This window comes from Phaenicophaeus curvirostris, chromosome 6, assembly GCF_032191515.1.
Source record: "Phaenicophaeus curvirostris isolate KB17595 chromosome 6, BPBGC_Pcur_1.0, whole genome shotgun sequence".
Taxonomy (NCBI): Eukaryota; Metazoa; Chordata; class Aves; order Cuculiformes; family Cuculidae; genus Phaenicophaeus; species Phaenicophaeus curvirostris.
Window position 1 is genome coordinate 24043236 of NC_091397.1, and position 123195 is coordinate 24166430.

The following is a 123195-nucleotide window of genomic DNA, read 5'->3' on the forward strand; positions in this document are numbered from 1 at the left end:
AAGTACAGCACTTACCACTACCCTTGCTCTGCTCTACTATTAGTGATAATGATCTCAAAATATTTTCATAGACATTAGGACGTCCAGCCCAGTGAGTGAGAAACAGACACAAAGCAGGTATGAAATTTTTCCTAAGTCACCCAACAAGCTGTAAAAGTGGCAAAGAAGGAAATCATGAGAGTCCTACTGCAGGATATTTTCTTCTAGCTCATCTTGCCTCTCACACCAACCATGCAGTTGTTCCTCTAAGAACGATTCCTCAGGACACTACCCACTGCATGCAGTGTGCTAGCATAGGTGACAGAGTTTTGGTTGAGAAAACTGATATTCCAAAGCAGCTGGGAAGCACTGTTGTATTAGGGCTTGTAATGCTGTACATCTTGTATGGATAAACAAAATGAGCATCATGGAAGATACCGGTTTTAAATATCTCCCAAGCATTAATAATCAATTTAATACTCTGTGATTTGTCAAAAGTTCTGATGGGCAGAACATGCTTACTCACAGACTGGCACTTTTCTTTTCAGCTCCCTTGATAACTTGGTGGACCTCTGGTTTATAGCATACTTATGAAGTAAACAACTATTGTAAAAACAATCAATGAATAAAAAATAAATAGCCTCATAGAAAATATTTGTTTACTTTACTGCTTATTTCCCCTTGTTGTCTTCTTCATGGTAAGTTTAGGCTTCCATTCTGAAACATTTAATTACAGAGATTTCATTGTTTAATTCTAATTGTTTATTACTTCAGGAAGGTATTTCAAATAAGTGTCTAATAGTGTTTCATGTCAACCAGTTAGTTTATAACAGATACATGTTTTCACTGTGCCTTTGTTCTTGTTGGACATGAATTAATCCATTTCTGTAATTCAAACAGATTTATTCCTGCTATAAAAAACATAATTAAGACATTTTAATTCCCATTTGTTGCTAGCAGTGGTAGTTGTATTACTGCTCAGACTTAGAGTATTGCTACAGTTTGACAGCAGCTTAACAAGTTATTGAACATCAACAGAGTTATAGTAACTTTACATGTGCCTGTTCTTAGTGCACAGAAGATGTGAGATATTGCAGCCTAACATAAACCAGAAACTACACAGGGAGCCAAAAAAAAGCCCAGCTTTATATCTCAGGTGTCTCCATAGAGTGTCATCTAGGCACTGTGCATGTTTGCCATAGAAATCACAGAAACGTTGTTCTCTACTGTTCAGCTTCAGAGGGAAGCAAGCTTCCAGCCTGGCACCGACCTTCATTTTGGAGCTTTTGGTGCAAGAACCATAAGCAAAGCCTGTTGAAGTCAGTGGAAAAATATTTGCCCTTGACCTCAATGATCTTTTGATCAGGCTTTCATGCCTACAAAACCTATGGGCTATTCAGCTTGAAATGGATTGGTGAAATACTGACACAGCCCTTCTATTCCATCAGAAGGCGCTCTCAGCAAAAGGAGCATTTTCCATCACAGCCAGACTCTTGGAAGTGGGGACCATTGACTTTTAAATCACTTTAGCTGAAAGCTTGGCTGCTGCAAGCTGAAAGGTCTTCGGACTGTAGGAGGATATTGGCTTGTTCTGGCATTGCAACTAATTTACTAACAGCACTGGGCGTGGAGAAAACACCACTTGCCTGAGAACCCAAAATAGACAGACACAGCACAGGGTATTTGTTTGCTTTTTCTCACCCAGAGCTTTCCTTTATCTTAGTACAGATGGACTTTGTGTGGCTTTTTTCGAAATTAAGTCACCCACATCCAACTTTTGGTCTCTCCCAGATAAAGAGAAACAAATAAATTGGGACAACAGAAATGTCTTCTTCAGTTTATTTTTGGTCTTAACCAAAAAAAAAAAAAGAAAGAAAAAAAAAAACCAAACCACATAATCTTCTGACGAAATCTTTCTCTTCAGGCTACAGCAGGTGGCCAAGAACAGCTGGAGGGGAGGAAGTAGAAGCTGTTTTCCAGAAACAGAGTAATTCACAGTTTCAAGAGTATGTTCTTCGGAAGAGGGAAGGCTGTCACAGGGCAACAGCTGGCCACACGTGGAAAAGGCAACAGATGGGATCAGGAGAGAAAATACATAGGAAGTAGTTGTTGATTTTCTCACTGAGTCAAAATATAACTTCATGTTTTTCAGGTAGAGAGCTAGACAGACTGGGGCAAGGAGGAGTGCATGTCTGTGGCTGCATATGTAAACACAAATACAAGCACACATAGACTGTTTCCACACTGTTATGGCAGCAGTAGCTGCTAAAATGCTAAGGATTTGTGAATGAAAATAGAAGTGACCAGCACAACATTAAGGGCAAATGCTATTTCATGGGAGAGTTTTGCCATTTGCCCATACTGTCAAATTTCCAAAGCCTTTCTAGCAGATAAAAAGGGCTTGGGAGCACATAAATTAACATTCCCTCTATGGGTTACACTATGAAGTGCTGCTATTCAAGAGTAAAAGTAGAACTAGGAGTGTTCTTACACAAAATTTGAAGGGCCACAGCAGCAACCTCTTTCATTATGGAATATTCCAACATCTCACCCACAAATGACATTGCCCCCTAATTTACTGAAGAATTTCCACAAAGGGTACTCTATAGGGCTGTCTGTCTTCTGGTGTCATAGTAAATAAAGGACAATTCAAGCAAAAGTAACATAATGCTAGTGCCAAATAGATGTGATGCTGAATCAAGTCCACAACGGTTGAATTAGGCATTTCTACCAATTGTTTTCAAATTACTGATCTGATTTTAAACACAAGCAAACTTCTTCCTCTGGTCCAAAACAGTCCCATTTATTCTAAATCACGTGCACTACTCTTTATCAAACACATCACAGCTTCATTTATTATTTCTGATTCCACAATATAACTACATTTTAGAGCAAGAAGAAAGACTTGTATGAAAAAACAGTATTTCTCTCTTATACAATTTCTATTCTTTTTCATCATATAGTTGTATGTATATATTTAATAGGGTTACAGTATGCTACAAGTATTTTCATTTATGAAAATCCTTGCAACATCTGCATGTGCCACATAAACTGTATTTGAAATTAATGCATTAGTATTTTACTTTGCTCTACTGATCTGTGAAATGTGTTGCACCTCTCTTCCTTCCAAAGCATTATAAAATAGATTGACTTGTCATTTTTTTCTAGAATTACAAATAGCTATGTATGTTTTACACAAATTAACTCTGAAAAAAACATACAAATACAGAATATGGGGGTTTTTTCTTCAGCACCAAAGCAATAAAGGAAGGCAGGGGTCAGTATGAATAAAACCAAAACTGGACAAAACTCTGTAATTTATTTTTATGACTTAGTCAGCACCTTTGTTGACATGTATGCAACCCCTTCAACTATTTTTACACCAGTGACTTTTACATAACATATAAACAGATATTTTGAGTTATTTTTGAACAGGATAGTCAGGATAAGTAAAGAAAATCAAGTTTTCCATTTTCTGTAAACATAAAATAGTCCTTGGGAGTCCAAAAAGTTAATTAACACTCTATACCATAAAACACAAAGAATACCAAATTGAAGGTTTTGAAAGTACTTTGTTCTAACTTTCCTTACTAAGTTGTGCTTTGGGATTGTATGTTAGGATAGGTTGACAGGATTTATGTTTGGCTGAAAGCTCTACATTTACAAAAGGTGGCAGTTGGTAGAACTGGGAACCATTTAGTCATGAGTCAATCAACATTAGTATCTTCTTAAGGGCAAAGATAAGAGGACTATGGTTTGCCAAACCAGTTTATTAAATAATATTCATTAAATATTTCCATAGCAGTCATTTAGGCAAGTTCCTCAGAGATGACTAGGCATCCCTAAGCGTATCAGCATACTCAGGTTTCTTAGGCAAGTGAGACACCAAAACATCTAAAAGTTAGGTAGATATCCTGCTGAATGGAGTACACAAAGCTCCAGACAGCAGTTTTAGGCAATAAGAAGTAAACATAAGGGACCTCTTAATGAGAGTAAAGGGTGAATAATACCACTCAGACCCTTGTGGATCACCTAATAATATTCATGAGGATAGATCCTGTCTTTTAGGTTTCTTTTTCATTAACCATTGACTAATCAAATCAGGGCAATGTCGTCAGCTGATATAGATTAGGAAGGGAAAAAAAAAGTCACTTTGTAGTTTATGCCAGAGCCAGGACTGGTACAGATCTATGTTAACAGTCAGGAAACCATAATAACAAATCATTTTAAGAAAAACTTGTTTTGTTAGCTCAGCCCACCTTTATGGATGATCAGAATTAGTTTCTCTACACTGCTTCATTTTCTGATATTTTTTTCTGAATACAGAGAGGAGGTGAGACTTATGCAGTTTTTCTGCTTTAAAGATCTTCTGGCTTGACTCTCATGTCTCTCTGAAGGTATTGCTAAGCTTTTATTTGGTAGCCTGAAATGACTAAACCCATGTTATTGTCTGTCTTTGCTTTCACTGCATTCTCCTTGCCTCCATTTTTACCGACATCTCTAGAATTGTCAGAAGCAGATTTCTGAGGCCACTTAATGGTAGGTTACCTTGAGTCAATAGCTTTAGTTGAACAAATGTGTCAAACAGCAGCAAAATAGTAGAAAACCAGACTTCTGCTCTAGACTTCAAGTAAGGGCAGTAACCAAACCAAAAATAGCCTGAAAGGAGACTTCTGAGTATACTTCCTACGATATGGATTTAAAGTTCTCATCAAACTCATGTGCCCATCATTCAACCTCCATATTTAAGTTAGTGCAGTCTCAAGTCCAATTCCTGAAACCATCCATAGTCAGTAGGGTCAGATATCACTGTGGAGTTCAATTTCAGTCTTTTCAATCAATGTACTATCTTAATCACAGCCAACTGGGATTATTTTCTCATGCTTAAATGGTATTTCCTGTACTTCAGTTTGTGCCTATCACCTCTTGTCCTGTCACTGAGAAACCCTGGCTCTTTTTTGCTCCCTCCTATAAGGTATTTATATGCACAGACAAAATGCCCCCACGCTTTCAGTTTTCCAAGCTAAGCACTCCATCTTCTTTTACATCAGATGCTCCAGTCTTTTAATCAGGTTAGTCACCCTTCACTGGATTCATTCAAGTATGTCCATGTATCACTTATGCTGGGGAGCCCAGAACTGTACACAGCACTCTTGCTGTGGAGTTGCGAATAGAGGAGAAGGGTAACCTCCCTCAACCTGCTGGCAACACTCTGCTCACTACAGCCCAGGAGGCTGCTGACCTGCTTTGTTGCAAGTGTGCTTGTGTTCATTCAGTGTCCACCAGGACCTCCAAGGCCTTTATGCCAAGATTCATTCTGGCTGGTTGGTCACCAGTCTGTCCTGGTGTGTGCATTTATTTCTTCCCAGGTGTGGAACTTAATTGAACTTCTTAAGGTTCCTGTTGCCCTATTTCTCTGCACACCAAAGTGATTCTCAATGGTAACACAACTATTTGCTGTATCAGCCACTCACCCCAGTTTTTGTGTCACCTGCAAAGATCCTTTCTGACTGGATGGCTGTTAGATGGAAACTTGCGGGTTTTTTGACCATGGAGAGTATTTTGGAACAGTCACAATCTTAAGCTAGAATTCTAGCATGTAGTTTTGAACAAATGATCTTCTTCTTTGTAAGTAATAAAACTGTCTAGATTTAAAAACACTCTTGCTCTAAGAACTTATAATTGGTATCAAGTACCAATATTAGCACTTAAATTGTTGAAAAATAATTCCAAATATGGCAAAACATCCAACTTAACAAACTCTAGTTAGCACAATTATTTTCATATTGAAGACATGAGTAATTGTGTTGTCAGGCTTTGTATGTGAGCAACAATTCTCTTACCAGTCAATCATAATAAATGTATTAAAGGAGTAGTCCCATGAAAAAAATATTGCCCAAAACCTGATGGCAGACAACTTGGAAGCATTTATTGATTTATTTAATTATGATATCAGTTAAGTTGTTAGTGATTATTAAATTATTTAAGTCATTGCAAATGTATTGGCATGTTCTGTTCCATGTCTATGTAGATTTTACCAAATTTATAACAACTACTTGATCAGCTTAGGGGTTTTTTAACTACCTCAGTACCCTTAACATAATGTTATAAGAATTTCTCAGTTCTGAAAGACATCTCGGTAACCAAGACATGACTTAGAAGCTCTGACAAAACTAACTCCTTGCCTTCTTTCAAATTCCTCTAAAATTAGGAAGCTGTTGCTTTTACAATGACATCCAGCAGCTAGAACTGTTGCCATCATCTCGGAGAGTTATCACCACAGCCTGATATCCTAACCATTATTGTCTCACTACATTCCTAGAACTGTGTTCAGCTCTGCTTCTTCCCTATGTATTCGCTTCACCCTTCTCCTGCTCTTTCAGCTGTGAAACCTACAATGTAGCCTGCAGAGGAAGTGTCAGTATTAGTAGTTGGTGTTTGCCTAGCTTCTAACACTATGGATTATGCTAGGGTTTGTAGGCTCTACAGTAACAGGAAAAAAAAATGATGATATAAATGCAAGGTATTAGCACAAAAAAAAGTCCTTAAAGTCATAAGGATTTTAAAATACAATATCAGAAGCAGAAAGGTCTTCTGAGTAATTGCTGAGGTAGAAGGCCCGGGAAAGGACATCAGTGAGGGAATGATCCTGCAACATTTTCACAATTTTGTGGTCTCACCACATGCCTTCATAAATCCTCAGTGGAAAATAAAATGACATTAGAAAGCCATTCCTAAACCACAAAATCTATCAAGGAGGCATAGCTATGGGCAATCAACCACACTAAATGTTTTTCACAAGATATGTTCCATAGCATTTTTATTTCAAATTATTCATGTACAAAGATTGTAAAAAAAAAATCTTTTTTAACAATTAGAGGTAATGAACACTCATACACATCACAGCAGAAAATACACCATCACTATTACATTACCACACTTAAGCAAAATGGCTTCCTGTAGAAAAAAAACCAGGCAGAAATGTAAAAGAATGCTTGAACTGGAGTGGATCAGATGCCTACCCATATGCCCAATATTATTCAGATCCTTCTCCTGTAAGTCTATTCATTCGCCTTTATCCTTTACATTTTACAGCCTTGAAGTGCTTCAGCATTTTTTTCTGTTAATCGATATATAAATTACTGTTATTTTTATTATCACTGGTTTCATTATCACAAGTATTTTAAGGCAGTCAGCTCTATACTCCAGTCATCTGTGTGCAGTGAAATCATGAAATCATCAAAACACCACAGTCAGAGAAGTATCATAATTGCTTCAAGGAAAAACAGTATAATTTTAGATGCTGTATAAGCAAAAGTAACAAACACAATGAGAAAGGCAAGCATTGTTTTCAGAGTATATGATTCTACACAAAGAATATCACTATGCCTGATTCAATCAAATATTGTTCTTAAATAACAAACTCTTCTGTGTTGCTTCCAAGAAATGACATGCATTATCTGAAAGGAATTCTGTGAAAGGTGTTAGTTTGGCAAACTAAGAGTGGAGGTGCTTTCTGTACTTGCCTATAAATTATACATTTGACATCCAGAATGTAATTTCTTCTACAATGAATGAGAAAATAAAATACTACTGTTCTCTGAGTTGTTGTTTCAGCTCCTTTAATTGAACTTTAATGAAGCAGTCACATGGTCTTTTCCTTGTAATTTCAACAGTGTCTAAAAGCATCACTGTTAAAATATAATTTGGGTGTCATGTGGCTCTATTGATTTCTCATAATTCAAAAGAACTAGTGCATAATTCTTTTTGGACTAGACTGAACAGCCCTCTCAAACAATTTTGAGCCTCTGGGTTTTTTTCACAGTATTTCTTTTCCTCAGCTTCCCATAACTTGGCACTGATGACTTAAATCCTCCAGAGAAATTCAAGTATTTCAAGGAGTTAGAGAGCCACTTCTTTGAATCAGAATTTGTGTGATAAATCCAGGCCAAGTAAGACATTTGTTTGACTTCAACAACATTACTCACTAAGAACAGCTGGTCCTTTACTTCACATTCATTCAGCAGGGGATACAGCAGTTGTCTACTAATCTGATCTCATTCTATCATATTCCCTTGAAAAAAGGCACTTATTAAGTGACAGTAAACCAAATATGTTGTCTGATGTCCTTGTTCTCAGATGGCCTTATCCCACAAGGAACAAACATCCTCTGCCAGGTGCATCTCGTACTCCACTCACAATATGAACAGAGGGCACTCGCAACTTCCATTCCCAACTCAGCTCCATCCTGTTTAGGGGCCAACACTTCTGTTTCTTATGCTGCAGTTTTCAAAATCAGATTAGATTAGATTGCATTTCAAAATTAATTTTCAAGATATTTCACAATTTTCCGAGTTTATACATGGTTCTTTGTAGTATGTATTTTTTAATATTCCTTCTCGCAGACTGCTGGGTTTTGGAGTTTTGAGGAAGTGTCTTCTTGCTGGCATCTCACACATTTTCACGGCCAAAGCCTTCAATGCAGTTAAATTTTGTGTTTGCTGTCTCACTCAAGACCCCTGACAACACCAGTTGATCAAGTTTTGGGCTGCATTAGGAAGAACACTGCGAGCTAGTCAAGGCAGGTGATCCTTCCCCTTTTTTCAGCCCCTCCGAGACCCATCTGCTGTGCTGTGTTCAGTTCTGGGCTCCTCAGTACAAGCAAGACAAGGACATACTGAAGCGACTTCAGTGCAGGGCCACAAAGATGATTAAGGGCACATTTTTTTTTCTGCAAGAAGGGGCTAAGAGATCTGGAACTACTCAGCCTGTAGAAGGCTCACAGGGCTCTTAACACTACATATAAATACCTGAGGGGGGAGAGGAGTAAGAAGGTGAAGCCAGACGCTTCTCAGTGGTGCCCAAAAATAGCACAAGAAGCAAACTGAAATACAGGAAATTCCATTTAAACATAATAAAAACAAGACGTTTACTATGACAGTGATCAAATATTTGAATAAGTTTCCCAGAGATGTTGAGCAGCCTTCGTCCTCAGAAACATTCGAAACCCAACAGCATAATGCTCTGAGCAACCTGTTCTTCTAACACTGCTTCGGGCCAGGGGAGTGGAGGGCTGGACTAGGTTGTCACCAGAGTTCCCCTCCAGCTCAACAATTCAGTGATTCTCAGAAGTCAGCCATCATTCTGTACAACGTAATTTTGAAAAATTCACTGATTCCAGAATCTCTCCGGATTTTCAGTATCCTCCAGTGAAGATTTTTTTCCTAATGTCCAATATGAACACTTGAGCTGCAGTCTGTGATCCCTGACTGTTGTGGCACTCCCTGGTACTACCAGCAAGAGTTGGGCTTTATCATCTTTGCAACTCCTTTTCTAGCATTTGAGGGCTGCTACTACATCAGCCCTTAGTCTGCTTTTCACCAGACTAACCAAGTCCAGATCCTCAACATTTCTCCTCAGGGATCACATACTCTAAGCTCTTCACCATCTTGGTAACCCTCTGCTGAACCCGCTCCATTGCCATCTTGGAAACCCAGGCATTGTTTCAGCAGCTCAACCAAGCCTTGTTTAAATTACAGGGAATTATTTACACCCTTCTACTTCCCCCAGTGCAGATGCAGCATCATTTCTGAGTCAACCAAGGGCACGCTAGTCATCTTGCTGACAGCAGCATTTGAACTGAGCTTACTCAACAAGTTCAGAGCAAGACTAACTGTTAGTATGATTTTATCTAGACCTCTGTGTTACTGGAAGACTGCACCACTTTTCCAAACATTTGGCAAGTTGTACTCAGAGCTCCAAGTTGCAGAAGCAGATGAATTGCCCTGACCACAGACCTCTCCCTGTAAGAACCATGGTGAAAATGTTCTCAAGATTAAAGCAGTGTCTAGCAATCTTGTCAATGATGCAATAATTTTTTTCCTCCAGAAAATGCAGTCTAGCATTCCTTCACATCCTTTGTCAATATCACACACAGACTCCATCCAGAATCAAAAAGGACTAAAACAAAGACGGGCTGAAACAGTCATTAGAGTGTTTTTCATCTCTGGAAAATATACTCTCACACTTCAGCACCCACAGAAGGATTACTCTTTCTCACTCAACTCATGTAATAGTTTAAGAATATTGACACTCTACTAAATGTTTGGAACTAGCCAGATCTCCACAGCTTTAAATTTTTGTCAGTGCAATCATCCCCATTCTGTATGCGCCAAGAGAAATTATCTCATTTTGAACCAACTGCTGATTTCTGTTGTGTTTCCTACCTTATGTCTCACAACTCTTGCGTAGTATTTTGCATAAATAACACTTCAAAGCTATCAGCATGCAGTGGTATCATCTAAGCGTAACAGTCTGTAGGAGGACTGTCATGCAGCTTGCTTTCTAGTCCCTCTAACACAAGTGGTACTTTGAATGACCTGGAAATCATGTCCTAGGGTAGCCATGAATGAAAAATTTTCCCTGGCATTTGAATCTACTTCCACTTTGTCAGCACCCTCATCAAACAAGTTTCTCATTTTTGTTCACAGATAGGCACCTGATATTACTTCAGGATGTAGAGACCAGAGATGAGTTTGCCTGGCCAGAGATACCTAGGAGGATCTGTGCAGGGCAGCTTACTAGGTACTTACTTAATAACCAGGCTCACTTTGGCTGGCTTTTCATCTCATCTTTTGAGAATGCTTATGCCGGAGCTTGGCTCTTCAGTGTTTTATGAAAAGGCTAAGGACATCATAAGGATATCCAGAAGCCGAAATAGTTCAGCATCTTGAGGTATCTTTTACTCTCTAAAATCTGGTTCCCATAACACTAATTTACACCAGGACTTCTGAAGAGAGCTTGGAATAAGACAATGCTTTTAGCTCTTTGGACTGCAAATTCTCATTTATGAACGTGAGTTATGAATGTGTGGAATGAATGCTACACCTAGGCAGCCTCCTCACTGTGCTTCCACCACCAGGCGTCACCCTGTGGATGCTGGGTACTGGGAACTGGGAAAAAAAACCCACACCGACGGTGCAAAAAAGGAGTAGAAAAGAAAATCTACAGGTACTTTCACGAATTGAGAATACACAAAAGTTAGCATCCCTTGCAAAAAAAAAGCAACAAATGGAAAGCACATGGAAAATAGCCTTCACAGAAAGCACTGGCAAATACTTGAATGAAGGCAACTACAGAGAAAAATTAGAAGTTAAGGTTTTGTTTTAACAGGAGGCAATCAATTATTCTGCCTTTTGTCCCTTTTTAGGCAATCTGCTCTTTTCTGCCAGATGTAGCATTCAGCTGGTGTCTGTGCCCACTTAACATCTACTAAAAAGGAGAAAAAATACATTCCTGAGGTATAAAAACAGAGATGGAACTTGGCATCATTTTTGTGAAGACATACTGAGGAAGATGCAATGACCTCTGTGTGACAAAAGGAAAATCTTTCTGAGGCACGCTGGCCATGTTTTCTGCATGTCAGTAAGCCACTAAATGTCAAAATATGCACTAAAACAGAGGTTTTGCAGGATAATGATAGTTTACACTACTGCATAACTGAACTTTAAGACAACTGACTTTTCAGAATCTCCAGCACATGAGGAAAGTTAAAAGGCCGTGGTATATGGGGAGAAGCAAGGATATTTTTTTAATGTTAGGACTGGGAGAGTGACAGGTTTGGAAGGAGTGGTGGGAAAGCATCAAAAGAAGCGTGGCCAGCAGGTCGAGGGAGGTGATTCTGCACCTCTATTCCTCTCTTGTGAGACCTCATCTGGAGCATTGTGTCCTGTTCTGGAATCCTCAACATCAGAAGGATATGGAGCTGTTGGAGCAGGTCCAGAGGAGGGCTACTAAGATGATCAGAGGGCTGGAGCACCTCCCATAGGTGGACAGGCTGAGAAAGTTGGGGTTGTTCAGCCTGGAGAAAAGAAGGCTCCGAGGAGACCTTATAGCGACCTTCCAGTACCTGACGGGGCTACAAGAAAGCTGGGGAGGGACTGTTTACAAAAGCTTGTAGTGAAAGGACGAGGGCCAATGGGTATAAACTGGAGAGAGGTGGATTTAGACTGGACATAAGGAAGAATTTCTTCACTACGACAGTGGTGAGGCCCTGGCCCAGGTTGCCCAGGGAAGCTGTGGCTGCCCCATCCCTGGAGGTGTTCAGGGCCGGGTTGGATGGGGCTTTGATCAGCCTGGTCTGGTGGGAGGTGTCCCTGCCCGTGATAGGGGGGTTGGAACCAGATGATCTTTGAGTTCCAACCCAAACTATCCTTGGGTTGTACGATTCTATGACTCTACGATTCCCCTTCCTCCTCCCCGCGGCGGGCCGGGCGTAGGCGGACGCGCCCCGTTCCCGCCGAGGCCCCCGATGCCGCCGGCCGGGAGCGGGCCGGGCGCGGGAGGCGGGGCCGCCCGGGGAGGTGGAGGCAGCGGCCGCGCTTCCCCGCTGCCGCCCGACCCGACAGATCCGCAGCAGGGCTGCCCCGACACAGCCGCGGAAGAAGCGGGTGAGACCCGGAGGGGCGCCCGCGGGGACGGGACGGGACGGGGCGGGACGGGACGGGACGGGGCTCCCCGGGCGCCGGGCTGGCAGCGCGCTCGGTCCTGCCCCGGCCGCTCTGCAGAACCCGTGAACGGTCTCCTGCCCCAGCCCTGCGGGTTTTTCCACAGAGCTCAGCAGAATTTTTGAAGGGCAGGGCAAGTTATTTGCTGGTGTGGCGAGCGCTCTGGCCGCCCTGCGCGGTGCGGCGGGAGCTTTAAAGCAGGACAGTTACCCCGAACTCTCCCACGCTGCCACGCTCCGATGGTGCCGAGGGGCAGAGCTGCAGGCACCGTCCGGTGGCATTTTCCATCGCCTCAGCGTTATTATCATAGCCTGTTTATTTTACCCTTTTTTAATGGAGCTAGCCCTGAAACCCCTTACTCTGGAAAAGCTCTCCTGCACTTCGGATGATGTTTTCTCGGGGTAACGTCTGCCCAGCTGGATCCCTGTTGCAGTGAGCGCGTTTTCTCGGTACGAAATTGAGTAATGTACTCGCAGCGTTGGAAACTTGGCTTTCTGCAGCGGGACATCCTCCTTCCTCGTTTAGAACTGCCGCCCAGAGGAGAAAGGCTGCACGCTGAGAGGGGACGTTACTACAGCCGGTTTCTCTCATAACAGTTGTGATTACGATAAGGTTGTGACTAATCAATTTCCTAATTTTTTTTTTCTTCAGACATATTTAAAAAAGACACGTGCTGCATGTGACTCCTTTCTGGCAATGCATAAGGCACTGAATAGTGGAATTATGAGTGTCTTGTATGTAGGGTTTTCCAAGACTATTACCATGCTTTGTTACTGGGCGTACCCAAGAAATAATTTGGTGTTAGCTGTGGTGTCAGAAGCCAAGTGGACTATTATGGTTCAGCATCTCTGTTTCCTTGCATGCACTTGCATGGGTGTAACCCATATTTCCATGGATGAGCACATGCATTCATTCACAGGCACATTCTTTTTTCCTTTCCCTTTTGTTTTCTGATGCATAAACCATTAATGCTATATTTAACATGGTATTAGACATCGTTTCCCCAAAAAAACCCAGTAAATCAGCTTTTAGGGTCATTGACTGGCATTCTAGCTCATGGACTTTCTTTTCACATCTATCTGTCATTTACATCTTCATCAATACAAACTTTAACTAGATCCTATTACTGGACTCTTCGTTTCTAAATTTTCTGAATGAAGAGTGATAGCAGCATGAGAATCAGGTGAGTCAAGCTTTTCCACATATAAAATATGCTTTTGCATCCCCAAGATAGTGTGGTAGCTAGAAGAGGAGAGTGGCTGGGATCACTGTGTAGGTGCATGTAGACTGGCGATACTAACAGTTGAAAGCTCAGTGAAGATCAGTACAGAAAAAAAATTTAAAAGCAGCAAAGATCTGAGTCACAAGCTGTTTAAAAAACTTTAAAAAGTCTGTCTCATAACCTAAAAAAGTGGCATCTATAAGTTTACATCCTTTTTTTCCACATCAAACTTTAAAAATCAGAGAGTAGGCCTTAAAAACAGTGTGACTGCCCTTCATGTCCTAAGTTCTTTTAGAAGCAGGTCTGGAGCTGCCTGTATTTGTTCCTATTTTTTTCCAGGTGAGTACATTCTGTTTGTAAACTATTATTTGCCATTGTAACAGCTAGAAATACAGTAGAAATTCCTAATGAATCATGGGACTGTAGGAGCTAAGGCTTTATGAAGATATCTGATACCCCAAAACTTGTGATTAAATCATTGGGACTAGGCCTAGGAACAGGGAGGTAGAAACAAAAATATGCTTTCCATTCGACCATATTTTCTTGTGTGCAGGATATATAAACCATCCATTAGCTGGGATGTGGGAAAGGGTTAACAGCCTGACCTTCAGACAGACGCTCTTGTTGACCCTACTCTGCAACTCTTGGCTGAAAGGTTATGCCCAAAGGGAGAGCTTGTTAGCAGAAGGGAAAAATCCAAAGAGAAATAATTAGGAAAAAGATACCTTGCCCTTAGTAGTCTGGTGACCTGGCAGAAAGCGTACCGTTATAGCAGACAGTACAAGACTGCAGGACTCATCCACTGCAGTAATCAGACTCAGTAAAAATACGACAACTGTCAAAGTCTGATTTGTCCATACAATTTTCAAAAAGATTTATGGATATAAAAGATAAGTAGCTAGCAAATCAATTTAATATCTAGTAATTCAACTGTTCAGTAGGAAGATGCATGGAGGAACTACCTAGTCACTGTGTTAAAGGTAGCCACAGAACTCACACTGGTATGGCGCTTTGAGCTTCCAGTGATATGGTGCTAGTGCCTCTCCTCCTGCAGTGTGCAACAGTGTGATGCACACTTGGGAAGTCCTTGTTGCAAAGTCTTGGCAGTCCTTAAAGTTGTTTTACAGCCTTCAAGATACTATCTTTACTGCTGTCCTAGGATTTTCAGAAACATCTCTATATATCTAATGTCTTCTATTTTTTCTGGCTTCTGATTTGTTGTAGTAGCTTAGAACCGTTTCTGCTGGTACTGGTAGGTACTAAGTATTGCCAGTGTACCTTGAAACAGCATGAGTAAAGCTCTATCTGGAGTTCCCTGACAATCTTGAAGGGAGGACACTTCTCTAAAGCCAGAGTGACTGTCAGGCAGACCAATCCTAAAACCTAAGTCCTAAAACCTAAATTCTGAAACCTGAAATATTTCAGGAACAACATATGGGTTTCTTGCATAAGCAAGTGTCCTGAGCTTACCAAAAATCCATCTTCATAATATTTTACATTATTTCTGTAAGCTGTTTCAAACTTACTTGTTGTAATTTTAAAACTTTCAGCTTGAATTAATGCAGTCATTCCACTGGCGGCATGGGCATTTAGCTTAAATACTATTTTCCATCAATTTTTTTTTTCCTAGATTCACACCCTCTCTTAGTCTCTGCTTTACTTAAAAAAAAACAGGCTGAGCTTTTCTGTTCTCTTCTTAGTGGACAGACTTTCCTTTGCCTAGATTATTGTACCTTCTTCAACAAATGGGTGGAGGAGAGGGAAGAAAACATTTTGAGGGAAAATAGGCCTCAGTTCCAGTAGGGCATTTCAAAACCTGTTTCACGTCCTGTGTTTGTTTTGCAGGGAGTTTCCGCAATGGAGAAGAGGGAAGGTGACAGTCATGCCACTGATCGGAATGCAGGTCAGAGCATCGTGCCGAGAAGAAATACAGGAAACTTTAGCGACTTGGTAATGTTTCTGCAAAAAAGAAGCTCTTATGTCATGCAGAATATTGCAGTCTTTCTTCAGTTTTGTCCAGAAACAGTGTTCCCATCACACTGGCATGTCATCACTGCTTCTGAAGTCTTGTCACAATATTGACATGAACAGATAAAAAGATAAAGAGCATCTCATTCAATTTAATCACAGTCCATGATAAAAAATACACAAAGTTTGGGCTAGCTAAAAACTACATGAGGTTAGTTGCTAGTTGCATTTTACCAGATGAGCAAAACTGTAGAAATAGTTGGGGACTTTCGTACAGGAATATAAAATTTGAGTTTGGAGGCATTTTCATAATTGCTGCATTACATGCAGTAGGTTTTCAGCATCACACAAAAACAAGGCCAGAAAAAAATTCACTCTAACAGCATTTGCCTCTGCAACTGCTGATACACAGAAGTAGTTCAGGCTACAACTGTTACTTTAATATGAACTGTCTCACAGGCTGTGAATACTGAATTAGGCTTTGCAAACTGTCTCTTCAAGAAGCAGATATCTCTAGGTGGAATTTGTTTAGATGTGAGTCTCAGTTTGTGTAGTTTATACTAGCTTCTGATTCTGCAATGCATGGACTACACTATACTTTTCTTCATGGACTAGAGAATAAAAGTTCCTTAGGCTGCACCTTCATTGTTACAAAGATATGCTTTTATTATCACATAAAAATGTAGTAGTTATTCAGCTAAAAAATCCCAATGAAGACTGTAACCTTTAATTTTACTGTAGAGCACTGCGGGCAAGTCAGTAAGGCATGCAGTGGGAAACAAGCTACCTTATCTCTGGAATTCTACAGGAAGATAGCAGGGGTTTGCGGGTTTTTTTTGTTAAAAAAAAACACCTATGCATCATTGAAGATGAAGACAAGACTTGCACCTACTTACCCTTACATTATTTGCAAGTAGTACACTGTTTGAATTGACCGCTTAATCAGCTTCAATGTATTATTTTATTCTTAACAATAAAACCAGGTAATATTGCTCAGGGAGATCTCCTGTATCCTATCAGAATGCTAACTTACACCTTTCAAACTGCAAATATTTGCCTTCCTCAAAAAACATTTTGCATTCTAAAGTGTGTGATAATTCTGCCAGGATGTTCTGTGAGACTACAGTCAAACCATGCCAGCTTGGCAGCCTAAAATTCAGGTCTTTTACACTGAAGTGACTCAGTTTCATAAGGTTTCATAAAAGTTAAGAGGACATTTAGATTTGTGAAGGAAAGGAAGAGACCATGAGACTTCATGCTGGCATTGACAGATGTGTAGCTGTTCTAATACAGTGGATCCTGAACATTTATATTTACATCCTTATTCCCCTAATTAAAAGTCATTAAAATAGCAGTGACTGAAGGAATTCTTTTATTGTCTTGACTCTGGATTCTGTTACTGTGCATATTATTTGGGCTACATCATTAAGTCTGTAGCTGAAATTCTCATTTGAAAACTGTAGCTCATATCATAAGAAGCTATAATGATTGTTCGCATCATGTAATCCATCTTCCCTTGTGGTGTAGTTAACTTACTGGAATTAAAAATCTATTGTGAAATCATCACAGATGATGAATGAAGAATGAGAAACCTATGCTAAAAGTGCCTTGCTCAATTACTGACTATGCAGCTTGAAACATTACATTTTCAAGCTACCTTGTCTTCAATAGTGTGCATTTTTTGTATATGGTTTCAGTGCAGCATGGGGTAAAAGTCATGACAGCAAATACTGTCATTACTGAAGTTTTTAATTCTCTCTTGAACTCACTTGGTGTTTCCTTTCTGTCTTTTCCAGAATGTTGATATGCAAGTCACTAATCCACCAGAAGCAGCCGCACTTTTTAATTTACATCAAGCACACCATTTTGGTGAGTTTGAACACTCTTCAGAACAACACTGCACGCAGGATCTGTTCCCCAAGTGGCACTTGCCAATGAAGATAGCATCTGTGATCTCATTAATAACATTTATTTACACTTCTATGAGAGACGTCATGTATCCTTTTATAACCAGAAAAGAAAATGTTTTCTACAAAATTCCAATCCTTGTCATAAACAAAGTTTTACCAGTGGTTTCAATTACCCTTTTAGCACTAGTGTATTTACCAGGAATATTAGCTGCTGGTTTCCAGCTGTACTTTGGTACCAAGTATAAAAGGTTTCCCCAGTGGCTGGATAGATGGATGTTATCAAGAAAGCAATTTGGACTTCTCAGTTTCTTCTTTGCTACAATGCACGCCTGCTATAGCCTATGTTATCCAATGAGAAGATCATACAGATACAAGCTGCTGAACTGGGCATTCCAGCAGGTATGTTAGGTTCAAATGTGCCAACCCTTCTGTATTCAGAAAACCCTTCTTTTAATCATTCAAGCAAATTTGGATGGAGGGGAATCCATTTTCCTTGCCTTTGTTTGATTTTGAAGCAGATCCCCACAGAGCACTGTGAAGGGATGGAGCAGGACCTAGTTATTAAAACATGTACTAGAGAGTCAAGAGTAATCACAGCCGTGCCAGTGTGTTTTCTATAAATAATTTGCTTAATTTTGGAATTTTTATCTCTCTGAAAAATGCACATTATTATACCTGCCTCACAGGAACATTTAAGTCTTTGACACATTATTAGCTTAGTATGGATTAATATTCGCTGCACCAGTGGAATCTGTCTGCAAAAACTGAGCATACAGTATTTTAGGTATCTACTTTGTAAAGCAAATTAGCCAGCAATGAAGGAGGGCTGAGCTAAACTACAAAAATCTGTATTTGCCACAAACTAGCTTTGTGAACACTGATGAATCTATGATTGGGCTGATGCACACTAGCTTATTAAAAGATAGAACTTCAGTCATGCTTCTGAGCCACGGGCAATAATTGGCTTGCAAAGCTCTCTAACATTGTCTGTGACTACAGATTGCTAATACTGGCATATCACCTTGAATGCCATGAGTACTGCAGTATAAGGAATATTCCAACGTAAGGTATAGACTGCAAATGCCCATTCTTTTTACCCTTAAAGTCTAATACAGAGGTTTTTTTAAAAGCACAATATGATGCTAGATTCTTCTTAAGAATTCTGTAAACAGTCAAACTACCTATTGAAAACTCTGAAATCAGTAATCTTACCAGTAATCTAATTTGAATGGATTACCAGAATTTTCCTTGAGATTCCGGTCCTCAAGATGAAGAAATTAGCCTTAAATAGGAGAAGCTTTGACATCAGTTAATTGAAAATCACAACCTTTTTAGCAATACCAACCAGTGTATTTAGTGAATGTAGTAAGCTGTTGTTTTAAAAATATAGAGCTAAACAACTTATCCTGGCAGGATACTGTCATTAAGAGTGCTGGCTGAATTAGCTGTCTAAAATGGTGTGGTTAATATATTTCCTGTTGTTATAATCTCCCAGATAAGGTATTTAGCCATAGATGGATTTTTTTTTTTTTTTGTGAAAGAATAAGATTCCTCCTGCTGTGAAGTTATGGTAACAGGCCTTAGAACCAGACCTTCCTGCGCTGAGACACTGATGATATTCAAATTCTTCTCACTTAAAGTCCACTTCTGCTTTGCAGATACTGGTGGAGTCTGTCATCAGAAATTAATAGCAGTTACATCCAGAGACATTCAAACAAATAAAAATACTGTGTTCCTTGGCTTATTTCCTGACTATTATGGTGAAAGTGGCTGTATTTCAAACGAACAGCTAAGTGTGCCAGTCTGTCATTTTAAATATGGTGCTATTTTGGTAGGTCAAACAGAAAAAAGAAAATGCCTGGATTGAACATGATGTTTGGAGAATGGAGATTTATGTGTCTCTAGGAATTCTGGGACTTGCTTTGCTGGCCTTGTTGGCAATAACATCAATCCCATCTGTCAGTCACTCTTTGACCTGGAGAGAGTTCCATTACATTCAGGTACACATAAACGTCATCATTGCATGTCATTAGTCCTTATTTGTAAGACTGTATGTTATCTGCTAAGGCCATTAGGAGTTACAAATATCAAGCACAGAGGAGCTAGTGAAATTAATCTAAAAGTTTGTTCCATATGCTTTGTTAATTGCTTTGCAAGAAATGTTCATTTCATTTGTTACTTTGTTAAGAGAAAAGACTGTCACGTTCAGGATGTATAGTGGAAAGAAAGACAACTCCAAATCACTTTTTTACTCCTTTGACATCATGACCAGCAGCAATTGTCTCTTCGTGACCTGTACTTATGTCAAAGACTTCTGGTACTTAAGGCATTTCAATCATCTTCTGGGCATCTTGAGTTTCAGGAATGCCTTCTGTCCTCCTTAACTGGGAGTACATGGTATTGAACCAGCCAACACCGTTCCCGTGCAACACAGTACATAAGAAGAATTGCTTATTGCTCCCTTGGAGCTGTTTTGGCAATTCTTTACTCCCTGAATTTCACATTAGTGCGATGAAGAAACCCAGAAGAACAATACTACTGTATTGGATTCTTTTAAAAACAATATCCTCAAAAATCAGGTTCCGTCGATTTAGCAGTTGGAATGGCAATGTTTGACTTTACTCATGAATAATTCCATTTTTCTAACAATATCGTTATGCAACAAGAAACTGAAAATTGCTAGTAACTCTAGTATAACATGTCCTTTTCTCTCAAATTCCACATCCTAAGCCAAATTTATCAGCGTAAGCAGAATGAGGGATTTCAGTTTCCTGTAGTTGTGCAATGGCTTTTGTCGTAGTACTACTTGTAGACTAAGAGTTTCTGATTTTAATTGAGCTTAACATTTTTCTTTGGAAATAATCAATTAAGCCATTCATAAATCTGCTTTTGGATGCATAATAATTTATCACAGAAGTAAAGCAATTCAGGATATAGATGGCATCTATAAATTGAGATATTGAGAACTCACCCTTTTTCAGGAACAGCCTGTAATCTGTAATCTCTTCTGTATATTAGCTGAAAGTATCAAAGCAATACTTGAAAAATGTGTCTTACCTGTTTTCCTTCACAGTGGCATAGAGGGGTACAGCTGGATTCTTGAGTTACTGTTCTTAAATTTTAATTCAAAGCCAATGGTCTCTTTTCTTTAAGTGCATTGGTTGAGGCTTCTCCTGCTTTCCATATTTGATTACAGAGTATTCTTTGTGTTAAGTCAGAAAAAATAAATAGCTTACTATTTTCTTTCTTTTTTCAGGGGAAGATGGGATATATAGCTCTGCTGCTATGCGCTGTTCATGCCCTGGTGTTTGCTTGGAATAAGTGGGTTGATGTGAACCAATTTATCTGGTATACCCCACCTTCATTTATGGTAGCAGTTTTTCTTCCTATTGTGGTTCTGCTTTGCAAATGTGTGCTGCTCCTCCCATGTTTTAGGAAGAGGCTAAAAAAGATCAGATATGGTTGGGAAGCTAATACACAAACCAATCAAACCAGTATGACTTCCAGACTATAGACAAATATGCTCATTTCTTGTCTATGTATGTAAATATGCTCAAGGCCATGAAATGTTCACATTCTGGCTCTATTTTCACATTTTCCATAGATGTTTCTTTTTCACTTTTCATTTCTACTTCAGGAGTATGGGATACTTGATGCAATTTGAAATGCAATTTGAAATTTGGTATTTCACTTATTTTCTTCAGGCTCCCTGCTTTTAAATTCCAAGGGCTTTGCCACCTTAATCATAATTCTTTCAGAGGCAAAAGCAATCATAAATCATTGCCCCAGATAACCACAGAAAGTAAATAAATTATTACACCATAGAACCCAGGAATGCTTTCTGCTTCCCACAGCCCTGTTTGTTCCTCTGTTAAATCTCAGTGTTATACTGGGACAACTACTGGAGTATTTATCATTCTATTACCCCTTATTGCCTGCATCTTATGTTTCACTCTGTAGAATGGGAACCTTGGCACATGAGCCAGACAGAAACTGTGTATTCCCACAATGTCTTGAACTTAGACAATTGGGCAAACAGAATTGCAGGGAACTTTACAAGGTAAATCTCTCCTGGGGCTTGGGCACAGTCTAAAAAAATGTTTTTAGACTCATATCTCCATCTTATACAGAACTAGGTGTGTCTCTGTTTATTTAAAACGATAAAACATTTCCCATTTTTTTTATTCCATGAGCACGTTCTTTTGTTTCTGCTGCTGGAAATTTTCCATGCTTTTGACCTAAAAGTTTGCAACCCTTCACATGTGCTAAACGTTATTCACACAAATTATTCCAGTGGGATAACTCACATCAGGTAAATGTGTTTTACTGTTTACTCTAGGGCCAGCACAATTGTGTGACTAAAAGAAAAACATTAAAAATAGACATTTGAATATTGACATTGGTTTGGTGAGAATTCCATTTTAAATTACTTCTGACAGCATCTGTTTTTATGAAGATTTTCATATAAGCTAATTAAACCTTACTTTCCTTATGTTGCATGGGTCTGGCTGAATGTTTTAAATGAATAATTCATTTGTTAGTATCTATTTTAAATATACTATGCAGTAGTTAATATTTTCACCCAGCATCAGGAACATTTCTCCCAGCCTCACTGCATCAGTCAACTAGGACATGGACTGATGAGGACACTTCTTGCTGGGATCATCTGAATGAGAACATCTAAATGTAACTGGTAACAGCTCTGGTATTAAAACAAACAGCAAAACAATGTGTGCATAAAAAAGTATGTAATACATGGTGCTAATGGTTCTGCAGCTAATGATTCTTTTGTACATTTGTGGACTTGGTGTATTGAGCAAAAATAACGAACAAATTAAATATCTCCAGGGATACTACATTTTCTGTTTTCCTTGTTGTAACTCCATTCACATACTGCAGCTGAAAAGTTGGCTTTGTTATTTGCACTTAATGTAGTACTGTAAAAATAACTTGGGAGATGGTGGCCTGGATAATATAGACTGAAGAGGAATGAGTAGCATTTTGTCTCAAATCCGTAAGGCATAACAGAGGCAAACACTCTCTAAAACATAGGAAACTGGTCAGCAATGTGAATCTAAGAAATTTGAAACAGAAGAGGAAAAGTGTGGTTGTCAACACATTAGCATTTACATTTCTATAAATGAAATAAATAAAATCCTCTAGAAGTCATCTTAGGGATAAAGAATAATATTTGCCAAAGGCCTTAGTCTGCCTTAGGCAAACTATTATCTGCACTTTTTTGTTAGGAGTCATAAAGAAAGAAATAAAATCATTTTTCTAATGGAAGAGGTTGAGACAAGTGGAATGATAAAGAATTCCCTTTGTCTTCTGCATTATCCACCACCTACTCTTAAAGCGTGATCAAACGTACTACTTGGGGCAAAGCTGAGACTGTAAGGACACCAAGCAACATCTAAATGCATCCATTGAAAACAAGTACATTTGATTTTATTGAAATATGTGCTAAATCATGCTCTCCAGAATCAGCCCTGCTTTTTCCCTTGCTTAGAAAATCTGGAGAATTTAATTCAATCCCCAACTTTGTTAAATTCTAGTCAAATAGCAGGACTAATTGTTAAAGTTGGCTGTAGAGGCCAACACTTTGACATAGAGGAATATAAACAGCTTCAGGGGTATCAAAGCTTGCAGCACAGAAAGCAGAACCTGATCCTTGGTAACTGAAAACTGAAAAAAGAAGAATGAAGACACTCCTTGGAGGAAACCAAAGCTATTCATTTGGTGTGTATAAAACAATATCAAGGCAAATTAATATGTCTATGTATTTAGAGAGCAAAATAGTTCAGGGGAATGATAATGGGCTTCAAGGCTTTTCACCTTATTGCCACCACTACCAACTGTAATCTTTTGCACAAGGACTCTGTTATGGATCACCTAGATCAGTGAGCATTGAGTAGAAGAGTACGGTCAATATGGTTATGAAATTAATAGAAGCTGGAAGGTAAGGTTCTGTGCCTTTGGAGTGTACATCTTACTGCACAGCTGTAGGATTTAGGCCACTAAGTCGCTTTTGAAAGTGGGACTTGAATTCCAAAGTTGATTTGGGCTTTCTGAAATTTTTGTCGAAGTTCTTGAAACCTTCTCTCTCTGAATCTGTAAGATATTGTCCAATTTGGAGACTAATAGACAGATCCTTATTGTAGAAATCACTATAGGTACCACTGCTAGAAAACAGACCAAGAGCTCCATGTAAACATATTACCTATACTCCACTTTGTGGAGTGTTTGATCCATCTGTTCTAAAACATCTTTATCCAGGCAGTGGAAAAGAACTGTTTTCTGTACTATTGTATTTTGGGCATAAAATCAGAACAAGGCATATCATAAGCACAGAACTCCTTTCAGGAAGTACTAAAAAAAATGAATATATATGGACTGTTTATTTTTGTTCTGGTTTTCATGCAGTGGTGTTAGATTTAGAATCATTCCACACTAGTTGGTTTACAATTGTGTCCTAAGGAACCACTCTATTGAAATACCTTGCTTTATGCATTTGTTATACAAGGTAGTGCAAATTAGCATAACTTCATTAATTTCAATCTGTTAATGTGGGTTGAAACTCTTAACATAAATTACAAATGAAAACTAATTTCAAGATCAGCACACACTATCCAAACTGATGTTTATGCACATTGTTCAGCTGGGGACATTAATCACGCTTCAGATTTTTCTCTGTAGCATTGCTCAAGGGCAAAATCAGAAGTGTTTACTACCAGCTGAAATTTGCATACTCTGCCAAAGCTATTCCTAAAATCATATGTGGCATCCAAACATTCAAGCAGCTTTTTTCCTACTAACTTCTCAATTAGGAGCCAGGTTTTCTGTGTCACAGCTCACCTTTTCTCTAGAAAGGACCACTGAGTGCCTAGAAACAGAAGTTGAAACCTTGTGTCAAGTGTCTTCCATGCTTCATAAGTTTTGAGTAAACTAATGTACCTCTAAGTAACTCACTTCCCAAACTGCAGAACTGGAGAAGTAGCACTTTACAGGACCTTGCAAGCATACGTTGAAGCTTTTAAGGCATTCAGTGAGGGAGGAGGGTCATGTAAGGGCTATAAAGGGTCCGGTCTAGTTGTGGAGTGCTTTGGAGGGGTACTTTTGATCCCTGAAAGCATGGATCAAAGTCCAGGCAAAGCTCAAGAATAGTGAGGGCATTGAGGGGAGGAAAGGAATACAGACATATGTTTAAATAAGAACCCATCACTCTAGTGTAAGTGGTTTTGCAATGCCTCTACAAGGGCTGCAAAGTACTTCCTTCGGTTGTTGCATGTCCCTGGTGTATTTATGTCAAAGACACAGAACTGAAACTCTGGAGAGAGATTTGTGAATCGCTGAAGACACTTGAATTTTCTGCCGAGTTTACTTGGGGTAGCCAGACCCCAGAATACCATTCCCAAGAAGTGGTACCAACAATCAGTGCATGGGAGGCTAGAGCCAGGTCTGTGCTGGCAATGGCTTAATGTAAATTCGTGCTGATAGCAGCATTTACTGCAAGCAGTTCCTCCCTTTGGCCAGTTTTCACTGTTCTCTCCATGCTGCTAATATTCAAAACTTTGAAGTTAATCAAACCATGGAATTTGATCCAGTTGAAAAGTAGTGCAGGGGAAAGAACGATGCAGTCAGAACCATATGCTGGCCCAATTTATCTGACAGCCAAGTAGGAAGGGCAGCAAAAGGAATAGCATAAAAGGGCAGTTTAACTTAAACCAGCTTCAACTATGGGGTGTAGGTGCTCCTAAAATTCAAAACTTATTTCATCTTGTTTCAGTATCAACAGTATTCCATTGTTTCACTTATTTGTCATGTTCTTAATTTTCCATGAATCAGTAGGCAAAAGTGGGTTCTAGAAATTGTTACCGAAAAACAAAAGCTGATGTACATGACTGTGGAATGTGTGGCTTCATTTATAGAGATGATGATCTCATGTCCCCCCTTCTTTTGTGCTATGTCCATAGTTTCTGTCCCTTGATAACATGAAATGATATGTTAACCATTTTTTAAATTCAGAATAATTTCTCTTAAGCTGATTTTCTTAAAATTGCATTAAGTAATCATTTACAAGGACAAAATGAAACAAAGAAACAAATTTTTGAAAACATGCTAAATCTACCTCTGGAGAACACAGTCTGCTGTAGTCACTGTAAGTGCCTGGCAATGGCTGGTCATTGCCACTGATTTTTTTCAGTAGTACCAAGATTTCTTGATCCCATCAGTATCCTCTGTTGCTGATGGCAACACAATTTATTTTGCTGAATCCTAGGGATCCTTAAAATAATCTCACTGAAATCAATTGCATCACAGTTCAACTTCTGCATCATTGTTGAACTTTTCCATAGATTGAATGTAACATTTCAGTGGTTGTGGTAAGGCTGATATATTTAGTATGCATAATAAGTTTTCAGAGATTTTCAAAGAAAAATATATAAAACCAGTCAGTGAACCAAACTCTATAAACTTATGAAAAAAAAGACCATGGCTAGTCCTAATAAAGATCATGCAACAGAAGATACAGTTGTTTTGTATTTTATGTTTGTTTCTTTTTATGTATATTTCATCTTCAAAGCACAGAAATAGATTACTGGGATAAATATGCTATGTCCTTGACTTGCTTAAAGATCTGTAGTACCCGTGGGACTGCTAGAATACTACCACTACTACTGACTACTTTTAGGCTCACTACTAAAAAAGAAGCAAGGCAACTGTGGTGTTTTTTCAACTGGACAGTCAGTCTTAGTTTGCAGTCACATGCAGTCTGTATGCATGCTTCCACTGTTCTGTTTGATGTACTCTACTGAAAAAGAATTTTCAGTAGTCTTCTATTATTTGAAATACTGAGAAGTATCTTGTGGCTGGACTTAAGGAATGGCCACATAACCCATTTTTCTCTGCCTTTTTCAAGTCCTGTGACTCATGTAAACAACTGAACGGCATTTCTCCTTTGCCTGTCCACCTGTATCCATGCATATAACTTTTGAACAGTGCATCTCATTCATTCAGAAATATTCTAAGTGTTCTAACAGGAAATCCTTAAAAAAAAAAAAAGAATGGGAAAAAAACAGCCACTTGCACAGCACCTCAAGCATCTGCAACTGTTCAGCACCCTAACAATTCTTTGATGACACCCATAATTAAGATAATAAAGGTTTCCTCTTGTGCTTTCCGATTTACATTAGACTTTGTACATTCACAAAGATAAGAATATCCTATATTATTTATTTCCAGGTAATTGATGACAAACAAAAGAGTTTTCTGGGGCAGAGGAAGGCTGGAAGGATGAAGTTATACAGAGACGCATTAACATGGAATGGGAAGGAATAGAACAGTTAGAGATGTGGGACAAAGATGAAAGGAGACATTGCATGCACTCAGATTTACTTACGAGAGGAAAGACTAAAGGACCCAAACAGATGATAAAGTGGAAAAATAGGTAGGTGGAGGATACTGAATGAGATTAATGCAACATCACCCTCTGTGCCTGGGAAGATCATAGAACAGATCCTCCTAGAAGCTATGCTAAAGCACATGTAGCGCGGGGAGGTGATTAGTGGCAGCCAGCAAGACATCACCAAGGGCAAGTCCTGTATGACCAGCCTAGCAGCTTTCTACAATGGGGTAACCACAGCAGTAGACACGGGGAAACCAATGGATGTGATCTATCTGGACTTCTGTAAAGCCTTTGACGTGGTCCCCCACAACATCCTTCTCTCTAAATTGGAGAGATATGGATTTGATGGGTGGACTTTTTGGTGGATAATAAATAGTTTAGATGATCATATTAAGAGAGTAGTGGTCAACAGCTCAATGTCCAGATCCATGACAAGTGGTGTCCCTAAGGTCCATGCTGGGACCAGCGCTGTTTAATAACTTCATCAATGATATAGACAGTGAGGTAGAGTGTACCCTCAGCAAATTTGCAGGTGACACCAAGTTAGGGATGCAGTTGCCACACCAGAAGGACAGGGTGTCATCCAGAGGGACTTGGACAGGCTGGAGAATTGGGCCTGTGTGAAGCTCATGGGGTTCAACAAGGCCAAGTGCAAGGTCCTACACCTGGGTCAGGGCAATCTGCAGTTTCAATACAGTATGGGGGATGATGTGATTGAGAGATGCCCTGTGGAGAAGGACTTCGGGGTGCTGATTGATAAGAAGCTTGACATGAGCTGGCAATGTGCACTCACAGCCCAAAAGGCCTAATGTATCCTGGGATGGATCAAAAGCATAGCCAGCAGGTCGAGGGAGGTGATTCTGCACCTCTATTCCTCTCTTGTGAGACCACATCTGGAGTATTGTGTCCAGTTCTGAAATCTTCAACATCAGAAGGATATGGAACTGTTGGAACAGGTCCAGAGGAGGGCTACAAGGATGATCAGAGAGCTGGAGCACCTTCCATACAAGGACAGGCTGAGAGAGCTGGAGTTGTTCAGCCTGAGGAAGAGGAGGCGCTTAGAGCAGACTTCCAGTACCTGAAGGGGGCGGACAAGAAAGCTATGGAGGGACATTTTACAAAGGCACATAGTGATAGGATTAGGGGAAATGGCTATAAGTTACAGAGGGGAAGATTTAGACTAGACATAAGGAGGAAATTCTTCACAATGAGGGTGGTGAGGCACTGGCACAGGTTGCTCAGGGAAGCTGTGGCTGCCCCATCCCTGGAGGTGTTCAGGGCCGGGTTGGATGGGGCTTTGATCAGCCTGATCTAGTGGGAGGTGTCCCTGCCCATGGCAGGTGGGTTAGAATTAGGTGATCTTTAAAGTCTCTTCCAACTAAAACCGTTCGATGAGTTTATGATCATCACGATAGCAGGGAACAGAAATCCTTAGTTGGGAACATGGGTAAAATGAAGGACAAGTGAATGATAGATGGCAGAAAGTCTGAAGAAACTGAAGTGAATCCTTGAAACACATGGGATGGGGGGGTTAGTCATCCACAACATAGAGCTGGGGAACGGAATGAACAAATACAAAAAGCCCAAGTGTGTGCAGAGTTTGGCCTGCAGAACCTGTTACGTTGCAAGCACTTCTCCTTCCCCGAAATGCCATTTGAGGTATTTATGGGGAAATTTGTTCAAATTCCACTGAGAGGTATGGACACCAGCAAAGTTACAAGTGGTTCTGTGATTTGGAGGAATTATTCTCTGAGATGCAGCCCTATGATTTTATTATAGATTAAGAGCACACTGTTTGTCAAGCTGGGGAGACATGAGTCATAGATACTGCTCCACTTTCCATAACTATCTAAATATAAACAGAGTTATCTTAAAATAATTTGTGCTTATAGAGGAGCAGACATTGCTACTTTACTTCTCAGAAAAGTGTATGTTGAGCTAAATGAAGGAATATGATTATGTAATACACAATAAACCTAAGTCACTCTTATACATAGCTTATGAAAAATAAACCAACTGAAACCCAAGAATTAGATGGTGCATTAGATCATATTCAGAAAAGTAATTCCTAATAAATTCAGTTTTATCCTTGTTCTGATGGCACTATTCTATTGCAAATATTTAATCTTCACCACTTAGTTTGTGCAGAGGCAAAATTCCCCATTAAATCAGTGGGACTTAGCTATTCAGAGTCAGGCTTGTCCCCTGCAGTCATATAAATACTTCAAGTCTGCCTTCTCCTTGACACAATTACCAATAAATTGTTTGCTTTCCCCAGTGTTTGGGATGGACTCTATTCTGCCATGTGCCCTCCATCAAGACAGCCTAGCCAAGGGAACAGCACTAAAATTTATTACTGTTTCTCCATTACAAGAGCCTGGCCTGGAGCACTCCATATCACAATATAGCAGCTGAGCCACAAAATCTCCTCCTCGCCAGCTGCCCAGCTTCATTCAGATCTGTTTTAACATCCTATGCTCATTTAGTTATTTCTAAGTTCCCACCTGAAAACTCTTCTGTATATTTCGGTTATTATGCACTTCTCACATGAAGGTGATAAAAGAATAAGGGAAAATTGGTAGTGAGGAATGCCAGCAGTGAGGAAGAGGAAAATGGAGTACACAAGGTAAGTAAGAATGGGTTATACTTAGCTACTAGAATGAGGTGAGGGTGGGCGAATGAAGCAAGGGGGAACTGAGCATCTACAAATTGTTGGGGAAATACTAGGGAGTGGGTATCATGTACTGACCGGTCCTTTTAAGATTCTTTTCCCTCTGTTTTCTCACTCTTATTCCTCTTTTGATCTCTCCCTTTCTCCACCTTTGGCCCTTTCCCTGAACATCACACAATAAGTCTTGCACATTCTCACAGTCCTCTTAAAATATCCCATAATAATCTTCATACAGTTCTTGTCCTTATGCATACCATATTAAATCCCACATCTCTCCTGAAAAACACTTCTTTAGTTTGCATTGCATTTCAGGGGAAAGAGTCTCTTCCCTTTCTCACCTTGGCAGGTTTCACCCTAGGGACAATGATCTGGTCATGCCCTTTGGATGGTCTTGGCAGTAAGCAGTTTGGCTTCATTTTCATTTATTAGCTTCGTTTTCCTGTTATCGCTCCTCTGACCCTCATTGGGTCTTTGTGTTCATCATGATTAGCCTTTAATCATTTAACTTAACAGTACAGAGAAGAGCATCTCCGTGAGGAGTAGCTCCTTTACAGGAAGAGACTAAAAAGGTGGAGGCTCTTCAAATAAGCAAGGAAAAGGTGGAAGAGGATAAAATCAAGGTTTGCAAAATATTGAAGACAGTGGATAAGATAAACACAGAACTTTTTTTCCGGCAAATCCACATTGCCAGAACTAGAGAGGATTCAGTGAAACTAGTAGATCATCTTACAACAGATTAGGAAAGTGCATCTTTATGCAGTGGGCAGAGAACCTCCTGATCTTGCTGCCATGGAGGGCTGTGGAGGCAAACGGCAACAGCAGGTTCAAAAGAGGGTTAGACAAATGCAGAAACAATAGTCCTTGAAGTGACATTAAAAAGACTGCACAAGCATGTACCCTATGACATCACTAAGACAAACATGGCTTTTGAGGGGAAATAGAAAATAGAGCAGCCAGGCTTGCAGAGTCTCCTTAAACAGCATTTTCTTTTGCTGCTCTTGAACACATACTAATGGGTCAGACAGGTTACTGATCTAACCAAGAGGGGTATTCCTTATGTTCCTATAACTCAGGAGAAAATCTCAGACACTGATATACTCCTTCAAGTTTTATGGCTGAAAACAAATTTGTTTGGAATGACAACTTAAATCCTGAATGAAAAGACACCGTCTTGATCTTGAAAAGAACTACATAACTGTAGCAACTCACTGGCCTCAGTTACTTTCTGCGGAATCAGCTACACAAATCTTCACAGGACTGGGAACAGAATTAGTATTTCATTGACCTAAAAAGACACAGATTTTCCTCTCACCGTGCTAAGCTGATGTTGAATTATCACAGTATCATTTTTATTTTGTCAGGAAATACTTTACACAGCTGGCACGGCCCCATTCAGTGAAACAAAACGCTCAGAATTGATTAAGTGAACACCTAAACTATGACAAGATACATGCAGTAATGTAATAAAAATCTTAGTAATATTTTACATGTTAAATGATATATTTCTAGATTTTCCAACCATGGTGCTATTTACTATACAGTATGATCTTCATTAATTTTCATTTTGCTCCTGCTCTCAAGATAAAACTGTTTTTTGCAGCTTTGTGAAGGAAATTGGACTCAAAGAGCTAAAATCCTGTTAGCAAAACAAACTCACTAGTCTTAGGCTGTCAAATGCTGGTCAAGCCACAATCTAACCTGTGCTTCCCCCAGCTACATTAGTATTCAGGCAAGTATTATTGCTTTTTAAATGGAGCTTTCAGTTTCACAACGTCCATGCTTCACTAGGAAGGACGTAAGTCCTTCTTGGTTAACAAGTCAACTATCTGAAACTTTTGCACTAGATTTAATTGTTTGCATTCTAAAAATAATCTATTTTTCCCCTGGCTTTGGGTCCAACTACTGCAGGGACAAGATAACACTTTTAGAACCTACTGCCTCACTTTGTAGATGCCTTCTGAGTATCCACAAACTAAGAACAAAAATTCTGACCTTCTGTAACTTATACCATAAAGCAAATGTTGCTTCAGAGTTACAGGGAGAAGTGGAAAGGTCATACATGGCCTGGTGCTCCATACAAAGCAAAGAACAAAAGTCCTGAAACCTCTTCACTGGGCTTCAACAATAGCTATGGAAAACCATAGTCAGAGAAAGCTAGGAGAGATTTCCTTCCTTCAGCTTCTTTCTGGTGAATAAAATTAATCTACTGGATCATAAAAGGAGAAACAATCCTCATTGCTTTTCTACTTGGGTTGCCTTAGAAATAGAATTGTAATCCTGGATTGCCTGTACTTTTGGTTGTTTCGGGTTTTAGGGATTGTTTTTTTTTGGGGGGGTGATGCTCAGTTTTGAACAAAACACCCTTAATTTGTAATTCCTCTTGGGAAGAAGGAGATACACTGTCTTGTTTTGCAACTATGGCTTACTAAATGCACTTGACAAAGAGCACTGTTGTGCTTCTATTTCCTTTTTTCTGTCTTTCTCTTTTTTCTGTCTTTATTCCATTCCTTTTTCTTTTTTCTTTCCTACCCTCTTCTCCCCTCTCCTCCCTTCTCATCTTCTCTCCTCTCATAGAGTCCTAGAATCTCCAATTGGAAGGGACCTCAGGGATAATCTGATCCAATCTTTCTTGGCAAAAGCATGGTCTAGACAAGACGGCCCAGCACCCTGTCCAGCTAATTCTTCACAGTGTCCAAAGTCGGAGAATTCACCACTTCCCTGGGGGATATTATTCCAAGGGCTGATTGTTCTCCTTGTGAAAAATTTTCCTCATGTCCAATTGGAATTACCCCAGGAGTAACTTGTACCCATTCTCCTTCATCTTTTCCACGTGACTCCTTGTAAAAAGGGAGTCTCCATCTGGTTTGTGCCCACCCTTTAAATACTGTAACATGGTGATAAAGTCTCCCTTAAGCCTTCTTTTCTCAAGGCTGAACAAACCCACTCCTCTCAGCCTTTCCCCATACAGCAGGCTTCTCAGTCCTTTGATCATCTTTGTGGCCTTTCTCTGGACCCTCTCCAGCCTGTGCACATGTTTTGTATAGGAGGGACAAAACTGAACACAGTATCCTACATGTGGCCTGACAAGCGCTGAGTAGAGTGGGATAATGACTTCTTTATCTCTGCTGCTAATGCCCTTGTTGATGTAGCCCAGCATTCTGTTGGCCTTCTTTGCCACAGAAGCACACTGTTCCCTCAAACTGAGCTTGTTGTCCAACAGAACCCTTGAATCCCTTTCCACAGAGGTCCTCCCCAGCTAGGTAGATCTCAGCCTGTGCTGCACTCCTGGATTATGTTTCCAAGCTGCAAGACCTTTACTCTTGTCCTTGTTGAAGTTCATAAGGTTCTTGCTACCCTACTTGTCCAGCCTATCCAGGTCTTCATGCAGGGTGGCTTTCCCTTCTTTAGTACCCACTTCCCCACTCAGTTTGGTATCATCAGCAAACCTCATCAGGCTACAATTGATTCCATCATCCAGATCACTTATCAAGATACTAAATAGCATTGGGCCGAAGACTGATCCCTGTGGGACCCCACTTGTGGCTTCTCTTCCCATCTCCAGTCCTCTTCTCACCTCACCTATCCACCTCAAAAGAATATCTAAGAGTTTCTTTTTATCTATTCCAGTTTGTCCTTCTTCTCTTGCTTTTGAAATTCACATCCTACAGGGACTGAAAGAAGAAGTGACATCTGGACTGTTAGTGAAAAGGGGCCATCACAAACTGATGAAATCCAAAGAGTGAAGGAAGGGAAGAGATTTTAGTTGACGTATTTACCATTCCTTTTTGTTCTTCATTTAGTTAGTGGTTGGGTTTTTTTAAAACTAGTATCTTTATTAAAAAGTAACCTCTTTTCAAGTAAAAAATTACATCAAATTAATTTAAAAAATCAGAAAGAAGCAAAAAACAAACTACAATTTGTTTCTACAAAAAAAAAAATATAAGAATAGCTTTCAATTTTCTAAATCTCCCAGATCTGTTTTGTCCTTATAAAGAATGGGTAAGAGTTTTATTTTTAGAGTAATTGCATGCTGCCATAAGAAAAAATTAGTTGGCCTGAATGTCTCTTGCTGGGAAATGCCTTATTTTTCTGCTGTTGCGAAATTGGCTGCATTGAGGGCAGTACACCAGGAACGATTGTATTTGGGTTTGTTGCCCTGATAGGAAGCAAATTTTTATGTGTTTGTTTTCGCTTTTTCCATGGGGAAATCCCCAGGGCTTTGCTCTCCCCTTGCCAAGAGGAAGAACCAGAATATCTGTTTCCATTTGCCAATTGGAAATTCCTTTGTTATGTTCCATCCCTTCAAGGAAGAAATAATAATGCTGCCCCAGATTTGCAAAAGAAAGAAAAACACCTCCTAAGAGAAAATAATCTCAATTCTTTAAGAGATTGCTTAAGACAGCCCTTTAAGAGGATATCTGAATTATGTTGCCCATACATCTCTGTATATAATTTGAGAGAACTGTAACTATCCAGTTTCACTATCTCACTAAAAAGACATGGTCCAATTTTTCAGAGAGATTACATATATAAAAGATAGGCATATACGCTTGCTCTCTCACTAAACTCCATGGGGGACCTTTTTGTGCTTCTCTTGTTTGAATGGATCAGTTACATAGCAATGCAAGGGAGACTGTAGTTGTTTTAGCTCCAGTTTCAAATGAGGATATTCAAACTACAAAACTTCTAAAAGGTGCAAGGAAAACATGAGTTAAATACAAATCCCCCAAACTGCCTTGGTTTCAATTTTAAATGCACTGGATAACCAGTTAGTTGTGTCTGTTCAACAAACTGCTAAATGACCATAACTCAAAAGTTTCCTCATCCTTTTGAAGGAAAAAGTTAGGTAGGATTGCACATAGTGAGAGGAGAAACAACTGGAGAAGAAATTAACAATGTCGATGAGAAATGACACTGAATGACATCCCTGGGAACCGACAGGGTGAATTAGATGACCTTTAAAGGTCTCCTCCAGCCCAAACTATGTTATGATTCTATGATCTTCAGCTATTCTACAATCTTCAAACTTGGTCTTGATTGTTTCCAGAGATGGGGCTTCTACCACCTCTCCGGGCAACCTGTGTCAGTACTTCACCATCTTCATCATAAAATATTTCTTCCTTATATCTAGTCTAAATCTACCCCCTTTCAGCTTAAAAACTTTACCCCTTGTCCTGTCGCTACAGGCCCTGCTAAAAACTTTATCCCCATCTTTCTTACAAGTCCCTTTTAGGTACTGGAAGGTCACTATAAGGTCTACTTGGAGCCTTCTGCTCTCCAGGCTGAAGAGCCCCAACTCTCTCAGCCTGTCCTCACAGAAGAGGTGTTCCATCCCTCTGATCACACTTGAGATCTTCCTCTAGACCCGCTCTAAGTGATCTGTGTCTCTCTATGGAGCTCAGGGCTGCAGAGCTGGACGCAGTACTCCAGGTGAGGTGTCATCAGAGTGGAGCAGAGGGGCAGAATCACCTGCTGGCCACGTTTCTTCTGATGCAGCCCAGGGTACAATCAGCATTCTGGGCTGCAAGCACACATTTTTTGGCTCATGTCCAGCTTCTAATCACAGAATCACTAGGTTGAAAAAGACCCACAGGATCACCGAGTCCAACCATTCCTATCAAACACTTAAACCGTGCCCCTCAGCACCTCGTCCACCCATTCTTTAAACACCTCCAGGGAAGGTGAATCAACCACCTCCCTGGGAAGCCTGTTCCAGTGTCCTGTGACCCTTTCCATAAAAATCTTTTTCCTGATGTCAAGCCTGAACCTCCCCTGGCGGAGCTTGAGGCCATTCCCTCTCGTCCTGTCCCCTGTCACTTGGGAAAAGAGGCCAACTCCCTGCTCTCCACAACCTCCTTTCAGGTAGTTATAGAGAGCAATGAGGTCTCCCCTCAGCCTCCTCTTCTCCAGGCTAAACAACCCCAGCTCTCTCAGCTGCTCCTCATAAGACGTGTTCTCCAGCCCCCTCACCAGCTTCGTTGCTCTTCTCTGGACTCGCTCCAGAGCCTCAACATCCTTCTTGTGGTGAGGGGCCCAGAACTGAACACTATTCAAGGAGCGGTCTCACCAGTGCCGAGTACAGAGGGAGAATAACCTCCCTGGACCTGCTGGTCACGCCGTTTCTGATAAAAGCCAAGATGCCATTGGCCTTCTTGGTTAGTTGGGCACACTGCTGGCTCATGTTCAGTCAGGTGTCAACCAGCACCCCCAGGCCCTTTTCCTAATACACCGCGACGTCCCTGCTCACCGCAGAGGGAGCGAACTGGGTGATATTTAAAGGTTCCTTCCGACCCAAACCGTTCTACGACGCCACGGCCCCACGAGCCCTCATCCACGGATCTGCACCGGCTGAGGGAAGCTACGTTCTGCCCGCGGTGCTGCGCTCGCCCAGACCCCGCGGGGCCTCCGGCGGCACCGACAGCGCTCGGGGCGGGCTGGGGCTCCGCGGGGCCGCCCCCCGCGCTGCCCTCGGTCCGCGCCGGAGCGGCCGCAGGGGGCGGGTCGGAGCGGCGCCTTCCCGCCCGCCACTGCGGGGCCGGAGCCTGAGCGGGAGCCGCGGCGGCGCTGGAGCTGCGGCCGAGGGGGTGAGCGGCGCCGGGGGGCGGCAGCGGGCCCCATCCCCGCAGGGCTTCATCCCCGTCGGGCTCCATGCCCGGTTCCATCCCCGCCGGGCTCCATCCCCGGTTCCATCCCCGCCGGGCTCCATCGCCGCCGGGCTCCATCCCCGGCTCCATCCCCGCCGGTCCCCATCCCCTCCGGGCTCTCCCGGCTCCATCCCCGCCGGTCCCCATCCCCTCCGGGCTCTCCCGGTTCCATCCCCGCCGGTCCCCATCCCCGCCGGGCTCTCGCGGCTCCCTCCCGGCGGGGCCGCCGTTCCCGTCACGGCCGGCGTTGTCGTTGCAGCGGAGATGCCGGCCAGGACCTGGGCGCCGCCGAGCTGCTCCGGGGACGCCGCCCGCCCCGCGCCGCCCGCCCCCCGTAAGTGGCCGCCGGGGTCGCGGACGCGTTGCCTGCTCGGCTTTCCCTTCGCTCCTTCTTCTCCTCTAGGGGTTATTTTTCCAAGAGCAGCTTTTCACGTCCGTGTAACCTTCTGGCTGACATAGCTCTGCGGTGTTTTCCTGACTTATCTAAGGGTAAATGTCAAATTTATGTCACTTCTACTGTTTGGATTTTTGTATCTGTGAAGCCAAACGCTTTGTAAAAGAAGGTTTGTTCTGTTGCAGTGGGTTCCCGACCAACTCGCCTTAGCTACTTCTTATCGTCAGCTGCCCATCTTAACGATTTACAAATTGATTGCTCAATAACTGGGTGTAAAATCTCTGCAGAGACTGAAGTTAGGCTAACAGCTCTTTGCTTTCCTTGCTCCTCTCTTCTAGAGGTATGTGCTAGTCTGCCTGTCTTGTCCTCCGAGATCCTGAGACATCGCTTTGACCAGCATGAAGTCCATCAAGGGTGGACTTCATAAGTATCTGCTGACTATAAAATTGTTGTATTTAACTTCATCGTTTGCTCTTAACTTGCCTTTTTGCCCTATGACCTCACTTTCTGTCTCCCTGTAAAAGGAATTTCAGTGAATACCTATTCACAATTAACCTCTCTGCTGAAGGCTGAAATAAAGACGACATATCACACTTTGTCCTATTTTATGTCACCAATAATTTGCTCCTCTTCCTCTTAAGTATTAAAGCTTGCCTTCTCTCTTTTATTGTATTTATGCAACCATTGCTTGTTACCCTTAATGTTCTTCACTAGTTAAAACTCATCTCTGTAATATTGGTGTTCTGATTTTATCCCTACACAACAGCACTGTCTCTGTATACTGTTCCTTAGCCCTTTTTTTTCACTTCTAGTGTGATTTTTCACGTGTTTAAAGCTCTCCCAGTGTAGTTAAAACAATCTCACACACCCTCTTTCTTCAGAATTGCTATTGTGTGTTTAATATAGTCCCTTTCAGTAGCTGCCAGCTTTCTGATCTCTTCCATTTCTTAGATTATTTACCCGAGTCAAGTCTGTCTGTTCCCTGAGTCTTTTTATCAAGTCTCTTAGCTTTATTCTGTACATCACACTATACTTTCGTTAGAACAGGCAGTGAAAAACTTTGGCCAGTGGGCCAAATTCAGCTCACCAGAGCTGATCTTCATGATCTCTAAATCTTTGATGCCCACTGTCCAGGGGATCCTTTGGACAAAAACTGAAATTTCCATTTGCTTATGATGGTTCCTTTTCCATCTCAGAGTTTTGCAGCACCTTCACATCACACGGCGTGAACTGAAACAGGCCTCAGTAATCGCATGGTGAAAGCATACATATTCTGGCATATCCAGTTTTATGTATATCTCTTACCAGATCAAAATAGAGCTTTTCTCATTATGTTCCTGGATGTGAACCCATCGTGGTACAGGAAATACTAGTATTTTGGTCATGTGCAAATACATTTCAGGTCATGTGCTAAGGAAGAAGTCAATGATTTTTCAGTGCATGCACAAAAATTTACATGATTTTTATCTCTGTCAGAAAGAGTCACCATTAGAATCTTTTCTTAGAATACTGATTTTGTGGTCACTTTTACATATTGCTTTCCATCTTTAGAGTCTCAGTGAGTTCTTCTCTAGTCAAAGTTGAAATTTCAAGTGCCCATTCTTCTAGTAGGTTCCTCCTGTTTCTGAAACACAAAGTTACATTTAATTGTGAGAGGTTGTTCACCACACATACTGTATTCCCAGCTGATGGCTGAGTAAAGTGCCCCACTGGTGATTAGTTACCATCATATCAGCTCTTGGATGGTGTCTCAGGAAGAGGTTCATTCAGCTCCCACTTTCTTTGGTCTGTTACTGATTGCTTCCAAGACAGCAACCTCCTAGTTTCTCTTTGCTGCTTCTTAGCCTGCTTTTCCACTTCGCTTCCTTCATTTTCAGAACTCCTTCCTGTTCTACAGTGCAGAACTACTCATGCCATAACTGTGGTGTCATGTGAAGACTTTCCTCCTGGGGTTGTCTTGGGTTTTTTTTATCTCTTTTTGTCTTTGTTACAGCTTTACTGCTGTTCTGTGACCTCATCTCTCTAAAGCTACAGCAGTATTTCTTTTAATTTTCTGTGAGCCTAAGCCTCTGTTCTTCTTCAAAGCCTCCCTTACTACACTGCATTTGAGTCATAAAAATCTCTTCCCCTTTATTATTGCATGAAATCGATCTGTTCCTGCCATTAGCTTTTCCTGGAATGCTGTCCTATGTGTTTGTCTCTTCTCTGTCTAGTGAGAAAAATTGTTAGGCATATTTGTGATCCATGGCCTTGAATCCTTTACCCTTGTACCCAGTTAATCCGTATACATCCATGGCCAAAACTAGTAGTCTGACCTAGCAATGTTACTAGTGATCTCATGAACAGGCATTGACAAGTTTCCGTTGTTCTTTGCCATTGGATCTACATATGCCACCCATTTCCCAGGCTAACAGGTGACTGTGTCAAACGAATGTCTCAGTCATGCTGGCAACCATAACATTTGCAGCTTTAAGGCTTTTGCATCCCTTCATTCCTGGCCAATATAGGATGCCATGATAATAACTTGCATAAGCTTTTAATGGAATTCAGTTTTCGTTAACTTACTGCCCTTATGCCAGCTACAGGCCAGCCACCTCTGCTTTCTAGTATTTTCCACAGTTAGCCAGTTTTCCTGTGTGTTTCTTCTCATTATTCCATTGTCCATTAGTTTCAGGAGCACAAGGTTGTCCTGTGGCCACATATTCTGGAGCAGTAGAAGATAGGGAATAGGAGAAGACAGAAATAATATAATTTACTTCTGCAAGTGTATTATTGAAGTATTTAAAGTATTTTATGTTTATCTTTGTATCAGTGACACATTGCAAGATCAAATTGATTAGCATATACTTCGTTAAAGAGAAAATATAAAATAGAATCATAGAACAGTTCGGGTTGGAAGGGAATTTTAAAGGTCATCTCATCCAACACCCCTGCAGTGAGCAGTAACATCTTCAACTGGATTAGGTTGCTCAGGGCCCCATCCAACCTGACCTTGAATGTTTCCAGGGATGGGGCATCTACCACCTCTCTGGGAAACTTGTTACAGTGTTTTACCATCCTCATAATAAAAAGTTTCTTCCTTATATCTAGTCTAAATCTACCCTCTTTTAGTTTAAAACTATTACCTCTTGTCCTAGCACATCGGCCCCCTTTAAGTACTAAAAGGCCACAAGAAGGTCTCCCTGGAGCCTTCTCTTCTTCAGGCTGAACAACCCCAACTCTCTGAGCCTGTCTTTATAGGAGAGGTATTTCATTCCTCTCATCACTTTTGCAGCCCTCCTCTGGGCTTGCTCCAGCACGTCCGTGTCTTTCCTGTACTGAGGGCTCCAGAACTGAGTGCAGTACTCCAGGTGGGGTCTCACCACAGGGGAGTAGAGGGGCAGAATCACCTCTCTTGACCTGCTGACCACACTCCTTTTGATGCAGCCCAGGGTATGGCACTAACATGAAATTTACAACACTATATTTTGCTCCCAGAGATATTTATAGATTCTGATATCTTGTAAAATTGTATAATGCTTCATTTTTCTTTCTGTTGCTTTCTCTCTTTTTTCTTTTTTCTTTTCAGAAGAAATAGTTGTAGATTTCGTGTCTTGGAAGCATGGAATCAATCTCTATGATGGGAAGTCCTAAGAACGTCAATGAAACTTTTCTACCAAATGTTGCCAATGGTGTCAAGGATGCCAGTAAGATCAAAATAGGCATCATTGGAAGTGGAGACTTCGCTAAGTCATTGACAATTAGGCTTATCAGGTGTGGATACCATGTGGTCATAGGAAGCAGAACTCCTAAACTTGCTGCTGAGTTCTTTCCCCATGTGGTTGATGTCACTCACCATGAAGATGCAGTAGCAAAAACAAACATCATTTTTGTAGCCATACACAGAGAACATTATGCCTCTTTGTGGGACCTTAAGCATTTACTTGCTGGTAAAATTCTCATAGATGTCAGCAATAATACAAGAGTAGACCAGTATCCAGATTCCAATGCAGAGTATTTGGCATCACTTTTCCCAGATTCCCTGGTAGTCAAAGGATTCAATGTTGTTTCAGCTTGGTCACTACAGTTAGGACCAAAGGATGCCAGCAGACAGGTAAATGTTATATTTATATTAATTTAACTTGTTTGTAATATGAAAATGACAGGAACTGAATGTAAGCCAGAACTCATGGGATTCATCCGGACTGATTTAATGTACCTAAAATATCGGCCCTTTAAGTTTCAGTAGCCAATAAAACTTCCAGAGCCTAGTTCATCCACTGTAAGGCATAAGAGTAAATGGTCCAAATTGTCCCCTTGGAATCTCTTTATCATTAAAGATTGCAGAAGCATTGTGGATTCTAGCTTAGACTAGACAGCTGACGTATAGGTGACTATAGGTAGAGGAGAGGAGTTAAGGAAATATGTTAATTTTTATCCTTGTACTCCGTGCAAGGATAGAGGAAGTCTTTCTCGGTGTATTTTAGTTTCAATATTGGTTTATATGGGGTGACCTATTAAAAGAGGTGCGCAGAAATCTGAGGTCCTGATTCCAGGGCTCAGGAGTCAACTGTTCTAAATATGCCTGCATACGATGTAACAGCAAGGAGAAGGAAAGAAATCTAGCCTTTAGATAACTTTAGATCGCAAATACAAGTAAACAGAAGGAGGCACATATGTTTCTGAGTGATCATTCATTTGATCCAGGACTGCTTGGGAACATCATGTTCAAATTCCTTTCCAGTATGTTCTCCAAATCCGTCCTGTATATGGAAAAGGCTGCTTTATGTTTTTCACGCTTTGCTGAAGTGATACAATAGATTTATGCCTATGCAAGAACCCAGTCCTCCGTAGCTTTGTGGACTCTGAGAAACACATGAGAAATTACTGGTGTAACATGACTGCTGGAGGCTAAATTGAGTTTTCTGGCACTTCATTTTAAATGGAATACAATTTATACAGAATTAGCATAATTTTAAAAATAACCTCACTATTCTATTTTTATACCCTTTCAGAATAGCACTGCTCTAAAAGTAATTAATGACTGATCATGTTTGCTCTAATGCAGATGATCAGCAGTATTGGGCAGACTATAGATCACTAAATTTTAAAGGAGCTTTACTTTGTAGCAGTGCATTTCTTTCAGTCTGTAATAAACTGGCCTTTAGAAGGAGTTCTTCTTTGGATGCTAGTTTTTGTCTTTTCTATTAAACATTCAATTTCTGTAGAAATCTGGATTGTGAAATTAAGCATAATACATAGAGAGATTACACAGTTCTCTGCTTTGTGTTCTGTTCATGCTACAACAGTTTTAGGGTCATCATTCAAGATTACTGTATTTTTGAGAGACACATGATTTTCTGAAATGCTTTTGCCATTGTTTCAAGTTCAGTGCAGTCCTGTAGACATTTCAGTGGGGGAGTGTTCAGCATGCAGATTACCAGGGCATCCCACAATCAGCTCACTATTAATTCCAGTAAAAAGCCAATTTTGCATTGGTTACTCTGTTGCTAAGTCGGTGTGCATATTTTCACTTTGGCTGGATATGTATATGGTTGCACTCTCAGCTTAGTAATAAAAGCTGGGATAACAGTGTACAGTTTTAGCGGTAGTGCTGTGGTTTTGTCCTGGAGGCCCTTAAGGGGTTTTTGTGGGTTTGGTTTTGGTTTTTGGTTTTTTTTTACCTTTAAGGCTCTGTCTTTGCCTACAGACGATTCACTTGATTTTCCCAACAGGTTTATATATGCAGTAACCATGTTCAGGCTCGCCATCAAGTCATTGAGCTTGCCCGTCAGCTCAGTTTTATTCCTATTGATTTGGGGGCATTGTCATCTTCAAGGGAGATTGAAAACTTACCTCTGCGACTGTTCACATTGTGGAAGGGGCCTGTACTGATTGCCATTAGCCTGGCAACGTTTTTCTTCATCTATTCCTTCATCAGAGATGTAATCCATCCATACGTGAGAAATCAGCAGAGTGACTTTTATAAGATCCCCATTGAGATTGTGAACAAGACTCTACCAATTGTTGCTATCACTTTACTTTCTCTAGTGTACTTATCAGGACTTATTGCAGCTGCTTATCAGCTTTACTATGGAACTAAGTATAGGCGATTTCCACCTTGGCTGGACAGCTGGCTCCAGTGTCGAAAGCAGCTTGGACTGCTGAGTTTTTTCTTCGCAACAGTGCACGTGGCATACAGCCTCTGCTTACCTATGAGGAGATCGGAGCGATACTTGTTCCTCAATATGGCATATCAACAGGTAAGTCAATCTTCAGTTCAGTAAGGCAAAAATGCCTTGGCTGTGTGCATATGGCTCATGAATCTATATTAATCTGTTCGCCTGTTTTCTGCAGAGAATATTATGGGTAATCTTACGTATAGCTAGTGCTGAGTAAGTAGGGAGACCTTGTGGGTCAAGTTGCAGTCAAGTTTGCTTGGCAGAGGGAGTCAAGGATGTGTCCTACTTAAATCCCTGATAGTGATATACACAAGGAGAACGCAGGATAGAGAGGAGAAAAGCAACAACAGGAAACTTCTGAGCTGCTGAGGTGTGTTCCTCTCTATGTATACTTAACATATGGGGGAAATATGTATATCATAAGTGCATTTACAAGTGTGAAAAAAATATAAGGGTAGGTGCTGCAATAATGCTCAGAGATAGTTCTATGTCTACAGAATGAAATTGCTGTTACTTTGTAACATTTTGGACCAATGGTAAAAATATTTTACTCATTAGAAATTCTGTGAACTTCATCCATCACTGGCGGTAGAAATTGAGTCAGATTTCCCAGAAGCAATTGTTCTTGCATAACCCTGAAAGAATCTCTGTCAAATCTGTCACCCTTTAGAAGAGGGTCTGATGCTCCTGTCTGTCAGTGAGGTACCTTATTGTCACCTTTAAAGTGGTGGAAAGCCAGCATTGCCAGAAAAGCAGCATTGCCATTCAGCACAACATCTGCAGGAAAGAGACATGATGGAACAGAAAGAAAAGCAAATAAAGGAAATCAAATCAAATGGAACAAATTAACAGAGATTGGGTTCGCAAAAGGGCTAGAATGAAAAATTTAGCTTAAGAGAAAGGCAGGAAGAGCAAAACCAAAAAAAGGCAGCAAGAAACTGTAATTGTTCACATTTAGTAAAGGACCCACTGATACCTTTACTTAGAAATTATATTGATTTACATAATATTGCAGAACTCTGACTTGCTAGTATTTCTAGTGAACCTCTTTCAGACACGCTGTATCACAATAGTTCACCTGAAAGCTGAAAAATAATTGAATATCCCAACAGCTTAGCTGTTAAAGACCTGAGCTGTTCCCTTTTTTTGTGTTAAAGCTCTCCAACCAGAACAATCTTGGGTGAATCTGATATTAACAGTGAAAGAGGCAAAATAACTTGGACTCAGCATAGGAAGGTGAAGTAAAACCAGGAAATTATGCTAAAGTAAATAATGTCTAAATGTAACAAACTAAAAACAAATTGCAATTTATCCAATTTATGTTACAGAATTTAAGAGCTACTTCTCTACAGTATATAGGAATATGCAGATTCATCTGGTTTTATAACAGTTGTTATAAATAGTATATAATGTTACATTTTCTTCTAACAACTCATGTAAATTTCCCCGTTCAACATATTTTTAAACTAGCTAGAGCAAGTACCAGCAGTAAGGAAATAATTGTTTTTCTCCAAGACATGAGGAAACCTCTGAAATATTTGACAGCATTTTATAGTCGTCCTGTGACTGTAGACCTTTACTCAGCAAAATAGCTACTGTCATTTAAAATATTCTGTAAAATAAAGTGCTTCCTTTCTGCTCTTTTATCAGGTTCATGCAAATGTTGAAAATTCTTGGAATGAGGAAGAAGTGTGGCGAATTGAAATGTATATCTCCTTTGGAATAATGAGTCTTGGATTGCTTTCTTTGCTGGCAGTAACTTCCATCCCTTCAGTAAACAGTGCCTTAAACTGGAGGGAGTTCAGTTTTATTCAGGTATGTTACTTTTTAAATAAGAGGGTTTGGTTAGTAGCAACAGTTCCTTAATGATGATGATGATGATGAGCAACAGCACTTAGCAACATCATGAGAGCTTTTTTTCCCTCTCTCTGTTAAGTTAATAAAAGCAACATATCCTTATTTGGCAGATATATTACCATAGTGGCACATTAAGCATTTCATGAGTGTTAGAATAGGAATTTGCATTTTACACTTCTTGATCTTAAAGAAACGGCATGGCTAAGGCCAAATTAGCACTAATCTATTCCTGTTCCATTAGAATATTTTGCTAAATTCAAATTAGATAAATTTGGACAAACTTGCTAGAGGCAATGATACTGCCAAGATGCTACTATATGTATATGCACACGCTGTTAAAATTGAAGACTTAATTTGTTCTGCAGGATTTTTATTGCACAGCCCTCTGACAGCCATGGTGTCATTGATTCAGTTTTACTTCCCTTCCACTGTGTGGGAATTAACACAGCTCTCAACTGTGTTATTCCCATTAGCTGAAAATACCCATTAGTAAAATATGAAGTTTTGTTTACTAAAAGCAGAGGCTTTTCCAGGTCCTGACATACCTTCTGCTGCCTTGCTTCCTGAGATACATATTTACAACCAGTATAAAATACTGAGGAACACAGGCTTTAGTAAACAACTTAATGCTTGCTTCCAAACAAAATTGCCATTAGTTTTGGGTAGCAGTCAGTGATATGGATTTTTATTAGGATTCAGTCAGTGGTAAATTTCTGTGTACACGCAGTTTTAGATTTTGCTATGTTTTAGGTTTTTTCTCTGACTTTGGATTCATTACCGTAGTCTTAACTCAGTCTTTTCTGATTAAAGTTCTTTCAACATAGCCACTGTCATAATATTGCCTAATTCTTAGTCCTGTCACTGTTTACAAATTCCTACCTTCAGAAGACAGTCACTGAGTGTACAGTTCATGGCTTAAGTTGTGCTTTATAATTTACAGACATTTTAAAGGGAGTGATGTGAAACACTTCTTTAGCTGTAGTTGTCAGAGGTCTTTCGTCTATAAAGTAATATCTTCCTTTCCCCTAGGGCTTCCATTGGTGGAACGCTCCAGGTAGGCCTACAAAAAGTTTGCCAAAACAGTTTTCAAACTAGAGTTCCCCTGACAGAACTGTTTATCCTTTTTCATGGTTTTGAGCCTTCAGAGGGAGTAAATATGCACTTTTTATAGTTACAACATCCCTGCCATCCAGAGTTCTCTATGCAGGGACAACAGTACTGCTGTTAGGTGATGTAAAATGCTAGCACAAAAGGGAAAAATATGTATTCTTTCTGGAGTGGTGTGATGCTTTTATCTAGCAATGACTTCCAGCCACAAACCCAGCATCTGTGTCATGTTTTTCCTTTCTCAAATTTCCAAATTTCAGGCTTGCATGACTGAGTCAAAACCCACACAATAGTCACATAATGATGTGTATACAAGAGTATTTTTAATTGCCTTATTTACTGCAGTTATTTCAACTGTAAATCAAGTCAAAATACTTCAGATTTAAATAACCGTTGAATTCAATGAATCATCTGTCAGATTTTGAGAAATTTGATTGGGAACAAATTGTTTGCTTTGGAGATATGCTGCAGTTGATATAACATTACATACTGAAGAGAACTGGGATTGGTAATTAATTATGATCATTTGCAATTTTTAACCACAAAAAATATTAAACAACTAAAAATTTCCTAAAGTTAATGATCATTAAAAGTACTTTACTTTGTCATTAACTACTTCTCAGCATGTAAATTGTTCTTCATTAACTTACTTGTCCTTCAAAGCAGTCCTCATGCTTTATTCAGTCGGAGAACAGACTTTCAGTGATCACTCACTAAAGTAAAAGAAGTCTGCATTTCTGCATAAGCTTCATAGTACCCAGTACACAAGTAGAACAGATAAAACATCGTAATACTTACTGGCTTTTACATTTTCTTCAACTGAAGTGCAATGTAATGCATATTTGAACTTAATTTTCTCAATCTTCTCTAAGTCAGGGGGACATACACTGGAACTATTAGCCCATCATCTCAGTGCTGCTCTTTTTTCAGCTAGGAAAAGCGATATGTCTCTAGCTTTAGACCTCAATCGCAGAATTTGCCAAAACAGTTGCTGAATTTGTTTTGCGTCTGACAGATGAAGAATCAGTTAGTCAGCACACTCAGTTTCTCACCTCAGCGCTTCCCACTGAGAACAACATACTATTGATTGCTCATCTTAATAAATACAGCTTCAACAAAATAAGGATCTGCCCTCTCTATAGAGTTTTACGAGTAAAACACACTCAGTCTTGAGCTCTGCTAGGAAAATCTGAGTTAAGGATTAACAAGTCATTAATGTATACAGTACAGAGTAATTCTTAGCCTTGTTCCAGTGGTAAAAGCTCTGAGCAGCATCTTCGCTACCTACAGTGGTTCAAACAGACCTTCCTAAACACAGTCTTGCTAATACTGTAAAGAACTCCCTGTTGTGAATGGTTTTGCCCAGAAATCATTGCTGTCTTTGATATCCCAAATTATTTTGGAGATACCTTCTTCTTACCTAGTCTGGTTTCACAATACAGCCCCAAAAAAGCCAGCCTGCTTGATCAAGGGAAAAGAACTTTGAGAGGAGAAGCAGTGCAAGCTCTGCTTATTCCTTCAAAATATGATTATGAGCAAAGTGAGATATGAGGAGGTTGAATAGTAAAGCAAAAGGAAGTTACTATGTCAGCCCTACCAGGAGCTAAGAAAGCAGAAGAAAACTTGAAGTTGCTGCAGAACAGAGCTGACCACTGTACAAAACAAGTATCTGATTACTTCATCATGATTCAGAGAAAAACACTCAGAACATCCAAATGGAGAAAACACAGAACCAGTCAGTGAGGAACAGTTTGCTCAGTAGCAGGTCTTAGATAACAGAAGCTTAGCATGAAACTTTGCAGGCATTTTAACATAACCCAGAGTTGGAAGTTACTGAGGAAAGAAGCAGGGAAGAAGCTGGGGCTGATAAACCAGTTAATCTTTTCTTAGATGCCACATCAGTACTCTTCTTTTTATCTTCTAAACATATTTGAATAAGGAAAAAAAGGTAGACATGGGTAAGAAATAAAGAATTCATATTTTGCCAGAGGAGGGAGAATAACTAGCCTAAACCAACACACTGCAAATAGAAAAAAACATTTATCGTAACCAGTCCTTGAGTATTCACATAAAATGCACAGAATGGAGAATGCTGTCTGCAAGCAGTGCTGCACCAGGTCTTTCACTCTTCTGAAGGATGTAAAACGGTAAAGGTATAATGAGCATAAATTATTACTGCCTTTGTTTTCCAGTCTAAGAGTTCAAGTCCAAAGCGACTCAAAGTGGCGACAGACAGAGCAAACTGGCTTTGAAAGCTCAGCCTTATGTTTCTGAGCAAAAATCAGTGTGAATCTGCCATCGGTGTAGTAGAAAACTGATCTTTTTGTAGACCTTCCTTTTTTCTACTAGCACAATCCTGAAGTTTTTTGGAGACTGTTACTAAAACTTTTCTTGAGCACACACACTTTGAGGGAGGGCTGCCCTGCCTTGATTCTCCCACAAGAACAGGATGCTTACCCCCCAGAGTAAAGAAGAATGAGGCCTGAGTATTTAGCAATTTTATGCATAAGATTCCAGTCAGAATTGCTACCATTTATAAGTTTAGCAATATCCTGCTACAGGGGGGATCTGAAGTAGAGCTTGCATAAATGGAGGCTTTGGAAAATACCTTTTGTATATACAAATTGCTTGGAACTACTTGGCCATTGTGAAGGCAGAAATTCCTGAAGCAGATCTGTCTCACTACAAATGTACGGTTAACATTTCAGTGATTTTTCTCCTGCATCTTTTCCACTCCTCTTAACAGTTTTTTCTGCCTAAGCAATGCTGTTTTGTTCAGTTTATCAGTGGCCTTGGCTGGGAATCTCCCACATTGGCTAAAAACCTGACTTTGATCAGGAAGGACAAGAAACAAAACACGGAAGACTTAGAGAAAAGTTAATAGATTGGTGAGTCCATAGGAAATGTGCTGATCTATTACTCAGCTTGCAGGAAACACAGTATTCTGGGAAATAAGGAAGCAAAGCAACCAAAGATCATCTTCCACTTTTCCCAGCTTACAACTGATATTGTTACTCACTCACTGATTTTAATTTACTGCTGAAGGAAAATGTCCCTTCTTGCTGCTTTGAAAAGTCCTCTGCTCTTAAAGATGGTACCATTCTGTGCCTCCGCTGGCTTTTTTTGTGGTACATCAGTGTAAGTGATCTTCCAGTTCTCACAGACATATTCATACCTTTCTTTTTGTGTCTTAAGTAGCCAGGAAAGGATGACAGAAATGCAATATGTATATTCTATCTGAAGCATAACTACGTTTCAGGAAATCCACTGTCTTTAGTCCCTGTATTTCTTCCTCCATGTTGTCCAGTCATAAACTTACGCAGAAGAATATAACCTTGCACACCAGAAGGATGGCAGCTCTCCTACCTTTCCAGTATTAAACAGATTGCTTTCTAGCAGTTGTTAAACTACAATCCCACAGCACAATCAAGATTTCTTTTTCAATAATTGAAGCATCTCTCATGTTAGCGTCCACAGGGGTGGTCAACTGGAGTATGGGTTTCAGACACTACCGATGGCCATGATTTGTAGTATGATCCACAGCTACCAACTTTATTTTTACTGTTCAGCTGCCCAGCAGTGCCCTTTCCTGCACTAAGTGATGTCTTTTTGCCCAAGCCTGCTTCAGCAAGTTCTCAGTTTCCTCATTTTACTACTGTAGTCTTTGAACATTTGCAGATACAGAAAAATGAAGTCTTTATAACAAACACAGTCTCCTGCAGTGGAGTTTTACTTAAGTAGCAAAAGCAACTTGTACTTCTGGAAAAGTTGTCAGTAGCTGCAAGCTGGGATAAATGCTCTTGATGGAACTTTCTAGTGTAGATATGCCCTGACTAAACAAACCAAAATCTGCAGAATGCTAAGTTGTGTGGAGGAGATCCTCCTTCTAGCTAAGCAATGCAATTACTGGCAAAACTGCAGCACAGAAATATGGCAATTAAGGGCCTAGTAGAAGAAAATACCATCATTAGCTGACAGATGCTCTGACAGGAGTGTCTTTGTTGTCAGATTTTTAGATGAGTAGTTGAAATGGTCCAGTACATACTAGTACATGCCCTACCAGCACTTCAAAGAAGCATACGGCAACTTTCCCCTGGGCAAAAAAAGACCTTAGAATCATAGAATCACCAGGTTGGAAGAGACCCACCGGATCATCGAGTCCAACCATTCCTATCAAACACTAAACCATGCCCTTAACCACTTAACCATGTACCTTAATAGAGGTACATCGTATGTTTTTCTTGTCCATGTGCTGTTAGTTCAAACTGTATTGATAAACATACTGCTGTATTTTTAGCTTCCATTTTGACCATTAAATAGAAAGACATATATAGATGTCTCAAAACTGTAGTTTGCAGATGGAATTTAAATAAGAATTAAATTAAAAATAAATCTAGGAAGAGTCTGTATAACATTTCCTTGTTTCTTTTTCAAGAATTTTTCTGGTTCTCCTCAGTGAGCCTCAGGAAGAAGTGAGGGATATGATTCACTTGCTCCCTTTTCCCTACTAGCAGTGATATAACAGGAGTGAATTCAGTACAGTCATACCAGCAAAAATTTGCAGTATTCAAACACTAGGTTTGATACTATTGTTTACTGTCCAAATTTCTTACCAGAACTTCATACAGATACTGCATATGCCATTTTCTTGTCACAGAATCACAGAATCACTAGGTTGGAAAAGACCCCCAGGATCATCAAGTCCAACCACTCCTATCAACCACTAAACCATGCCCCTCAGCACCTCATCCACCCGTCTTTTAAACACTTCCATGGATGGTGACTCAACCACCACCCTGGGCAGCCTGTTATCCGCAAGTAGCTGTCTGATTGTTGTTTCTTATGGAATATTTTGGGAGCAAATTGTTCTTTTTTAAAAAGGGTACAGATACCTAAAACATTCCAGCATGGCTCTGAAACCATTGGCAAAAAAATCCATAAATATTGGCAAGTTAATTAACAGAAGTGTTTTCCTTTTTATACCATTATATCTGTCAATCCTTACAAATGGTGTTAGCTCAGACATTCTCCTTTCTCTAGAAACTAGTTAATCTTGAAGTACAAAGTATTAATTCTTTCACTATTATAGGCCATTAGGCTGCGTTCTTCTTTACTTCTCTCTTTACTGGAATTAAACCAAATCTTGGTAGCCAGTTGCTTTTCTTAAAATTAATTCTCTGTTTTGATGATTTTCTACAAATGTTTCCCAACAAAGTTAGTCATTACATGAGTTTTGGTCAAAAAGTTTTTCTTCATTTGATCACCATCAGAATCTAAAGCATAGTAGTCTTTTTTACCACAGTTAGGAAAGTCAAGGTTAAGACATTGAACTCAAGTCTGCAGAACAATACAACTACAGGGTTCTTAAAAGGGCAGATTGACAGAAGCACTGAATGGCCCCTCTTAGCACTACTTTCTGTGGTGGGATCTAGATAAGAGGTGATAAGAGGTGCTTTGCTGGGTGATGTGGGAACCTTACTTCATGTTTTATCCGACACGGCCTGTATAAGATTAACTGCATCATTGCCTTGTGCCCTTATGCCCAAGTCCTGCAGTCCAGATATTTCTGTTAAGCAGTAGGCAAGTTGACAGAGAAAGGCAAGGGATGGTTTATGCTAATTTCAAACAAGTGGATGTAGGTCATTGCATGGAAGAAGCAAACTGCACATCTCAAAGTAATAAAAATCTGGAGTGTTAGGCCCAGATCTCTTCATGAATCTTGGAAGTGATCTACGCTTATAGTTAAGAAACAGGGAATTTAATTAGTTTCCAATCACAACTGATGTTCCAGTAGCTTCACTGGGATTGTTCCTTAGAATTTGGGCAAACATAATCTTCATTTCAGCTTTGATCAAGGCTTATAGATGCTAGCAGAGATATGCTGTAAATCAGTCCACAGTTTTCAGAACATGTGAAATGAAAACCACATCTTGCTAATTTAAAATAGTGTATAGGCAAGAGATTTTAACATGATGTCCAACAGAAATGTTAAAATAATGAGTTAGAGATGTTGAATGAAAGGCCAAGTATTATTATCTCTTCTTTTTCCCTGTTTTCTCTTTTTCCAGTCTACACTTGGATACATTGCTCTTCTCATAAGTACTTTCCATGTACTGATTTATGGGTGGACAAGAGCTTTCGAAGAAGAATATTACAGGTTTTATACACCACCAAATTTTGTTCTTGCCCTTGTCCTGCCCTCTATAGTAATTCTAGGTAAGATCATTTTACTTTTGCCATGTGTAAGTAGGAAACTGAGGAGAATTCGAAGAGGATGGGAGAAAAGCCATGTTACAGAAGAAGCAAGTGGGTCTGTTCCACATCTCTCCCCAGAAAGGATAACTGTGATGTGATGATAGCCTAATATTTATTAGCACTGTTGTAGGTGTTTAGGGCAGAAAGGGGGGTGAGGGGTGTCATTAATTTTTATTTTCAGTTTAGTTGAAGTATAAATAAAGTCACTGTGGACTTGCTTGGCATATAGTACAAGCCCTCAACCCAACTATAAGAAATTTATAACTAGAAGACTACTACTTTGGATAACTACAAAAATATTTTTGGTTTGAATTACAGAGCACAGATGATTATGAAATCAGAATTTTTTAATGCTCTTTTGCACAGTTATATCACAACATATTTTATTGTAACCACACATTCCAGATATTTCTTTGACTTAAAGCATATGTGTCAGAATGCTATTTATAAATACCACATTTTCTGGGCAATGTTTCTTTTATTAAAACCAAATTTCTGGGTTAGTGAGTTCGGAATATAGATTAGCATGTTAATATAATCAGGTTTTGAAACAACTGTAATGATGTATTGCACATGTACAGAGTATTTGTGTGTGTTTTTACACCATTCCATGATTTGAATATGCAAAATCAGTTTCAATTGTGTAATTGTACACCTTGAGGCAAATGGTATTGTACTAACAGGGTCTTTTTTTCAAAGTACTGCATAGGATTTTAGACCTTTGGCATCTCTTTATTTCCATACATTATATAATGAAAATTCGAAACAGTGTTATGCATATATAGAAAGACTTGAAGATATGTGTGCAAGCAACTGGTATTTTAGAATTATTTTGAAATATCAGGAAATATTTTGGAACAAACAAAAAAACTGAGAATTCTGCAACAATAAAAAATACATTTTCACTGTGAAACTTCCAGTATGTTGGTACAACAGGGAAGCATCACAGTACTCATGTTCTCTGTGTTTCTGCACTGGAGTTTCAGTTACTATATATTAATTTCTCACAGTCTGTCTTAAATTATTAGTATCTTTTTGTGCAGATCCAATCTTCTATTTTTATATAAAAGTCTTAATTTTACAACAAGTGTCTCCGGAATATGTCTGAGTTTTTGAGGAAAAAAATTATTATTATTATACTTAAAAATGAATTTATCTCTAAAACTTCACATTTGCATTTCCTGTGGGAGCATTCACAATTATTTATTCCTCCTGCTTTGGCAGGTTCTACTCTTCTCTAACAAAACAGCCAAACTCAAATCATACCTTCAGGCTACTCCTGCTTAATTAGCAAAGCCTTTCTTTTAGTGAACCAGAATGTGTATCTGGTCCTCATTTTCTTTATTTGCATGAAATTATATCTTTCCTATTTATATTTGCACTATTTAGGATCTCTTGACTTGCTTAGCTGGAATTCAGTTATTATTTATTACTTTGCAAGAATTTGTCATTGGTATGATACATCAGAAATATACAGTACTTAAGCTTGAATTCATCCTCAAACATCACTAGTCCTGTAAATCTCATTATCTCTATCTAGAATGAAACCAGCAGCTCCACAGAACAAGAAGAATCTAGAATCAAATTCTGCCCTCAGTTACACTAGCCTAAATCTAAATAGCCCATGTTTGATTTTCTTAATTTCATTTCAAAATTTAAAAAATCTTCAACAACTTTAGTTTCATTGTAATATCCATATTCCCTGAACTTAGTCATCAAGCTTAAGATCAAACGTATCTTTCTGGGTTTATTGCAGCTCGAGAGACAGGTGGACTTTCTTTCCTTTTAAGTATGTTCAAATCTGGAGATGAAAAATAAAATATTTACATGACTCCAGAATTTAAACTTTTTTTAATGTCTTTAAATGAGAGGTCAGTGAATTCTATTTGACAACGGAGGTTTGTGAAAACTTTTTTGAAAAAGAAATCAACTACAATTTATGTGTTAACAGAAATTTGAAAAGTCATATTCAGTTCACAGATTTTCAATTTCAAATTGTTGAAAAACAGTTTTTTCTCCTTTTTGAGCTATAGGGGGAAGCAAATGGGAGGAGAAAAATCATTTTATTTCACCTTTTTTGAAAAGTAACAGCTAAGGTCTTTGAGACCTTTCACCAGTAGCTGATGAGTGGCAGATGCTTCCAAAAAAGAGGGCATATGTCCTATCATGCTTCTCCTGACATAACCTCTTGGAAATTATTAATTTCAGACTTCCTTGAGACAGGTGCTGCCTCTGCAGTATTGTATTTAATAGCTACTTCCTCCAAAAATTCATCTAACTTTTTTAGAAATTTGAAACTTTCCCAGTTTTTTACAGGAAAAGAAAAGCTGGGGAAGAACAAAAAAAAAAAGTTTAATGAATCTGTCAAATTAGTATAAAAAAAAATGGTTTTTCTTTTTTCCAAAACCAAATCAGTTAGTTTCAAGATACTAATTTTATTGTCCCTCCTCTGTTATTTCAGTGATACTTGTGGTGATTCACAAGTACAGTACTTTTATTAAACATTCTGGAGATGGACAGGAGCCTAAAGTAGGACAAATGAGATTTTCACATAAAAATGAAGAACAAGTGACAGCTAGAACTTCTCTAATTTACTTTTCCAATACAAAAAAACTGTATATTTCTTGAAAGGCTTGCAGAGTTACATTGGATTTCCTGGCCTGTTTCCTCTTCCATTATTGCAGAGCATAATCACACAAAGCTTCAGCATTTTAAAATTAATTTTCAAATAAAATAATTAAAAATATCTCAGAATACATGAAGTCTTGGAGAATTTTAATAGGATAAATACACGCTATATTCTACGCAAGTCCTGTGCATGAAACCTGATAAAAATCACTGTAATACGATGGTATAACTGAGGTCAGAATTTCATACATCTGAACAAATTTAAGGCAGAAATCATTACTGTTGACAATCTAATTACATTTAAAAAATAAATATGCTATTATTTTATAGTAATTCTACACTTCTGTAGAATAGGTAATTGACATTCATGCTCCCTACAATTATCTAATTCACTATGGCGAATAATAGCACAGTAGCAGTAGTGTTGCAGAACTAAGATACTGTGCTAATTGAAAATTACTTTTGAAGTCCATCTGTATTGTACTATAATGTAACCACTGACAGTATATATGAAAACGTATTGGCCTTCTTTCCTATGCAAAAAAAGTTATTATTTCATCATTAAATTTCTTCAAGAGTCTTTAAACTGTTACATTTTGAACTGCCAAAGGTGACTGGAGAGAATAATGATGTGTTGTTCCTTTTTTTTCAAACTCTGTGTGTGTAGAAAATTTAAGAAGTGTTTTGATTTTATAAGTTACTTGAAAGGTTGAAATATTAAAGTATTAATAAATAGATTATATTTTTAGATCAAATATATGAAACCATTTTTGTTAAATATTTGTGCTACAAAATGACATAAAGTTTCATAATGGTTTCCCATTCGGCCACGTATTTACTTCTAACTGGAATAACAAGTTGACTTGTGATTTAATATTTTCTAGTGTTCTTTAAGGACCAGTTCGTGCTAATGTGACACTGTTAATTCTGAAAGTAAAATGACACTCTTGTATTTACTACACATTATGTATCATATCATGCCTATGCTGAGTCACATAAGGAATCTTTATTCATGTGGTCAAACACATTGAGTTCTATGGAGCAACTCACATTAGTTCTCATTGGAAAAAGATCTGAGGCTAAAAGTTTAGTTGCAATTGCCTAAATATAATCAACTAAATGCATTTAGCTCTCTTAGCTACTTAGAGGAATAAATACATATTTTGAGGAATAGCCTGTTATAAAAATATTTTTGTGTAGCTTTATATAAATTGCTTACTGCCTAATGGAAAATGAATAATGAAATAAACTTCCTTTCTCTTCATTACTGTGCAGTAAAAAAAGATAGTGCTTAATATGTAATACACAACTGTACGCATCATATGAGAAAATTGAGACTTCTATTTATTTAGCAACAGGTTATTTGTTTCCTATGGATATTAAGATATTCTTTCTTAACATTGTCTAACATACAGTTCTATTACAGGTTCCATGTGTGTCTTACAATTCTATTAACTCTAGCAACTATGTACAAGTTAATTAAGTACCCATGTTCTTGAATTAGTTAGAGATTCATTATTTTGTAATTGTTTCACAAGTTCTAGGTTGTGGTGAAGGTTACTGTGACTTTGTGCCACTTTTTGTTCCAATACTGTTCATTATATGATGTATATTTGTATTTTTATTTGGAATTCATTACCTATAAAATACTCTGTCTTTGTGTGTGTCTACATGTTATTAGCTATACAAGCTGCCCTACTAGCACTATGGGAAATTATTAATTGATATAAGGCAATGAGTGTCCAAGGGGCTATAAATTTCACAGATGTTAATATAGTTAGGAAACAGCTTTTCTCTGAACGTGAAGATTTCCTCTGGAAGTTAGATATAGCAGGTGCATTAAAATTAGACAGAATGAGTTTTTCGATATAATATTTTAATATATGCAGTGGTAGTAGATGCATCAGACTGTGTCTCCTTATACACAAGTTTTTCATTTCTTGGCTGTTCATCCTGTAGTATTTTCTATTAATGTAATGAGTAATGTTGCAGAACTGATACCATGTCACTATATGATACTGCTTAAATTAATTGGATTACAACCTTTAAAATAAGTGATACATTGAACTGACTGGAACAATGATCTCTATCAATATATATTATTTCTCATGCCTTGCTGTCAGTGTCTTGCAGTGAGCACAGTACAAATCCCATGTGCAATACTTTCCTTGTAGCTGTGTTTGTCAATTCATTTGTGCTGTCTTTCTGAACAGGGCTATTATAAATTATTAGTAATGCTCTTATCTATTTTTCTATAGACTGTGTTTTACACAAGAATCAATAAAAAGTTGATGTTACTTTGCTTTTTCTTCTGTGCTTATGCATAATAAATTTCAGGTTGCTTTTCTTTGTGATATGTGTCCTCTGATAAACATTTTTCTTGAGAGGTAGAACTTGAATGTGAGTTCATTAAAAAAAATTCTAAAGGGCAATTTGTACCTTTTGCAAAGGCTGGATAATAGATATTTCACCCAGACACACATCCCATACCCTGCTGTGAGGTATTCTCAAGGTTTTCAGAACACAGAGTGAACACTACAGTACTATTAGGGTATATTCAGTCCACTTTCCATTCAACAAATAAAAAGTTTGACAAAAGTGAGACTGCTAGGCACAAGCATGTTTGCCAGGTGGAGACACTCTTCCTGTTTGGCTGTGTGTGTGAGAAAACATTACTGTTTAAATGAGAAAAACAGGTGAACCACTTTGCAATCCTTCATTTGGAAATACTTTTTTCAACGAGGCTTGCGCTAATACAAGAGAAAGGCAGAAAAGAATACATGAGAGGTGAAATCCTGCTTAACTAGAGGTCAGCAGCATAAACTGTTCTGAGTTCAGAGAAGTCAGTGAAGCTGGCAGGGTTCGCATTGCTTTCACATTAAGTTACATAGCCTTCTCAGTTTTCCAAATGGAATTTAGGTATTTTTTTAAATTCAAAATATTTAATGTCTATAGCATTTTGGTTCTTGAAGTTTTTGTTTTCTCAGCTTATTTAAAATCTCACCCTGTTTCTCTATATCACAGTGCTTGTTTCACTAAGAGCCGATACTACAGTAGCAGCTGGGGCCCCAAACTTACCCCTTTGTCCAGCTATACCTTGTACTGTACAAAAGCATAAGTTTTGTCTATGGTAACTCCCTGCATTTCCTTGCAATAATAAAAATCAATGTGAAAGTCCCCCTGAAATCCATACCCCCTGACCTGAACACTGTATTTTAATAGTACAGGCAGGTAAATACAGATGATGGACTCACTGTTGACTTTACAGGTTTAAGATTGGGTTTACTGCCAGCCACTTTGCAGGTCTTTTTCCTGTAGATATCAAGCATAGGAGGTCTGGCAGGATAGTTCTGTACTTTCCTCTTCCTATGCACCTCCTTCTTTTTCTCCTTCCTACTGACCAAAAATAAATAAATAAGTAAAAGAAACAAGAATGAAAAGGAAAACAAGAAATATTCTGATTTCTATACTATAAAAAGCTGAGTGTCATATTTGATAAAAAGTGCAACTAGCTTTAAAAAATGTCTACAGGTTCCATACAGCCAAGGAAAGGACATCACTTGGTTAGGGTCTAAAAGTATATCCTGTACTGAATAACAGTCCTTCAGGAGAGCGCAACCTGATTTGTAAGATAGCAAATACAGAGTGGTCAAGGAAATAATTCACTCAGCAATGTCAACAGGAGGCTAATGGCAGACCTAGATACAGAACCTTGATCTTCTGAAGCACAGATGTGTCCTACACGTTCCACTACACAGTCCTGTAGTTTTATGAAATTTAACCTTACCTCAAGAACAGAGTTTGCTGTAATGTCTCTTCACACCAAAACTGTTGATCCTCAGTCAAAACAGAAATCCCTTCTACATCAAGTCTACTTCTTAAATATATTCCTTTGCATTTGTAAGACTTAATATTTAATACTTGTGTATTAATACTCTCCAAAGTTAGGTACTATCGCATTGATAACTTAATATTATTTGTTACCAACAGAAAAGGTAGATGTGGCAAGAAAATACAATATAAGCCTGTTTGGAGCAGAAAACTGTTAAGTAAATTCACAGTTGATGATACGTTTTTGAGGATGGATGTTTGCCATTTGCCAAGGGCAGCAGAATCCCTGTAGTCAAACTTGCACAGTGCAGCTTTCATCCCAATTTTTAAAAGCTTCATTTATGAAGAAGGTGCACAGTGAGCAAATGGAGCTTTGCAATATGATCTTTGGAACAGTCGGCCAACAAATGGCATGTGACCTAAGCTTATAATTTACAGACCAAGTTTCCCAATTTAGGTATGTTCTCTATACATTCGTCATTCAAAACACGAGCAACGGGACTTAAAATTACTTAAGCCACAGCAAAATTAATGTTAGTGCTTTTTTTTCATAAGCTTAAAACTTTTGAATACATACAACTTCATTAAGCATCTGGGCACAAAGCAAAAAAAATATATTATTTCAGTTTGTTAGGTACTAACTACTTGCAAACCTATAAGCATTGTCATTACAATTCATCTTAAATGCTTAATAAAAATATCTTGTGATATCCAGTGTAGGCCCGGATACAAGAATGCTCACAGACACAAATGGATGGGCTAGTAGAACATGGAAAGGCTAGTAAAATGGTTAGAAGAATGGAGAGATGCCTGCATGTGGATGGATGAAAAATGTCAAAACACCAGCTCCGAGACTGGCAGCTGCTTCCTCCCATTAAGTGACCGTACTATGATGTGCTACAGGTCCTGCCATTGTATGACCTTTGTGCTCACAAATGCAGCTCAGGAGATTCAGGATGTCAAAGTGATCATTGTATCTTCCAAATAAGAGTTTCGTTCTATGCTAGGCGTTATTTTTGTTATCATTTTGGAGTTGTACGCAAGATGAACTTCTACGAAGCTCAGGAGTGTGGCTGGGTACCTGAGGAATTGTCTACTTCCCCTTTGATGGAAGAACTGTATAGCATACGTGAGTACTAAAGATGGTATGGGTTTTACTTATTTTTGAGGAAGGCAGATATGAAACAGGAGGGGAGTAGCATACAGACTGGGAAGAGTGAAAATAAGAGGTATTGATTAGAGTTGGAGCCATGAAGATTTCTTGCTTGCTTCTGTTAGCAATTGCTCCTTTTCCTGTAAAAACTGACTGGAGATTCAAACAGCTATCCCAGCATTTAATAAATTATTCCTGAATTTAAATGTTTCTTTGGAACTGCAAGAGCTAAAAGTTACTTCTTAATGAAAACTGAAGTTAGTAACAACTTCACCTGTGGTCAGAGACTTGGGATATGTGCATATTCAAATTTGCATATGTGCTACTTCTCTAAAGTATATCCAAATCCTATGAAGGAGAGCTGGAGCGAGCAGCCCAGCAGTGTGTCTGTGACCATATCATGAGGTGTCACACTTCGCTGCAGCTACTTCTGGATACCCGTCTGTCCTCCAGGTATGGACAGCCACAAGTACACCCAGCGGAGGGCCTGGTGATCCTGGACATTGGTGAGCTCAGACACGCTCTCAACCTGGAGAAACCATTTCAGGTTATGACTGCCCAGCCTTTGGCTATGCTTGCATCCCCATAGGAGCATCTTGTGCTCACAGCTGAGAGATGCCATAACAAACCTAGGGGTGAAGACCATGGGCAGGTAGAAAATATCCCAATCCCCTTACGCTTCTGTCCTGGCCTTTATTACTCTCCAGGTGTCTGTCAGCTGGTTTGTGCTGGTCTACACAAAGGGGAGACTCCTTTCAATCTTCTCCGCCCATGCTGACTTTAAGGTTTTATACCATATCCTGGGCTGCATCAAAAGAACCCCGGCCAGCAGGTCGAGAGAGGTGATTCTGCCCCTCTACTCCTCTCTTGTGAGACCGCATCTGGAGTACTGTGTCCTGTTCCGGAATCCTCAGCGTAAGAAGGATATGGAGCTGTTGGAACGGGTTCAGAGGAGGGCTACAAGGATGATCAGAGTGCTGGAGCACCTCCCATAAGAGGACAGGCTGAGAGAGTTGGGGTTGTTCAGCCTGGAGAAGAGAAAGCTCCAAAGAGACATTATAACGACCTTCCAGTACCTGAAGGGGCTACAGGAAAGCTGGGGAGGGACTGTTCACAAAGACTTGTAGTGATAGGACAAGGGACACTGGCTATAAACTGGAGAGGGGCAGATTTAGGCTAGACATAAGGAAGAATTTCTTCACCATGAGGGTGCTGAGGCCCTGGCACAGGTTGCCCAGGGAAGCTGTGGCTGCCCCATCCCCGGAGGTGTTCAAGGCCAGGTTGGATGGGCCTTGGGCAGCCTGGTCTGGTGGGAGGTGTCCCTGCCCATGGCAGAGGCTGGAACTGGATGGGCTTTATGGCCCCTTCCAACCCTAACGATGAGTCTATGATTGCTGTTCTTCCAGACGGAGGGCAGCGCTGGTCCGTGCACGATCTCACACAGGGCGGCAGGGCTGGAGGCGCGGAGCCCGTTAGAGGCCGCCGGGCCCCGGCAGGGGGCGCCGCCGCGTTCCCATGGCAACGGCGCGGGCCGGGCGGCGGTTGGTGCGGGCCCCGCCATGTCCTCGCTGGCCGAGCCCGCAGCCCCCGGCGTTCCCGCCCGCTCCCCGGCGCTGTCTCCGGCCCCCGGCCCCTCGCGCGGCGGCGGGGAGCGGCGCACGGGCGGCTCGGGCGCCGGCGCGGACCTCGGCGCCGTCCAGGTGAGCTCCCTGCCCTCCCTCGGCCAGGAGTCACCCACCCCACCGGCCCTGGTGTGGCTTGGCAAAGTATGGCCTGGCCTGGCTTGGCGTTCCCTGGCTGGGCTTGTCTTGGCTTTGCCTGACTTGGTTTTACTTGCCTTGGTTTTACCTGGCTTAGCTTGCCCTGGCTTGGTTTTGCCTTGTCTGGCTTGGCCTGGCCTGGCTTGACCACTGCGAGGTGCCAAGAACAAGCCCCAGGTTGTGCTCCCCACCCAGCCTGGATTTACCCCTGCATGGGCAGATCCGTGTTAATTCAGCTGGCATTTTAAGGTTTAAGCATTTCTAAAACATAGTTTTAAAAAAAAAAGTTAAAAGTGTGACTTTTCCAGGATGCACAGTTACGATCAGTGGATCTGAATCATGTCATCAAACTACTTGAAGATTCAGAGTCAGTAAGTGCTACCTCATTATTTCAGTTACACAGGTAGTGATAGGGTTAGTAAAAAGTTTTATACAATTACTTTAGTACCTACCCTAAATAAACCAGATGATGGCTGGGGCTACAGAGCTCCATGCTGAGGTGTTTGTTCGGGTATGTGAGCACTTCCTCTAAAGATGATCATTGTACTAGGGAATGGTATCAATGATGTGTTTTTAATTAAAATGGATGGATGGATGAATGGATGGATGGATGGATGGATGGATGGATGGATGGATGGATGGATGGATGGAAAGAAGCCAGGTAGATAAACAGGTAGATGGAAGCCAGAACATCCTCACACAAGCCTTTTTTTTTTAATAAAAAAGAGAAGCATGCACATTTAAAAACTAGATATGCAAAATCTCTAATTCATCTGGGAGGTTTTGAGTGCTGAAACCTGCAGCTGGGAAACAGAAATACAGACTTCCTGCAAGTATGTCAGGAATTTCTGTATGTGCCCAAGTTAACTGCTAACATTTCTACAGGGAGGTGATTTTAAAGGAAGGAGAAATATACAAAGTTCAGTGCTGAGGAGCAAATATGACTGCCTAGGCACATAGGAGAGCATAATCTCTTAGACTTCCAGAGACTGGTTTTGTTCTCCACAAGAAGATTTGGCAAGCTAAATTCACTAAGGCATCAGTTTTTTTTAATCTAAAAACCTAATAATTCATATCATGAAAGGAAGAAGTTGATTAAATACACCCCTTTTAAGTTAATGCCCCACAGATAAGAAGTTCATGTCCTTTTTTTCCCCATGCTTTGATTCAGAGCTAATAGAGTAAACTTACTGAAGAAAAATGTGCCGGGTGATGTTGTTTACTGCTTCTGTAAAGAGTATAAGGTGTATGATAAAATGCCTTTAGGATTCTGGGTTTGTGGATTTCTGAAACAACTTTCTGGGCTGCCTCAATTTGCAGTGCTCTTGGCCAGTGTGGTGGTGCTCAGAAAAGCCAGAATGATGCTGTATGTTGCTGACACCCTGACACATCCTCACTTCTGTTCTTTTCAAGTTTGAATTTGCAGACTGTTTCCTATTAGTGGCAGAGATCCACTCTAAGCCACTTAGACTACATTTTTACACTTCTGTGTCATGTGTGACATAGGTTTGGTTTTCTTCGTTGTCTTTCACAGAATCCCAAGGAATTTAAGAGAGAAAGCTCACACATTTGAACAAAAGATTGAGTTTTAAAAAGCCTCTTTAGTTACAAGTGCACAGACTCTGTACTTAGAAATGAGGCTTGATCAAGCAGCTAATCCTGCTGCAAAGCACTTTCAGAATTTTGTTGCGTCTTGTGATTTTTTAATCTGGTTTCCACTTTCATTTAAACTTAAAAGGGGATAAACATAATCATTTAATGTCCTAAGGCAAACTGCAATTAAAACCTGTTTTTCATTCATTTACTTAAGAAAGATTTGCAAAAAGAGCAGCTGAAAACTCTCGAGAAGGTAGTCAAGCATTTTGAAAATGGATTTGTATCCTTTTTGCACCGTAGGATTCTAAAGTCATGGTGGTTTATGTATGTTAATACTCTGACTTTTCAGCAAATTGTTTTATAATCTGCTGTGCTTCCACATGGACAGCTGTGATGGTACATGTACATTATCATCATTTGCCTTCTTGTGCATCTTTAGCCAGAGTTGGTAGTTTAGGAAAAGTTTGGGGTGCCGGCTTGATGAGTTACAAAATTCAGTAGAGGGATCTCACATGTACAGTGGTTGAAAGTGTTCAAAATTTGCTTAGTGTACTTTCAACTCAGAATAGACAAGCATAGTAATTGTCACTATTTAAGAAGCAGCAGATGAAATAGCAATGACTTCCAGTGAGGAGACATTTTAAGGAAAAATAAAGTCAGACTAATTTATCTAGAACTTTCTTCATATTTGCATTACAAATTAAAAGATTTCCAATAATCAAAATACTAGGAAGGATGTTGGCATATGAAAAAATGTGATTAGTTTCATACAGTTCAAGTAACTGCCCAAGTGGTTTAAGCTGTCACACTACATCACAACTGAGTTGTGGCTCATCAGTTGCAGGCAGTTTCCACAAGTCGGTGGATCGGTAGTAACTTCTCAATATCAGTGGTCTGTTCAGTTTTGATTTCAGGGCTCTACCCTAAATTAGGTAGTCTCAATATGTGTATGGGTCCAGATTTTCAAACTTTGGTTACTCACTTGGGACTAGAGTAGGAAAGAAATTAAATACCTCAATTTAGATACGTATATCGAGATACCAGAATTTAGATAGGTAAATCTGACACCTTGATGTAAAAACTTTTGATCTTTTTAGATATTCAGTGCTGAACTTCCTCTGAGTTCAAATGATAAGAAAGCTAAATCAAATTTGCAAGAGTTCTAATTCTGTAAAAGTAAGGCTACTTTGAAAAGCCTAAGTATTGACTTTATATGCTTCATTTTAGACATCTAACTTCGAAAGCACTGGTCTTGGTTTTTCTTTGTTGTGTCTTTTAAGTATGATGAATAGAGTTTTCAATGTTTTCTTCTGATTCATACATAGCAGTACAGACAATCTGATTTCCTTGACTTTAAATTAAAAGCCTCTTGAGAATTTAGCACAAATAATTGAAATTCTTAACCTGTGTGCAGAAAAAGTGAATGAACAAGAAGCTTTCACTGAGCATTTATGTGAACTTATTAAATTATGTGGGTAAGTACACTTCAGCCCTTCTTTTAGAGATTTAAACACTGCTTATTAGCATGTTCTTACATTTTCTAAGGCAACTAACGTATCCATACAGTATCTATCTATAAGGCATGAATATCTGCAAGGCATCTATTACGTCACCCACCCTTTTCATGAACTGTGTTTTCCTTGAATGTAATTTCTGTTGGCTTGAAGGAAGGACCCATTTTAGCAGTTTCGTATCAGTGGAGCTACATATTACATCATTCAAAAGTGTATTGTAATTGGCCCCAGTTTACTTGGAAACAAGATTCCCCAAGGTGTCTTATTGCCTAGAGCAAGTTGGCTGTGGGACTGCTGGCCTCAAAAGATCCAGCAGCTAAGTCCTAGTGCAATACATTTTGCTGTTTCAAACAAGCTCTCTAAGTGAGTTTAAAAACCTGAAGTGACACAAAGACACTTTAATACTTGAAGGTAAACTTTACCAAATGACAAGCCATACTGTAGAAGAAAAAGAACTACAGCAACTGGAGGATTTGGGATTTGTAATTAATTTAAAAACATATTTCATGAACTTTTGGGCATCTTCATTGTCATACAGTATTTTAAATTATTTGTGGAATAGAAATTTGGTGTGATCCACACCTCAATAGTTTTTCTCCTCCTCAATGATAATAGTAAAATTCCTTATGGAATGCTTGTAACTAACGTTACTCCTGTATTTAATTATAATTGGAGAGAATAAGGGAGAGGAAAATTATGCCAGGCAGAAAATGAGTCGCACAATAAACCTCAAGTAGGTTTTTACTTAGCTTCCTCTTAGCTGTTAGATTTAATAAACATGGCACTTCTCAGCTGAATTTTTAGTTCCTTAAGCGCTGTCAGTTCTACTGCTTTGCTTTGCTGCCACGCAGTGGACAATGAGAACGTGCATCACAATCTTTCATTTTCTTTGGTGTTTGGCAGAAGCGTGAGAAAACTGAGAATGAACATATAAATTCGGTGAAGTTTAGTTGTGATTAAGACTTCTCGTCCCTTACAGCAGTTCAGCAAGAATTGTGGTTTCTGCAATTAATATATTTTGGAAGATTGCACCCTTGGGTATTGCTTTAATTTCTTTACCTTGGAAATTCCCCAACGATTCACTGCCTTTTCATACAACAGAGAGAAGTTGTAACTAGAGGGAGGGGCTGTTATTTAAAATGTCCTTGCAGATACTAGAACTCCTGTAGTAAAATTTTCCACTTTTTCGTAACTGCTTCTGTTTACCTGTCTTTTTCCCACTTCTATTTCAATGTCTGTTTCTTCCTTGTGCTCCCCTGCCCTCCTTCCTACATTTATTCCATTATTTGCTCTCTCCTTTCTTTTTCTCTGGCTGTGTTTACAGAGGTCATCCTACTGGAAAGCTGCTTCTACACTGTGAGCTGCAGAGACATTAGTGTAATGTTGTAATGTTTACTATTAGAGAATTTTTAGCACTTAGATGTTTATATCATATCTGAGCATTTTTGCAAATGTTAGTGAACATTTCTTAATATCCTGTTTTTAAAAATGAATTTGTCATTGGGCTATTTGGAGTCAGTTTGTTGGTTTTATTTTTATCCATTTCAAGAGGCCCTACCCAGGGATATGATGGGGTTTTTTCCACCTCTGCACATGTCTATGCATAGTCTAGCTCTGTAATAGCCTGACATGGCATAGGCCATATCTTTAATCTTCCACATTTAAATGACATTTTTTATTCAGTATTTCTTATTGCACCAAATACAAATTATGAAAATGTTATCTTTGAGTATGTACCACTAATCGCCAAAATGTAATTGCCAGATCATGGAACTAGAACTTTCAGTGTAGAATCAGCTTTGCAAAGAATGTTTTTGCCCTTATTTGCAAAAAAAAAAATCAAGGACAAGCTTTTCTGGTGACTTTGATTAGTGCTCTTCTGCAGTATTTTAAACATAGTTGTAGATTTTTTTAATTTCATTTTTCAGGTTACCATTTCATAAAAAGAAATTCTCTGACGAAGTAAGCTATTCCACCACAGTTTCAAAATTCATTGCACAACTCGGTAAGCCTAAATTGATATGCCACAATAGAATGTTTATTATGCCATAAAATTAACTGTTTCATTAGCGTGATTTTAATTGCTTGTTACCTCCTTAGTAAATATAAGTAATTTCTTGCAATTATTCATTGTCCTCTTTGCTTTTTAGTGTTAAAAACCGTTCTTATTTTGATGTGCAGCTAACCTGCAGATTAGCTAGTAGGATTACCTGTTTGCCAGTGTCAGAAGCTACATGAGATAACTTTATCAGTACATCTGAAGAACTAGTAAACCTGTCTGTAGCCTGTTTCATTTCATTTTGCTCTGAGAAATTGGGTTATTACTATGAACACTGAAGCCGGGGATAAGGGGAGCATGTATCCTTCCTGCTTCTTTGAAACCAAATGGCAGAAACAAGTGAGAAACTCCTGACTCAGCTTAAACCTTCAAAACGTGAAACATGAGACCAGTCACCTACAAAACCAAAGTACAGAAAGTCAGTATAGTGCCATGCGTTGGTAGGGGTAACGCTTCCTGACTTCAGCCTCCTGCTGCATCTGAGCCATGAGCTTCTGTGTCTCAGAAATCTGTTTTAATAGAGTTGCTAAGAAGAAGGTGTCAAAATCATGTCTTAATGTCACTGGATCTCTTAGTACCAAAATATCTTTTTATGACCTTGCGTGGCACGTTTGTTATTTTCAAAGAAAATACTGCAAGCACAATAGGTCAAAAAGAATTCAGAGTAAAGCAGTAGTGATGTATCAGCTCACTTAATGGTGAGATTTAAATGGTAAAGAGGTAGCACAATCAGCCTGTCACACATGAAAAAAAGATTATCCTTGAAATGGGTGAGAAAAAATAGTTCTTAGAAGTCTGTTTTCACAGGCCCAAGTAGATAGCAGAGAATGTCTTCCTGGTTTGAGATAGTTCCAGATTCTCTTTATGGCCAAAAATACACTAAAATCTAAAAGATTATTTATATTGTCTGTCTTAGCTACTAGTACCTATCAATGGAATTCTCTTTATCTTGTGGAAAAGGATCTCTTTCTGTGCTCTCTTTATGTCATACCATGTCTCCTAGAAGAAGAGTTTCTGACATAGTAATGATGACAACAACCTAGTATATTAGCTTTCTCCTGAATTCCACAGCTTGTGGAAAACATTTAGTCTCTTATGAGGGTCTGTAGCCACAAAGCAGAGGAGGTCACTTTATGGTTGATGTTATGCTACTCCTCCAAGACCCTTTGTCCTCTTCAGTGCAGGAGTCCCTGTCCCTTGATTATTTTATAGCCAAATTTTGCATGAAAGGGCAGATTTGTAGGGAGTACGACCAAAGGAAACAGTAATTATAGACTCGTAGAATCACTAGGTTGGAAAGGACCCACAGGATCATTGAGTCCAACCGTTCCTATCAACTACTAAACCATGCCCCTCAGCACCTCATTCACCTGTCTTTTAAACACCTCCAGGGAAGGTGATTTAACCACCTTCCTGGGAAGCCTGTTCCAGTGCCCAATGACCCTTTCCATGAAAACCTTTTTTCCTGATGTCAGGCCTGAACCTTCCCTGGTGGAGCTTGCCTTCATTGAGGTCACTGATAAAGATATTGAACAGGGCTGGACCTAGCCCAGTAAGTACTGTAAAGAAATTTTAAGATTACTTTCAAAAAAATTTATAAGCTTTGTAATTTACATTTTTTTGTTTCTAACAGGTTATTTGATGAGGGTGCCAAGCTCTCAAGTCAGAATACAAATCTGTAAGTGTGTTGTTAGCTTCTATAATATGGAGCTACCGAGAAAAGTACTTTCAGGTAAAGCACAGTATTTTCAAGTATCGCGAGAAATACAGTGTTTGTGATCCAAGCTACTGTGAAATGGCTCTTTTAAGTAGCTATGCATTATTTTTCCATTATAGCTATAGTTACTCTATCTCAAATATATAGCACTGGCAAATGTACAATTAAGATTTTTTTATAGAAATGCACACTCCAAATCTGAAATTAGTTCATCAATGTACAACAAATTAATTATTATAGTTATGGGATTAGGATTAAATAAAATCCAGAAAACATGAAGTCATCACAAGTTCTCCAAAACATGGATAATGGTGAAAGAAAGAATAGTTAGGATGAGGGTTATAAGAAGGGAAATGTAATTTTCAGCTATGTATATGTTGCCTGGAGAGAAGTAGCTCTGGTTTCACTTGTATTGCTTGTGGGGGATAGATCTGATCCCATTTAAATTTGACTTGAATTTATATTATATAGACACACTTGAGCATAGGTTTTGAATAAATTGTGACTTTTCTCTACAGCAAGAGGCCGATGGTGCCTGCATGTAAGCTCAAACATGATCCTCTGGTATCATGGACAGGCATGCAATCTGTCATCAGAATCCACTGCTATTTATTTCTTTGACTCTTATGATGGTGCCGGAGCTGTTGTCAAGCAAAACCAGTCGTAGGTCCCCTCCTGGGGCACAGTACCACGGGCTGTGACACAGCTCTAGATTTATAGGCAGACAAGCTACAGATGAACATTGTCAGAGTGTGGATCCAGGGCACAGGTGAGGAAGCATGCTGGATGTCAGTGTGCTCCCTTGCTGTGTTCCTATAGCGTTGCACTGGTTCCTGTGCCCTCTTGCTATTTTTCATTTATTTTAGGAGGCCTAAAGAAGCTGCAGCTGCAACAGCCCTCACAAGATGCTAGAAATAGGAAAGCAAAGAAATCTGCTTTTACCTTACAAACAAGACTCAAGTCCTGCAGGCAGCTAAATGTGTTGCTAGGTTTATATCTGTAAATAGTTCCATTAAGATAAACATTAAATATTGAGAGACTTCATTCTTCTCTAGATTTAGAAAATAAGATGTTATCTCAAAAATGAAGTATGTTTTTCAGTCTGATTTTTTAAAGTCAAATTTCTCACCTCTGAACATATACATGAATCTTGCCAAATTTTGATCCTGCATAGTTCTCTTACCTATAAAGTAATACCAACTTAGATCCTCTCAGAGTTAACACTCAGTTAAAACTTGATTCACCACATGCATTATCTGCATTTATCAATCCTGCATTTCATGTCATTTGGTATATATATTTAAGCTATTTAAGATAAACTTTACTTTCATGAGTTAGCATTTACAAATACAAATTTATTTTCTCAATGCTCCCCCTTCCCTCCTAATTCAGTAATGAAATGCAGTTGTGTATATGCATGGGCAGAAGTAAAACCAGGGAACATTAGAAAGCCAGGCTTATAAATCATAGGTTGGTTTCACAGGTATTAAGTAATATAATAATAAAAGGCATTAATTCTTTGGTGAATAGGCTACAGAAGAGAACTAGGTCCTGAGCCAACAACTTATTGCATGACCTGAAAAAGGTTTTCACCTCTCTATAACCTTATTTTTTCCCTTATTCTGTAAATTTTAGGAAGCAATTAATTTGTTTATATAGTATTTTAGTCTTCTTGAGGGTAAGTCTGTTGGATATGCTTTAGACTCTTTTAATACTCAGATATGAGAAAACCAGTTCTTGTTCTTTACTAGATTTTCTTTAACTGATTTTAGGACTAACTCAATGATCCGGTGGGTCACTTCCAACCTGGTTATTCTATGATTCTGTGATACTCAGTTCTCAATCCTTTCTTGAGAAAGGATGAGTATTTTATGAAGTGACCAAAATTCTGAATGTTTACTGCATTATAACTAAAGTTATTGTATGTGCAGGTTACCAGCCAACAAGTGCAAACTATAAAATTCAGATGGCTGAATTAGGTGGATTAGCAGAAACCCTCATTTTGTCACTAGCATTAGTTGAAAATCAACTTACTGAGAAGCTGTGGGTACTTAAAGCTCTCCAGCATCTCTCCAGCTCTGGTTAGTACAAACTTGTTCTTTCAACAACCTCATTACCTCTGATGGTAAATCGTTTGTTCTCTGAACATGTCTGAAACAATTACTGTCCTACAGGGAACTAATTATTGAGATTTTCATAATTTCAGGAGTAAATTGCAGACTTATGATGAAGGCCCAAGCAGCCAGCAGGCTCTGTTTGTATCTAAATGGTGTTGATCCCTCAGGACAACTGGTGTTCCGCTCCTCAGAAATCCTGTGGAACCTATTGGAAAACAGCTCAAAAGAAGAAGTTGCTAATCAGCTCAGTAGCTTGGAATGTGTATAGTAAGTACAGGGAATTGTTTTATGAATAAATTTTGTAATTTTGGAGACATTGAAAGCATTTCTGTTTTGTAGCATTTTGTTTGAAATTAATTGAGAGAAAATGCATAAAGGGAATTAAGGTCTCTCATTTAGTCCTCATTAAGTTCTTAGTATTAGCATATCTGATTCTCTAAAATGGAAGCACTACTGGATCAGACCTCATAGCCAAGCAGCCAATGAGTTAGACCTCTCAGGCATCTGTTTCTGTTTCAGCAGGTTAGATAGCACTGTAGCCTGTGAGATGCCTGGGTATGATGTAGAGTACAAGAGTTGTCTGCCAGGTGGCTTACAAACTCAGTGGCCAGGGTCCAGTTAATCACAGATCCAGTCAACTTCAGAACTATTTCCTTGTGAAGTCTCTCTTTATTTCATGAATGCAGCAGTCAACCACCACTTAGTTCTGCTATAGAGCAAGAGGGAGATCAAGGTGCTCTGCTGCAGAGTGCAAGAGGCACAGCTCTATCTATTGCTTTGTATGATGAAAAAGTTAATTGCATCATTTTCAGGCTCATGTGTTAGGCTTGGCAGGCCAGTATTACTGCACTGTTGAAATTCTTATATTATAAAATTATTAGGAAATTCTGTTCTATGATACACAAGACTTAGTTCTAGATCCTCTGCTGGAGTAAATAACAGGTTCTTCTTTAGTGATTTACTTTTAACTATTTAGGATTAGACCATTTCTTCTTTATAATCATTCAACAACATCCGTTTTATTGCTTGAGTAAATACTATGGGTTTCTGTTAATTATTTATAACACATGCAGTGGAAGGTGCAATTTGTAATACATGCACCTTGTGTATATGCTTAAATTGGATGTCTGGTGGTACACAAAAGTAAGCATTTAATAATAAAGCTAAATAATAATAAATAATAAAGTTTTAAGGTATTTCTCTCACAATTAAACCCTAAGGCTTTGAAAAGTATGATGCTAAGTGAGGATACATGTATCTAGAGCTGTCTAAAACTAGAATATGAAAAGAAAAGGTAAAATACATTTCACTGTCTTTTAAGTGCTTTGAAAGAAGTATTTGTAAACCTTCTTATGCATGGTTTCCGGCATTATGATCGTCAGCTACGGAATGACCTCTTGGTTTTTGCCACATTACTAGCTGAAAATCCTGCAGCACCAATGATTGTAAGTATTTATAGTTATATTCCAGGGACAAATAACTTCTCCTTTGCTATTGTATGCTCAGTATTTTTTGCCATTAGGATGCTGATATTTGTTTTACTCTGTCTCCAGTGCTTTCATCTTTCTTAGATTGGCTGAGCAAGTAACTTTTTTTCTTTATGCAATTCCCTTTACCTCAGAGACTTCAAATCTGTGGGTCATTAGCCTGGAGTACTAGCATCAACTTTATTTAATACTTAGAAAATTACCCTAGTACTTTTCTTGGGCAAAAGCTAATGTTAGCTCCTGTATTCTTGCAGATTCTCAGATGTGCTATTCTGTAACAATGAGTTTTGCACTAAATCTCATTTGCTGTTTGAAGATGTAGGGATACAGGCTGTATTCAGGTGGCCCAAATTCAACTGAAGTATCTGTGCCTCATCACCAGGAACAGGAAGAGTCCTCCAGAACCAGCTCAGAAGTTCTAAATAAGATGCTGGCAAAATAATTACTTGGATCCAGTTAATGAGGCACATAAATTCTTTCTAAGTCTAGGTCACATAAATGTAATCCAGAATGCACTATCATGAGTTGCCTGAAAAGTAGATGACTCATTCTTCTGTAATATTCCAGATTTTTTTTATGAGGAAACTGCAGAGAAGTTAACTTTTTATAGGCGTTAATATTCTTTTACTCTCACTTTACCATTGAGAATTAGAACTGCATAATGATAATTAAGCAATCAAGTGCCTGTGTAGATCTACTGTCTGTCCAGGAATGGATTGTTTTCAGGGAATTAATTTCTTAACTTAAGTAGGTGTTTCCCTATTGGCTGTATTACTAGAAAGATTTTATAGTCTGCAGTTAAGATAACAGGTTTTTCATTCAGATGTTCCATCTTATCACTATTACGAAATGTCTGTTATACTACTGCAGCAATGTATTTTCTGTCTAAAATATCCAAATTGTTTATCTGGCTGTAGGAAAGGGCACATTTTTCCTACAAGATAAATAACCGAGACATGTTATTTATATTCCTTATGCTTCAAGGAAGAAAGCTTGTTCCAGTGCAAGGAAAAAATGAAAATGTTTTAACTCAAGTTCTGTATTCTCTGCCTCCCCAGAGATTTTACTTCATCTGTGGAGATAGGTATAAGGTACAAATATCAGGTAGACAAAAACATTAACATTACTGTTGAATCCTGCCTTGCAGATAATCCCAGAGACGTTTGTGTCAGAATATTCACTTTTTTTCTTAATATACTACCCAAGCAACTTCAGAAAACTCCATCTTGTATTTAACATTATTCGGAAATCAGCACAGGAATTGGAGACTTGAAAAAGAAAATAATTTTCTCACCACAGTAAAATGGAAAATAGATGTAAAATAAAGCTTTTAATGATATTAATTATTATTGTATTTGTGTTAGAATAAAACTGTGTTTGGTAATTGCTTATTAGTTTCCATCAGAATTTATTACTACATTAATTGGAAAGGAGAAAACAGGAATAAGTTTTGATGTTGCTTTCTATTTAACCACTTTGCAGTGGTTTTGTGCAGAAAATAGAGATACCACAGAGACAAAAACAAATATGCAATATAGTTGTGTACTGCAATGCTTTCTTTAAAATTACTTCTGCAATATTTTTCTGATTGTTAAAATTTGGGTACCTGCTAACTTCCAGAGCTAGGCTGAACAAATCTGAGCCCAGCTTTTTGGGAACACATCTAAAGAGCTGCTGCAAAATTAATAGAACCATTTGATTTTGTGGGGATATCTGTGTAGTGTTCGTGAGCTCTGCTCCTTTTGGGAGCTGGTGGAAAGCTCGGAGGTGGCTTGCTGGAGTACTGAGACCAAGCTTATGTATCTTGTTGCTCAAGAAGAGCAATGTCCTGATAACCATGGCTTCTAATCACCTCAGAAACAAAGCTCTTTTGTCTGTAATGTGCTGCATAGACACCCCCTGCCCTTGGTCCTATCTGTAGTTATGTTAGACGTCGTTATACTTCTGTAGCTCTCTAGGAGCTGTGAATTACAAGATTTTATTTTCTGAATTTTTACTACATAATATCTGTAAATTCATGTTGCTCATACATGCAGTTTTCGTGTCCTTACTTGCAAATGCACTGAAGTTGGCTATAAGTGTGACTAGTATGCACAACTGAAAGCACAAAATTGTATATATTGATCACCCCGATGATGATGAAACTTACACATGTGTAAATGCATTTCAAAAAAAACCGCAACACTGACAATATTGAGAATCCAGTTTTCTTGTGTGGTAGGTTATAGTAGTGAATAAATGTGTTTGGGACTTCCCCGTACAGGTTCAGAATTGTAGTGAATGAGACATGGGTTTAACTACCTACCCTTAGGACTGTAGTTAATTAGTATTGTACAACGTCCAAATGATTGATCTCTTCTTTGATAAAATTCTGTTTATTCTGCCATAGGATATGTTAAGATCTGTGTTCTGAAGAAAAAAAAAAGGAAACTAAAATTAAATCATAAGTATTAATTCCACTCCCATTTTATTTAATTAATATATGTTTTTTGAATGCCTGTTAGGAAAGTGGATTTGCAAAGCTGTTAATAGTACTTGCAACATTTACTGAAGGTAAGAGATTTCATACTGCATAATTACATTGTTTTTACTTTTAATGATTACTTTTTTGTAACCAATCTACAATTTCCTTTACAGTTAAAATTCCCAATCCCTTGGTAAAAGGTCTTAAATTTACCTACTCTCATGAGGACTTTGAGATGAAGAAGTTACTATTTAATGTAATAAGAGTCTTATCTAAAGACCCACGTGCCGTGCAGGTAAATTTTAACAGAACATAAGATACAGTAAGCAAAAGGAAAAAAAAAAAAGGAGGTCAGAAGAATCACAGGAGTGTTATTTAGCTGTCTATCTGTCATAGTCCAGTAGACTGAAATCAGCTATTCTCCAAATCAAGAATTCATACATAGCCTCTGACCAAGTCCTGCTGTTTGAAAGCAGCATACAGTTTCTATTTTAGAAAAGTTACGAACCTAGACCATGCTAGGAAAATGAGCTGACATGTGACTGCAATGCATTATTGAAATATATGTGAAGAACTTAATAAGGTTTAATAAACCACAGCCTGTGGGAATGCTGAAGAATATAAAGAGATTTTGTCTGTACTTGTAGTGTTTATGACATACTTTCTCAGTGAAGCATATTTTTCTCAATGTAGGACAGATAAAGTTGACTCACTGCTTTAGATTTTTCTTGTATGTGAAACCTATAAGCTGTCTCTCTTTGTCTTGACTCTGTAGCTTCTCAGTGAAAATGATGTGATGCCAGCTTTGCTTTATTACATAAAACCAAATCAAAAGCCTGGATTTCATGAGTGGTCTGCTGCCCAATACGAAGAATTACAGCTTTGTGCAATTGCGATTTTAGCTTCAGTGGCTCCCTTGTTAGTGGATAAATATTTGTCCTGCCAAGCGAATACTCTTCTCCTTGTGTTTCTAGAATGGTGTATAGGCCAAGGTCAGTAGATGCTCGTGGCTTTTGTACGCAGTAACCTCAAAACACAACTCAACTGAACTTGCTTTCTTTGACAGGAGGGACAAATGTAAAACCCATGAAGTCAGAATTATTCTTTTTCAATAGGTCACTTAGGAGACTAATCTTTCTAAATAAACAACCATAATAATTCTTTCTACTGAAGGATAAGCTGGTGCCCTATGCCCTGACTACTGCAGTATTAATATTCCTTCAGTTCTGTGCACAGCCACACATCTCTACTGCCTCTGTTTTAAGCTAGTCAGATACACTTACTGTAGCAACAAGTCCAAACAGTAATTTCTGCCATGAGGCAGGAATTCACTCAGAGTTAGAGCTGTACACAATAAGACAGCTTCCAGACTAAATCTGGCTTGTGGCTATCAGCTAAGAGTATGGGCTAAGCAAAAAGGTGACTAACTGCACACAGTTTCATGGTCTGTTTTTCTGGTGATGGATAGTTTTTGTCATAAAATTCATAAGTTCTCCTAGGAAGACTTTTTCATTTGGGTCTCATGGAGATCAAGAAGTTGATATTACAAGTCAAGCTAGAGAAGGTACTTTGAATTTTGAAGACTTTATTAATCTTGTAAAGTTAAAAAAAAATGTTGTAATAATTCTAAAAGTTCACCAAAATCGTACATTTCTTATGCCCTACACAGAAAGGCTTATAACTAGATGGTTTTAAACAAGAAGCCTTAATAACATTAAGGGGGTTTGTTTGTTTTTAGCCTACTTACACTGATAAGCCTTTTTTTTTATTTTTCCTGAGCACATTATTATTACGAACATATGGTCTCTGCCAAAACCAGCATTCATTGTGATCACTCCACAGATTCTTCCTTTGATCAAGGTAACTTCCATGGAACAGGTGGTCGTGGCAACAAACTTGCACAAATGCGCTACAGCCTGAGAGTGCTGAGATCTGTTGTGTCCCTTTATGATGAAGCTATGAATCTTAATTTGTGTGACCAGGGAGCAATTAGCCAGCTACTGGGTAAATCACAATTTCTGTTGCTGTACTTAAATTAGTACCTTTCTGTTGACACTTAAGAATATTCATGCTTCTTTGTGTGCTGTGATTTTTTGTGTGTTACTCCTTTGCCTGATAAAAAACTAAAATCCTAAAACAATTAATGCAAGATGTAATTGATTTTATTTTTAATTTTGCTACACTTTAACACACAGAATTGAAAGAAGAAAGCAAAACAGACAGCTGTAAAAGCCTAGATGTATCATTTCAGAGTGAAAGCTGCCCCTTCTCTCTTTTATTATACTGCATTTATTACATCTTACTTTCATTGTGGTAGCCCCAAGGAACACCAGCCATGAGTCTTGTTCTATGTAAGTCTATTGTGGTGTTGCATTTCGCAGCTCCTCTTTCTTTAGAGTAGAAGAAATAACACTGTACTTCTATATGAATAACATTATGAAGAATAAAAGCAGAATAAAACTGCTTAACTGTCGTTCATGTAATTTAGAGCATTTTCTTGTTCAGTAACCTACTGTTAAATTTGATTATAAGATCCGTTGCACACTGTTTTAAGTTCTTTTTTGGACATGGTTCAGTGGGACCTGGCAATGTTAGGTTTATGGTTGGACTCCACGACCTTAAAGGTCTTTTCCAAAGCTAGAATCTAAATGATTCTATGATTCTATGAATAATAAAAAGTTTCCAGATTCTGAAAGAATCATACTGGAGACAATGAATAGGTTAGATCCTTTGCAATTCAAAGAGTATGTTCTAATAGAAAGCCTAGAAAGAAAAAGATTTATATCTTTAGTTGAAAATTGAACTCCAGTAAAAACTCTGTGGAAACTTAACAGATTTTAGTGAAAGCAAAATTAACACTATACCTTACACATCAGATTCAAGTAACCTTTCTTTGGAGGAGTGATGTGTTTGCATGTGCTCTTTCACATAGTGGTTCCAAGGCTGATTTTCTCAGCTGCAGTAGTATTTTATGTCTCTCCCCCATTTCCCAGTACCCATGTTTGTGAGGCTGTGCTGCTAAGCAAATCAATAAGTTCTTTACCTTTTTCTAAGAGTTGCTTAATGCATTTCACATCCCTGAATTCATTGCACTGGCACAATACGAGGGGAAGCACAGAGACAGGAACGAGAGGCTGGAACAAGGAAACAAGTCAGCACAAGCTGCTATTGTTAACTGTCACCAAGAGTAAGGTCCATGAAACTATAGCATCAGTGTGCTATGTTATAAAACATGGGAGATAAAACTGAATAGCATTAAGTAGATTCCTTTAAAAATATCTTTGTCTAAATTCGATTCTTTTAAAAATCAGCAATTGTAATGGAATTCTGACTTGTGTATAGGACATTAACATGTATAAAATATATTCATTTATAGACATCCTGAAGTATGCAGCAAACAAATCTAAAGAGAAAGAAGATGCTATTCTACTGGAAATCCAAGCTGATATAGTATTTATTTTATCAGTTCTCTGTGAAAATGATCTCCACAGAAAAGTATGTACCTTTCTACCTCATACTACGCAGAAAATGTCAAAACATGGTATATTTTCATTTAAACAATACTGACTTCTTTTTTAATTCAAAACCATGCGTTAATTGTAGTTCATTGCTCACAAGTCTGGGCTGGTAACTGGTTTCTATGACAGTGACAGTTAAAATGCAAGAACATTCAGACATCCACTAGCAAGTGTCACATATTTAATTGCTAATTTACATGATTTTTAAATGAAAACAGTAAAGTTTGTTAACGAATGGGATTATCAGATTAGAAAAACTGAAAATCTCATTTTATTACATGTATCATAAGCTCTAGCAAGTGGGCCAAATTTGCAATATGTAAATCTAAATTTTTTTGTTTCCTTTGTGTTTTCTTGTATATGGCTATTTAGTAAGTATTATTTAAGGAAAAATATTGCTTTAATTATGTTTTCAATAGGAACTCTTCAGCTATGAAGGAGTAGATATACTTATCCCATTCATTCAGATCGATCCAAAGAAGTTATATAGTGGATTAGGCCATAATCGTCTCCTCTTCAGTGCACTCGACTGCTTGTGGTTAGTAAAGAAGTATTTTAGCAGCAGTGACTCTAAAAAATGGCAGGTCTTGTATTTTAGGTATGCAATATTATGGCCTTTCTCTGCTCATATGGGCCTTTTTTTTATTTAAAATGTAAATGTATATGTAAGTATTATATATATATATATAAAAATATATTTTAAAATCCTTCATATGCATCTGACTAACTACAACTTTACAAAATAAACAGAATATTTTTCATGTATTCTCTTCTAAATAGGGGCTCAGTATGACAACCTAACTCCCTACACAGTAGTCTGAATCCCCACACAAAGTGACCTCCTGACATTTTGATGCTAGTTGCCCAAAACTTCTAAGAGAGATATATGATTAAAGTCTATAAATAACTTCAGAGAAGTAAATCAAAGGCATGAATAGACCAATAATAGCTAAAAACTATATAAGCATAGGAGGAAGTGTTTGTGAACTGGTTATATATAGGGCTAGAAAATTTTAAAAGATCACTATCAGAGAACAAAAGTTAGTATGTTTTAAGGCAGAGGTTGATAAATATATAAAAATCTAAATGGTACGTTTGGATGGATGGAAAGTCTGAGTTCAGTTTCTGTGCTGATGACTGTAAGTAAGGAAATGAGAGAAGGAAGCAATAACACTATGAATGCTAGGTTTGTGATTATTTTAAGCTGGGAAGAGCAAACACTGTTGCCAAAAGAAACAGTCTTGCTTGTCTCACCACCTTGATTCTGCTCTCAGAAATATTCAGGCAGCCCTGCAATAAGCTAGATCAGGGACATGGTCTAGTTAAATTTTAGCCTTGTTTACTGAGTTACTTTTACTTCAAATCCCAATACTAATCCAATTCATTGTGAAACTGCCAAATTCCTTGGGCTGCTACAAGGAAGGTGTTCCAACTGCAAGAGAAGGAAGAGCACTCAAGTAGGTTATATTTACTTATACAGTGTAAGTGAAAACGAGTGTGAAACATGAGTTTTCTACTACCTGAAGGTATGAAGCATATTGCATACCAAATGTATTTATGCAGTTCCATAAAATAAATGAGATTTGTAGAATGTACTAAAGCACAAATATTTTTCTACACAGTGAAATTATTTCTGTTTAAGGTCCTGTGTCATTGGATGTTGCAAAGCAGAGGATTATTTTCTTGAAAAACAGGGCATTTTTCTCCTTCTGGATTTGTTGGCAGTAGGTATATTTATTGTTGTTTCAGAATGCAAGAGTAGTAAAACAACATGGAAAACTGCATCTTTTTATAGTATCTCCTAAAACTCTTATAATACTTACAAACAGACCAGCATATGTTATTCCTTGAAAAAGGAAGGTAATCAAACATCAGGATATCTGCTCAGAAATTATTGGATAAATTTTCCATGTATCTTTGTTTAAGTAAGTATTTGACAGATGGAGTTTTAAATTTACCAAAAATAGACTTTTTTTCCAAAGAAATCTCAAACTATACTCTTTATTTTCAATGACCTCCCTCTTTAGAAAAGTACCTCAGTTCTTTCTTTATATTGAAGTTAGTAAGAGCAGAGTTAGGACACACTTCAAGACTTCAAATGTTTTTGATGTTTAAAGCTACTTTGTATATGCCTTTTGTATAATATGTGTAGTTGCTTCTGTGGGTCTTGAACATAATGCTGGCACAGGCATTTCACCCCTCAGGAGATAAGCATGCACCTTCCTTGTTTAGTTCCCTCCTCATTCTTGCTGGTCCTGCTACCAGCCTCTGATGCCTTTGCAGTGCAAGGCTGCAGAGCCTTTCCTGCCCTCCGCTACTACTCAAAGATCTGGTTACAAAATAGAATCACAAGATCATAGAATAGTTAGGGTTGGAAGGGACTTTAAAGATCATCTAGTTCCAACCCCCCTGCCATGGGCAGGGACACCTCACTAGGTCAGGCTGCCCTGGCCTTGAAGACCTCCAGGGATGGGGCATCCACAGCTTCCCTTGGCAACCTGTTCCAGTGTCTCACGACTCTCATGGTGAGAACATAGTGAGAACATGGTGAGAAATAGAGCAAGTGCTGTGTGGTACTGCTCAGCCACTGCCTTCAGAGTCTGTTTTTTTACAAAAATAGAACTTGGTAGTTGTACAGTCTACAGCATGTGAGCCTGGAGGCATCCATACAAATCCTGTAATATAATTCTACATGCAGGTATGTGTATCTTAGATGATGAATTTTGCATGACAGAATTCCAGAAACTTGAAAGATTTACAGGTTTATACACCAGTTTTGTGTAAATAGTTCTGATGAAAAGCTTACAGTTACTTGATTACATAGTACACAATTCCTCTGGGATTTTTGAAGGTATACATCACTGTCTTTTGAACAGTTTAAAACATTTTTATCCTTTCCCTTCACCAAGTTAAAGCAAAAGAACCTGTACAATGTGATTCTTGGAATCTTGGTTGAATTTTGTGATAACCTTAAAACCACTCTGCACATCAATATCTGGCGAGGGGAGAAAGATCAAACAGCAGCTAACCTTCTAATACAGTTATGGAGACAGGAGGAGTTGGAGCTTGGACTCAAACGTGATCGGTATGGAAGGATTGTTGGTAAGTTTTATGATGCGTGTAAAACACTGAGCAGTTCAGTTGAACAAAGCAAAACAAAGACAGTATTTGCTTTTGCAGTCTGGATCTTTATGAAAGTAAATTACAGTATTTATAGATTTATGCTGTAATTCTTAGCAAACCCAAAATACCTTATGTCTGTTTCATTAGAGTCTGACCACTACATGGCATTTTCTGCATCCGCTGGGAATGAAGCCAGTGGTGAACATAACAATGATCTGATCCTGAACAGCTTCTCTAATGCTGGACAGTTAAACTACTTAATTTCCTACACAAATTACACTGTGCTTTGTTGTATGTTGTAAAAAGAAGCAAGGAGAGTATTGTGGTCTCACAAATATTTAGTAATGCTAATTGATATTTTCTGGCCCAAATTATGTTCAAATTTTTGGCCAAACTATCAAAATTACTTACATAGTGTCCACAAAGATGGAACTGCCTTCTTTCAGAGGAGGCATTATAGAAAAGAATATGTCTGTAGCTGCATGGTAAAGATACTCATACTTCACTACATAAATAGCATTTCCTCTAAGTTTAATAGCTTTGGGAATGTACATTCTCATTCTTCACTCTTCTTTTGTATTTTGAAATTGTTAGACTTGAAGAGACCTATTGCTAGCAGCTTCCAGAAACAGCAAGAGGTCACCCCTCTGCCTTCCAATTGTCCCAGTTTTGCTATCATGGAAGTTTCAGAAAGCATACGGGCAAAACTTTTCTTATTATTGTGCAAGCTAGGTAAGACAAGTGTTGTATTTGTCATTAAAATCAATTTGTTCACTGGCAATCAATAAAGTAATATTTCTTATATCTAGTTTAAACCTCCCCGACTGCAACTTGAGGCCACTTCATCTCATGCTGTTACTTGTTACTTGAGAGAAGAGACCAACACCCACCTTGCTACAACCTTCTTTGAAGTAGTTGTAGACAGTGGTAGGGTCTCCCCTCAACCTTCTTTTCTCCAGACTAAACAATCCCAGTTCCCGCAGCTGCTCCTCATCAGATTTGTTCTCCAGACCCTTCACCGGTTTCGTTGCCCTTCTCTGGATGTGCTCCAGCACCTCAGCATCCTTCTTGTAGTGAAGGGCCCAAAACTGAACACAGGATTTGAAGTGTTGCCTCATCAGTGTCAAGTACAGGAGAATGATCACTTCCCTACTCTGGCTGGCCACACTGTTTCTGATACAAGCCAGGATGCTGTTGGCCTTCTTGGCCATCCGAACACACTGCTGGCTCATATTCAGCCAGCTGTCGACCAACACCCCCAGATCCTTTTCCACTAAGCAGCTTTCCAGCTATTTATCCCCAGCCCCATAGACTTGTGCATGTCCAGGTGGTGTAGCAGGTCACTAACCATTTTCCCTTGGATATTGGGGGTCCCATTCTGCTCAGTGTCCCTGCCTTCCCGCTCAGAGGTCTGGATACCCAGAGAACAACTGGTCTTACTAATAAAGACTGAGTGAAGAAGGTTAAGTATCTCAGCCTTTTCCTTGTCCTTTGTCACTATATTTCCCCCCACATCCACTAAAAGGTGGCGATTCTCCTTAGCCCTCCTTTTGCTGCTGATCTATTTATAGAAATATTTTTTATTGTCCTCAGTATCCAGATTAAGTTCTAGCTGGACTTTGACCCTTCTAATTTTCTTCCTGTGAAACCTTACAACATCCTTCTTCTCCTGAGTTGCCTGATCCTTTTTCCAAAGGCCATAGGCTCTCCTTTTCTGTCTGAGTTCCTGCCAGAACTTTAAGTCTGTGTTTCTAAGTCTTCCTCCTTGAAGAATGTTCGTCCTTCTTGAACTCCTTTGCCCTTATCTTGGACTTAACTGCCTTTATACTGGACTGATATAGCCCAATAGTTATAAAGACACTGTCATAAAAAGGTCAAAGGAAACTCTGAGATGCATCAATAGTCTGTTAGTCGGTGCTCGCTCATCTGTTCTTAAAAGTCCCTATTGATTGGGATTTTAGGGCTACCCCAGTATCTTGCTGCTGGTGCCATTAGGAAGAGTTTCCTGCAACTAAGCATGAAGTTTGCTTGAAATTTTCTGTAATTTGTTTTCCCACACACAGTATCTCTTTCACATATTTTAATACTTCTATGTTTAATTTTATTTCTCTAGATGAAGAAGAAATTCTGCAGATGTTACTCCCAGATCTCATTTTCTAGCACAACCTCTATTCTCCTCATTTTTCTTGAGTCTTTCCAATTGGTTCACATTTTTCTTGATCTGTCCTGTCCCAAAACTGAACACAATATTCCAGTAAAAGCCTCACAGCCAAATAGAACTACATTCCTGTATTCATGTCGTAAAAAAACATTCTGACATTAATATAACCATTGATGTATTTACAGTGGTATGATGTTGTTTGCTCATTTGACTTAGGATCTTGTACAGTCATTTACCATCCTGGATTTGTATAGATGACTATTCCTAGATTTAGAACTTCTTATTTGTCCTTACTGAATTAAGTTCTATGGGTTTAGATAATTTTTCAGATGGGCAAGATTAATTTATGTTCTAATATTTTCCTTCAAAATGCTGCAGTCCCTCCTAATTCTATGTTGTTTGCACTGAATATGAATACTTATTTTCCTTTGCCTAAAAACCTCAGCTGAAGTCAAAATACATGATAAACTCTTCCACATCTGGAATATTTCTTATCTGACTGTAGGCAAAACCTAGGTCAAATGACATGCCTTGTTTTTTCTAATTCATGTTGGATATTAATGCTTTCACTGTTACCACTTAACTGCATAAATATTGTTTGATTATTTGTTTCAGTCTTTTTTCAGGAAGTAAACTGAACCAATATTCTCTGGCTTCTCCTTTTCCCCTTTTAAAGATAGGCATTATATTTGTTTTTTCAAGTCCATCCTCCACAGGTTCAACAATGATCAGTAATTGTTCTGAGATTACTTTGACCAGTTCCCTGGGTAACCTAGGGAACCAGTTGGATGAAAACATCCTTAGTTTTTCTAATAAACTATAGCTAGTTCTTCCTCTGTAACCCAGGTTCTTACTAATTTTTTTTAGTAGTGCAACTATGTTAAATGTAGGATCACAGTTAAATTCTTTATTAAAGCAAAAAGGCATGAGATTTTGTTCCAGCTTTCTTCCATATTCACATACCTTTTATTTTAGTTATATACATTGTAATGACTCCTGTGAAGTACTAAAATGATGTGGAAGTGAATTATAAAGTATAAAAAGATTTTTCTAGTCTTTTCTCAGCATCTTCTTCTTACTGTAGTCATGCTCCATAACAGCCTGTAACATGGTCATCTAGAAAACTAGTGTTAATTATGTTTATATATGGTATTTCTTAAGTTCAAAAAGTTACATGAGTATACTGTAATAGATAGACACTACAATCCCAGTTACTGCACAGATGCTGTGATGAAGTCTAGAATGAGATTTGTTAGACTATATAGTTGGTTGTTTCTTTTGAAATCAAATATAATTAACATTCAGGATGCAAAAAATGAAGCTTAGTCTCAACAACCATACTTCTCTACTTTAGTATTTTACACATATTGTAAACATATTTTGTAAAAGATGGAGTCGTTATGCTCAAGACTCAAATATATGAGATGGAGGAGACTTTTACACAGTTTTGAGATAAACTGCTGGAGACCCTGTAATACGATTCTCCCATTGACTACTTCACACCTTAAGCAAACTCCCCTTGTGCTGAATTGCTTCTTTAGAAACTGTGACCTGTGGTCTCAACTGCTTGTCTGTTTTAAAGGAAGATCAAACTCTTACCACAGAAGCATAGCAAATGTGATATTGTCCTGACTTTCCAAGTGATTGGAAGTTCACTGGAGACAGTCACGAGTAAAGAGCTAGTATAGAGTGAATTTCTTACAGAGAAAATAGGGTTTTTATCAACAAAAGCCTGCTCAGGATTAGAAGAGTGACTGGATGGTGTGTATGTGATGAAGATTTTGCATGTGATTATATGACAAATAAGAAGGAGGGTTTTTTAGAACGTTATCTTTGAATATAAATTCATCGTGCCGTTAATACAGATATGATTAATATTCCTTCAGGTTTTGAAAATTTACCTGGCTTATCTGCTGAGGATTTTGTCACACTTGCTATCATAAAGCATTATATTGACTTTAAAGTGAGTATTGTGGAAGAAAATGCTACTATTGTGTTTGCATTTGCAAAAAGAGCAACTGTATCTCAGAATACTACAAACAAATAAAATTTCAAAAACTGTCGCCTATATTACCAGTCACCTATAGTTTCACAGACTGTAAGCCAGTTTGTGACTGCATAGGAAATAAGGCTACTTGAAAATAACTCAGAAAAAAAAATATATTTAACTGTTTCCCTGCTCAGGAAACAGAAATGTGCCAGGATAGGAGTGAGAAGTTCGGGAAGAGCTAGAGAGTAGGACTGCCTCTTTGTGTGGTGAGGTCAGGCTCGGGGGGAGGCAAGCAATTTGTTATTAAAAATTACATTAAACAAACCTTCTGATAACATTTTTTCTGTGCCTTCCCATCTTTGTCCCCACATGCAGTATCCATCCGTACTGTTAAAAGTTGCGAGTGATGTGCCTGTAGGAAACAAGAACAGAACAACAAGCTTTGTGGGAGCCATCCTGCTCAAAAGTTGCTTCAGTTTATGCCAATATTCTGCTTAGAAACAAAGTTTGAGAGTGTGAAGTGTTCAGGAACTAGCAAGACTGGATCTTCAGCTGATAATTCTAACTTCCATTTGTATCTCATTTTGTAGTTTGCCCAGATAATGTGCACAATTTGAGATTTTACAGAAGCCAGTAGGGCACAACACTCATGTAGTTTGGTATCTTGTAGCTATCTGTACTGTTTCTGTAGTTATCAGCATTTCTGTTACTGCTCTGTGGAGTCAATCTTAGACTTGGGAAGGCTGAGGGAGGATTATCATGATTTAATTTGACATAAATTTACTGAAGTCTAACCTTGCATGAAAATTCTGGGAATCAAAACAGTAAGGAGACAGATTGTTGCTCTATTCTGTTTTGAATAATTGGAACTAAAAAAAAAGAGATAAATACCAAATAGTATCACACACAGGTTGGAGAAGTTTGGAATGAACTCTGTGCAGAGCTAAAAGAATTCAGGCCTGTTGAGCTGGATGAGGAAGCCTTGGAAGTTATTTTACAGTTATCAGAAGATACTGGAAGAAAAGTTGCTGCTCTGCAGACTGAAGTGCTTGAAAGTCAACATCGCCAAGAAATCCAAGAGGAGCATAAAACTTATGCAAAGGTAAGGGAAGGAGAATTTAAACAAGGAAAGGCCATGTAAAGCTTTTTTGTCAACTTATATGAAGATTTTCTTATTATATAATGTGGAGAATTCTGTATGTGTACACTGCTTGAGGTTATTTTAATCTGTCTCAGAAGTAAAATTTTAACTTTAAATTAAATTAGGCTAACTTCAGTTCTCCCAATTTGTATAATCTGCCAGTATTTAGAGAGCAACATGAAAAAAATGAAGTAGTGTCATCAGTGATGCATCAACAATGGTGTAATGACAAATGATCGTTTTGTTACTGTAAATTGCACCTGTGTTCATCTGTAGCAGATAGCAGTTTATAGTACCTGCTGCAACCACATCTGCTTCTTAAAATGAGACGTAAGCCTCTGCTATAACATCCTGAATATTCACAAAGCTTCATTACTTCACAAAGTAGTGCTCTGTGATTTGCAGCGTGCTGACAGTGAGCAAGTATAGACATTTTACAGTTTTAGTTATAAGGCAAGCATTTTTGCTCATCTACTGTCTCATCCTCTCCTGCTTTCTGAGAAGTAAGATCAATTGGTCCATTGTCTAAAATCTCATGCTAATGTTTTTGAGGTCTTGTCATGCATTATGATACCTGCACTTTTGTCACCACAACTGATTCTATCTCTGTTATTCGAATTTGAGAGTGAGAATATACAGCAAGTATTCCAGAAAGAGTTGGGGGTCTTTCTGCATCTGTGCTGGAAGAGAGGAAAATTTGTTTGCAGAGAAAATAAGGCTTTTTTTTTTCAAAGGCAGTGCATAAGTCTTTAAAGAATGAGTACATTGCTGCAACAATGAGCCGAGGTAGCCAGAGGGCCATACGTGAACATACTACCCAAAGAGTACAAGCAAACAGTTCGGGAAAGTTCATGAGAAGAGGATCGCATTGCATTTTGTGAATTCTGTTTTTATTACAGATCATAGCTACCCATAAGCAGAAAGAAATAGTAAACAAATCTTGGGAAAATTTCTTGTCTCGGACATCAAACTATGAGGCATTGAAGGTAAGAACTCTGAGTGATGGAGCAAAATTTACATTCACAGTGTATTTATAATAATTGGGAAGTTCCAAACACATTTCTTAATTAATTAGGAGGATATTCAAGCAGGAGTTGGGAAGAAGTAGAAGAATGAACAGTAAGATGTATCAGCAAAGCTACGCAGTCTCTGACTCTTCTGCTATTCTATGATTCTATTATTTCCTCTTCTGATAATAGTAACAAACCAGGTATTCACATTGTTTATGAATTTGCAGTTAGGGTTATATGTGCCTATATATATCCACATACATGTATATGTATATATACACATATATGTGTGTAGGTATATACATATATAAGTATATATATGTGTATGCATGTATATATTTTATATGCATATGAATATTTGTCCTGAAATTGTTGAAACTGAAAGTCTGGTCATTCTTTTCTTTATTTTGTCTAATAGTTCATTCCCTGTTTTTAATGCAACAGACATCTTTCATGATGGGAAATGTTTTATGATTAAAGGAACTTCTTTTAGCAATGTTCGTGCTTTTGTAGAACATAAAAAATTAATTAGAGTCCTGGTTAGGTGATCAGACTAGGCTGGAAAATGAATGAAATCACACTTAAAAGAAATGCCTTGGCAGCTGCATTTGATTCTCCTTCATTTCCCAAAGGAGACGCAAAAGAGAACAAGTTTCATCATGTTCAAGCACCTCAATGGCCTGTGGTAAAGATCTGTGCTAGAATTAGAAATTTAAAGTGGCCAGAAAAAAGGATTTGGAGAACCGAAGGCTGATTAGTTTTAGCTAAGTCTCTGAAAAGCTGCTTTAGTCATGTGAGGGACGAGAAGGTGATTGGAAATGGCTGTCATGGATTTACCAAGGACAAATCATGCCTTGCCAGAGTGGTTGCCTTTTATGATAAAATTATTGGCTCTGGAGAAGGAGGTAGATGGACGTTATTTCCTTGCTTTAGCAAAGTTTTCAGCAGAGTCTTTTGTAACACCTTTGTAGCCAAAATGGGGAGATAGGGCCTGAACTACATGTAGGCATTGTCCCCTACAGGTGGACTACAGGTTGGGTGAAAAACTAGCTGCACTAATGGGCTCAAAGGGCAGTCATCGGTTTTACTAGAAGTCAGTTTTAAGTTCTATTCCTCAGAGTTAATTATAGGGTTGACAGTATTTAACTTTTTCATTAATGACTTCAATATTGGATCAGTATGCAACCTCATCACATTCATGCATGGCACTGATCTGGCAGAAGAAATCCACATGCTGATAAGCTGGAGGGATGGGCTGACCAAAAGCTCATGCAGTTCAGGGAAAGAAAATGTGAAGTCATGCATCTGGGAGGTATTACGGTTGTTGTGCATCGGTACAGCCCGGGGACTGACTGGCTGTATAGCTATGTGTAGCTGAACACGTGGCAACAGTGCACTCTGGTGGCGACAAAGGCTAACAGCATATGTGGCGTTGCTGGAAAGAACATAGTCCACAAGTCACCCCAAGCGATCATTCTCTTGTAGCCCTTGTGAAGCCATGACAATCTGTTCTTTTTTCAGGTTCACAGTACAGGACAGAATCACAAACCAGAGGGAGGGTGCTTGCGATTAAAGGCCAATAGAATTATCACCTCATTCATTCTGTCTCTTTGTTTATATATTTTCTAACAAGTACAAATGGTGCAATTCATTCTGATTAGAACAATTTTGCCTGTTTTCAAATTATCTTTAGAAAGCTAAAAGGCTTCAGGAAAAAGCAATAGAGGCTTCCAGATCTAAATCAAAGACTCAAAATGGACCAGTCCATTCTACTGAAATTAAAGGCCTTGGTACCACAGTAAGTAATGTCCAATGGCAACATTTTATTTTCATTCATGTGTACGTGGTTTGGGGTTTATTCTGGCTCTATATGTGCTGCTGCTTATTCTTTCTTTAATAATGTTTATACTGACAAGCTCCAAGTATGTAAGGAAGAATCTGTATCTCCTGCAAAGCAACCTTTCTGGCATATCCTCAGATAGCAGGTAGCTGGTCAGAACGAGATTCAGATCTGCAAATTACCCATAAAAAGTGTTTGTGGGATGGGCCCTGTGCTACTTGACATGTACTTCTCATGGGACACCCTTTCATGAAAACCTTGCTGAGGTCAAGATCTCATTCATTTATTTTTGGTTAAATCTGCGCAATCCCTAATACATTGGTAGGGGTGTTCTTTGTTAGTAAATGTGTTGCATCTGCAGAAAATATTTTTTTTTCTCATTTGCATCAGTTAAGTGAAGTGTGAGAAAGTGAAAACCACTGTTAAGATCTTATTCAGGCGTAATGGCATATTCAGATGTGGAGTTTTGACAAGCTGGGGTAAGACGTGGGAGAATCTCCATTCCAGTCAGTAACTGCTTTTGAGATAGCTGGATGGTTTCTGTGTAAGTGTCGCAGCCGAGGAGGATTGTTGGCGGAGGGATAGCTTCTTGGTTGCTTATAAGTTACTCTTACATGTAAAGGAGAGATAAGGAAGAAAATAGATGAGATACCATTTTCAAAAGGTTGTATTATCATGGTTTCTGTGGCATGGATGAGTAATGAAACTAAGGTGGCTGCATCCTCAGAAGAGGCAGTTCATGTTTGATGGGATTAAGACAGGAGGAGCTTAATAGAAAGCAAGGGGATGGTCTCAGAGTGCTGAACTGGGATTTTATGAGGTTATTTTTGCTCTAAACTTCTGAAATACGTGGAGGAACACATATGTGAATGCAAGATGAAGTGGGCTAGAAAAATTATTTAGTTATATGTATATATCAGTGAGAGTGTTAATCAGCAATATTTTGCAGAAGGTATCTGAAAAATTTAGATATAAACCTGAGTATTGTGGAAATTGTTAGTAAAGAGAAATACATTGTTAGGTTTTAATTTAAATACCTGGACCTCAGGCCAAGATTATTCATTTCATTGGAGGGAGAGGATTTTACATGAAAATAGTTTCATTTTATATATATATAATCACTATTTCAAAAACTGTAGACAAAACCAAAGAAAATACTTGTCCATTTTGTAGAGTAAGTGTATTAAGGAAAAGAAAACATCAGCAAGATCAGTTAAAATTCCTTGGGTACACTGCTTAGAAGAATTACACATTGTAGATAGGGTTGGCAGTGTTTTTCATGGAACAATCTTCTTCCCTCCTCTCTACCAGACACCTGTAGTAGGCAGAGATGACTATTAAGCTAAGGTAGTTGTTGCAAAGCCATCAAGATCAAGTTATCAAACTTGAGCCACATACATTTAGAGTGTTGCATAGTTTATTTTAGTAGGTCATAGTTAGAAGATAAGAGGTGTCGGGGATTTTTATTCAAAGACCAGAACCTGTTCAATATAAACTGTAGTAATGAGACTGGAAAGTTTATGTCCCTTTCAGTCCTGGAGTTTTCCTGGAGCAGTAGTTACAGGCAATTGCATTGTGAGAGAAATAGGGTCTGTTCCCTTTCTTTGAAATATTAATATGTAGTGAAATTCTGAAGACAAAAACTTTGGCTGATACTATATACAAATCCAAATACTATTGCACAACAAACTTCTATTGTAATAAAGACTTGACTTTCTTTTTCTCTGTTCGTAAAACTAGACATGAAGACAGAAAAGCAGAGTACATAAAGGTACCTGCTGAAACCACTCTTCCTTTTCCTTTGTATTGATGGGAACAATTTGTGAATTTAGTATAAAGGATAGAGTGGACCTTAGAAACCTCAGCATGCATCTCCATCAGCTGAATAATATTTTTGAAAGTTCATGATTTAACTCTCATTTTTAAATACTAACATGAATGTCAACCAATGCATTTGTTTTGTTTTTCAGATTGGATCTGGTCGCTTAGTAACTATTGAAAGCACACCTCCTCTGTTAACTGGAGGGCCACTGGCTGTTACTGACCTTGCTCGTAGAAAGCCCTTTTTTTATGAAGGAGCCTTAAAAAAAATCAAAAGAATTAAAAAGTTAGACTCCGTCAAGAATCAGTACCTGTCGAGTAGATAGTGTCCTGAACAGTGCTTTTAATATTTTAGTTAACTGTAGATACATGATAAAAATCTCTGTGTGATGCTTTGATGAATTGAATCGAACATCTTGAGAGTAAAATTGTATTTTTCCTTAACTAATATAAACATGGAGATGATTTATTAATAAAGTATCCTGCATATGTTACAAAGGTTTGTTGAGTCTAATAATTTTGTGCGCTAGGGTCAGGTCACCTTGATCCACTATTTCCATCTCTTGTTGATGTGTTCCACACATTACAGTTAAAGTATGTCTTTCTTTGAACAAGGTGATGAACCTTTACATAAACATATTCAGTTCTTCAGTTCTTCATTTTGGCCTGCGTGAACCTCATGAGGTCCTACACCTGGGTTGGGGCATTCAGTGGTTTCAATACAGGATGGGGGACAGTGTGATTTGGAGCAGCCCTGCAGAGACGGACTTGGGGGTGCTAATTGATGAGAAGCTTGACATGAGCCTGCAATGCACTTTTGCAGCTCAGAAGGCCAACCGTGTCCTGGGCTGCATTGAAAGAAGCGTAGCCGGCAGGTCAAGGGAGGTGATTCTGCCCCTCTGCTCTGCTCTCATGAGACTGTACCTGAGCATTGTGTCCTGTTCTGGAATCCTCAACATAAGAAGGATATGGAACTGTTGGAATGGGTCCAGAGGAGGGCTACAAAGATGATCCGAAGGCTGGAGCACCTCCCATATGAGGACAGGCTGAGAGAGTTGGGGTTGTTCAGCCTGGAGAAGAGAAGGCTCCAGGGAGACCTTATAGCGACATTCCAGTACCTGAAGGAGGCTACAAGAGAGCTGTGGAGGGCCATGTTACAAGGACATGTCGTGACAGAATGAGGGGGAGTGGCTTTAAAATAAAAGGGGGGAGGTTTAGATTAGACAGTAGGAAGAAATTCTTCACAATGAGGGTGGTGAGACACTGGCACGGGTTGCCCAGGGAAATTGTGGCTGCCCTGTCCCTGGAGGTGTTCAAGGCCAGGCTGGATGGGGCCTTGGGCAGCCTGATCTAGTGGGAGGTGTCTCTGCCCATGGCAGGGGGTTTGGAACTGGATGATCTTTAAGGTCCCTCCCAACCCAAACTAGTCTATGAATTTTATGATTCTATGATTCCATGGTCTGTCTGGATACCATATACACATGATTTTTGTCCCAAGTCCATTTTGTTCTTTGAATTGCTGCTTTCACCATCATGACTTCTGACTTCTGTTCTCTCAGTTTTCGACTAAAGGCTCAATAAGAAGTTTCTCCATACCAACGGTTTCGCTGAGCCTGTTGGAGAGTCAGGCTGAAATGCCCTGCCCCTCATGGGTTTCTCATTGATTATTTTCCCTATTGTCTGCCATAATAATTCATCTTCTTCCACCCTAGCACTTCTAGAATACCAACACAGACTTGTGAGGCACAGACCTCTTTGTACATGACTCACTTTATAAACTATTGTCTCCTTTCCTAACTTGGGCAAAGCCAGAATTTGCTATATTCCAATAGAGCAAGATTCCCTGAGGCTGTTATTTCATTTTAAAACTAGTTGCTATGCAGTGCTATGGCATAAATTGCTGTGACATTGCAAGGGGTTCTGTGACTTACAAGCTCTGGTATAAATTGCCTCATTTTTGTCTGTAAGCGACATTTTGAGACAAGTACAAGCTTTCACTTTGCTAAATGCTGACTTGAAAAAGGGAAATAAATTTGAGCTAAATGGGTAGAAACTAATTTTCAACTCCCTTTTTCAATTCCTGAAAGAGGGATGGGGAGGTGTGAATAAGTTTTTCCTAAAAACGGTTTGTCTCTGTAACAAGTCATAGCAGTGCTGCTGTGAAAAATTGAAGCAGAGAGCTTTTTTCTTTTTAAGTTGTATACTTAAATTGTATGAAAAGGAGAATCCGAAGAAAATAATTAATAAAACAAAACAGACATATGAAGAGGTACTTAAACTTTAGAGAAATCACCACATGTTTAGTTTCCAAAGATCAGAAGCATTTTCTTACAGGCAGGTCTGTTAAACATTACATTGTAGAGCAAGAGAGTCATGTAGTACTTAAAGCTAGAGAAATTAAATCAAGCTATTCTAATTTAATTTAATTTTTATGCTGGCCCTTTACTGACTGTCAATTTTTAAGTAATTTCATTTCATTATGACATTTTTTTCCCAAAATGATCTGCCTAGAGCTTAAATTTGTTTTCTTGAACAAACCTGTATGTGTATTTCTTGCCTGCCAGCAATAAAGGTTAACTAAGGTATATAGAGATTATCTAAGTAAAGTCCTCTGTGTTAAGTAAAGTCTTGCACAGTTGCTTATGTTTATACTTCTCTGACAACTCTTCAGCAGTGATGCTGCTTTATTCCTGTTGTAAAGAACATGAAAATATAACCACACGCTGTGCCCACAAAAAATGTGCTCCATTGTCTTTTCACCGTTTAAACCAAACAATAAATATTTGACTAGGAGAACAAAGACTGTGACATTTAGAGGTTTTTAGTATGCTGGCATATATGTGATTGTGTGGGTGAATCATTACTACTGGCAGCAAGGCACTGGCCCACATTTTTCAGAAAACCATACAGGACCTTCCAAATTCTGAGTAAAATCTCCAGCAGTACAGTGTAACCAAGGTATGGATATAAAATATCTTGTCACTGGAAAATAGTTTATACTCATGCTTATGTAAAAACTTTAAATCAGGCACAAAGTGAGCCTCAGAGCATTCCTACTCCAGCTGCATTGTGCTTCTGCTACAGACACCCTAATGTTGCAGGCAAGTAGCTGCAAATTCTCTTGTGAATTGTAATAAAAACTGGAGAGGGAAGGGGACAGAATTTCCAAAAATGCTTACTTTTATACTTCATAAATGAATACTAGCACAAGGCTTCACAGCATCACAGACAGCATTTGATTTTGCCAGCCAGCCATGGACTGTGATCTGGTTGTCAGGGAGCAAACCCAAAAAAACTGGACTTGCTGTTCCTGCTGTAACCCAGGGATAGAGGGGGAGTGCTGGAGTACTAGTGGAGGAAAAGGTCATCCCATTCACTGTGAGTTGCTCTTGTAGAATCCCCAGAAGTAGCCAGCTGGCTTTCCGTGGCTTTGTCATAGATGAATCAGGCACGTCCACCTGGAATTTGTTTTGCTGCTGCTGCTTAAGGTTCTGTGCGCCTGTTGTTCAGAATTGCATGTCCCTTTGGCAGATGCTGCAGGGTGACCATAGCAATAGATTGTTCCAAGCATTCTGGAGCCATTTATAGCAGATGTTAAGCATCCTTGTCTCCTGTATAATTAAAACAAGCCTTACAGCCTGAGGAAAGATGGAGCTTTCAAAACTGCATAGGATACCTTGCTCTGGCATTCAATTAAAAAAATGACTAATATAGGAAACATTAACTTTAAAATGTTATTACAGTTTTACACTGCTGTAGGTTACAGATAAAAGTATTTTTTAGGTGTGAACAAAGGGAATTAATTTATCTGGTTCATGACAATTAAAAAAACTTCATTTGTTGCAAATGTGATATAATACAAAGCTTTATAAACTGGGTATTGCTGGAACAGACTAGACGATGGCTCTCAAATAGCTGTTCATTGTGATCTACCTATTCCTGAAACTGCTGGGTTTGAGTGTGTCATGACTCCCTCTAACAGCTCAAAAGAAAAGGTGTATTTAAAATATTTTTTGTGTCAGGAACTTACAGTGATATTCATGTGTAAGAGAAATTTCTCACAACTTTTGTGCCCTCTCCAGAATACTGCAGGAGAAGAGTTTTACAAGATGCAGTTCAATATTGTATTTACCTAAAAGATCATTTACAAATCTATGAAAATTTGGGGATATTTTGTGAACTAAATATGAGCCAGGCATTATGGGATGGACTTCTTGTTACTAATGAAGATTTATATCACAGAATCACTAGATTGGAAAAGACCTCCAGCATCATCAAGTCTAACCATCCCCATCAACCACTAAACCATGCCCCTGAGCACCTTATCCATGCATATTTTAAATACCTCCAGCGATGGTGACTCGACCACCTCCCTGGGCAGCCTGTTCCAGTGCCCAATGACTCTTTCGGTGAAAAATTTCTTTCTGATGTCCATCCAGATGGATGGCAGAGCTTGAGGCCATTCCCCCTTGTCCTGTCCCCTGTCACCTGGGAGAAGAGGCCAGCTCCTTCCTCTCCATAACCTCCTTTCAGGTAGTTGTAGAGAGCAATGAGGTCTCCCCTCAGCCTTCTCTTCTCAAAGCTAAACAATCCCCAGATCCCTCAGCTGCTCCTCGTAAGACTTGTTCTACAGTCTCTCCAGCCTTATTGCTCTTCTCTGGACTCGCTCCAGAGCCTCAACATCCTTCTTGTGGTGAGGGGCCCAGAACTGAACACAGGATTTGAGGAGCGGTCTCACCAGTGCCGAGTACAGAGGGAGAATAACCTCCCTGGACCTGCTGGTCACACCATTTCTGATACAAGCCAAGATGCCATTGGCCTTCTTGGCCACCTGGGCACACTGCTGGCTCATGTTCAGTCAGGTGTCAACCAACACCCCCAGGTCCTTCTCCTCCAGGCAGCTTTCTAGACAGACTTCTCCCAGTCTGTAGCACTGCATAGGGTTGTTGTGCCCCAAGTGCAGGACCCGGCATTTGGCCTTGTTAAACCTCATGCCATTGGACTCTGCCCAGCGGTCCAGCCTGTTCAGATCCCTCTGCAGAGCCTCCCTACCCTCCAGCAGATTGACGCTTCTTCCCAGCTTAGTGTCGTCTGCAAGCTTAGAGTGCATTTTATCCCCTCATCCAGGTCATTGATAAAGATATTGAACAGGGCTGATTTTTATGCTGATAACTGTGTAAGTAAGTACTGTTTCCCACAATAATTAAACCCAGTTGGGGTCTCATAAAACGCTAGAACCCAACAGGGACTGAACAAGCTGCATTGCCCAAGGAGTAAAGCAAAGAACAGTCAGCATCTCTGAGTGTTCCCGTTTGTTCTTAGACTTTCTGTGCTTAGGAAAAGGGATTAACTAGGCAGTTCATCTCCCTGGACTAGCTTACCCATGCTGGATTGTTTCTTATCATGAGAGCAGTAGCCAAGCCAGTCTCTCACACTTTTGAACCACTTGATGCATGGGTCTCTTCTCAACTGTGATGTTGCCTGGTAAGACAGGGATGGATTGTATCACCGTATTTATCTGTAGGAGTGTGTAAATAAAGAGCAGTAAAGTACTGTTGTTAATGAAATGTAGTAATGGTTTCTCAAGTAGCATGCTAACAGATGAGAGAATTACTACTATTCAGACTTTGCTGCATAGAAAAATATTTTAATTAATCCACAGCCTAGATTAAGCAGTGATAAAATCCAAATTTTAGACTGCACAGGACATTACAATGAGCATAATCCTTCCCTTTAGCTTGATGTCACACTTTTTTGCAATTCTTAAAAGTAAAGTTGATTGCATGTGCAAGACTGTATAAAATGTTTGTTGACATTTTCTTCATTGCTTAATGTATAAAAATATATTGGGTTTCCATCAAAATTAACTTTTTAAAAAGAGAATTATTGGAAAAGATGAGCCTCTACAAAAATACGACACTGGTTCAGGCTTACAATCTTATGTGAGAGAACAAAGGTCTTGACTCAAAACACAAAAGCATTCACACATGCAGTGGGAAAAGGCAGCTTTGGTAGATTGCAAGACAGGAAAGCAAAAATGATAATGTGGGAGCTCACGTACTTGTCAGTTTAGCAGTGATTAAGTACTTTATACAGAGAAAAGGAAAAAGATTGAACCATGCCAATGGATTTGTCCAAGCATCTGCAGTATGTGCAGATTTGTGCTCCTTCATTTTGGTGTTGTCTTGCTGAGGTATCTTCATTTTCTCCTCTTTTGACCTAAAATGAGTTGGTGAAAGCGGACCCTGCAAGATGATGAAAGAAACCTAGTTATTCTCCAAGCAGTATAGTTCGGAATGATATCACTAAATGATCACCGTGTTCAGTCTGGAAACTTAAAACATCTGACCAGGTACATCAGAAAATAGTCTATTGCCAAGAAGGAAGGAAGCACATAGATCTGGGATTGGTTAAGAAGACACAAAGCCGATCACCTATATGACTTCAATTCAGACTCATCCCAGACCACAATGACCAGAATTTGTCACTGTTTGATGATTCACAGGGACCATGAGGTCACATTATGTGCCATTATTTTAATGGGAAGGACAGAGTTTAAGTGCTCAGGGATTTAAGCTTCCCTTCACACAAAGGGTTGATTTACCAAAGCTGAGACTTAAGTCCAGTCAGAAAACTTTTAGTATTGTAACGTCACTTATATGCACAGAGTGATAAACAGAGAATGAAGCATCCATTTCCACACCTTCCCACATGCATACCTGACATTTTTTTAAACTTTGTTAAATGTAGAAATGTAGTATCCTAAGTACTTCTGACTTTTGTAATGTGAAAGTAGCTGCCATTGAAAGATGAAAATACTTCTGACAAGCATAGACAAAAAATTGGAAACCAACTATATTGAGTTGTCTAAATAATCAAGGATGAGGATGGAACAGTGATTCAGTTTATTGTTAGGCTAACACCATATCCTATAGTTACCTGCTAAAGTTCTGTGTGAGTACGTGGAAGAATATTTGGGAGACATTAAGTGTCTTCGGCCCATTCCATGGGATCTTGAGAGCACGCAGTCTACATACATATCCCAGAAGTTCTGGGCTAAATCATTGAAGAGTTCATTGTGCTTGGGCTTAGGGGATTCCTTCAGGAACATCATGAAGTCCCAGAGAGCAATGACTGTATCTGCTACCTTGAGTTTCTTCATTTCCACCAGCCCATGGGACGACACCTCCCAGCACTGATGGTCAATCTGACCCAGGCTTGGAGGAGTTTCTTTTTGATAGTCTAGATTGGCATAAACCAAATTCAATATCACTATACAGCCCAGCTGAAGATACCACTTTCGTTTCCATACAAATTCCATATTCTGAGAAGATACCTGAAAGAAAGTGTATGAGATCACAGTAGTTCTGCCATTATGTAGTTCATTCTCACATAACTTTCAAGGATACTCAAAGAGATGCATATAAACAGAAAAATATTTGTTTTCAAACTGTGGAATAAATGCCAGTCAATGAACCCTAATGCTGGAGCTAGGTTTGCACCTAGAAATCATTAGTGGTGTTCAGAACATGAAAAGTTGAAGCAGGAAGTGATCGTAACATATGTCAGGACTGCTCCTTGAGTCCAAGACATTTCCCCTTGAATTCCCATACTTAAATCATCAGTAAAATCAGATTAATAGCAGATGCTGAAAGAATCCTAGTGGTATTCTATTATAATTGATTGAGTTATAAATAGCCAGTGTTTCATGGAACAGGCCAACTCAGAAAGGTGGTACTGAAGGAACAGTTAACCAGATCATTACGCTGAAATGGATGAGCATAGGCAGGTTAGGAACTCATTCGGTGTCTGTTGCAGGACCAGAAAAAGGCATATTCCTTTCCGGCTTATGTTAGAAAATAAGGCACACTTTGCACAGTTTTTTCTAGCATATACACGAAACACAGAAACTATCTGTAGATGGAAAGAGTAACAACACAGAAGGCATGATGAGAACTTCAAATGCTACAGAATACAGAATATTTCCATTATCATACATGGAAAGCTGCAGTTCTCTTATGACATATATTCCATATACTTGAAGCAGGTTTAGACAGAACATCACTAAAATGCCTGATACATTTTGTTATCAGTCTTTCATATGAGGATAAAGTGCAGTGGAAGAAGAGAGTAAATGTAAAGAGATTAACAAACAGACAAAAAAAGACAATTGCACACAAATTCTGGGGAAAAAAATATATGACAGTTGAGACTCTGATAGTGCCCCTTATTCTGGTATCTTAAATCAGTTCTATGTCAAATGGCACCATGCTCATTCCCACAGTTTCCAACCCCATGCCAACCGATAATATAAAATACAATTACAAAACAAAGTGAGGTTTTGTGCAGATTTAAGGCAATGTTTTGGACAACTGTGCAAATTTCACTGGGAACTTTGCCAGAATTGCAATTGTGCTCTCCCACTCGTAGTATCTTTGGGCCCTGGCAATGTGGAAAATTAGTCTATGATATCTTCGAAATGCTAACACACTGATGTCCTCTCTGCAACTCTTGGTGATGCAATTAAAGAGGGAATAATACAACATCTATGTGAACTGTCTATTAGAAGACAGAGCTGAGGTGATGCTAGGGAGTTCACAGTCATACCAAGCTGGTTCAGGAAACAGGACATCTCGAAACAACCTCTTTTGCTATGGCCTCAGCATTCTGGGATGATTTTTAGTTTGAATGTGTTATTACTCTGCTGCAGCCATCTGAGGTCCCTAAACTCATGTATTCCTTTACCTCAGCTTCAAGACTCAAGGGAGAGAGACAGACAGATACTCCCCAACCTAACTCCTTTCTAAACTTCATTTCCTAGTTACATTTCAGCAGGCAGCAGGATTACCTTATTCAGCATCCCAAAAGCTTATGAATATCCATTAAAGTTCATCTTTCTTGGGTTGTTAGAAAACTGGCTCCAGCAAACAAGCAGGAGTGGAAATGCTTCTCTTCTCACTTCCACTTCACTAGGCACCAACATTTAAACAAAGGAAACACTAGTGATTTAGCTACAAAGTAGGAAAACAGCAGCCAGGAAGCCACCAACATTTTGAGTTGTTTTGATTTCATGTTTTAATCCAGTTAAACACTAAAACTGAGCTAAAGCTAATGATCCATTTGAACACTTCAGACAGGAGCAGAGACCACAACAAGCCTCACTGAGACTCTGAACTAGTAACTCATACTATTCAGTACAAGACAGATGAGTTTCACAAAGGCAATAACTAAAGAGTAGAAGTTATACTTACAGTGTTTCAGTGATGAGATACAAAGAGTAGCCTTGAAAGAACAGTAGTCAGCCTCTTGGAGAAAAGGAAACAGGTTCCTGAAAGGGTGCAAGAGCCCAGCAGTTGCAGGATGCTTTGACGGTGCTGGGATTAGACTGCACAGGGACGACTGCCACTGGCAAAGCAGCAGCCGCAGCAGCATGAACTCAGGTCAGTAGGAAAGGCGGGAGGGAGCTATGGCTGTGGCAGCCCCACCTCTTTCTGCAGCAGGCACTGAATGTCAGCTGAGCCCTGAGCTGGGGTCTCACCTGGAGAGACTGCGTTTGCATGGGTGGGTGGGTGTGTTTGGTGAGGGGAAAGGCAGAGGGCTGTCAGGGGGAGGCAAATAGAATGGATAGAAAATCTTTATCCAAGTTAGTAACACGAGTGCTTTCTCTGTTTTATAAGCCCAGGTTTCCATCCGCAAACGTGTCTGCCCACTACAGCATGTATGTACCCATCAAAGGCAACATTTCAAAATAATGGAAAAGAGATGTACAGCCCAGAATTTATAGGCACAAAGTGTATCCACTATTCCATTTCCCTTTTGATGGAAGCTCTCTGACTTGAGATTGATTTTACACTATGTTTTTTTAAATCGCCTATAACTTGGTTGCCAGAGAGGGGTTTGATGCTGTTTTATCTGTACTTGACAATATTCTCCCCACTAGAAGCTGGCACCAGTGCCAGATACCGCACACTGGAGTTCACCTCCCATATCTTCCAGCCAGCAGCAGCCCAGCTGTGCTAGTGGTTAAAGATTCTTCTCTTGCTTGTTTCTGGCCAGTTATTTTCTCTGCTAAGGAGCTAGGCTCATGCACAGATTTAGAAAAGCTCCATTTCTTTTGAAGGACAGAATCTGATGAAGAAGCTTACTTAGATTTCTAATTATTCCTTCTATGCATGTTCTTATGTTATGCCAGTTATGATTTCTCATCAGATACAGAAGTGTAAGACCAAAAATAAAGAGAGACAGATTTTTTGTTCCAGCTGCTGTGGATTTTCCATGGGCCATTTCCATTTTGTAGGTTAACCCAGTGAGACCCAGTACACTACATAAAATAGCTTCTATATCTTGCTAGTAAAATAAGGTTAAAAATACCTTTTTAATTAAGGGGCACCAGGGAGCCCCAGAACATTAAAATCTGTAAACCACCTTGACTTAGTATACTGGAAGATGCTCTACTAGTGCAATGTGTGTTCCTAAGGGTAAATTCCTGACCATAAATTTACAATTCTGTTTCTCCTTCAGTCCTGGCACTGCTCTTTGGATAGCTCAGGCAAATCCACTCAGCAAGCTGGATTTCTGGAGTCTCGTCTAGGTATCTGTTGTGTCTAATTCAGGACAGGTTGCCCGAAACTCGAAGCATTTTCACAAATACACCGAAATTGTGGTTTCTTCTACCCTGTAACAGTTCAATGTCAGATAATAACTCTGAACATGACCACCTCTCACAAATACCCACAGTTAGCAATATGCAACAAAATCAGTTATGAAAAATGGCAATGCTATCAGTTATGCCTCAGAAATGTTGCTGTGCCCACTCCTGCACTAAGGGACTAGATCTTGAAACACCGAAGTCCTCCACTTCACTGGTGCCTCAGTGCAGCTCATCACTGTGCAGAGGAACAGTTCCTGACCTGAGAACTGCTGTATAAGGGGTGTCTTAGCCCTTTTCCTATTGCATACAATGGAAGGAAGTAGTTTTACTCCCTCCTCACCTGCTGAGGGCTGGAAGTGGCTCTTGCCAAGAGAAGGCGGCAGGGAGTTCCTGTGGTCCAATGCTACATGCCTGGAGAAGGTTTCTTCAGTTAATTCATCTTTGAGTCTAGACACCCACTTACAAAGTATAACTTGCAGATGTGGGACTTTTTCCAGTGTGATTTCCTCAACTATTCACTTCAGAGATGAGAGTCTGTCCTGTGAGGATCTATGAATGTAAAGTGTCTTGATGACCTATGGCACAAGGAGTAGCAAACAGGGTTATGCTAGAGAACCAAATTTTAAAGCCAAAGGAAAACACTTGCATGGGAAGCTCAAGTAAAAACAAGTTTCTTTTCCATATACAATCATTCTAGCACAATGTGGGGTCAAATACTTTGCCTGCAAGTAACGTTTAGGCAACTTAAAAAACAAGTGCTCCAAACATCATCGGTCTGGTGATTGTCTCACAAAAATTACATCCTTGCAAAGGCTGTTCAAAGGTTCATAGCAAATGTCAGGTATCTGAGGCACTGAGGCTCTATCACAGCTCCACTCCCTCTCTTTAAAAATATGAAATTTCAAAAGGCTACTGCTTTTTAAGTACAAAGAAAGTGCTGCATCCAGCACACAGCAGAAAGTCACTTCACTGTAGTACTGGGTTCATGTAGAAATCAAACCCTGCTGCACTTGTGTGCAAAACCAACAGCACTCTTTAAGGTTGTCTATATAGTTTGATCTCGGTTTCATCACTGGTAGCTCTCCTGCATGAGATGTCGCCTGAAGAAACACAGTTGGCTCAGTACCAGGAGAGGGCTGATGTAAGTAAATTGCAGCTTTTTTTTTTTTTTTCCATACAGTACATTACCACAGATGAGAAACAATGGGCCCAGAATCATGATGTCTGAAGCTCTTAAGCATGTAAAACTGTTGACAGTTCCAGTTCCAGAGAAACTCCTCTCTAAAGGAAGGCATGGCTTATGAGAATATAGGACAAATATGTAGTAAAATTGTGTCTATTAGGGTTTCACAACATGCTTTGATGGAACACAACATGACAGGCACAGCCTGTTCTTTCAAGTGGAAATGTAGTAATTTCTGTCATGAAAACAATATACACGGTACTTGAAGGCAAACACGACCTGAAATGACAACATTTGGAATGGCTAGCTACCTTCTGGAAGCCTTTCCAGCTAAGCAATATAAACAATGTTTCAAAATCGTGTTTCAAAAACATAAGCCATGTTTGAACCTACACAGCTATATAGAAGAAAACAGCTGGAAGGCTGGAATATAGCAATACAGTTGTAATTACTCCTTGAAAGTCTAAAGCAGCTTTGATAATCAAGGAGATTAAAGCATTAGGGAGGTTGTACAATGAACCTGCCTTTAAGAAAGCTCCTTCGTATCACTAATCAAAATAGTCTCCAATAAGCTGTCAAGGGAGGAAATTATATTTCTCTTTTTGTTTGCTTTCTGCACTATCAAATTTATTAGCATGGTCAATCTTACAGTGAAACAGCCAAAATTTCAAAGGCAATTAAAGGCATGTAAAGAAGTGAGTAGTCGTGCAGCTGTTTGGCCACTGCATCAATTCCTTCTTGACGTCTAATTCCCACTTAAAACATCTTGGCGTAGTAGCACCGGATACTACTGCAAGCACAGGGATTTCGTTCTGCTCCAACAGCCTCTAACAGCAGCCCTCAATTCCTTTTCTTCATCATGCAGGTTTATTTTTATCATGCTCCTCTTGCTTTTCCTAATCGAGTTAATAAATTCACCATTTTTAATTCCAAAATGAGGTATTCCCAGAACACAACTATAGAAATTGAAATATTAAGGAACAGATTTCTCTTAGGAAAATCCTTTCAAATAAAAATTTCTGCTTTTGAAATGCTGCCTCATCAACAACATTCTCTTAAGAGTCTGCTTATGTGAAAATCCTTTGATAATATCTAAAAATTCATCTCCCTAAGTGAAAATTATTCTGACTTTGATATTTTGCTTTCCTTAATGGTATTATGCATCTTTGTCCGCCAAGCACTGAGGGGCTATCACCTATGAGAGAAAGTCACCTGGAATAAGGATGAACCCATGAATTTAAATTGACAGAGATCAAAATTGTTGGCAACTAATAATCTGCAGGATGTTACATGACATTTGTAGGATGGAAGCACCATGAAAAAAAGACACTGATCATGTTTATTAGGTAAGTGCTGTTACTGCAATTTCTATTTCAGAACAGGTAAGATCAAGGAAAGTCAAACTGTAACCATCTCCATAAAATCTAACATACCTGAAAGCTACATAAAAGCTTAGGTCGTATGTGAAAGCCCTTAAAACTGGAGACCCTGTCCACATACTTAGGAAAGCAGACTTTTCTCAGCTGGTGACTAAATGGGATATAGAAAAAGATTATGTTGTGCTCTCCACTCTGCAGGAGTTCAGGAAGAATTCCAAAGATGCAGCGTACATCATATGTAAACCCACTGAGTCCCGCACAGCTGCTTCCCACAGTAAGTTTTGTGAGGTGGGATTACAGACAAAATTGACTATTTCTGTGATTCTGAGTTTTTTAATTGATAACTAAACTTGGAAAAAATAAAATGTTTCCCTCAAATTTCTTCCAACATCAATAGTTTTTCTATTGCATGAGTTTTGAAATGTTGTACTTCAGCTTATTCTTTTTATTACTGAAGTTGAGGTACCTCCGTCTAGCAGCACTTCATTGTACTGAAGAGCCTATCCTTGGCATTGGTTACATCTCTTCTTTAATTTTATTTTTTTTAAATAAAACTGTAAAAGTAATACATCAATTTTTTAGAGCATCTGAATCTTGGATATGTTGGTGCAATTATTTCTGTCAACTGAAAAGACCTTTATACCAGCTTCCCAGCAGTGCAATGAACTGTGTGCATGTTCATAAAAGATAGAAAATTGACTTGCATTTTTTTAATTACTTCAACTCTACTTTAAACTAAAGCTATGCAGCTAAAATACTTGAACTTAATTTTTAAATATTTCCACCTAAGTTAATTCTTCTTTAGACTGAGAAAAACAGCACATAAAGTCCAAGTTTAAAAAAAACTGCTGCTAGAAGTTTTAAAATTGTTGTGGAAGGAGATTTTATGGCTGCTTCTTGTTAGAGTTGATGACAGAGCACTACCTAGTGATTTATATCATGAGAGAAAAGAAATAGAGTGATAAAACCATGACTTGATGTAGCAGTACCCTTGTGATTTTCAAGCTATCATATACAAGTATTTGAAGTACACGGTGAGAACAAAATGAGCAGACACTGAAGCTTTATTTAGCATGAAACTCAGAATATGCATTGACTACGTATAAATCTGTTTGGAGAGTCTTAAACTGCTACCAGCCTTTTGTATGACTGAATTATTGGTATCTCTGTGACTACACATCTACACACTCTTACGTAAACAAGATTCACTGAAGATAAAGAATTGAGTCACCCTCTGCATTGCTGATTAGCAGCATCTGAAGCAAAGAAATAAGAGTGATGTTCTATGATCAGGCTTGACAATGAAGTGCTCACAGCCTTGTTCCTTAAGTTGAAGTGCAGCACACCCACTAGTGATTAAACAGCCAACGCAAATCAAATGGAAAAGATGATGGAATCAGTGCAGCCCTGGCAAAACACAGCATCTCTTCAGGTGACCAGACACATTTTTCAAGCAGAGTATTGAGGAAATAAATGATCTAAATACCCTCAACATTTAGTAGAATTTTAAATTCCATTTCAGTAATTTTTAGCATCCTGTATGTGTGATCACATATTTACTGATGTAAAAGGTTCCAGAAAACACACAATGGCACATTTCAAATGAAGTGTTACTCAATTCCATGCTGGTATGAGCTTGTGGGCATGAGCTTGCTCAGTGCTGAAATGAACCTAGCGTTATGTCAACTCACAATATACACACAGGAGACCAGTTTTTCCCAACTCCTCCTTTTTGAGGTTGAGTTGCGGATTGACTACATGAGTTGAATTAACTTTAGTTAGTTAGCTTTGCCTGTATCTAATGGAACAGTCTACACATTAACTTGTTGGATATGACCTCCTGCCATCTGTTAAAGAAGTCCAGCACACCAAATATAAGGGTCTGCTAAGTCAACAAGTTACAGATGCTACTGCTCTCAACAGTCGTAATGATTCAACAGGACTAAATTCAAGCAGTACTCGCCACAAAAGCAAAACAAGGCACAAAAACATGGGGTAATTTGATATATACTTTTATTGGTATCCAAGGAGAGCTCAGGGCCTATGACATGATCGTTGAAGAACTTTGCTGATAACCTTCTTGCCATCTGCAACTTCCCCACACTGTCTTCATCTCACTAAAAAGTTCTTTTGCTTATCTCCTTTTTTTTCTATTATTTCCTACATAATGCCAACATAGTATGCCTCACTGAGATCACAGCAGCACAATCTAACTTTTGTATATGTAAGAACTTCAGAATCTTGCCCACTATTCAGATCAGAGTGAGAAGTCCTTCCCATATTATGAACTGTAAATCTGGACAAAATGTTCTGCTATTTGTACCAAGAATATGCATGGTAACACAGAATAGAAAGGTCCCCCTGAATGACAGGGTCTAGTTCCCTGCCACTACAGAAAGCTCTGTTGAACAATCGCCTCATAAATTTATCAGGCACCATTTTAAAAACAGGTATATTTTTGCTCCCACTAATTCCATGGAAAAGCTGTTTAAGAATTTGATTGCTGTAATGACTAGAAACATTCTTCTAATTTCCTGATATATTTATTAATGAATAGTACGTATCTGTTCCTGTGTCAGCATTGCCCTGCAAGTTAAATGGTTTTTATCCTTCGTGTTTACTTTCCTGATATATCTTTAGACAGCACTTGTATCTCCTGTTTTTTCCTTTATTGAAGTAAACAGGTTGAGCCATCCTAAAATCTATTTGTACAAAAGGCTCCCAAGCTCTTTGGTGGTGGACCTCACACCCCTCTAATCCACTTTCAGTTCTCAGCTATAGAACAACTAAACAGAAGTTTTCACAGCACCACAAATGAGATCTCACTGGGTCCTTAAACAGTGATGTTAATACCTCTTTACTTTAAAAGAAAACATATCTCCTGGGATTCTCTCTGTACTAATGATGATTGCCAACTATATATAATTCCCAGATTTCATGCTCTTACTGATTTTATCAGGGGTACTACAAAAAATATCAAATAAGATCATCCTAAAACCAACCCCTTAAGCCTCACATCTTCCTTTTCAACCTTTTTTGTGGCTATCTCACTTCAAGTTTCTCTCCTAACACCCATATTCTCATTTCTTCCCAGGTGATACCATATCAAATGTTTTATCACTAAAGGTATTAATATGGCAAATCTGAATCTTCCTAAAGCTTTGCATGTGATTGAGACCACACTTTGGGGTTTGTGGTTGTCCATGTCATTTTTCTCTGTTTCAAAGATAAGCAGTTACAGTCCAGGTTCAGCCCATCTAACTTCAAAGACCTAACAGAGAGAGACAGCAATCCACAGGGAGCCATTCAGGATGTGGCTTGTCCCCTGCAAATGCCTCTCACCACCAAGTACGGAGGGACTCTCAGCCAACAAGCCTCTCAGCCAAGATCCCTTGGTTAAATGCCTCAAGTACAAGGCCAGACTCACCTTTGCTATTTTCCAGTTGTCCTGTAACATTCTTAACAGCTCTGTTCAAAACATGCTACAAGTTTTTATGTATCACCTGTTTCAGAATTCCAGATGTAGTCTCCATGATCTGAAAGGGGCTTTGCATTTTTTTGCTGTTGTAATGATTTCTGTTCTGCCATTCACGTAATGCATCTTGACATTCTACATGTGGTGAAACTACTTCAACACTGAGAAAAAGCATCCTTTGAATATGGGGGATTTAACTTAAGCTCACTAGATGACAGTAACATCTCCTCCTGCACTCTCATTTAGATCAATGTAAAAACTTCTGCTCTAAAAATTCCATAACAGTATGGTACAAACATGTCTAGTTGGTAGAAATTCAAAAGTGTTTTTTAGCTGAAACAGAATATGTAGTTAGTTGGTAAAAATAATATGGAACAGCAGAAGAAGCAAGTCTGTAATAGTAAATAGAGCGAAAAGCTTTTTAATGTATTTTTTTCTGAACATGTAGGTGGAAGGAAAAGCTTCATAAAGGGCACTAAGGCCTTCTAAAAATACTGCTAAAAGCTCTCACAGAATAGGACACTTCAAGACAAAAAAAAAAAAAAGAACATTTTGTACTGTAGTTATCTTTTAAATTTGTATTAAATTGAAGTATGTTATTATTTTATTCATTCATCAATATCATCAAAAGCCACCAGGAATGATCATTCTCAATGACAGCCGCACTTCTTCTGTACCTTTTTCTGAACAGCCCAGCTGAAAAGCAAACATTTTGCTTTTTTAAGTCAGAGAGACAACTGTGGGTCAGCTGAAAGCAAAGGATTAGAAATGTGGGGGACTTATTCATTCTTCCCCAACGTCTTCGAAAAAGATCGGGCAGAGCAGGTGGGGTGTAGTTGTAATTTATGTCTAAAATTTCAGCTAATTGAAGTTTCCTTTACTTAATTAACTAATGACTATATAGAACTATACACAGGTAGATTTTTTGAAACGTAGATATTGACCTAGCTTCTATAGTGAACAAGATAAGGCAAAATTACACCACACATAAAGACCAAACAATAATACATGGAAGAATCTAACTATGTAACTATGATTATGCATGTATTTTGCAACATGGAGCAACTAAGAAACAAATCTAACCAACAACTAATAAACCCAAATTTACAGTCTTAAAATGGCACTGGACAACACTTCCATGTTGTGATAAATCCGAGATACTGCTTAAATGTTCTGTTGGGCCATTTAGCATGTAGATGGCACACTACTGTTCTCTAAATTGCTTTTATATCATGTAACAGCTAAAATCAGTTGTTGAACTCACTTTTGGTATTAAATTCCTGTAAATGGTAATTATTCTCCTTAGGTAGCTAACAACTGTAACTGAGAATGTATGGCCTTGTGGAAAGGCTGTAAGAAGGAATGGAAGAATATTTACTTTTTCATGAGGATTTGTTCTTTGAAAAAAACACTGAGACTGCTCAGGGACCTGGTCAGGGACCACCACAGCCTCAGGGCCACTAGTCTCAAGGGGCCATCATAGCTGCACACACCTGAGGGAGGGAATTATAGAACCATAGGATGGTTTGGGTTGAAAGGGTCCTCAAAGATCATCCAGTTCCACCACCCCTGCCATGGGCAGGGACACCTCCCACCACACCAGGCTGCTCAAGGCTCCAACCAGGCTGGCCTTGAATACCTCCCCGGGCAACCTGTGACAGTGCCTCACCATCCTCATAATGAACAAATTCTTCCTACTGCAGCAACCCTGCGGAGAAGGACTCAGGGGTGCTGATTGATGAGAAGCTTGATGTGACTCGGCAATGGGCGCTCACAGCCCAGGCCAACCGTATCCTGGGCTGCATCAAAAGAAGTGTGGCCAGCAGGTCAAGGGAGGTGATTCTGCCCCTCTGTTCCACTCTTGTGAGCTCATCAGGAATATTGTGTCCAGTTCTGGAATCCTCAACAAAAGAAGGATATGGAGCTGTTGGGACAGGTCCAGAGGAGGGCTACAAGGATGATCCTAAGGCTGGAGCACCTCCCATGAGAGGACAGGCTGAGAGAGTTGGGCTTCTTCAGCCTGAGTAAGAGAAGTCTCCAGGCAGACCTTATAGCAACCTTCCAGTACCTGAAGGAGGCTACAAGAGAGCTGGGGAGGGACATTTTACAAGGCCATGTAGTGATAGAATGAGGGGGAACGGCTTTAAACTAAAAGGGGGAATGTTTAGATTAGACATAAGGAAGAATTTGTTCACTATGAGAGTGGTGAGGCCCTGGCACAGGTTGCCCAGGAAGCTGTGGCTGCCCCATCCCTGGAGGTGTTCAGGGCCAGGTTGGATGGGCCCTCGGGCAGCCTGATCTAGGGGGCCGTGTCCCTGCCCGCGGCAGGGGGGCTGGAACTGGATGATCTTTAAGGTCCCTTCCAACGCTAACTGTTCCATGCTTCTACCCCACGCCATGCCATTACCCCACCGTCTGATCTGAGCCTCCCCCTTTAACCCCACTCCATTACCCCCGCCCTCCAGGCTTCCTCGCGCGCCCCCTCCTGGCGCCGCGGCTGCTGCGCATGCGCGGGGCGCGCTCCCCCCGCCCCCGTGGCGGCCATGGTGCGGGGAGGTGCGGCGGCGCTGCGGAAGGTCGGTGCGGCGGGTAGGGGGGCGCGCGGGGCTGCCCCGCAGGTGGCTGAACTTCCTCAGCAATTGCTTTTGTTAAGGCCCTTTTTGGAGGGTTGCGCGTACGTTTCCTGAATCTCCTCAGTCATTTCTCTTATTAAGACCCATTTTGAAGGGTTTCGCCTCTATTTCCTGAACCTTCTCAGTAATTTCTCATATTAAAAATCACTTTGGAGGGTTACGCGTACGTTTTCTGAAACTTTTCAGTAATTTCTCTTACTAAAACCTGTTTTGGAGGGTTACACAGCTGCTTCCTGAACCTTCTCTGTAATTTCTCTTATTAAAAATCGTTGTGGAGGGTTACACATAGGTTTTCTGAAACTTATGAATAATTTGATTTACTAAAACCCATCATGGAGGGTTACGTGTGTGTTTGCTGAACCCTCCCTGTAATTTCTCTTACTAAAACCCAATTTGGAGAGTTGCGTGTCCGTTTTCTGAAACTTCTCAATAATTTCTGTTATTAAAATACGTTTTGGAGGTATACGTGTCTGTTTGCTGAACCTTCTCTGTAATTTCTCTTATTAAAACCAATTTTGGAGGGTTACAGTTATGTTTTCTGAACCTTTTTGGTAATTTCTCTTACTAGAACCTGTTTTGGAGGGTTACATGGCTGTTTCCTTGAACTTCCATTATTGCCATCAGAGAAGAGTTCGATCCAAGCAGTTTTGCTCACGTTTCTTTAAAATTAAACCCAAACAGAACATAATACTGATAGGAATCTGTTATTTTGTTAGTATGGCAACTTCATAGACGGCTTACGACTCTATGTGAGAGGAGGGACTGGTGGAATGGGTTATCCTCGCCTAGGTGGGGAAGGAGGAAGAGGTGGTGATGTCTGGTTCGTCGCCCGAGAAAAAACTACCTTAAAGAACATCAGAGACAAGTATCCCCAGAAGCGATTTGTAGCTGGAGCAGGAGCCAACAGCAGGTATGAGTCTGTTAGATGAAATCGTTATCTTTTCCAGAAAGCAAAATGTCAACTTAACTTACTAAGCCTGGTTTACTTTCTCTCAGCGTTAAAGCGCTAAAAGGTGAAAAAGGAAAAGATTGTGAAGTTCATGTGCCTCTGGGAATTTCAGTGTTGTGTGATGATGGCAAGCAAATTGGTAAGAACCTTTGCTTTGTTTTAATGCAGTTAGTAGATACCATCATATTCATTGATAGCATCTAGCATGCTTCCAAACACTAAGGTGTTGAAAATACACATCTCCCAAAATATGCTTGTTTTCCTTTGTTTAGACAAAGAATTGACAAAAATTATGCTGTAGAAATTATTGAAGTAATCTTCCACAGACTCTTTAATGGCATCACATAAATTATGTGTCCACAAGCTCAAGTAAATGTCCTTATAACTTTGTTGAATTGCAGTATTGCTTAAAAGATTAAGATTCTTGATGAGTGTCCACATTTCAATTTACCCAAACTACTTACCTGTTTTTCACTCTTACTCTTTTTTTTTTTAGAGAGCGGGTCTTAGTAGTAAGCAGGAAGATCTCTTTCCATTCAGTGCTCTTGGAATAACTCTCAGTGATTCCTTTGCAGTTTCTCAGAGGTTTTCTTCTCATGCTGTTCCATGTTCAAACTAAATTCATGAATTAGTCTGTTTAACTAAATCAGAGGTATGGCAAGAGCTGTTTATGATGTAGGTGCATCAGTGTCTAGAGGTATCCTTGAATTATATGAATTATATTGTATACTCAAATGTTGCATTTTTATTTGTTTTAATTATTCCAAAATTCTAACCCTAAGGGAGATAATATATCCTGTTTGCTGTAGCCACGTCTCTGTCAATGCAGATTTTTCCTTGCATTCTTAAATTCAAGGATTGGAGGCTTCACAACTACCATCTAAGCTATACTTTGCCTGCTTCTACCTAGCACTAAGTATATGATAGAGGGGAAATATTGGGGTGTGAAAGCTTTTATTTGTTTCCAAAGAAGGAAAACTACCGTGACCGCAAAGTGCACAGCTCTTGCAAGGAAGTGTGCAGAAAATTATCACTTCATTGAAGGTAGATTTAAGTAGAAAATCACAACAGCTTTGAGAAGAGGAAGATCCGGGAAGACCTTATAGCAGCCTTCCAGTACCTAAAGGGGGCCTACAAGAAATCTGGAGAGGGGATTTTTACAAGAGCATATAGTGAAAGTACAAGTGGTAATGGCTTTAGAGTGAAAGAGGGTAGATTTAGATTAGATATAATGGAGAAATTCTTCATCTTGATGCTGTTGAGGCACTGGCACAGGTTGCCCAGAGAAGTTGTGGATGCCCCATCCTTGGAGGTGTTCAAGGCTAGGTTGGATGGGGCTTTGAGCAACCTTAACCTGATCTAGTGGAAAGCGACCCTGCCTGTGGCAGGGGGTATGGAACTAAGTGATCTTTAAGGTCCCTTCCAATCCAAACCATTCTGTGATTCTATGAACTGAACTACTGCAGCAGATTGTGCTTTTTCATGAGTGAATTTCTTTTCAGGAGAGCTTAATGCAGCAGGAGAGAGGTTCCTAGTAGCTCGCGGAGGTCTTGGAGGCTCTTTGGCCACAAACTTCATGCCTCACAAAGGTCAGAGGCGAATTGTTCGTCTTGATTTGAAACTTGTAGCCGATGTTGCCTTGGTTGGGTAAGTACTGTAGTTCAAAAACTGCTATTAGAAAACAAAGTAGTAAATGTCAAATGGAATTTCAAATAAATTTGCGAGTTTGGAGGATAAGCATCACTGTACATTCGCAATGCCAGTTAAATTACTTGCAGTTTGCAGAAAGCTGGTAGAGTGTAAGCCTACTAAATTCATTTTAAAATTTGGTAAATATTGGTTCTGCTTTTGTGTGTGAAGGGCTTCATGAACCATTATTACTATAATTGAATTTAGCAATTGCATTGATTATCAAGATACTACTAGCTAATTATGAAGTAAGTAGGAGGTATAAAACAGAGCCAAGAACACTATCCATATCGCATCTTCGACTTTATGGTACTGGCACATGTGGGTCCTTCCTGTAATAGTTTTAAAGAGAGTTTCAAACTATATAGCCTACTATCCCAAATAAACAGTTTGGAATATTGGAAGAAGTAATTACAAACTGGAACAATACAACTTGCATTTCAATGTTGCTGCTTTATAACAATGCAGATAAATATATTTTTGTTTGTAGAAAGCTTTCACCAAACTGCAATTGTAAAAGTATTGGTCTGCTCGGTATCTACTACCTCTGCCACCCCACCCTGTGGTCTTTACTAATAAAAAAATATAGGAAAAATAAAGTACTGAGGAGATTGAGGTGGAAAGAGTGTAATTGATATATACCATTAAAGAATGGAAACTTGAAGGCAGTGTGGTTTTCTACATACTTTTTTTTTTTGCTTCTTAGAAATAATTTTGTTATAACTTTAGATAAATCTAACATTATAAATTTAAAATGCTCTTCAGTAATTACATGACAATTATTTTCTTGGTTTTAGAGTGTGTGAAAGGAGTTTTATGAGACCAGTGCTTCTTTTATCTTGCATTTTGGATTATATTTTAGCTGACAATTTCTCTTTAAAATGGATAGAAAGATTTATTATCAATTAGAGGAGCTTATTTTCTTGTTGAGAGTATGCATCAACCTCTGAAAGTTTGTGTTTGTCTTTGATCTCTTCGTGTTTGCTATTTTCAGTTAAGTAGATTTGCAAGTGGTTTGCTATTAGATCAGGTAAAAAACACAGATTCGATAAAGGCCCGTGAAGTTTGGGTACAGATTGTGATGTATCGTGTAGGTCACAGCTCAGACTTCAAAGAGCATATTGTACCTCAGTGGAAACAAAATACTCGCTTGAGAAGCTAGCCAGAGTAACCTTCTAGAAAGCCTTTAAGGCACCTTTCAACATCAGAGTGCATTAAAAATTCCCTGAATCGTTATCTTGTTATAACAAGATTCATTATGTCTCTTTTTAAGAAAGCTGCATCTACAACCCCTTTATAAATCCCTTTAATGTAATACTAGTCTTGTTTCTTCATTAGTTCATGTTCTTATTAGTTGTCCCTGTTAACAGGTTGTGATTCTGTATGCATTCAAGTGAAGAGTATATGGTTTTCTGTGTGACACATGCCTTTGTAGCTTGTGACCTACGTTCAGTTGCCAGTAGACAATCTTCTTTGATCCCTGTTGCACTGATATGTTGTGCTGAATAACTGTGAATTTGACTAGAACCAAAGTCCTTGTGATCTCCTGTATGGAACAGGTGCTATAAAAAGGACTATAGTCTGTTCTCTGATGTCAGCCTTAGCTTCAAGTTTGACATTGATAAAGGCTGTTGTGTCTTTTACAGCTCAGATTAATCTTTAAAATGTGATATAATTTCAGTCTTAACTTTGATTTCCATTTCAGTGAGTAGATGTATTCTGTGAAGAAGCTTTTGTAAAAGCTGTTGTATCCCCTTAAGGAACGTTTTTGTTGTAGTATGCAGGTACAGCTGTCTCTTGCAAAGGGAAAAGGTTAAAACAATCAGATCTTCTCAGACCAGCTCCTAGGGCTTCACTGGAAAACTTTTTGGTTTACGTGGTAGCAAAGCGGGCTAGTCCTAGTTTCAGGATCTCTCATACAACTTTGTTGCCCTATAAACCTACACAGACTCTGTGTGAGTCTGTACACAACGTTTGTCTCTGTCTCTTCCGCCCCGTCCCCCTGTAAATGTAGTTACAGAGTTTACACATGCTTTGCTCCTTTGGCTAAACTGTGGCACAGACATCATTGGTGCTTAAATTGTAGAATGTTTCATCAACTATGATTTGTATACAAAAGACGCTAAATCCAACTGATAACGATGCATTTGGCTGACAGGTGTTTAGAATGTAAATGTGATTTATAAAATAGCTATAGGATGTCAAGACTGAATTCAGGTAGACATGGATGCTTATGCTGTATTTCCATCCGAGTGATTTTGAAACATTTCTCTTAAGTCTGTTACATGGATATTTACGTATCTCTCCTTCCTGCATCCTTGAGAAGCATTGTTAGATTTAGAAAAATTATTCAGATTTCATTAAAAAAATTCATAATGATCTGGGTTTTGTTGTTTTGGGGTTTTTTAAAGAGTCTGCATACATAGGTGCAAAAAACTAATTAATAGCATTGAGTTTGACTAAAGCAATATAATGTATTTGGGAATAAAATATACAGGAATCACTTATGTGTTTATTCAGTGTATAAATCCTGACTTTCCTTGTAGGTTTCCAAATGCAGGAAAATCATCCTTGTTAAGCAAGATTTCTCATGCCAAACCTGAGATTGCAAATTATGCATGTAAGTTCATACTCTTCTTTTTAGAGCTGTAATATTTTGAGAGCAAGAGTTCTTTCCTCTGACTTGGTTTGCAAGTTTATTATAAAGGGTAGAGAATAACCATGTTGCCTATTAAATACATTATACAGATACTTAATTATAAGAAATATTTCAGAGAGACTTGCTGTTTCAGTGTCCCGTTCCTTTAACCACCTCAGTTTTTCATGTGTACATCCTCATAGTGCTCCACCCTGTTGATTCAGAGTCTATTTAACATTTATTTTAGTCTCAGCCCATTTTATTGCCCCTGAGACTCTGTAGTATCTAATATCTTCCATTTACTGAATAGGCACCATCAGGTTCCTTTGGGTAAACATCTTGTATGCTTTGGAAACAGCCACCGCCTGTCTTGCAACAGACGAAGATTTTGGTCTTGAATGTGTCCGCTGAAAATATGACAGAATTTTTTTTATTATTTTGGTATCAGTAAATTAGGATTAGTTATCTAATCATTCTTTAATAAAAAAACAAGAGTACAAGTACTTATAATTCCTACTCCACCACTCCTAATTCTCTACAGCCTTTTCATATTTTTACTTAATTTAAAAGAGTCCTGTCTGACTTTGCCTTCCATTGTTTTTCCCTCTTTGGAAGCTATTCCATAGTCTGGATAGTAATTTTTGTCTCTGAGACTTCTCCAGGTCTTCTGTCCCCTTTTTGGTATGATGGGAACAGAACTGCAAGCAGTGCTGAGATTTGATGAACTACTGGGGTTTTTTTAGTGGTCTTGTTTTGCTTTTTTTTATTCCTTTTCCAATCATTCTTATCACCCCATTTGTCTTATTTTTTTCTGCTACTGTATATTTGTTTTATTTAAATATGAGGTGAGAAGGTCCTCCAATATTTAAGTGTTTTGTAAAATTAATATTTTTTTTAAAATGTTAAACAGTTCTGTTTTCTTCCTCTCCTCTTTTTTTCATAGTTACAACAATACAGCCTGAACTAGGAAAGATCATGTATGCAGATTATAAGCAGGTTGGTATGCAAGTTCATTCTGGCTGTTTGTTGGAAGTTATATATAATGATTAGTTATGTTGCTTAACATAATTTCAGAAAGAAAAAGGAAACTTGTACATTTTTTCGTATGTGTGTCTAAAATGTATACATATAAATGCAACTACATGGACTTTAATGAGAGTTGTGGAAAAAGCACTATTTTTATGAAGTAATAAGAAGAGAGCTTTGCAGCCAAATGCAGTAATGTGACAGCTGATTTCCAGTCATTTTAATAAATGGCTTCTCATTTTCCCTTGTCTCTTTCCTATGGTTCTAATCTTGCTTTATAATCTTAGAGTCATGAACTTGTGTATGGAATTGAGATTGCTGTGTCCTAGTATACTTTTGTTAAGTTTAGGATTTTAAAAATTCGTTGTTTCTGAGTCTAACCTGTTATTTTTATTTAGAAGAGGAATTTTTCTGCAAATTGGCTTTACAGAGTGCTCTGGAATGAATGAGTCATTTTCAGAATGGATTTTAAACAGTGGCATTTTTTTCCAGTCACTGCAGATCTGCAATAGTGAAGGACAGGGAATTTTGTGAATATAACGCAGTTACCATAACTTAGTGTCCTGGCTTTCTGGGTTGGGTGCTCAACCTACCTTTTGTTGGTATTTTTGTTTTTTAATAAAAAACTAAAATAGTACAAAGTGATGGTGATTTCCTGAGCAGCCAGGCTAGTGCAGTACTTCAGAAGTGATGTCCCTGGGTCCAGTTCCTTTTGTGATAAGCTGTAGCTTTGGAGGACTGGTGGAGCTACTGCCCTACCACCTTAATTTTTGTAAACCTGGTTCCGCCTAGCTTCTTCAGGTAAAGTTGTAATATAATTGTGTGGTGCCTCAAATCCTTTCTGCAGTTTCCACTACGGGGGAAACCAAGGCTAAATGAGACTCTTGCTGCTAGATGTTGGACCCCGAGTTTGTGTAAGGTTACAGCAAACATTTTGGTTCCTCAAGCTACAATCTTCTTTGATGTGCTTTTATTTTGTTTTTAAAGCATATGGTACATGTAGTACTGGACTCGTCACTTCCAAGATAAAAGGCAAATGCATAAAAGGGTTTCAGATCAGTTAACCAGAAAAGCATAACTCTCAGATGTAAGACAGAAAATTCCTTTTTTCACTTTCAGAAGCAATAATGTTAGGGGGATTCAGGAGTGGATGCTTGAAACCTTCATTTCACAAAACTGTCTATTACAGGAAGTAAGTCTAGTTTGTCGCATTCCCTGTAGAGATGCATACATCTAAGAGAAATATTTTATATATTCATTTTATCTGCTAATTTAGGATAACTTTTCCTGGAAAGCTGTGCTGCAAATAACAGGATTGTTTATAGTGTTTTGAAAAAAACAACTACTTACCTGCTATGAATCAGAACTTCTTGCTCCTACTGGTGTGTCTTTCTCCAGCAGGAGAACGACTTGCACTCCTGGCTTGTTTTCCTGCAGTCTGTTTCTCATTATAGCCTATCACCTTTATTGTTGGATGTTCCTGCAGTTCATGGTTTTATTCTACAGTGTTGGCTGCTATATTGGAACTATATAGACATAAGTGAGGTAATGATCCTCTGTAGCCTCAAGGAACAGACCTTACTTTCTTTTCTGGTGGCAGTTTCAATTCTATACAACTGTGATTGCCTAATCTTCTTGCCTTTCAGAGTCTGTTTTATTCTCAGGTAATGGGTAAATTTTGCAAGACCTCTGCCAAGGTATTATTACCCTCTTTTTTCTACTTTGCAGACAACTATAAATAAATAGACAGGGGAACACAGAAGAGCACAGTGTCTGTGTAATAGTAGGATTTTGTTTAAATCTGCTTCTAAATCTAGATTCTAAACGTTTTGAAACAGCCAATGCATACTGCTGGAGAATTGATCCCCTGCACAGTTCCAAGGAACACACATAGCTGTAAAAGGGGTCTCTCAAAATAAATATTCCTAACGTTCCTTTGTCTAGGTTCTTTTGTTTATAAAATGATAATAGGTGTTCGTAGTTTAAGATCACCATTTTTGCTTGTTGGAAATCTTTTGTTTGAAATTTGTCTTTCTAGATTTCAGTAGCTGATCTCCCAGGACTGATTGAAGGTGCACATGCAAACAAAGGGATGGGCCACAAATTTCTCAAACACATAGAAAGAACCAAACAGCTGCTATTAGTTGTAAGTTAAATAAGATTTAGAGCTTATTGAAATCAAAGGCACTACAGTAAATAAAACATGTCTTAACTGCAGTGTAGTTGGAATTTAGGAAATAACTTGTAAGCTGGGTGTTTTATATTAAAAACAATTGTGGCAGTGTTTTCAGAATGGAACACTCAAACAACTCAAATTAAATCCCTAAATAGAATTTATCATTAAAATTGGCCAATTACTTTAGAACAGTAAAGTTTTCCAAGCATGATTACAGCATGGGGTGAAGTTTTTTCCTTTTTTCTGTAAGATCCCCTTAAAATAGAGGTTTAAAAATGAGACCTTTGAGAAACACTGTATCAGAACCAAGCAGTTTGTGCTTCCAGTGTCTGTTGTGTTACTTTGGCATACGTTGCCCTTTGTTACTTGCCCAAGGATGAGGGTGTGTAAGGGGACATTTTACTGTAAAGTAGTTGGAGAGTACCTTGATACTGAACACACCACAAAGCTTGGTTTTGTGTAACTTTTTCAGGTTGATATTTCTGGGTTTCAACTGTCTATTAAGACACAGTTCAGAACAGCCTTTGAAACTGTATTGCTTCTAACAAAGGTAAGTTCTTGTCTTCCAAAATGGCAGTTGTGTTTGTATGTTGAGCCAAGAAAGAAGCTCTGTTTTGATCAAGAACTTTCAAATGTTAGTGTGTCTTCTGGCCAGTTAACAAGCTTAGGGTTCTCAGAAATGATGAAATCTTTAGTTTTATCTTTCCAGGTGAAAATGCTGTATTTTATGTTGAGCACAACTGTTCCATCATTAATCTATGCAGCACATGGAATATTTCTTACAATCAAGTAAAGGTGAAAAGAATTCATTTCTAGTCCCCCAGTCTGTTAAGATTTTAGGAAGTAGAAATACATGAGTATAGTTAGATCCTTGTTTGATGCCCTTACTGCACAGCCTAATGGAGATGAGGCATCAGACCCCAGCTTTGCAGACACTCATTGTTTCCATCTCTTATCATTGCTTCTGATTTAAAATAATACATTTGACATAATTTCAAGTTCAGCAGATGTCCCCTCTCTAGCTATGTGACTTAAGGTATTGAATCTGAATTTCAGCTATTGCTGTTTATTTTCAGCTTATTTATGGTTGGTATTTTATTTCTGATATTACCCATAGTTCTTTGAAATGCTAAAGAATCAGGAAACTCTCCAAGGAGCTTTCTTATATACTTCATAGATCTGAACTTTTTCTGAAATGGAATTTGTGTTTGTGGATATCAGAAAAACAAAACCAGAACTGTCATCCTTTTTATAGGAGGCTGTTTTAGAATCAGCTAAGCTGTTTACCTGAAATACCCATGTTTGAGCAAAAAAAAAATCACTGAATCACTAAATATTATTTTCTTCTGTCAGACTGCTTTCACGCATTAACCTTGAGCACCTGAGTAGATCTTGCAGCTGCGTAGGTATGAAAGACTATTTAGGCGATTAAACAAATGAGAAAGAGGATGTAAAATTTAAGTAGAGCTTCTTAAACTACAAATACTTACTAAGGCAAATCTGCTTGTCTTTTAAGGAACTGGAGTTGTACAAAGAGGAACTTGTAACAAAACCTGCACTTCTTGCCATTAATAAAATGGATTTGCCTTGCGCAAAGGATAACTTGAATGAACTTACGAAACAACTACAGAATCCTCAAGGTAAATTAACTTTCAACAATTACCTTCAACAAAAGTAGTAATAAGGTTTCACGGGAGTAATAAGGTTTCTGCATTGGCAAAGAGTTGTTTGAAATGGAAGTGAAGTCAGCTATGAAATGTATTATTTTAACATGTTTTAAAATCATTTCTTGCATTTAGAGATCTGTTTGTGTGCCTTAGTAGTGCTGGCTTCAATGCCGGGGAGGTGTTTTCATAATATAGAGATATCCTAGAAGATCTTTGCCAACTATGATACCTGAGAGTAAATTTCTATTCTAGGTATCTCTGATAACAGTGCTCTACGCTGAAGGTCCTCTTACAGGCACTGCTGTATAAACAATTTGTCATGTGACTTTGGCTGAAACACATGAGAATTCTGGACAGGCCTGTGTAGGGGTTTACTTCAGGTTTGTTACTACATTGGGGTGAATTGCTTCCTGTTTCCCGGAGTGTATAAGAACCAGGAAGGCTTAAAACCATTCATCTCCTGCATTCTACAGCTGGGGGTTTCTTTGTATGCATCTTCAAGGAAGGGTATAGAATCTTCTCATGAGGGTGTAAGTATGGCATAACTGCTGTGTTAGTGCTTGTCTTCTGAAACATTCGCTATTTTTTCAAGATTATTTAAGCAAATAATACTTCTATATTAATTGCATTTATGATTATTACTGTAATTTATTTTCTAAATGTAATGGGATTTTATGGCCTATTTGTTGGTTGTATTTAACTCTTTCAATATGATTTTTCAGACTTCTTCCACTTACTACAGGAAGAAATGATTCCCACAAATAAACTTGAATTCAAAGACATAATTCCTGTATCTACGTATAGCGGAGAAGGAATTGAGGAACTGAAAGCATGTATAAGAAAATCCATAGACGAGGAAGCAGAGAAGGAGAATGAAGAATATCGGGAAAAGAAACTACTACTTTTACGAACTTCAGGAGAAGAACAGATGAACAGAAACTAGTGTTCTTGGCTGGATCCAGCACATTTTAATATTTTTAGTATGCACATGAACCCATTGCTTGTGCAGCCCTTCCTTTTAATTCTACCATCACTGCCCTGTTCTCTGCTTCCCTCCATTGTCTCAATTTCTTTTGGCACTTGGGTGGAGCACAGTGGGGAGAGGAGCAGGTTTTTCTGATTTACCTTGGCTACTAATTCAACAGAGTGAAGACTAAAGCATGTGCAACTCAAAGCACTGCCTAACAACTGATGATACCTGGCATATTTTCTTGCCAGCTGGGATGAATAGAAGGAATATAACATACAGAAGTTTGAGTGATGAAGCAAGTTCCATCATCTTTTGCCATGGATATTAGAAGTACCCAGGGAAATTTCTGGTGTAGCAATTTTCTGGGGTCTAGTGCTTCTAAGGTGAACCAGTTCTGCTATTTTGACAGGCACCAGAAAGGGGGGAGGGGTAGTGTTATGTTTTTCTTTAGTTCTTTAAAATAACTTGCTCAGTTGTAGAAGCACAAGAAAGCAAGGTTGATGTGTACTGGATTTTTCCCACGCCTGCTGCTGCCTGCTGTAGTCCTTATCAGTCCTATAAATCCTGATTCCAAATTCCCAGACTCCATTTGGGAGTCTCTTCTTTTATGCAGTTGTGTTACTACTTTGGTAAAGAAAATGATGACTGCTTTTCAAGAGAACTAATACTTTTTTGGGGAATGGTTAATGTTCCAGGTTTTGATTACAATGAGGCACACACACATCTTACTCCTTAAAAAAAATTGAGTCTGTTACTGTACTGAGTGTTTTCTACTTCAAAGCCATTAAACTGATGGCAAAGCAAAATAAGACTGAATACATCAAAGGCTTCATAACTTGATTTTATTTTGTCACTATACTTTGCAAACCCTGCTTCTCTACTTCTTGTTAAAGCAGTCTCTGAGAAGAAAGGTATGATTTCTCTTAATGCAATTATTTTACTGTTAGCATTGGCTCTGATTTTATTGTGTTTGGGACTAACGTGTTTTCAACAAAGCTAATTATGGGCTGTCACTATATTTCATAGTTGAAAGTAACATTTTTTGTCAGACTTCTTGAATACTAGTCTTAATTGCACACATAAATGAAGTGGGGGTGAACAAGTGGCAGGTTGGCTTTATTTCATCTGGCTGCAAGGAGCTGTTTGAGCTTTAGGGATGCTGAGCCAGTCTGAAGAGCTGTAGCTTGCAAGACTAGTGCTGGCCTTTGCATGTCGTGGGCAGAAGCTGAGAACTCTCAGAGCTGCTAGCTCACCAGGATAGCGGGCAATTCATTGAGGAGATGTAAGGTGATCTGTGGGTTAAGGAAAGTAGTAAAAGAAATGCCAAGGCAATCACTCCCACCTACCCCTGCCTAACTGATCCCCGTTCTTCTTGCTGCCGCAGGGTGGTCCGGGTCACGACCCTGTTTGCCCATCTCTCTCGGTGCCGGGTCACAGAATCATGGAATCACCAGTTGGAAAAAACCTCGGAGATCACCAAGTCCAACCCTTCTCTAACACTAAACCACATCCTCAACTACCTCGTCTACCCGTCTTTCAGATACCTCCAGGGATGGGGACTCGGGCACCTCCCGGGCAGCCTGGGCCTGGGCCTTTCGATGAAAATTTTTCCTGCTGTCCAATCCGACAACCTCACCCCGGCGCAGCCTGAGGCCGGGGCGCCCCGGGGCGTGCGCCACCTGGGGCTGAGGGGAGCGACGCTGGGAGTCAGCCGCTCCCAGGGACCCGGCAAAGCTCACGGGGTTATAAACC

The 123195-nt window shown here is 38.9% G+C and overlaps 4 protein-coding genes across 10 annotated transcripts; 3 read left to right on the forward strand and 1 right to left on the reverse strand.

The window, feature by feature from the left end:
* The first annotated feature begins 12378 nt into the window (after nt 1-12378).
* Nucleotides 12379-23156, forward strand: STEAP1 (STEAP family member 1). Of its 3 annotated transcripts, none has more exons than XM_069859600.1 (5): nt 12379-12428; nt 15553-15657; nt 17472-17984; nt 19421-19585; nt 20842-23156. In XM_069859600.1, the coding sequence occupies exons 2-5, from the start codon at nt 15565-15567 to the stop codon at nt 21097-21099; spliced, it is 1029 nt and encodes a 342-aa protein (XP_069715701.1). In that variant the 5' UTR covers nt 12379-12428; nt 15553-15564; the 3' UTR covers nt 21100-23156. The 3 variants fall into 3 exon arrangements, with proteins under 3 accessions (XP_069715701.1, XP_069715702.1, XP_069715703.1); XM_069859601.1 differs by lacking the exon at nt 12379-12428 and adding an exon at nt 13081-13097; XM_069859602.1 differs by lacking the exon at nt 12379-12428 and adding an exon at nt 13649-13668.
* Nucleotides 23157-36696: 13540 nt separating this feature from the next.
* Nucleotides 36697-59392, forward strand: STEAP2 (STEAP2 metalloreductase). Of its 2 annotated transcripts, XM_069859604.1 has the most exons (6): nt 36697-36792; nt 40266-40790; nt 42412-42939; nt 44509-44673; nt 51891-52038; nt 59252-59392. In XM_069859604.1, the coding sequence occupies exons 2-6, from the start codon at nt 40299-40301 to the stop codon at nt 59254-59256; spliced, it is 1338 nt and encodes a 445-aa protein (XP_069715705.1). In that variant the 5' UTR covers nt 36697-36792; nt 40266-40298; the 3' UTR covers nt 59257-59392. The 2 variants fall into 2 exon arrangements, with proteins under 2 accessions (XP_069715705.1, XP_069715704.1); XM_069859603.1 differs by lacking the exon at nt 59252-59392 and having other exon boundaries at nt 51891-57637.
* Nucleotides 59393-61248: 1856 nt separating this feature from the next.
* LOC138721971 (GTP-binding protein 10-like) lies at nt 61249-121431 on the forward strand. 3 transcript variants are annotated; one of them, XM_069859612.1, is made up of 31 exons: nt 61249-61389; nt 61758-61820; nt 63260-63325; nt 64411-64520; nt 66488-66564; nt 68252-68350; nt 70267-70416; nt 70542-70719; nt 71774-71897; nt 74444-74492; nt 74577-74698; nt 75179-75395; nt 76246-76407; nt 77780-77898; nt 78341-78459; nt 79564-79645; nt 80831-81023; nt 81639-81776; nt 85092-85168; nt 86106-86297; nt 87236-87322; nt 89040-89144; nt 111045-111238; nt 111325-111416; nt 112780-112924; nt 115513-115586; nt 116548-116600; nt 118669-118776; nt 119279-119356; nt 120323-120446; nt 121196-121431. In XM_069859612.1, exons 1-31 carry the CDS (start codon nt 61249-61251, stop codon nt 121414-121416), a joined length of 3759 nt encoding a protein of 1252 aa, XP_069715713.1. In that variant the 3' UTR covers nt 121417-121431. The 3 variants fall into 3 exon arrangements, with proteins under 3 accessions (XP_069715713.1, XP_069715714.1, XP_069715715.1); XM_069859613.1 differs by lacking the exons at nt 111045-111238; nt 111325-111416; nt 112780-112924; ... (4 more) ...; nt 120323-120446; nt 121196-121431 and adding an exon at nt 91157-91681; XM_069859614.1 differs by lacking the exons at nt 61249-61389; nt 61758-61820; nt 63260-63325; ... (17 more) ...; nt 87236-87322; nt 89040-89144 and adding an exon at nt 110214-110271.
* FAM237B (family with sequence similarity 237 member B) lies at nt 96600-100432 on the reverse strand. Of its 2 annotated transcripts, XM_069860444.1 has the most exons (4): nt 100259-100432; nt 99856-99976; nt 97947-98343; nt 96600-97252 (listed from the first exon to the last, which is right to left on the reverse strand). In XM_069860444.1, the coding sequence occupies exons 2-4, from the start codon at nt 99865-99867 to the stop codon at nt 97227-97229; spliced, it is 435 nt and encodes a 144-aa protein (XP_069716545.1). In that variant the 5' UTR covers nt 99868-99976; nt 100259-100432; the 3' UTR covers nt 96600-97226. The 2 variants fall into 2 exon arrangements, with proteins under 2 accessions (XP_069716545.1, XP_069716546.1); XM_069860445.1 differs by lacking the exon at nt 99856-99976.
* Nucleotides 121432-123195: the final 1764 nt, after the last annotated feature.

Bases quoted from the DNA above. Each gene is read 5' to 3' on its own strand.
- LOC138721971 (XM_069859612.1), top strand. From the start codon at position 61,249: ATGTCCTCGCTGGCCGAGCCCGCAGCCCCCGGCGTTCCCGCCCGCTCC. The intron at 74,493-74,576 runs GTAAGAGATTTC...TTTCCTTTACAG, and splicing joins ACTTGCAACATTTACTGAAG to TTAAAATTCCCAATCCCTTG. The intron at 111,417-112,779 runs GTAAGAACCTTT...ATTTCTTTTCAG, and splicing joins TGATGATGGCAAGCAAATTG to GAGAGCTTAATGCAGCAGGA.
- STEAP2 (XM_069859603.1), top strand. From the start codon at position 40,299: ATGGAATCAATCTCTATGATGGGAAGTCCTAAGAACGTCAATGAAACT. The intron at 40,791-42,411 runs GTAAATGTTATA...TTTTCCCAACAG, and splicing joins CAAAGGATGCCAGCAGACAG to GTTTATATATGCAGTAACCA. The intron at 44,674-51,890 runs GTATGTTACTTT...CTCTTTTTCCAG, and splicing joins GGGAGTTCAGTTTTATTCAG to TCTACACTTGGATACATTGC.
- FAM237B (XM_069860444.1), bottom strand. The intron at 97,253-97,946 runs GTAACTATAGGA...ATCATCTTGCAG, and splicing joins CTCACACAGAACTTTAGCAG to GGTCCGCTTTCACCAACTCA.
- STEAP1 (XM_069859600.1), top strand. From the start codon at position 15,565: ATGGAGAAGAGGGAAGGTGACAGTCATGCCACTGATCGGAATGCAGGT. The intron at 17,985-19,420 runs GTATGTTAGGTT...CTATTTTGGTAG, and splicing joins TGAACTGGGCATTCCAGCAG to GTCAAACAGAAAAAAGAAAA. The intron at 19,586-20,841 runs GTACACATAAAC...TTCTTTTTTCAG, and splicing joins GAGAGTTCCATTACATTCAG to GGGAAGATGGGATATATAGC.